The sequence below is a fragment of the Oryctolagus cuniculus genome, chromosome 6 (genome assembly GCF_051225735.1).
Source record: "Oryctolagus cuniculus isolate XC-2025 breed Fujian yellow rabbit chromosome 6, ASM5122573v1, whole genome shotgun sequence".
In the NCBI taxonomy this organism is placed as follows: Eukaryota; Metazoa; Chordata; class Mammalia; order Lagomorpha; family Leporidae; genus Oryctolagus; species Oryctolagus cuniculus.
This window is the reverse complement of record NC_142872.1, coordinates 84,333,003-84,477,181: the sequence shown is the minus strand read 5'-3', so window position 1 is coordinate 84,477,181 and position 144,179 is coordinate 84,333,003. Positions and strand designations below refer to the sequence as shown.

Here is a 144,179-nt window from a genome sequence, read left to right as displayed (position 1 = left end):
GTTCTCTAGAATGCAAGCTGCCTAGATCCACATCAGTCTTTCTCAGTCCTCTGTCCCCACAGATCAGCAGAGAGTGTCTCCTTTGCATGTGATCAAAAACTATGCTTGAATCAATCAATAAGGGAAACTAAGGTAAATGCCACTAATCAGGACTTGGTTTCCCCATGTGGTCTTCTGGTACTGCTTCTGTGGAAAAGAAAGAAAGAAAGAGAGAGAGAGAGGAAGGGAGGGAGGAAGGGAGGAAGGGAGGAAGGGAGGAAGGGAGGAAGGGAAGAAAGAAAGAAAGAAAAAAAGAAAGAAAGAAAGAAAGAAAGAAAGAAAGAAAGAAAGAAAGAAAGAAAGAAAGAAAGAAAGAAAGAAAAGAAATCCCTGTAAAACTCCAAAGACAGAAATATTTGTGTTATGTATTTATCCTGAAGTAGTTAAGGTTGTGCCGCCCCAATATGTCAAATCAGTATATTGATTATTTTGACCTGAAAACAGGAAGCGCCATAGTGTTTGCACAAAAGACTATCTGACGATGGTCAGTGCCAGGGCTCTATATGCTAATCCTCTGCCTGTGGCGCTGGCACACTGGGTTCTAGTCCTGGTCGGGGTGCCAGATTCTGTCCCAGTTGCTCCTCTTCCAGTCCAGCTCTCTGCTATGGCGCGGGGGTGCAGTGGAGGATGGCCCAAGTCCTTGGGCCCTGCACCCGCATGGGAGACCAGGAGAAGCACCTGGCTCCTGGCTTCGGATCAGCACGGTGCGCCGGCTGCAGTGGCCATTGGGGGGTGAACCAACAGAAAAAGAAGACCTTTCTCTCTGTTTCTCTCTCTCATTGTCCACTCTGCCTGTCAAAAAAAAAAAAAAAACTATCTGACCTGCTTTTTCCTAATGGAGCTATAAAAATTGCTTTGGGAAGACTATCTTCTCCATACCGGGATGAGAAAACAGCTCCCATGAGAGACTATTAGTTTGGGGCTGCAATGGGGCTGAATAAATGAATTCACTAATCTTCCTTCACTAGCTTCACAATTCTTCGTGTGTCTCCCAGGGACATCCTAGGATTTTTTGCCCTGACCCAGAGATCTCTTTAGCCTGTCTGTCCTTCACAAATGTGTTGTTCTTGGTCTAAAATACAGGAAAGTATCACATTTTGGGACTGGAATTATGTTGCACAGGTTAAGATACTCTTAGCAACACAGGCATCCCACGCCAGAGTGTTGATTCCTATCTCGGCTGTTCTGCTCTGATCCAGCTTCCTGCTAATGTACCTGGGAAGAGCAGAAGATGAACCAAGTACCTGGGCCCATGCCATCCGTATGGGATACCCAGATGGAGTTCCCAACTCCTGGCTTCAGCTTGGCCCAGACTTGGCTGTTGCAGCCATTTGGGAAGTGAACTGATGGTTGGAAGATTCTCTCCCTCTCTCTCTCTCCCTCCCTCCCTCCCTCCCTCCCTCTCCTATCTGTTCTCTGCCTTTCAAATAAGTTTTATTTATTTATTTATTTATTTTGACAGGCAGAGTGGACAGTGAGAGAGAGAGACAGAGAGAAAGGTCTTCCTTTGCCGTTGGTTCACCCTCCAATGGCCGCCGCGGCCGGCGCGCCGCGGCCGGCGCGCTGCGGCCGGCGCACCGCGCTGATCCAAAGCCAGGAGCCAGGTGCCTCTCCTGGTCTCCCATGGGGTGCAGGGCCCAAGCACTTGGGCCATCCTCCACTGCACTCCCTGGCCACAGCAGAGGGCTGGCCTGGAAGAGGGGCAACCGGGACAGAATCCGGCACCCCGCCCGGGACTAGAACCCGGTGTGCCGGCGCCACAAGGTGGAGGATTAGCCTAGTGAGCAGCGGCGCCGGCCACAAATAAGTTTTTTGAAAGGTATGCTTTGACCATTTCCTCAGACTTCATTCACTTGTGGAGTTCTCCATGTACATGCAAATTTACCAAAACTTTTTATCTTGTTAATCTCCCTTGTGTTACTTTGGTTTCTAGACCCAGCCAAAGATCACTCTTAAGAACTCAGGGAGAGTGAGAGGAGATGTCTCCCTCCCCTACAATGTAAATATCATTGACTGTAATAACAGGCATAATGGATGAATAGAGAAAGGGATAAAATATCACCACACAGACAATATCCCACACAGAGGGATAAAATACTACCACGCAGATGGTGACTTTTTAGTTACTAGTGATAGAAGCTCTGGAAAGTAGATTATTCAGCCATAGTCATCTTGTAACATCTATTCAATGATGTGAAAACAAGATGACATTTTTCTGATACTGTGCTCTTTTAAGGGCTTATTTTCACAGTGGTAAGCTTGAGCAGCAGGAATATATATATCTATTTCTCCATTTTTCATGAAGAATCTATTTATGACTAGAGAAACAAAGACCAAACTGATGGGGACACCATGGCCACCAAACCCTGTTATATTCTGGTTTCTGGCACCTGCCATGCAGCATGGGGGAGGAATGTGCCCTCCACAGGGTTATTATTTTAAGCCCTATTCTGCATGGGTTGTTAATGAGGATCAATTTTAAAACCACAATGGAAACAAATGAAGTAGTTATATAATCCTCAAGGGCTCAAGTTTTTTTATATGGAAAACTTTTATTTAATAAATATAAATTTCTAAAGTACAACTTTTGGATTATAGTGGTTTAATATTTATTTATTTGAAAGTCAGAGTTACAGAGAGAGAGAAGGAGAGAAAGAGAGGTCTTCCATCTGCTGGTTCACTCCCTTGAAGGCTGCAATGGCTGGGGCTATGCCAGTCTGAAGCCAGAAGCCAGGAGCTTCTTCCAGGTCTCCCACGTGGGTGCAGGAGCCCAAGGACTTGGGCCATCTTCTGCTGCTCTCCCAGGCCATAGCAGAGAACTGGATCAGAAGAGGAGTGGCCAGGACTCGAACTGGTGCCCACATGGGATGCTGGCACTGCAGGCGGTGGCTTTACCCGCTATGCCACAGCACAGGCCCCCGTTAACATTTCTTAAGAGAAAAAGACATACCATACCATGCAGAGCCACCAGAGGAGCATATGGTTGGTTAGGAAATGAAAGTGGGAGTGTGAAGAGAGCTGGGTCCAGGGCCTTTATTGGGTTTCTAAGGGGAAATTCAGGTGGTGCAGAGAAAATAGCTTAGGACCTGACAATTTGCAATGACTCTGGTGGGCTTTGGAGTATAATGCCTTGTCCTTAGTTGGTTGCTACCTAGTCCTGGATTGATTTAGGGCAGAAAAAACAATGGCTTGGGTGTATGTGAATTTCATAAGGAGATGGGTGAGAAATGGCCTTGGATCAGCTGGTGGAAACATGAACAGTGGACTCCAGGCAAGCAGTCCACCACACCCAGGAACTGGTCAGCCCTGGGAAGGACAGACTCTACCCAGATCTGTAAGATCCCTGAAACGTGCCAAAACAATGTAAGATACAGAAAATCTTAAAAGCTTATAAAAGCTCTCTCCAGCCAATTGCATAAAATTAAATCTGAACTCATTATCATCCCCACATCAGACCCACAGCCAATGTCCCTCTCACTCTCCACATTGTACAGTCTGCATTAAACCATGTGTTTTTCCTGCTGTTTCCAAACAGGCCAGAGTCGTTCATGAATTTCTTGATCTCCCTGTGTTCCCTCTGCCTGGGATAGCTTCTTCTCCCGCTCTAGATGAAGAATCCAATTTATCTTAAGATCTAACTCCTTGAACTTGGCAGAAGGAAAGAGCAGCTGCTTTCACAGTCCTTTGCTCAGATCTCTATTGCAATACCTAATATGCTGGTTATGCTCTATTGTGTCCATGTGCCTGCCTATTTACTCTACTAGATTATAAATTCTTTGAAGATAAGCAGCTGTTTCATGCTTAGCTCCATATTCTCAGTGTCTGGCATAGAGCTTAACACAGTGTGAGATAAAGAGTAATTTTCTACACATAATTTTAGCATTAATGCTGTTGACTCTTGAACAATGTGAGTTTCAGCTATGTGAGTCCACTTGCAGATTTTTTCTTCCTTCCTTCCTTTCTTTTCTTAGATTTGAGGTATGCATTTATCCTAGTGGCAAAGAAGCTGGTTAAAACATCCAGGGGCCGGCGCCGTGGTGTGGTAGATTAATCCTCTGCCTGTGGCACCGACATTCCATATGGGCGCTAGTTCCAATCTGGCTTTCTTGGTCTGGGAAAGCGGTAGAGGATGGCCCAAGTCCTTGGGCCTCTGCTCCCATGTGGGAGACCGGGAGGAAGCTCCTGGCTTCGGATCAGTGCAGCTTCGGCTGTTGCAGCCAACTGGGGAGCGAACCAACAGAAGGAAGACCTTTCTCTGTCTTTCCCTCTCTCTGTCTATAACTCTTTTATTATTATTATTATTACATATTAAATTATATTATAATATATTATTATTTTATTATTTTTAATTATTATTTCTTTGACAGATAGAGTTGGGCAGTGAGAGAGAGAGAAAGGTCTTCCTTCCGTTGGTTCACCCCCCCAAATGGCCGCTACAGCCAGAGCTACGCCGATCCAAAGCCAGGAGCCAGGTGCCTCCTCCTGGTCTCCCATGCGGGTGCAGGGGCCCAAGCACTTGGACCATGCTCCAATGCTTTCCCAGGCCAAAGCAGAGAGCTAGACTGGAAGAGGAGCAACCAGGACTAGAACCAGCAGCCATATAGGATGCCGGCACCGCAGGCGGAGGATTAACCAAGTTGAGCCATGGCGCCCACCCCCTCACTGTCTATAACTCTACCTCTCAAATAAATAAATAAAATCTTTTAAAAAATAAAAAAAAATCCAAGTTCCAAATCAGAGTACTTGGGTTTGATTCTGGGATCTGACTCCTGACTCCATCTTTCTGCCAGTGCTGACCGTGGTAGGTAGTGGTGCTAGCTCAATTAATTGGGTTTCTGTCACCCATATGGGGGATTTCGGCTCCTAACACCCCTTCCAGGGGTGTACCTCCTTCATCTGAGAGCTTGGGTCTATGGAGGAGGGACATAGCACTAAGTAAGTAACCAATCTCATGAAAGAGGCTGACAGCTGGGAGGAGCTCGCTCTCTCTCTCCCTTCAGCTGAAAAACCACATCTGGAGAGGGTGCCGAGGTGCTCTCTCTCTACCTCCCCTCTACCACCTCTATTCTCCTTTCCGGCCCACTTCTCTCATGACAGGTATCTCTCTGGGGGCAGCCTATGCTCACATGTGTGAGTGTGTTTGCTTTCTCACCTTTTGAATAAAATTTATTTTATATATGCCAGCATGAAGAATTCTGTTTATGCATTACAAGAGCCTGGAATAAGCATTAAACTTCAACTCCCCTACTTCATAGCCATACTGCTGTGGGCAACTGAGGGAGTGAACCAGTACAAGGGAGCTATAATCCTCTCTCTCTTTCTCAACAGAAAAACAAAACAAAACAAAACAAAACAAAACAAAACACTTGTGATAATTTGGAAAAAAGCTCACAGAATTGCAATGCCTTGAAATACTGAAAATATTAGCAAAAAGCAAAGTATACCATGAATACATTATAGAGTAGATAAATCTATTTCATCATTTACTGCCATAAAAATATACACAACTCTATAAAAAGTTAAAATTTAGGGATTGGCGCCATGGCATAATAAGCTAAGCTTCCATCTGCAGTGCAGGCATCCCATATGGGCATCAGTTTGTATCCTGGCTCCTCCTCTTCCTATCTAGCTCTCTGCTATGGCCTGGAAAAACAGTGGAAGATGGCCCAGGTGCTTGAGACCCTGTACCTGCATGGGAGACCCGAAAGAGTCTCCTGGCTCCTAGCTTCAGATCTGCTCAACTCTGGTTGTTGTGGCCATTTGGGGAGTGAACTAGCGGATGGAAGACCTTCTCTCTCTCCGTCTCTCCCTCTCTGTCTACAACTCTGCCTCTCAAATAAATAAATAAATATTAAAAAAAACTACCTTTTAAAAAAGTTAAAATTTATCAAAACTTAGACACACAATCACAGACATAGTGCCATTCAAAGTCAAGACAAACATAAATAAATGTGAAAATTCAGTACTAAGTCATAATCTCATTAAATTATCAATAGTAATACCCCTTAAGCTGGGTGGTAAAAATACCATCCTAAGTGTTAAAGTGATCATATGGATATGATTCAGTGTCCAGTAATAATAATAGATAGAATTTAAAAAGGAGTGTATGTTGTAACATGGGAAGCAGTTCACAGAGCAAACTCATAGAATGACAATCACTTTAAGTAGCACTCTTACCTCAGAATCAGCCCTAAGGCATCTGGTCTGGCTGAAAAGGCCACGGAGGACATTTCAGGCATGGAAAGCCAATCACTGTGGCAAAAAAATATCCTATATGAAGGACCTTGGTGGGTGAGATCCAAGTGGAAACAAGTGGTCGAGGCCAGTGCCATGGCACAGGAGGTTAATCCTCTACCTGCAACGCCGGCATCCCATATGGGCACTGGGTTCTAGTCCCAGTTGCTCCTCTTCTAGTCCAGCTCTCTGCTGTGGCCTGGGATAGCAGTGGAGGATGGTCCAAGTGCTTGAGCCCCTGCACCCGCGTGGAGACCAGGAAGAAGCACCTGGCTCCTGGCTTTGGATCGGCACAGCGCTGGCCACTGTGGCCATTTGGGGAGTGAACCAACGGAGGGAGGACCTTTCTCTCTGTCTCTCTCTCTCTGTCTGTAACTCTACCTGCCAAATAAATAAATAAAATCTTTAAAAAAAAAGAAAGAAAGAAGTGGTCATCAAAGAAGGAGGTACTTTTCTCTGAAGAGAGGAGGAGAGAATTTCACTTTGCATATGGCCTTGTCTAAACACTGATGGAGTGTGTGGATTCAAAAGGCTTCCATAGCCTAGGCAGCTCATGTCAAGAGCCTCAGGTGATCACTGACATCATACATAACAGTGTTAATTGTTGAGGCCAAGGCTATGGCGCAGTGGACTAAGCCTCTGCCTGCAGCGCCGGCATCCCATATGGGCACCAATTTGAGTCCCGGCTGCTCCACTTCCAGTACAGCTCTCTGCTTTGTGCTGGGAAAGCAGTAGAAGGTGGCCCAAATGCTTGGGCCTTTGCACCCATTGGGAGACCTAGAAGAAGCTCCTGGATCCTGCCTTTGGATCAGCTCAGCTCTAGCCAATGCAGCCATTTGGGGAGTGAACCAGCAGATGAAAGACTTCTCTCTCTCTCTGCCTGTGCCTCTCTGTAACTCTGCCTTTCAAATAAATAAATAAATAAAAATCTTTTAAAAAGTGTTAATTCAGGGTTGGCGCTGTGGCTCAGAGGGTTAAAACCCTGGCCTGAGGTGCCGGCATCCAATGTGGGTTCAAGACCCGGCTGCTCCACTTCTGATCCAGCTCTCAGCTGTGGCCTGGGAAAACAGTGAAGGTGGCCCAAGTCCTTGGGCCCCTGCACCCACGTGGAAGACCCAGAGGAGGCTCCTGGCTCCTGGCTTCAGATCGGCACAGCTCCAGCCATTGCAGCCAATTGGGCAGCAAACCATCGGATGGAAGATCTCTCTCTCTCTCTGCCTCTCCTTCTCTCTCTGTGTAACTCTGATTTCAAATAAATAAGTAAATCTTAAAAAAAATTAAATCTTACTTGTTAAATTAACAACAGGAGTCACTGTGCACTAAGTTCCCATTCGGGACCTCCGTTCTCAAATAGTTGTATTATAATTATTTCTAAGTGCTTCGCAAGAGATGTATCATTCTTGGGTGCTTCTTTAAAGTTTATTACTTTTCTAAAAAACAAATGAAGTGAAATTAACTTCAAGATGGAATGACTTTGAATAGCCCTTGTCTTGACTGTTGAGGAACAGTATCTTTGTTGTTGTTGTTCATGCAAATTGTTGAACTCTTTACTTAGTATAGAGTTGGTCTTCTATGTATGAAGTTAATTAGAAATGGATCTTGGTGGAGAATGGAACTGGGAATGGGAGGGGGAGAAGGAGGACGGTGGGAGTATGCGTGAGAGGGTGGATATGGTGGCAAGAATCACTATATTCCTAAAGTTGTACTTATGAAATGCATGAAGTTTGTATTCCTTAAATAAAAGGTTTCTTTGGGAAAAAATATAGTAATAACGAATTGCTGTAACCATTTCATGTTGCAATTGTGGTAAGTCAAGAGTTACTGTGTGGGATTGGCACTCCAATCCCTACATTGTTCAAGGGTCAACCATAGCTTTGTTTTACTGAATGCTTGGGGTATTGAATTGAAGGAGATGTGAAGTATTTATGCAAGCACTCTGTTCCACACAGCTAAGGCTAATGTTCTTTAGGTAGAATGCCTTTTATTATGGCTATATACACTAGTGTGTGCTTGTACAAACACTTGTTTACATTGGGAGTCTTGGGTTACAAACTCAAAACAAGATATTTGGGTTCTGGATGACTTGAGCAAAAAGCAAAAGGACTTTTTTACTTTCCTAACGTACTAATGTATGAGACACTAGATATGCTGTGACAGCACTTAGTGAATGAGCAGTAGAACAAATGGCCAGGGGTAGAGCAACAGCAGTAAGCTTAAGCCATCACCATCCATCTGGATCATCATCAAATTGTTCCCGCCGTGGCTGAATGGTGTGTGGCAATGGAGTAGCGTGATGGTCCTTTCAGGCCAGTGCTGTGTTACAGTCCATTTAGCTCCTGCGGGTAACTGCTGGCATCTGAGCATTGAGGGAGTCATTGGCTCAATTAACTAGCATTAAAACACTGTACCTCCAGAACCATAACCAGGGAAAATGATCACTTACTCTGGAAAATATCTGAGACATTTTTCCTGCTGGGTAGAGAGGAAAAATTAAATTATACAAAATAAATTCCCAGTTCTCCATATGTGAACTATCCACATTACAGATTATCAGTTCAAGAACTGTCATTTGCCACCACATTCATGACCGTGACCCAGCTGGTCTAGTTGTGACAATTGAAAAATTACATGGATAAAAATTATGTTTCTCTTGTTATTCGCATTGTCTACTTTACAAAAACGGCAGAAATAAAAAAAATGTTGCTTAACCTCGAGGTTTTATTTTAGCTGGCATCATATTCTTTGTGTTTCAAATATTCTTTCAGTCACATTAGAAACTCTAGTCTTCAGGCTCCATAATGTTGCTCATCAACAGGTTTTCTGATGTCTGTTTTCTCTAGAATGGCCCTGAAGTTTTTTTTTTTTAAGATTTCTTATTTATTTGAAAGTCAGAGTGACAGCGAAAGAGGGAGAGACACTGAAAAAGAGATCTTCTATCCACTGGTTCACTCCTGAAATGGCTACAACAGCCAGAGCTGGGCCAGGCGGAAGCCAGGAACATCATCTGGATTTCCCATGTGGGTGGCAGGAACTCAAACACTTGGGCCATCTTCCGCTTTTCCCAGGCCATCAGCAGGGAGCTGGATCATAAGAAGAGTGGCTGGTACTTGAACTGGTGCCCATATTGGATGGCTTCAGCCTGGTGAGCCCTGGCCATTGCTGCCATCTGGGGAGTGAACCAGCAGATGCAAGATCTCTGTCTGTCTTTACCTCTCTCTCTGTAACTCTGACTTTCAAATAAATAAATAATTTTAAAGATGAACAAAAATGGGCAGTGCCGCCGCTCAATAGGCTAATCCTCCACCTGCAGCACCGGCACACTGGGTTCTAGTCCCGGTCGGGGCAACGGATTCTGTCCCGGTTGCCCTCTTCCAGGCCAGCTCTCTGCTGTGGCCAGGGAGTGCAGTGGAGGATGGCCAAAGTGCTTGGGCCCTGCGCCCTCATGGGAGACCAGGAGAAACACCTGGCTCCTGGCTTCGGATCAGTGCAGTACGCCGGCCGCAGCACACTGGCCGCAGCGGCCATTGGATGGTGAACCAACAGTAAGAGGAAGACCTTTCTCTCTCTCTCTCTCTCTCTCACTGTCCACTCTGTCAAAAAAAAAAAGATGAACAAAAATACATTTATTAAAAAGTTTATGTATTTGAAAGGCAGAGCAACAGAGAGAGAGGGAAAGATAAGGAGATCTTCCAATCACTGGTTCACTTCACAAATGGCAGCAATGGCCCAAGCTGAGCTGGGCTGAAGCCAGGAATCAGGAGTTCCATCCAGGTGTCCCACAGGTGACAGGAGCCCAAGTACTTGAACTATCTTCTTTCTTCTACTTTTCCAAGCACATTAGCAAGGAACTATATCTGAAGGGAAGAAGCCAGGACTGGAGCGCACACTCCAGTGTGGGATCCTGCTATGGAGAGCTAAGCTCAAGCTGTGCCAAAATGGCCCTAAAGTATTTCTAAATTGACAATGATGTGGACTGGCACTATGGCACAGAGGGAGCCATTGCCTGCAATGCCGACATCCCATGTGGGCACCAATTCACATCTCAGCTGCTTCTCTTCCAATCTAGCTCCCTGCTAATGCACTTAGAAAAGCAGTGGAAGGTAGCCCAACAGCTTGGGCCCTTGCCACCCATGTGGGAGATTCACATGAAGCTCCTTGCTCCTGGAGTGAACCAAAGGATAGAAGACATCTCTTTCCCTCTGTCTTTCAAATAAATGAAATAATCCTTTTAAATAAATAAATAAACAAATAAAATTGTGAGAAGTCAGATGGGTTAATTGATAGTCAGGGGATCCCAATGTAATTTGGGGAGTAAAATATTTGCTTCCTTCCCTGAAACATTATCTTTAGTGAGAACAATCTCCCTTCAGAATCTCCAAATTTACCATGAGAATGGCAAGGGAGCTCTTCATGAGCTCACAGCTTATTGTGAAAACAAGTTACCCATCCCATCCTTAGCAGGCCAGTTGGGATGGAGAATTGTAAATGAGATCTTTTGGTGGTTTTTGTCCCTGCCTGGTAACTGAATGCCAATCTGATTGTCAATTTTTTTCCTTCCAAAATTATACTTGACTTTACTTCTCTTGGAAGCCCTCCTTCATGCCACTCTGGCTGGAGGCCTTAGATTCTAATGAATACTTTTAAATCTCTTTGCTGTCTGCTTGGAAAGTCTTCTTCCCTGTTAGACAAAGAACCGAGGTAACAATAATTTCTCTGCCACCTTTTTCCCATAACAAAGGATAATAATGGGGCCCATGCTATGCCCATAGCTTTTGATGCTAGCATCACATATTTTAGTACTGGTTCAAGACTCAGTTGCTCCACTTCCAATCTAGCTCCCTGCTAAAATGCCTGGGAAAGTAGCAGAAGACAGCCCAAATTCTAGGGCACCTGCTACCCGTGTGGGAGACCTGGATTGGAGCTATTTGGGAAGAAAATCAGCAGATGGAAGATAAATTTCTCTCTCTTGATGTGCAATTTGGGACATGCTCAAGCTGACTTGCCCCAAACGGTAGAGTTAGAAACATACCAGGAGATTCCAATTCAATCCCATCAAGGTGGCATGTACCAATGCCATCTCACTAGTCCAAGTGATCAATTTCAGTTCACAATTGATCATAATGATAGGACTAAGAGTCAAAGGGATCACATAAACAAGACTAGTGTCTGCAAATACTAACTGATAGAATAAAAAAGGGAGAGAACGATCCAACATGGGAAGCAAGATACACAGCAGACTCATAGAATGGCAGATGTCCTAAACAGCACTCTGGCCTCAGAATCAGCCCTTAAGGCACACGGATCTGGCTGAAAAGCCCATGAGAGTATTTCAGGCATGGAAAGCCAAGACACTCTGGCAAAAAAAAAAAAAAAAAAAAAAAAAAAAAAAAAAAAAAACACCTAAATGAAAGATCTCTGTGAGTGAGATCCCAGTGGAAAGAACAGGTCATCAAAGAAGGAGGCAACTCATGACAAGAGCCTAGGGTGATTACTGATGCCATAAACAAGAGTGTCAATTTGTTAAGTCAACAACAGGAGTCACTGTGCACTTACTCCTCATGTAGGATCTCTGTCCTTAATGTGCTGTACATTGTGATTTAATGCTATAACTAGTACTCAAAAGTATTTTTCACTTTGTGTTTCTATGTGGGTGCAAACTGTTTAAATCTTTACTTACTATATACTAAACAGATCTTCTGTATATAAAGAGGAACGAAAATGAATCTTGATGTGAATGGAAGGGGAGAGGGAGTGGGAAAGGGGAGGGTTGCGGGTGGGAGGGAAGTTATGGGGGGGAAGCCATTGTAATCCATAAGCTGTACTTTGGAAATTTATATTCATTAAATAAAAGTTAAAAAAATTTCTCTCTCTTCCCTCTGTTTCTCTGCCTTTCAAATAAAATAAATAAATCCTTAATAAATAAAATTACTATAATGAGCCTATTTTCTTTCAAAATAAATAATATATAATATATTCACATGAAAATGTATTTTTAAAATAAAATGAATTAAGAGAATGGTATTACTGTTTTACAATTTGGCTTTTTTTTTTGTATTGTGTGGCTTAATAGAAGAAAACTGAATTCTCATGATCTGTTCTGATATGTGTCATTTTGGTTGAAGTACAAGGAAAAATCCAGCCTCATATGCAGTTAGAAAAAGGGGAAGAATTTGGTAAGCTTCCCTGAAAACCAGACATTCTCTTTTGATTGAGACTGGGACTCTACTAGTGTCATTGGAGAAAAGACTGTGGAAGCCGTGGGGTTCTTATCTTCATGCAAGAAAGAATTCAGGCGTGAGACAGAGAGCAAAGTGATAAGGTTTTATTGGGGATAGAGCACCATCAGAATGTAAGAGATGAGACTGGGGGAGAGCAAGGTTACATGTTTGAATGGAGAGAATACACCTGAGCAGGCAGTCTTTGTTTAGACTCCAGGTTTTTAAGGGAGTCTGTTTACCCACCTCCCCTTCTCCTCCAGGACAAAGGATGGGGAGTCTCAGGAAGAGGGTTTGTTGGGTGAAAATTAGCAAATTCCTCTGCAGATTTGCTGGCAGAGCAGAGTAGAGGGGCTTCCCTTAGGACATCTGTGTTGTGGTGGATTCATTCTGAGAGGAAGAGTGCGGTGGGGGCAAGGGTGGGGGCAAGAGGTGTGGAGTCAGGACACAGACACCCGGAGCCTGTGTTTAGTGAAAGCAGGCTAGAGGCGAGCAGCCTGCAGACTCATTTATTTCAGTTGGTACAGCAGCTTATATAGCTGAGGCAGCCAATCCAGTCAAGGGGAGGTTTATGCCCTACCAATCACTGCCTGTTGCCAGGCAGGCTCCTTTGCCAGGTGGGTTCCGAAGCCATTCCTGAGTAACTGACGCTCGCTTGCCAGCAGCCATTTGGCACGGCCTTCTCATTCCACCACATGTCTGTGAAGGTTTTATTACCCCATGTCATCAAGGCAGATAACCCATTTGGTTCTGAGGAGAGAGAATTTTCCGGGGAACTTTCCCTGGGAGGAAGTGCTGGGACCACCTGGCAGGTTTTCAGAGTCTGGGCAGGACTTTGAAATGTAGATGCTGGACTGCTATAGATGTCAGTTTCCTTAGACCCTTCTTACACAAATAGGTTAATTTCTAACTTCCTACCTAACACTAGTACTTGTTTTTGTACAGGGCGTCAGGTAAGGATCCAAACATTCTTTTGCATTTAAATATTCAGTTTTCCCAGCACTAGACTATTCTTTCCTCCAGTGAAAGACGTTAGGTCTTGCTACTCTTGTCAAAAATCACTTTACTATGTACACAAATGTTTATCTCTGGATTTTTTTCTCTTCTCTTCCCTTCCACTGGTCTATATCTCTGTTTATGTAAGGCCACCAAAAAACACACCAAACACCAGAGTTAGGGAAAGAGTTTATTGGGGGAAACCTGACAGACTGAAGGGAAGGGATGAAGAAGGAAAAGAGGGAGAAGGAGAGCATAAGAGAGAGACAGAGAGAGAGAGAGGTCAGGAGACAGAGAGAAAGAGAGAGCCATACGTTCAGGAACAGGTCCTTTTAAAACTTCGTTGGTGGGGGCTGGGGTCGGGGGAGGCAGGGAAATAGAAGCATCGAATTCCATTAGGATGGGGTTGGAGCTTGACACCGGTGGTTGCAATGGCAGCAGGGGGCTAGAGCCTAGGATGGTGTCAGGGTGTAGATCGCACCATAAATAAAACTGCACCATTTTACTAACAGTTTATATCAATCCCACACTGTTTTAATTACCATAGTTTTGTGATAAGTTTTGAAATCAAGGAGAATGAGTCCTTCAGATTTGTTTTTTCTCAAGATTGGTTTGGCTATTCAGGGTCCCTTGATATTCTGTTAGCAGAGATGAGTGTGGGGTTCTTATCTTCACAAGAAAGAATATAGGAGTAAGATAGAGAGCCAGTAGCAAGGTTTATTGGGGTAGGGCATCTGCCAGAATGAATGGGACAGAATCCAAGAGAGAGTGCCCACTCAGATCAGGAAAGCAAGGTTACATGGTTAAATGGAAAGAATATAGTGGCAGGACAGGAGGGTGGCTCAGCAGAGAGCTGAGTGCTGAGTGCATGCTCTGTATTCAGACTGCTGCTTATAAGAGAAAGGGTCCAGTTTTTTCCCACTATTTCTCTTTCAATAAAAATTCCTCCCAAGGGTTTACTACTCAGTGCTATCAGACTCAGGAGCCCAGCTGTCTCCAGGTAGAGGAGCCTCCCCTAGGGTGCCTGCCTTGGAGGGTGCTTGCCTTCCTCCAAGGCTGTGAAGGTTTTATTGCTCCAGGTTATCAGGCTAGGTAACCCATTTGATGCTGAGGAGAAGATTGTCCTGGGGAGCTTCCCGTAGGGGAAGGGCTGAACACTTGAAAAGCTCTCAGGGTCTGGGCAGGACTTGCAGTGTAAATACTGGGCTGCTTCCAAGGTGAGCGTCTGCACATGCTGTTTTCCTCAGGCTCCTCTCATGCACACGGGCCAATTTCTAACTCCCTACCTAACAAGTCCATGTGAATTTTAGGATGAGACTGTATTTCTATTTCTTCAAAAGTAAATATCATTGAGATTTTGATAAGGATTACATTAAATTTGTAGATTACTTTAAGTAGTCTTGACACCTTAACAATATCAAGAACATGGGATGAGTTTTCATTTTTTTATATTTTCTTTCATTAATGTTTTGAAATTTTCATTGTAAAAGACTTTCACTTTCTCTAATTTCCCAGTGTTTTGTTCTTTTGATGCTATTATAAATGGAATTATTTTCTCAATTTCTTCCTTAGACATTTTAATGTTAGACAACACCACTTTTTAAACAATAAAGCAAAAAGTGGTCTATATAGCCTGGAGAATGACAGCTGTAATGACAGAAACAATGGGCAAGAGAACCTGTATTGAGAGAAAGCCACAGAGTGTGAACTTTAGTTTATCAGGGTGTAAACTGGAAAGACATATACATTTGCAGCACACAAAGTCTAAGCCACCTATATATGACAAAATGGATTTGTTAGCCAGGCTCAAACTGAAATCGGACATGACCCCCTAAAATTTACACAAACATGTGGCCCTTTAGAATTCCCCAGAAGCGCCATCTGGGGTGCCATATGATTTCACCATATGCTTACTAATAAATCCCCAATATTAATAAGCCCAAGAGGGTTCTTGCCTAATATTTAGAGAAGAATTGAGGGTCCTTGCCTAATATTTAGAGAAGAATTCTAAATACTGGCACAGATAAATGAGGCAGCATGGTACATTTAAAGCTTTATTTAGTGCAAAAGATGCATAGGAAAGTGAGAGCTTTATTAAGGGAGAGAGGTAAATCTGGGTTCATACCAAGCACCAGGAACCAGCCCCATGGAGGAGCATCTAGGCCAGGAAGCCTAGAGCACGTGGCCCAAAGGCCATGCGCCCTGGAGGTGCAGGGCTACAGCAAGCCCCCTCCTGGCAAGAGGCCAGGGAAGAAAAGAAGGGTGGACACACCATGTCCCAGGCTTTTAAGCCACTTCCAAAGGGGAGTAGTTAATTAACCTGATTGGCTGGTGGGCACCCAGGTGTGGCCAGGTAGGTCATGAGGTCACACAGGGGCGTGGCGAAGGCGTGGTCTTCCAGCTCACAAACCTAATCAATTTTAACCTATATGCCTGCCTACTTCAAAACTAATAGTTGAAAGACGCGCTCGAAACTTGAACAAAGCAAATATAATGAATGAGAGACATCCCAGCTTCACAAGGCAAGTGATAGACTAGTGTGGTTATGACTCTCATGCTTTCAACCAAGAGTCACTGATAAGCTACACATGGGACAGAAACTACTAATTGCTCTGTCCTTAAGTAGTTCTTATTAGAGCAAAGTAAACATGCATATAAACAAATAATTACAGTGCAGTTATATGGCAGATATTTCTCAAAAACTCATCCAATTGCACACTTAAAATTGGTAACATTTTATTGGATTTAAATTATATCTCAAGAAATCCGATTGAAAATGGATTTGTGGCATTGGCATTGTGGCACAGCGGGTAAAGCCCCTGCCTGCAACATTGGCTTTCCACATGGGCGCCGCTTCACATCCCAGCTGCTCCACTTCTGATCCAGTGCCCTGCTAGTGGCCTAGAAAAAGCAGCAGCAGATGGTCCAAGTGTTTGGGCCCCTGCCTCCTGCGTGGGAGACCAGGATAAAGCTCCAGGCTCCTGGCTTCAGTCTGCCCTAACACTGGCAGTTGCTGCCATCTGGAGAGTGAACCAGTAGATAAAAGATTTCTCTCTCTCTCTCCCTCTCTTTCTGTTACTCAGACTTTCAAAATAAATCTTTTTAAAAAAATGTTTAATGGATTTGCAAATACATAAATAAATCAAACTTTAAGATTACTGTCAGAAATATTGTCTGGCCTTCTCCTGCCCTCTTCCCCTGATGCAGCTGTTTTCCAGGAAGACTTTTGAGATAAGAACTATGAGATAAGATTTTCAGACTCAGCTCCTACACATCAGTGTATTGAGACTTTCCTTGTACATATGGATAGGATTGGAGAACAATTTATTTTCTGCCAGTAAGATTTCTTACAGCCTAACTGCAAGTAATGAAGATTCCTGATTCTTATCAGTTTCTTTTAAAGGCCTTATAAATGTTGCTGGAAATAGATAATTGCAAAGAATGTAGTCTCTGAGGCAGGCGGTCATGGGATCAAATCATGTCACTGTCACTAATTGGGGTGGCATTGTACATGTTATTAAACTGCACAAAGCCTGAGTTGTCCTCTTCTGAAGACTGAAATAATGGATCAATCTCATGAAAGGATCCCAAAGACTTGCCAAGAAACCAAGCTGTGCCTAAGGAGCAGCAGGTGACAGCTCTTGAATGACTTGAAGAAAATCCTTAAGTTGGCTGGTAAGGAGACAGGGAGCCCAAATTTAGGCAGTTTGTTACGTATGGAAGAGCAGCAGAAATGCCGTGCTTCGTTTCCCTAACTTCCTCTTGCTCCTTAAGCACTACGAGGATGATGCGGAGGTGCAAGTGTTTCTACATGTGTTTCTATGTGTGTGGATGCTTACACATAGTGGTTCTGGGTAAACCTGAGGAAGACCAAGCCTAGAAATGCCTTGACCTGATTTATAAGCTTCTGACAAATCTGTCCTTTGGAAATCCCTGGCATGAGATTTCTGCTACCTTGCATGGAGAGATAGAGAGGTGAGAGGCGAGGGAGAGGGAGAGAGAGAGAGAGAGAGAGAGAGAGAGAGAGACTCTATCTTTACTGTCTTGGAATATAGATAAATTTGAATAAATTGACTACTGATATCTAAACATGGAGGAACGTGGGAGATTCATAGAGAATTTTCTCCTTACCCAATAAAAGAAGAAAAATAATGTAAAGTACTGAACTCAGTATTTACTATAGTCACATAATAAATTCAAATAGCAATAATATTGACAATTATGATGATGAGAAAACAGTGGAAAATACCATACTTTTTAAAAATCTGGCACTATCATTCCTTTTAGGAAGTGAATTATACAAGAGAATTTCAAAAAGCTCATGGAAAATTTAATTAAAAGAAATTTGGAGATACAAAAACATTTTGGAATCTGTACATAGTTTTTCATAGTATGAATTATCTGAACTTTTTGAAGACCTTTTTGTTTTTCAGAAAAGTGTACAGATAAATATTTATGTCAAATGTTAACCACAGGGGTTTGTGTAATGGCTGATATCCAACTGAAGAGAAAGGAATGGAACCATTCTCCTTGAGACCTAGTGTTTTAGTCTCTTACTTATTACTACAATAACATATCTGAGCCAATTACCTTTATGAAAAGAGAAGTTTCACTTAACTCAGAGTTTTAGAGGTTCAAGACCAATATCAGGGAGGTCCACTGGACTGGTAACTGGTGAGGACGGCAGGTGGAACTCATGCAGAGGGGGATCACCTGGTAAGCCAGAAAGCAGAGAGAGAGAGCGAGATGAGAGAGAGAGTGAGAGAGAGAGAGAGAGAGGCTGGGCCAAAACTCAGGCTTTTGTAACAACTTTCTCACTAGAATTGTCTTCCAAATTCATACCCTAAATTATCAAAGGGACCTCCAATTAGGACCTACCTCCTAAATCACTTAGTTGGATTAATTTTATGCTATTAACATACAACTTTGGGTACTACATTCATGAGTTTTTTCCTTGGGTGGTGTTGGATGAGGGGACAGATAGCAAATATACAAATTACAGCACGTGGGAAGGAAACTGTGGTTCTAAAGTAGTATTTCACATATTGTGGTCTCAGCATTAACTAGGAGCTTAATGGAAAGCAGATCCTCAGATCCTATTGAAACCTGCTCACTCAGAAACTCTATGGGAGGCCCAGGAATCTGTGTTTCAAATTGATCTTCCAGGTGATCCTTGAGTGAATCTTCATTCAAATTGAAAGCTACTACTTTAGAGAAGAAAGGGGAAGGGATATAAGAAAGAGGAGAAAGGAAGAAAATGAAAGACATAAGATTGGACTTTATTTTAAATAATATTCTCACCCCATTTATTTACTTATGTTTATTTGAAAGAGAAAGGAAGAGAGAGTTCCCATCTTTTAGTTCACTTCCCAAATGCCTGCAACACCTGTCAGGCTGAAGTCAGGAGCCTGAAACTCAGTCCAAGTCGTCCACATCAGTGACAGGGACCTAAATGCTTGAGCTTCACCTGCTGCTTTCCAGGGTGGGCATTAACAGGAATCAGATTCAGAGTTGGGGCTTGAAACCAGGTATTCTGATATGGAATGGGGGTGTCCCAACTGGCAACTTAATTCTGTACCAAAATCCCACTCCTGGACACTTTATAACATGAGAGATCTTCAGTGGCAGGCTAAAAATCCTAAGTGATAAACTAGGAGGATAATATTTTTTAAAAAAATTATTTGTTTATTAGAAAGGCAGAGTTAAAGAGAAGCAGAGCCAGAGAGAGAGGTCGTCCATCTGCTGGTTCACTCCCCAGATGGTCACAATGGTTGGAGCTATGCCAATCCAAAGTCAGGAGCCAGGAGCTTCTTCTGGGACTCCCATGCAGATGCAGGAGTCCAAGGACTTGGGTCATCTTCTACTGCTTTCCCAGGCCATATCAGAGAGCTGGATCAGAAGAGGAGCAGCCGGGTCTTGAACTGGCACCCATGTGAGATGCCAGCACTGCGGCCTGTGGCTTTACCCACTATGCCACAGCGCCGGCGCCTGGGGGGATAATTAATATGCATTATTGAAAATAAGTTTTTCACTATGTTTCTACATTCTTGGGCTCATGGCTCTCTGTAGAAACTATAATACTGTAGGACTGCGAAGTAGGTGGTGTCTTAGCTCATTTTGTGTTGCGGTGACAGAGTATCTAATGAAAGGTGATGTGTAAATAAAAGAGACATATTTGGCTCATGTTTCTGTTGGCTGGAAAGTCAAGCAGCATGGCTCTGGCATCTGACAAGGGCTTCCTGGCTGTGTTACAACATAGCAGATGGCATCACATGGTGGGACCATGGATGAGAATGGTGAGTGGCACGGGTGGAATATATTCCACAGCCTAGCCTCATTTTATAACAACCTGTTCTTGCATCTAATACAGTCCTGCAAGACCTAACCTACTTCCATAAGCAGGACATTAATTTTTCTGAGGGTGATGCCCCATAACCTAATTATTTCCTACCAGGCTCTACTCTTAAAGGTTCCAGCACCTCTCAATACCATTATCTTGAGGACCAACCTCCCAGAATGTGAGTCTTTGGGGGATAAATCATATCTAAACCACAGCAGCTGATCAAGTACATGTATGGCAGCAACTAGCTTCAGTTCATGTGTGGCCATAGGGATAACATTACAATAATAAGAGGTAAGTGTTTGATGCCGTGGTTAAGACAAGTTAGGAGACTGCTGGCATCCCATATCAGAGTGCCTAGGTCCAAGTCCCAGTCCCATTTCAGCTTCCTGCAAATGTACACCCTGGGAGGCAACAGTAGTAGTTGGGTTCTGTCACTCATGTGGGAGACCTGGATTGAGTTCCCAGCTCCTGACTTAGACCTCATCACGTCTCAGCTCTTGCAGGCATTTGGGGAGTGAACCAGTGGAAGGAGATATGTTTTTCTCTCTCTCTCCCCTCCCCCTCACTCTCTCACTCTCTTTCTCTCTTTGCCTTTCAAATAAATAAAGTAAATACAGATTATAAAGTAATAAGAAGAGTCCAACAAGGGTTTTGTTGTAAGGAAACAAAAAGAACTATTTTTCTACTGAAGCCTGATGAATTTAAAAATTCTCAGACATCTAACTTCACTTGGCCTACAAGGATCTAGTTCTAATTTTTTCAATGTATTGGTAGCTCTTTAAAAAAAAAAAAAAGACTCATTTTATTTATTCTAAAGACAGAGTTACACAGAGAGAGAGAGAGGTCTTCCATACACTGGTTCACTCCGCAACAGCCGGAGCTGAGCTGATCCGAAGCCAGGAATCAGGAGCTTCTTCCGGGTCTCCCACGCAGGTGCAGGAGCCCAAGGACTTGGGCCATCTTCCACTGCTATCCCAGGCCATAGCAGAGAGCTGGATTGGAAGAGGAGCAGCTAGGACTAGAACTGCCACCCATATGGGATGCCGGCACTGAAGGCCAGGGCTTTAACCTGCTGCGCCACAGTGCCGGCCCCTGTATTGATATCTTTATGCTGTAAGAAGGACTGTAGAGAATGAATATATCCACTTGTCTTTTACTAAAGATTGGATCAGAAAAAAGCTGGAAGGGGGCTGTGGCACAGCGGTTGATTGAACCATCACTTGCAATGCTGGCATCCCACAGTAGACTGCTGGTTCAAGTCCCGGGCTGCTCCAATTTCAATCTAGCTCCCTGCTAATGATCCTGAGAAAACAGGAGAAGATTGCCCATCATTGGGCTTCTATCACCCATTTGGGAGATCTGGAAGGAGTTCCTGGCTCGCAGCTTCAGCATGCCCCAGCTGTGCCCATTGTAGTCATTTGGGGAGTTGAGCAGCAGTTGGAAGATTCTCTCTCTCACTCTGCTTTTCAAACAAATAAATACATCTTTAAGAACAGAAGACAAGGAGGAGGACATGGAGGAAGAGGAGGAAGAAGGGGCTCAGGAAAAATAAATCCTAAGGGATAGAGTGTGTGCTGAGAGTCATGAAAGCAAACAAACTCTGCTGAGTTCTCAACACCATAGTGAAAGAGAAATCAGAGCCAGGAGGCAAGGCTGGGCTGGGGAAATGATCCTGGGCCAAGAGGGGCTTTTTAACAGTGGTTTACCTGAGATCTTGCAAAAAAGTAGGCAACTTAAAGAAATAAACTCAGTGTTTATTATTCCTAGTCCTAGAAATCAACCAGAGATAAATGAAAATCGAAGACCAATTAGGATATATCTCCTCAAATGCTGTTTATGTGTTCTTTTCCACATAAGAAAACTAATAATAAAATGCTATTTGCTTTACAATTATAAAAATAACATATTCTCTGAAAAATACATAATAGTATAAAGAATTTAATAAAAATCATCCATAATCTCTCTATTGAGATAACTGCTAAGACTCTTTGCTGTATTTCCCTAATACACTTAAAATACATTGGGAATTATATAAAATATGTTATTTCCCGATTTTCACAAATACATGGCAATATTTTGACATACTTCATGAGGGATATGAGGACATGATGGGGGATAAGGGAATCTGAGTCTTTAGAAATGCAGTTTTACACAGCCACATAATATTCTATTAGTGGATAATCAACAATTTATTTAATTGTTGACTTCTTTTTTTTTTTTTTAAATTAGCCCCGAGTTGATGTGCTGATTTGAACATAAGTACACCAGATACTACAGCAAGGGGCTACACTGCAAAAAGGTCATCTATTTACATGGGTGATTTAAAGACATTATGGGTTTTCTTTACAAACAGATGTAGGAACAGGAATTGTCCACTTTTAAAAACTCTACATTTCAACCCTCCACTATTAGAATCCACTGAATTGTGGCGTATCAAAGGCTATTTTCTGTTTCTTCCCGTTTGATGCTCCAAATGAATTTCCATCCTTTCTCCATCATCTATGGCCCTGGCTCTCCTGAAAAGTCTCTGGGCACAAATCATAGGAGGACAGGTTTTTGACCTGCAATTAAAATACCCCCGAGAACGAGCCCCTCACCATGCCATGTCCGTTCCCCCGTTTGTGCGGCTCAGTCATCACTGTCCGACAGTGTCTCATACTGTACTGAGAGCAGCAGGGTGGGCTCTCACTCCCAGATCCTGTTCTGTTGGTGAGGAGCTGCCTGGTTCACAGCAGAGGGGGCACATGCAATCGGTGTTGGTGGCGTGAATTGTTGACTTCTTAGTAGACTCTAGATCATTGTTAGCTTTTCAACAATTTAAAATCAAACAATAGGGGCTGGTATTGTGGTACAGTTAGCTAAGCTGCCAGTATCTCATCTCAGAGTGCCAGTTTCAATCCTGGCTGCTCTGCTTCTGATTTAGCTCCCTGCTAATACACCTGGGAAAGCAGCAGAGATAACCCAAGTTTTTGGGCCATCCTTGTGGGAGACCCAGATTGAATTCCAGCCTTATGGCTTCAGTCTGATCCAGCCCTAGCCACTTCGGTCATTTGGGGAGTGAACTAGTGGGTGGAACCTCTCTCTCTCTCTCTCTCTCACACACACACACACAATTTGCCTTTCAAATAAATAATCTTTTAAAGTAAAAAAGTAATGAATATTCTTGGACATAAATCTTTGTAAAGTTGAATATTAGGAATAGATTCTAGCAGTCAGTGTAGTAGATCTTATATATAAATTGTAGTTGATCCTGTATGTAAACTTGCCCTTTAAAAAGGCCATTTCATGTATTTTCATCTCTTCCAAGTCTGTAATTAGTGATTTTATGTCAGCAGCTTGAAATTGGCCATAATGTGAGTATTTCACAATGGGAAAATTATTTTCTCTCAGACTGCTGGTTGCTAAACCTTTATTACTAAACACACCAGAGATATGTACACAATTTTCCTTTCATCAATAGTTTTCCACGAACTGGGCATTGGAGACTGGCATTGATAGCATTGCTATTTGCCAATTTGGTATCTGGAAATGGCATCTCATTTTGCTTTAATTTTCATTGACTTATAATGCAGTTGTCATGTCTGTATTTTAAAGGATATGTGCATATCTCAAATGTATTGTTTTAGTCATAATTTCCTGTTTATCTTCTAATCTAATCTATACTAATCTTCGATGGGTCATGTATTTAGTTAAAAAAAATTTTGGATTTATAAAGTACGAAGGAGAAAGCTGAAAGTGAGGGGTGACTCTAGCAATTATACTAATGTCTAGCTCATGCAGGGAAGATCAACTGTAGATGACAGATAACAGTTGCCTTTGACAACATAAGGAGGGAAAAACTGATGTAAATATATGCATATTCAGTCCCTACTCTTTTTTTTTTTTTTTTTTTTGCAACTGGACATGAAAACCAGAACTTCGGAAGCAATGTTAACTCATGAGAAAAATCATTTAAAAATCTAGCTTAGGGCTAGCACTGTGGCTCAAGTTAAGCCGCCATCTGCAGCACCAGCATCCCATATGGGTGCTGGTTCAAGTTCCAGCAGCTCCACTTCTGAGCTGCTCCCGCTAATGTGCCTGGGAAAGTAGTAGAAGATGGCCCAAGTCCTTGGGTACCTGCACTCAAGTGGGAGACCTGGATGAAGCTCCTGGCTCCTGGTTTCCACCTGGCCTAGCCCCAGCCATTGCGGCCATTTGGAGAATGAATCAGCAGATGGAAAATCGATCTCTCTGTCTCCCCAACTCTGCCTTTCAAATAATTAAAATAAATCTTTAAAAATAAAAGAGATGGAGTAAGTGAGAATTTTCTCTCCTTGCCCGTCTTTGAGCTTCTCTTCCCTCAGACTTGAAGTAAGCCTGGAGCTTAAGCCATCAGCTCTCTCGGGTCTCAGGCTCTAAGATTTGAACTGTAATATATAAGTACTAGTGTGGATTCTTCAGAGAAACAGAACCTGTGTGTGTGTGTGTGTGTGTGTGTGTGTAAATATCCAAGATATAATGTTAGTATATAATCTAATATGTAATACCCTAATAACCAATATGATTTTGGAAAACTCAGTCTAATGCAGTTACCTCTGTTTTCTAAGCAAACCGTGAAAAAGGAAAGGGATGATCAACTATGTAACTTCTTATGATGTCCATAGAAGTTCTGACCTCCTATCTGGCTAAACAGCGGTCCCATTTAAACATTTACATCAGACCATGTCACTCTCCTGCTCTTAATCCTCCAGTGGCTTCTGTCATTAATTGTAGTAACAGTAATAATGAAAACTCGAGTGCCCTCCCTGGCTCCTCACACTCTGGTCCCTGGACCCGGAGCAGTCCCTTCCTCACTGTGCTCTGGCTGCGAACGCTCTCATCCCAGGACTGTTGCACTTGCTGTTCCCTCTGCCTGGAATGTCTTTTCCCAAGAGCTTCACAGTCAAGTCTCTTAATTCATTTAGATACCACTCAAACATCAGTCATTAGAGGAGCCCTCTCTGGTCCTCTCATCTGAAGCTCACCGATTCCCTTCATGCTCAATCCTTTCATCGCTTCTGTTTTTATTCACAGTACTTATCCTTGCCTGAATTCATATTATTATTTTTAAATTATTTTTGTTAAACTTGAGAGGCAGATAGAGAATCAGACAGACTCACACACACACACATACACTCACACACACACAAAGAGAGAGAGAGAGAGAGAGAGAGAGTGGTTCCACCCACTAGTTCACTCCCCAGATGTCTGTAGCAGTGGGGGGTGGGGCAAAACCAGGAGCTGAGCATTCAATCTAGGTCCCCCCTCTTGGTGGCAGAGACCCAACTACTTGAGTCATCACAGCTGACTCCCAGGGTCTGCATAAGTAGGAAGCTGGAGTCAAGAGCCAGAGCCAGAACTCAAACTCAGCTACTTAGATGTGGGATATGGGCATCTTAACTTCCAGGTCAAACACTTGCCCCTATTATTGATTTTTTTAAGTCTGTTGCTCTCACCAGAAGGTTGCACTCACCAGAATGTGAGTTCCATAAGGATAAGGACTTGACTTTATTCATGACTATGTCTCTAGCCCCTAGAATAAATTTCACCATATGCACTGGGAAGAATTGAAAATCTTGAATGGGAATTTAAAAGACAGAGAGGTAGAAAAGCATTTTAGGTAGAGTGAAAAGGCATAAATGAAATCATAACATATATGAGGAAATGGTGATTTCCTATTTTTTCCAAGAGGAAAATGAATCATACTACTTCCAACTTTAAGAAGGGTTATAATTGAAACTTGATGCCCTCACAATATTTAAAAAATAAGGGGGCCTGCGCCATGCCTCATTTGGTTAATCCTCTGCACTGGCATCCCATATGGGCGCCTGGTTCCAGTCCCGGTTGTTCCTCTTCCAGTCCAGCTCTCTGCTGTGGCCCAGGAAGGCAGTGGAGGATGGCCCAAGTGCTTGGGCCCTGCACCCGCATGGGAGACCAGGAGAAGCACCTGGCTCCTGGCCTTGGATCAGCGTAGCTCTGGCTGTACCGGCCATTTGGGGAGTGAACCAACGGAAGGAAGACCTTTCTCTCTCTCTCTCTCTCTCTCTCTCTCTCTCTCTCATTGTCTATAACTCTGTCAAATAAATCTTTTTTAAAAAGTTTATTGTATAAACAGAATAAAGTTAATTATTTATCCTGGTAATTGATTCCTTGCAAATGGGAGCTACATAAATTCACATATCCCTCTCATCTGTAACCAAATGCAATTTGTAAAATTTGATAATGAGTATAAAATTCTTTGCAGTTTATTTTAAAAGTTATTATTTATTTGCTTGAAAGGCGGAATGACAGGAGGGAGGGAGAGGGAGAAAGATCTTTGATTTGCTGGTTCACTCCCCAAATGGTTACAGCAGGTAGGACAGCCAAGATGAGTCAGTCTGAAGCTAGGAGCCGGGAACTCCACCTGGATCTCTCACGTGAGTGGCAGGGACTCAAGTCATTAAGCCATCATCTGTTGCCTCCCAAGGTCATTAGCAGGCAGCTGGATAAGAAGCAGAGGAGCCAGGACTTGAACCAGCACTCTGGTATAGGATGCCAATACTTGTGTTTATAAGGTGTGGCTTAACCTTCTGCATCACAATGCCTGCCCCTCTTCGAAGTTTTTAGAATTTAGTGTGTCAAGTTAAAATAAAACATTATTGAGGGCTCAAGATGTGCCTGAGATTGCAAAATATATCTGAATGAAAATTGCGTTATGAGAATGAGAACAGGGGAACTAGGCCTCTCCCAGAGCTTACTACACCTCTTGGGATATTCAGTCACCTTCATTTGTGGTAGTACTGAGTAGTATTGAGGTAATATTGAGGTAGTATTTCTATCCAAAATGTTATTTCCTGAGGAGCATACATTTCAATGTTATTTCTCACTCAGTCTCAACTGAATTATTTTACTTTGTTGTGTATCCTGAGATTTCTCCTCATGTCTGCCCTGGTAGATTCTCAGTTTCATACACATGTACACATCCTAACTCCCTCAAAGAAGAATTAACCAATGTATCATTGGTTTTGTGTTGATGAGAGCTTTATCTTGACATAACACAAAGAACTTAAACTGAGTATCAGACATTTCTTTCCTCTACATCTCTTTAGCTGCTCTGGCATGGAACTAACTGGTTGAACTTATCTTAACACTGAACACAGAGAATCAGCATTAAGAAGTAAGACAGCAGAGAAACCAGCTAAAGAGACTGAGAAGGAGGAAGCAAGGTAGGAGACCTTGGTGGGACCTTGGAAGTAGTGGAGGACAAAGCAAGGAGCTTTGTTGAACGCTATGTCCAACTACACTGGATTCTACTGAGAGTTCAGAAAAGATGAAGCTAGAAAGATGATCACAAAAATGGAGACTTGTCAAGAACCCCTTTAGTGGAGGAGTAGAAATAGAAGTCCAAGTGGAAGGAAGAGAATGCATGCTGAGAAAATTGAGATAACACGTATGAGCAGACGCTTCAAGAAGTTCTGTGGTGGGGAGCTGGAGGTAGATATGGGATAAAGGGAACACGTTTTTGAAAACTATATAAATATATATAAAATATATATAGTGAGGGAGAATTAGACAAAGCAAGAGAAAGAGGGAAAGGGTATTTATAGGGACTGAATTCTTGGGAAGAAAGGAGAAGTTGGCCTTTGATAGGGGCAAATACACCTGTAAATAGCAGAAATGAAAACAAAACATAAAAGAGCAGATGCTAAAATGGTGGATGATCTGGTAAGGGCAAGAGGGAGTACCAGTCTCAGTTCTCTCTAGATTCTCCATAGACACAAACTCCATTATAACAGAAGCATCTCTCTTCTGAGTTATTGTTCGAGAAAATCCTTTTGAATGTGTTTCTTCTTGTCACAGATAAGGCCAGTCAGGAAAATGCTAAGGACAGATTTTAATCAATAATTCACCATGGCAATAGGGAAGAGGACCCAGCATAAATTGAAATCAACCTTGGTCAGTGCAAAAAGGTAAGACTAGATATTTTTTAGGGACAATGAGGAAGTAGGGAGTGGGGCACTTGGTGGGTCAGCAGAGGCAGGGAAGTGAAAAAATGAAAAAGCATTGCTCAGTGTAAATGTGATGGGGTCAGCTGCTAGAGTGAGCTGGCAATGGTCAAAGTTAGGCATATGTCATCCCAGAGACAGGGAGACAGGGGCCTTATCCTTCTTTGTTGTTACATTGCAAAGGAATGGCTTTCAGGTTGTTGGGAAAGCAACTTTGGAGCCCTACGAGACACCCCCACATCTCCAAGGGACAAAGGAATGATTCACAATTGTAAGGCCTTTTTAGTAAATGTTCTAAGAAATGGGGGTTAGCAGTCTATGTTGGCTGTTGGCTGGAACAAATGGTACAGTATTCGGGCAGCTCGGATTCTCATTGGCAGGCACTTTCAGCAGGATGAGGGTCCCCATGAAAGTCATGTCAGCTTTAACTGTTAGAAAAACGTGTTGGTGTTTCAGTTTTTAACGAGGGGCGGGGGGAGTGGAGGAAATCACCCGGGTTGAGAGTCTGTGGTATTTATAGGTCAATGTTGAGTCCTAGTTGAGAAGAGGACTCAACTAGGAATCTGGCCAGTGTTCAAAGGGAGAACCTATCATGATCATATTAGCCTTTAATGTTTACTTAAGAAAAAGTCATTCTGTTGTTTTTGCCTTATTCCAGCTTTATTTCCTCTTGAACTCATGGTATGTATTGTATTGTTTCTCATACCGAAACATAACATATGGCACCTCTTTTTTTTTTTTTTAAAGATTTATTTATTTATTTGAAAAGCAGAGTTACAGCGAGGGGAGAGGCAGAGAGAGAAATCTTCCATCCATTGGTTCACTCCCTAAATGGCTGCAACAGCCAGGACTGAGCCAGGCCCAAGCCAGGAGCTAGGAGACTCATCCCAGTCTTCCACGTGGGTGCAGGGCCCCAAGCACTTGGACCACCCTCTGCTGCTTTCTCAGGCATATTATCAGGGAGCTAGATAATAAGTGGAGTAGCCAGGACTCTGGCAGCAGCTTAACCTGCTATGTCACAGTGCCTGCCCTCCCCCTCTTCTTTTCTTCTAAAGATTTATTTGTTTATTTGAAAGGCAGAGTTACAGAGGGGAGAGGCAGAGGCAGAGGCAGAGAGAGCATAAGCTACCTCTTGGTAGATTTTACTATCTTGTTTCATCACGTTCCTGCTCTTGTATTTATGTCTTGCTTACCTGACAAGATCACAGTTTCTTACAGGAACAACGAACCAACATCTATTACCTTTTTACCTGATACAGGTTCTGTACAGCACTTGAACGCATGGAAGGGATTAAATCAAAGTGAGAGGGTATGTTCATTCTAAAGACTCTTAACAGTGTCCACCCTACACACAGCATTTTGTTTAGTGCTGGTAGGGATGAAATTAAAAAGACCAAAGGGTGGGCACGCTGGCACAGCAAGTTCACCTGCAGCTTGTGAGGCCAGTATTGCATATCAGAGTGCTGGTTCTAGTCCTGGCTACATCACTTCCTACCTAGTTTCTTGCTAGTGCACTGTGGGGAGCAACTCGGACTAGACTAAGTTACTCGAATTAAGACTTATTCTATGCATCTGCTCTCCCACAATATGGCGCTGGGAGAGGAGTAAACAGCTTCTACGCAGCTGCCTCTCGCCAATTTGATTGACTGAGCTGCAGGAGCTGATCTTGCTCCTGATTGGAGGAGAGCAGCGTGCTCGGCATGTGGGTAGCAGAGTTGGGATTGGTGGAAGAGGACTATAAAGGAGGAGAGAGACAACATGCACCAGGAATACCTGAGGAACATCTGAGCAGCCCCCGAGAGAGCCGGCTGGCGGTGTGCCGCTCCCCCGCGGAAGTGGGGAAAATGGCAAGGGGAACCACCCTTCCACGGAGCTGGAGGGACGGCAGCCAACCCGGGAAGAACCAGCAGCAAACCCGGGGAGGGCCGAGCAGACAAAAGAACAGCGCAGGGTTCTGTGTCGTTCCTCCACGAAGAGGGGGAGCGACAGTGCACCTGTGAAGGTAGAAGATGGCCCAAGTACTTGGATCTCTGCTACCTATGTGGGAGACCTGGATGGTGTTCCTGGCTCTTGACTTTAGCCTAGCCAAGCCCTGGCTTTTGTGGACATTTGAAGGGAGTGAACCAGCAAATGGAAGACCTCCGACTTTTTCTGTCTCTGTCACTCTGCCTTTCAAATAAATAGGTATTTTAAAAGAACGTGCCTACATTTGATTCTTCATCTCCCCAACCTCTCCTCAGCCTCATGCCACTTTCTAGAGAGCTGAGAGGCCCATTGAAGCTTTTAAAAATCTAACCCCGCAGAACCTGGACCTCAAGACATTATTAGATGATGTTCTGGAATACCCACAATTTAGAAGCTTGTTATTCAAGAATCCTTCAAAGGTGAACAGACTCATTCTTAGAACATATTAAGAAGTCATAACCACGATGAACTACCACTCATACTCACTATGACAGCTCTAATTAAAAGTAAGATAATAACAGGTGTTGGTGAGATGTGGAGACACTGGAACCTTCCACCCTATTGATAGGAGCTTAAATGGGGCAGCCATTTTGGACCACAGTGTGGCAAGTTTCTCTAATTTAGACATGGAGTTACCATATTAACTGGCAATTCCACTCCTAGATTCCAATTCCACTCAACAGAAATTAAAACGTAGGAGTATCCTGGGGCCGGCGCTGTGGCTCAGTAGATTAATCCTCTGCCTGCAGCGCTGGCATTCCATACGGGCACTGGTTCTAGTCCCGGCTGCTACTCTTCCAATCCAGCTCTCTGCTATGGCCTGGAAAAGCAGTAGAAGATGGCCCAAGTCCTTGGGCCCCTGCACCCGCATGGGAGACCTGGAAGAAGCTCCTGGCTCCTGGCTTCGGATCGGCGCAGCTCCGGCTGTTGTGGCCATTTGGGGAGTGAACCAATGGGCAGAGGACCTTTCCCTCTGTTTCTCCTTCTATCTGTAACTCTACCTCTCAAATAAATAAAATCTTTAAAAACCAAAAAAGTTCATGGATAAAATAGCGCTGTGGTGTAGCAGGTAAAGCCATTGCCTGCAGTGCCAGCATCCCATGTGAGAGCAGGTTCAAGAACCAGCTGTTCTGACCCAGTTCTCTGCTATGGCCTGAGAAAGCAGCAGAAGGTGGTTCAAGTCCTTGGGCCACTGCACCCATGTAGGAGACCCATAAGAAGCTCCAGGCTCCTGGCTTCCGGTGGGCCCAACTCTGGCTGTTGCAGCCATTTGGGGAATGAAACAGTGGATGGAAGACCTCTCTCTCTGCCTCTGCCTCTCACTGTAACTCTACCTCTCAAATAAATAAATAAAATCTTTTTTTCAATTAATTTTTTTTGACAGGCAGAGTGGACAGTGAGAGAGAGAGAGAGAGAGAAAGGTCTTCCTTTGCTGTTGGTTTACCCTCCAATGGCCGCCGCCGCAGCGGCCTGCGAACCGCGCTGATCTGAAGGCAGGAGCCAGGTGCTTCTCCTGGTCTCCCACGGGGTGCATCCTCCACTGCACTTCCTGGCCACAGCAGAGAGCTGGCCTGGAAGAGGGGCAACGGGGACAGAATCCAGCGCCCGCAGGCGGAGGATTAACCTATTGAGCCACCGCGCCGGCCAAATAAATAAAAATCTTAAAAAAAGTTGGAGTACCCGTACAAAAACTTGTGCATGAAGCTTATAGTGGCATTATTCGTAATAGCCAAAAGGTGGAAACTGCAATGTTCATCAGATGAACAGATAAGCACAATGAAGTATATCCATCAGCAATAAAACCGCGTCAAGTACTGATCTAGGATATTACACTGAAAAATTGTGCTAAATTACAGAAGCCAGACACAAAAGATCACATGCAAGATTGCCTGGCTTCAAGTACAGGAAATGTCCCGAATGTGCACATTGACAGAGTTGGCCTCTGCTGGGAGTGAGGCTTGGGGGAGGGGAAGCTAGAGGAGTGCCAGCTAAAAGATATTCGTTTCTTTATGAGGTGATGAAAATATTCTAAAACTGTGGCTATATTTGAACGTATCAATGGATGAATTGTTTAGTGTGTGAGTTACACCTGAGTAAAGCTGCCAGAACAAGGAAAAAGTCACAGAACCAGTTATTTCAACAACTAAGAGACTGAGGACTCATAACGTTATTTCAAGTCCCTGTGGCCAACAAATTGGTAGTTTATGGGTAAGCATCCGTTTCCATGCCTAAAATATTTAAAATGTGGAACTGCAACGGTGGGCAAAGGCTGAGTGCGGAAGAAGGATCCCGGGTCTGGCCTCAGGTCCTTGGAGAGCCCTTGGGGCGGCCCGTTTGGGGCGCCTCGGGTCACCGCGCGCGCCCCTCCTCCGGGCCTGAGTCACGGCGCCGCCGGAGTCCCCACGCGAGGATGCTGCGGTGAGCGCGGCCGGGACGCCGCGGGGCCCTGGGGCGCAGCGTCGGGCTCTCGGCCGCCCAGCGGCGCCGCACGGAAAGCCAGGCCCGCGTCCGCCTTCTCCGCGGCTGCTCGGGACCTCCTCGGCGGGCGGCGGCGGGGCCTGCCCGTGCGCCGCGCGCCCGCCCGCCCGCACCTGCCCTCCATGGCGTTTATCCGGAAGAAGCAGCAGGAGCAGCAGCTGCAGCTTTACTCCAAGGAGAGGTGCGCGCCGTGCCGGGCTGGGCTCAGAGGCCGGGGCGCCGGCCGGAGCCCTGAGGGACGGGAGCCGGCGCCTGGGGGCCAGGCTCAGCGGCGGGGGCTGGGAGCGTGTGCGGGGACCAAGGGCAGTGGGCAGAGCTCTGGGACGCGGTCAAACCGCTGGGGGCCGGGACACGGGTGTTGGAGCCGGGCAGAGCGAGGCGGAGCCGGCCCGCCGCGCAAGTCCGGCGCGCGGCCCGGCTCACCCGGCAGGCAGGCCGCAGCCCCGCAGTGCGGAGCCGGGAGCTCCCAGTGAGGGTGCGTCGTTGGACTCCCCACAATCCCAGACCTGAACCGGCGTCGGGGCTTGTCCCACCCGGGCTGGACGTGGGCAGGCCTCTGGGGGGTGGAAGTTGCTGCCTCACAGCCACGGCGCCCTTTTCCCGCCGGCTGTTCGGCCGCAAAGCAAAGGCAAACTCGCTGCCGCCGGAGTGGGCTGGGAGGAACGCCGCCAGAGAGGCCCTCTTCCGAGGACGGCCCAGGTCCTCCCCCGTAACCGCTCGCTCCCCGGGCGCCTCTGAGAGTGAAGACCGGGCGGTCGAAGGCGCGGCGCCGCGGGACAGGCGTTCTCGCGGGCGCCCCGGCGAGGACTTCGGGTCCCGCTAGGGGAAGTGAAAATGGGCCCACGGCAGCGCCGCTTCTGACTTGCCAGTCCTGTCCCGGGGCAGAGCCTGTCCTCGGAAAAGCTCGTCTTGGCCGTAAGTCTCCTCCATTTGTGACCCAAACACCTTGCTGAGCCTCGGGCGTGTGGTCTGGGGTGCAAAAGGATCGAGGGCAAAGTCGCTGGACAAATACGGCTTGGGTGGGGAGAGCTGCGCCTCTGCCCTGCTGCTGGGCTCCTTGCTGATACAGGTGCAGACTTTAGTGTGTGTGTGTGTGTGTGTGTGTGTGTGTGTGAGAGAGAGAGAGAGAGAGAGAGAGAGACATTCGTATTTGTCTCTAGTTAAGGCAGAAAACAGACGGCTACTTCAGAAACTTTGTGTTAAAGTACAATCAAAAGATGATTTTGGTGCAAGGCAATTAAGAAATCCACGCATTGCTTTTTCATAATATGTATGTTTCATAAACCCTTTGCAGACCCCTGGTATCTTGGATACGGCTTTGCTAACGTGTTTTCGGTAGTGTGGTTGCGATTCAGCCGCAGAAAGGCTTGTTTGTTAAATAATAGCTGGGCTGTAAGTGACATAACTCGCACTTGCGCGGATGCTCTTCTCACTGCATGTACGTTGTGCGTTTCCTGTGGAAAGAGCTTGCGGGAGTTTGTTCAGTATCCACACCATGAAGGCTTGTTGGTATTCTGTGTGAAGATGGACGTTCAGGTTTAAGTTGTAAGAACTTTGAAACGCTTGAGTTGCCGCCAGGCTCTGTGATCTAAATGTGGCTTGTAACAGAGCTCTGGCCTCCTTGATAAACAGGAAAACCTGTCTTCTTTAGAGCTGCTTGTTATTTCGTGAAGGGCATTTGTGTTTGATTGGGTTAGCGTAGGTAGCAGTGCAGTGTCACCGCAGACCAAGTCTGCACTTGTCTTTCCACTTGGAAGCTGTGTTGTTAGCGTCCATTGGTCGCACCTGGCCAGCAAGCAACGCTTAACAACCAAGACGTTGATCCTCAGGAGGCATCAGCTGTTTCTGAGCTTCAGTCATCCGAAAAGGCTGGCTGGCTCCACGTGTTTTATATTTTTTTCAGTTCTACTTGCTGACTGCTCAAGTTCTTAACGCTCTGCCCCATGATTTTGCAGCCTTGGGCTGATGCTCAGGCTGGAACTAGGATGGTGCCCATAGACTATGGCTCCAAAGCTCAGGCATCTGTCACACAGGCAGGTGTGGGCTCAGCAGGCTCTTTATAAGTCTTAAAATTTGTCCAGAAAGACATGACTTTATCCGGCCTCAGAGTGACCAATTCTGCAAAGATTTTTTTTTTCTGGCTTATGCCTTGGAAACAACAGACAAATTAGGGAAAATGACTGATACAGGTGATGACTCTCACTTAACCCAGAGAAATATTCCTTTCCTCGTTTCAGAGGTTACCCAGGAGAGGCCCCCCTCTCATTGTGAGTTCTTTGGATTCTCTGGTTGCTGACTTTGGGATTTCAGATTTCTGCAGCTTCCAAATAATGGCCCCCAGCATAGACAGACTGGAAGTTAGCTTTCATTTTTCTTATTGGTAACTTGATGCTGTTGCATTTAGAGTAAGTGATATTTCTCCTGGAGTAAAAACAGACTGAGAGATTGTTGTACTGATGGCTCACGCCGAGGTGCTGGCAGAAGAAATGGAGAAAAGTGGATTGATTGCAGATATATTCTGGATGTAGAATTGATAGCTCTTGGTGTGGTGGATTGCACACAGGTGATGAAGAATCCCAGTTTGTATTGTAGGATAAAATACAGGACACAGTTAAATGCAAATTGCAGATAAGCAGTAACATTTAGTATAGGCAGGATGTATAGGTATTTTAGTAAAAGAATGTTGTCTGTTTATTTGAAATTCAAATTCAACTGTCTTGTCATTCTGTTGCTTTTCAGCCTTTTGGTTAAGATCAAGTGTAAACATGGTAATTCTGCTCGCATGTGAATGACCTTATAGTGCTGTTGTTTATTTGCGATGTTTATGAAGAAATGCTCTGGTAATTTTTAGATTAGAAAGCTAGACACTTGGCCGTTCACATTAAATATCAAGAGTATCCTGGTTAAGATTTAGAAGACAGGAACCATATGGATTTAAAAAGTCCTGTGCAGGTGTGGATAAAAGTAAATGTAAAAAGATTTAAAAGACAGTTCACCCATCTTCCATGTAAGACCGCCACAAAACACAGCAAACACTGGAGTTAGAGGCAAGGTTTATTGTCGGGTTGGGTAAGCCCAACTTGGGGGAGAGGGCGAGAGAGTAAGAGAGAGGAGGAGAGCATAGGAGAGAAATCAAGAGAGCATGTTTAACAGGAACAGGTCCTGTTAAACTTTTGCTGGGGGGAGGGAAGGGAAGTAGGAGTAGCTAATCTCATTAGGGTAGGGGGTGGGGCTGGCACCTGTGTTGGGGTTTAGGACCAAAGCCTTCTGTGCAATGTGGGGACTGGCTGGGCCTAAGAAGGCCTGGGAGGCATAGATGGTGCCACAGATAAGTCTGCATTCTGTGGTGTTGTGGGGGAATGGTGGATGTGTGCAGGTTAGCAGGTGAGAATATTCTACAAACTACTGCTGTTTAAGATATTCCTCTTTTCAGAGTTAGGAGTAGACTAATTGTTACATATTTTTGGTCTTCACATCTTGTGCTGGTGATAATACAGTTGTTTCTCTTTTGGGTTCCATAGAAACTTAGATGGTAAGTTCCTTCTGAGCAAGAGCTGTACTCTTCTTGTCTTTACAATGCCGTAGAATAAATCACTTAGTTGTAGTTGTAAGCTACTGTGCCAAGCTAAAACAATAGTGATCTGGAATTCTCTCTTAACATCCTACATTCATAGTCTTACAGGCACTGTGAGATTTCAACTTTGCTTCCCTTGGTTATACTGTTATTAATTTCTTTTACTCAACATGTTTTTTCATCAGTTGAATTTGTAGTCATTTTTTATATTAAAAACTTGTTGAGAGGGTGAAGTGATTTGTTATACTTTAAGTCTTTAATTTCTGAGACTGATTATCCAGACTTCATCTTTGCAGGAGATGCCATGTGTTGAAAATACAGATAAAGTGCAGAATCAGCACTCAATTAGTCAGGAATGTTTAAATCTACTTAATAACTTGAAGAAATAGTTATTTTTCTCTTCTAAGACAGTGGGAAAGAAAATAAACGTTGCAAATAATCTGATTTAGACAATTTCATTGGCCTTATCCAGAAAGCATTACTAGTGTGTATCTCCTTATTACCTTCTTTGCTATTTCAAACTCTTCCAGAATGCCTACTATTCAGAAGGCACAGGAATCTATGCATAAATGGATTTTGAGTTTGCTGTGTAATTTTGATTAAGAAATATTTTAAATGGCTTTATAAAATACATATGAATGGCCATTTAAGAGATTCAGTGCTCAATGTCTTCTAAATTACATTGTGATTTCATCGTTCACACACTAGATATTTAGATATTTCCTAGGCCACAGCATAGAGTGGATTGGAAGTGGAGCAACTGGGACTTGACCCGATGCCCATATGGGATGCCAGCACTGCAGGCAGCAGCTTTATCTGCTAAGTTACAGCATCGGCCTAAGTTTTTTAATATTTATTTATTTGAAAGTCAATTACAGAGAGGAGAAACAGAGAGAGAGAGATCTTCCATCTGTTGGTTCACTCCACAATTGGCAGCAATGGCCCCGGGCTGCACTGATCTGAAGCCAGGAGCCAGGAACTTCTTCCAGTCTCCAACACAGGTGCAGGGGCCCAAGCACTTGGGCCATCTTCTACTGCTTTCCCAGGCCATAGCAGAGAGCTGGATTGGAACTGGAGCAGCCAGGACTCGAACTGGTGCCTATATGGGATGCTAGCACTACAGGTGGCGGCTTTACCCGCCACAGTGCCAGCCCCAGCTTCCAGATTTTTGAAAATCATATTTTCATTAATTTTGAAATATTCAGTGAATAGTTTAGAATTATCCTCTTGGTACATAGAATCATTTATGAATATGTAGTGACCTCTTCTAGTAATGATTTTATCTATTTTATCTGATATTAATATAGCTATGTCAGTTTTCTTTTGGCTATTAAGTTTTTTATTTTTAAAGTTTTTTTAACAGATTCAATATAGTTCATAGATATAGTTCTAAGAATATAATAGTTTTTTCCTCCTTCTCTACCCCTCTCTCCCTCCTTTTCTGTTGGCTATTTTCATTGTATAGAATTCTTCATTGTTCTCTTTTTAACTTTTATATCTCATTAGGTTTTAGGCTTATTTCTTGTAAGTAATTGGACTTTTTAAATAAATTATCCTGATAATTTTTGTGTTAACAAATTAGTTCATTCTATTTACATTTTTTATTACATGTAAGTTTGATACATGGTTGCTTTTTTATTTTTTATTTTATATCTCCCCCACCCCCAGCCTGTTCCCTCCTTTGGGTTTAATAAGGCCCCTTGCTCCCTGTCACTTTGCCCTGAGGAGTATGGAAAATATATATTTTATTTTTTGCTTTTCTAGTGCTTGCTTTTGAAATTTTAACATATTTAAGGTCTGAAGCTAATCGTTCTCTTTGCCCTTCTAACAGAAACTTGGAGTACCTAACACATCATTTCTACCTCTTAAATAAATTAATGAATTTTTATTTTTCAACAGTGTTTATTTTCATCTATTTGAAAGGCAGAGTAATGACAGAGAGTGCATATGCATGCGAGGGAGAGCGAGCAAGAGCAAGCGAGTGTGCAAAAGAGACATATATCTTTCATCTATTGGTTTACTCCCCAAATGTCCAGAGTAGTTGGGCGGGCCAGGCCATCCGGACTTGCCTTGTGAGTGGCAGGGGCCTGAGTGAGCCATCTCTTGCTGCCTTCCAGGATGCATTAGCTAGAAGCTTGGTCAGTAGCAGAGTAGCTAGGACAGGAACCAGGCACTCCAATATGGGATGCAGGCTTAACCTGCTATGCTTGCACCTAATTTTTTCTTTAATCTTCTCTTTACAGTGTTTGCTGTTTGTATAGATATGGATTGCTTTTTCTTTGTTCCTCCTTCTTGGGTTCCTAAACTGAAATAGTTTTGGAAAATTTGGAGCTAATCCTTTAGCTCTTGGAATATTACCTTTCCCCTGTTCTTTGATGTCTCAATGATTCTGTATATTTGTCTTTTCCATGCATTTAGAGTTATTTAAACCCATTTTACAATTTACCAATTTTCTCTCCCATTGCTTAATTTGCTGTTTAATCTATTTAAATTTTTAATTTTATTTTAATACATTTATTTATTTGAAAGGCAGAGATTTAGAGAGGGAAGGGCAGGGAGGAGAGAGAACATGCGAAATCTTCCATCTGCTGGTTCATTCCCCATATGGCCACAAGGGCCTGGACTGGGCCAGGCTGAAGCCAGGAGTTTCCTCTGGGTCTCCTACATGGGTGCAGGACCCCAAGCATTTGGGCCATCTTCTGCTGCTTTCACAGGTGCATTAGTAGAGAGCTGGATCAGAAGTGGAGCAGCCAGGACTTGAACTGACACCCATATGGGATGCCAGCACAGTAGGCGGAGGCTTATTAACCCTCTATGCCACAGCACTGGTCCTTTAATTTCAAATATTTTTAAATTTATTATTCTACTTGGTTAATTTTTATAACAATTCATTTTGTTCTTTAAACTTAAGGAATTATTTGATGTATAATACAAAATATTTATAGTCTTTACAAGTTAGATTATTTATTCCTTCTCTGACTTAGCAGTAATTTTACTTCCTCATGTGATTTTCAATTGTGATTTCTTTTCCTTAGAAGTTTTTTGTTGGAAATTCTAACAGACACGGATTTAAAGGGTATTTTTCCGAAAAGTTTGTATTTGTTTCTGCCTGGGACAGGGAAAGGACCGCATTTATTTTTCTTGGATTTTATTGTGCCATCCCCTCTGAATTTCTCATAATAAATTGAAGGTCTCTGTTACTTGAAGGGTTAGGCAGAGACCTCAGGACAAAAGGCTGCTCTAATGCCTGCTAACATCTCTGGATTTATGCTGTATGTTTGTTTTCCTTTACCTCAGCCAAACATTAAAAGATTTTTAAGTAATTTATTGAGCTATTTTAGTAGATCTATAGTGAGATTGTTTTTTGGACATTTAAACTGTTATAGTGGTATAAATGAAGTTCCTGATGATCTCTTTAAGCCTAGTTTTATTAATGAATCTATAGACTTATTGGTTCAAAAAAAACTTTTGAGGTAATTTAATCTTTATCTCTTCCCAGTTTTATATTTGAACATGAGGCATAAGGTGATTGAATTAAGGTCAAGCAGTAATGTCATGGGCTAAGACTAGAACAAATGTTCTCTGGTCCAAGTCCAGTCCCTTTCTACTGTAACATACTGCTTCTGTTTTAAATATTAGGCATGTGACCTGCTGAGTACTACTCATTTTTATGTGGGATCTCTGAAATTTCGAGTGATTCAGGAATGACTGAAGCCTGGGTTATGTTGAAACTAGAACCCTGGTACTGAATGTATGGACCATGGGCCTGTTGTGGGAGAAGTGGGGGTTTACATTCCTGTTCCGGGAATTCCAAGTGCAGGCACAAATATGGTGCACAAAGTGATAATGTTTATGTAGGAGGTAAGAAAGCAAGCACATATACACGTGGGCATAGTTAGAGTAGGCTGGATAGAGAAGCAGGTCAGGGAAGGGAAGGAGAGAGGGGGGACACCCTCAGCGCCTTCTCTCGTCCTTGTCTCCAATGGAAGAGAGCAATCACCTCCCAGTATCTCCTTGTATGAGGTGGTGTGGATACGTGGGAAGTTTGACTCCTCCATAAAATTCCAGGTAGAAATTAATGTACATATTTACATGGCGACCCTTCCCCAGGTCCTGGATGAACATCCTGGGAAAGGGAGTGTTCTGACAGAGTAGAATTACGTGGGGCAGGGCCTTCTTTCTGGTTGTGGCTGCCAGCTCAGCTAAGCTACTTTATCCCTTTAAGCCTACAGTGTGAGCTTGCCTGGAACTTGTTAGAATCCAGGCCCCCATCCTCATCCTCTACCCTGCCCCAAGATGTGTATTAGAATCTGCATTTTAACAAGAGCCCCAGATGCACATAAAGGTTTGAGAAGCACCGCTCTAAATAATAGTAAGTAAGTATTCATCTTTTTTGTTGTTGTTGTCCCTTCAAACTATTCTTTCATCTTTATGTTCTTGATAATATATTATGGAAAAGTTTCATGGAAACAATCTACTATGATCCTTGATTAAAAAAGAAATCGAGGGGCCAACGCTGTGGTATAGTAGGCTAAGCTTCCGCCTGCAGCACCAGCATTCCACATGAGCGCTAGTTCATGTGCAAGCTGCTCAACTTTCGATCCAGCCACCTACTAATGGTGCGCGAAAGCAGTGGAAGATGGTCTCAGTGCTTGGGCCCTGCACCTGCATGAGATACTTAGAAGCAGCTCCTGGCTTCGGATAGGTTCAGCTTTGGCCATTGCGGCCATTTTGGGAGTGAACCAGTGGATGGAAGGCCTTTCTATCTCTCCCTCTCTGTAGCTCTACCTCTCAAATAAATTTTTAAAAAAATCTTAAATAAAAAAGATCTCCTACATAAACATTATCACTTTGTGCACCATATTTGTGCCTGCACTTGGAATTCCTGGAACAGGAATGTAAACCCCCACTTCTCCCACAACAGGCCCATGGTCCATACGTTCAGTATGGACATAAGATCTTTTTTTTGGGTTCACTCCCCAAACTGTTGAAAGAGCTGTGGACAGGCCAGGCTGAAGCCAGGAGCCCAGAGATTCATCCAGGTCTCCCACAGGGGTGGCAGGGGTCGAAGCACTAGGGCTATCTTCTGCCTTCCCAAGTGCATTAGCAGGAAGCTGGATCAGAAGTGGAGCAGCAGGGACTCAATCAGAGCGCATATGGGATGCTGGTGTCACAGGCAACTGCTTAACCTGCTGTGCCACAATACCAGTCACCAAGAACTTAACTCTTAACATTAAAGAAAAGTGATCAAGATGCAATGAAAGAAGCCTTCGACTGAGAGTTCATATCAGATTATGTACATGGGGAGCAGATCATATTTCTAAGGATGCAAGTATTGAAAGTTTGTACAGGAGGAAAAGATAAATGTAGATTACTGGACTTTGCGGAAAGCATATTGACCAAGGAAGTTTGTCAAACTGTCAGAAATAGAATTCACAATATTCAGTCCAAATGGTATTTCCAGAAGAGTTGCAGATAATCGGGAGATGTGGTTGTACAGGTAATGTTCCTCTGAGCTTATAATATTTACAAACTGTAAAGCAAGGAAGTTATACACAGTTAGCTTTTAGAAGGTTAAAGTCCCTGTATGAATGGAGGTTTTAAAAAATACTGTGAATTTTTAAAAAGCCATAAAAGTAATCTTCTAAAGTTGTTTTGGAAATGAGGTAGTATTAGGCTGTTGCCTGGGGCTAGCCTAATAGTGCAAGGTGGATTTAGGACAGAAAAATGGTTCTTATTTTGCACTCTGTTCCTGATAGCATCAGACTGAAAGAGACAGGATGAGCTTTCACAAGACGGGTGAGGTGAAAGGGTGTGTGTGTGCTTATGTCTCCCGGCATAAACTCCTGGGAGAGTTTGAGTTGAGCAGTTTTTCCGTTTAGAATTGTTTCAGTGATCCAGGGACTTTTTGAAAGTCTTTTGAGGTGCTGAAAGGACAGATGTATGTAGTGCTAATTCTGGAAGAGGCAGATAATTTATAAACCACCAAAAGAGGAAGTAGTCACCAGTCTCCAGCATGAAGTCACTACGGAGGCAGATCTTGTAATCTGTTGATGAAGTTCTGACCTGTGGATCAGGAAAATGCAGTAGATTTAGTTAATCTGAACTTTGGCAGAGAAGGTTTTGAGATGGCTTAGTAGCAGGATTAAGAGAGGAAAAATTAATGTTAGTACAAGTTAGTTGAAGTAATATTGCTTGAATGTTGGGACCTCAGAAAATGATACCCGAAGTAAAGCACTTTGGCATGCTGAGTGCTTTGAACTGTTGAAAGTTGGAAGGCCCCAGAAGCAAAATTTCTCTCTGATCTTCTGCCCTCCGGACTCCTACTTCTTTGTCCCTTGAAGAGAGTCATAGAAACTAAAACGTCTTTTCCCCACAGCCAGATCTTCAAGACCCTCATTCCAGAGAGGTCCTGCTGCATACCCAGGAAGAAGAAAATCTGCACAGAAAAGCCAGAAAAATCTGGACTGACAGACCTTGCTGGGCTTCCTCCCTCATTCTGTTGCCATGACATAGTACCTTTTTGTCCAGATTTCGGCACAGAACCTAAACATAAAAATGGAGGGTTTTCCCTGGGTTTTCATTGCTTAGGTCTCTCATGTCGAGTAAATTTGTTATGCTTTTTTCTTGTTAACTGTCTTTTATTATAGGATGGGTAAGGAAAAGTATCATACCCTCCATCCCTTTGACTCTTCAACTCTTAAAAAATTGCTGTCCAGTATATTACTGGGGAGATGCTTCCAATGGTTGGGGGGAGCAGGATGGTGGTCATAGTACTGTGATCTTACCCTGGTCTGTCCAACAGTGTTCTTATTTTATTCCTCATATCAGAAATAATTTTCAGAAGCTTAGAAAAATGTCCAGTTTGATTAAACCAGCCCTCTCTTGGGGACATATAGTGCAGGTTGATCTAAGGATGGTGTTGGGGTATTGAGAACAGAAGTGGCAAGTACATAACACTCGAGGATGTTCCTGGGCACCACATGTGTCCCCTGAGTATCATGTGCTTTCTCCCATGGAGGTGGTGTCATACTCAACACAGTGAAGCCTGTTTTATATCTCCAATCCATAGAGAGGATCGAGTAGCAGAACCTTAATCCACTGTCAATACTGATCAACAAGATGTTGAATGATTTTGAATGAGCATTACTCCATAAGGGCTGTCTGAGTAGAGCTATTTTATGTTGTTCATTGGGTGTTATACATATACTTTAAAATTCACTGACATGAGGGTAGGACAATATTTTTAGGACAAAAATTAAATTGCTCAAGGAAGAAATTTGTCTATAGAGAATTATACCATACTTCTTTAAACACTGATTAAACTAGGCAAACACAAGACCCAGGCCAATAGTCTCCTAAAGAAACAATTTATAGTTGTATAGAATGCTAATGGATTAGACCAAAAATTTCAAAAACAGTGATTTAATTTTTAAGTATGAGATTATTCCATAGAATGTAATTTGAAAAGTATTGTTCAAAATACCATGAAACTTAATTACAATTTTTACATAGAAGAATTGTAAAGCTGGTATAACTTCAGTAAAATGAAAAAAATTTCAGAAAAATTCCTTAATCTTTTAACTTTACATGATAAAATTGGGTTGTAGCCCTTCACTATATATTTTACATTTTTTGCAAAATATGCATATTGACAAATTGAGACTATAATTATTCCATTTACCAAAATGATTTTAGTTCTAAAATAGTTGACAGCAAGGAACGAGTTAGAATATATGATTATATTCTAATAATTATATGGAAGAGCTAGTTGTCTCTGAACACTACTTCATAGTAATAAAATTATGCAATGGTGTTTTAAAAGCATATTTGCTCTGTTTTTCCCTTTCTCCAAGAGGGAGGAGAGGGAAGATTGGGAGACAAAAGGGAGAGTTGTATAACTCCAGCCCAAGCAAAGTGTTTCCAGTCCTCAATATATTCAAAATAAGCTAAATAAGCTAAAATAAGGCTCAATATGATTAGCAAGTATCTTCCTGATCTCTGCCTTCCTGGAAATTATCTGATGCATGAAGAGTCTTCCTAACAATCCTCAACCTTGATTTTATTGACATTTGTATTAAGTAATGATAGCATTTGCTGTTATACTCTGGGCTTATTATTAGCTCATGACTAATTCTTGTTCATGGATTTAAAAATAGAGGGCAAGTCAATAGAAGTTACCTATTAGCATGGTAGAACTGGTTCCTTGCTGTCATTATCTTAAATTTTATGAGTGTTCTTTCTGTTCACATTTTTTAAAATGAGGAATCTCATCTTGTGTCATAGGTGTAATTTCTTCTTGGTAAGGATATTAATTATGGCCTTTCGACCTTCTGTTGTCTGCGTCAGCTGTAGGCCTTCAAGTTGCATTCTTCCTGCTCTTCCTCTTTAGTTCTTTTGCATCAGAAGCTGATGCTCTTGGGCTGCCCAGTCATAGTGAACCGTGAGACATAAAAATCTGTGTTGCTGGGAGTAAGCTTTTCCTGTTGGGCTTCATTGTTGGGATGACATTGTAGAGACTGGCTCTTTGAAGTGCCTCTTTCTGCAGATCTTTTCTCTGGGACTGTTGAGGTTGCTTCCCACAACTAGTTTACCAGACTCCTATGTGGAATGGTATCCTGTCTTCCTGCTGGTGTTCATGTATTCAGCTTTTTTGCTTAGTCACTCCTGTTTCATACCACTCCCCATACTCTCCACCTTGCCGGATTTCTAGTTTGGAGCTGCTTGTTCAGTTTTTAATATAGAAAAACCATGTGCTGGTGTGAGGTAGGGATAACCTATTAGGGAAAGAAACTGGGGCCAGCACCCCAGTCACATTTTGAAACCATCCCCCACTGCTTCCTCCCTGCCCTCTTGATATCTGATCTGCAGTTTCTGAATTCTGGAAGTCCTGTGCTGTGCAGAGAGTTTGTTTTCTCTTGCATGGCCCCTTCTCTGCGAGCACTGATAGTTCCTCTCGTGTGCTTTCATGTCACAGATTTGCACATACCTCCTCTCTAATGTGATTTCATCCATCTGTGGGTTTTACCATTTAATAAATGGGTTTATTCACATTTGGTGGCGTTTCAAGAGTAAGTGAGGGGCCAGCACTGTGGCATAGTAGGTAGAGCCACCGCCTGCAGTGTCAGCATCCCATGTGGGTGCCGGTTCAAGTCCCGGCTGCTCCACTTCCGATCCACCTCTCTGCAGTGGCCTGGGAAAGCAGAAGATGGTCCAAGTGCTTGGGCCCCTGCACCCATGTGGGAAACCCGGAGGAGGATCCTGGCTCCTGGCTTCAGATCAGCCAGCTTTGGGTATTGCAGCCATTTGGAAAGTGAACCAACAGATATAAGACCTCTCTGTCTCTGCCTTTCAAATGAATTAATAAATATATAAAAATAAAAATATTAAATGAAATAAGCATGTGTGTGTTACCTACCGCATTTAATCGTCTCACACTTGGAACAGCAGGGACGCATTGCAAGTCCTTCACTTTTCATGAAAGCATTTCCCTTTAACTCTACGTGGTGTTGTGGTTTCCTGATCTTTACCATGAAACAGACAAAACAACATGCTTTCACCTCTTTGCCATGTATTTGTTTCTGCGGAACATACAACTAAATATGTTTCTTATTTTGTTTTTAAAAGGCTGGCAGCGCCGTGGCTCAATAGGCTAATCCTCCGCCTGCAGCGCCGGCACACCGGGTTCTAGTCCCGGTCGGGGCGCCAGATTCTGTCCTGGTTGCCCCTCTTCCAGACCAGCTCTCTGCTGTGGCCAGGGAGTGCAGTGGAGGATGGCCCAAGTGCTTGGGCCCTACACCCCATGGGAGACCAGGAGAAGCACCTGGCTCCTGCCTTCGGATCAGCGCGGTGCGCTGGCCGCAGCAGCCACTGGGGGGTGAACCAACAGCAAAGGAAGACCTTTCTCTCTGACTGTCCACTCTGCCTGTCAAAAAAAAAATTTTTTTTAAAGCACTTAGAACTTAAAAAGAGCTATAGTTTTTCTTATTTTACTTATAAAACATCCATTGTGTGGAGAGGATAAGTTGGTTTTTATGGGAGGAATAACTCAAGATCTGTGGTCTTGTGGGAGCAGCAAGGTAAACTCAAATGACCCTGAGGCATGGCACTGGGTGGGGTGTGTAGGGCAGGGAAGAGGTGGGGAAGCCTAGCACGAGCGAAAGCTCCAAGGTTTGTACAAGCAAGAATAATTTGGATTTCATGAAGTGTGGGGTTTCTGTAAAGACTAAGTACATCCACCGGATACATGACTTCATTTTTGGCATGACACTTGACCCACAAGGCAGGCCTGTTTGAGTGCTTCCTTTCCCACTGAATAAATAGAGAGGAGAGCCTGGCATGTGATACAGGCTTCCTGAGTGAGTGTCAGATTAATGGATGGAAACGCATTTGGGGACCAACCATGTTCAATGCACTGCTTTCATGCACTTGATAAAAGATGAGTGTGAATGAAAGTTGTTTTCTCCCCTGAAATTTAGGTTTTCCTTGCTGCTGCTGAACTTGGAGGAGTACTACTTTGAACAGCACACAGCTAGTCATATTCAGTACAAGGGCAGTCATGATGAAAGGTAAGAAAACTCTGGGCTGTCTGTGGACTAACAAATGTTTCTGATGTATGGGATTTGAAAAATCAGATGTATGATCGTGTAGGAATTTCCCCCTTCTTTCTTACTAGGAAAAGTGATGAGAAGAGAGGATTTACCAATTGGTGTCAGAACAACAAATGTTTTTCAAAGCTAAAAAGTGTGTTCTCTAATTCCATTAGGGCTGTGAGTGTTTTAATCAGCCAGATAGAACTGTGAGCCATCCCATCATTGTTTTCTTACTTTCCTTTTGTAGTTTTGCAGCAGATTCTGCTCTGTTATTTGGGTTATGGTGTCATCAAATAATGATCATAGAGTGTAAGAGATACAAAATCAGCACTTTCAAAATGATTACTACAGTTTGAACTAGAAGCGAGTCTGGTTTCTCTATTTTCTTTATTATATATGTGTATGTGTATATATATGTTTATATATAAAGATTTGTTTATTTGAAAGGCAGAGTTACAGAGAGGCAGAGACAGAGAGAGAGAAAGGTCTTCCATCCGCTAGTTCCCTCTTCAAATGGCTGCAACTGCCAGAGCTGTGCTGATCAGGAAACAGGAGCTTCTTCCTGGTCTCCCATGAGGGTGTAGGGGCCCAAGGACTTGGGCCATCCTCTGCTGCTTTCTCAGGCCATAGCAGAGAGCTGGAACAGAAATGGAATAGCCAGGACTCCAACCAGCACCCATATGGGATGTTGGCACTGCAGGTGGCAGTTTTACCTGCTATGCCACGGCACTGGCCCCCTCTCTGTATTTTCATAACTACTGCTTACCACTATAAACATGTGTTCTGTGTCTCTGATCTTACCTTTGGAAAGCTATGTACAAAAGTTAATTCCAATTTGGAATTAACTAAGATGGAATTTGTTCCAGCAAAAATATATTCACTAATAATTTCCTTTAGGGAGGTTACTTAACAATTATAGGCTATAACTTGGAATATGCTTTGATATTAAATATAGTTACTTTTAGCATTCTTCAGGTTTTATCCTTTAAAGGATCAAAAACAAGTAGTATTTGTTTAAATACAAATTAAAGTAAAAATAACTTTTTTTTAAAGATTTATGTATTTATTTGAGAGGCAGAGTTACAGAGAAAGAGGGAGAGACAGAGAGGGAGGTCTTCCATCCGCTGGTTCACTCCCCAAATGGCTACCGTGGCCAGAGCTGTGCTGATCCGAAACCAGGAGCTTCTTCTTGGTCTCCGTTGTGGGTGCAGGGGTGCAAACACCTGGACCATCTTCTACAGCTTTCCCAGGCCGTTATTAGGGAGCTGGATCAAAAGTGGAGCAGCAGGACTCAAACTAGCACCCATATGGGATGCTGTCTCCCTAGGTGCAGACTTAACCTACTACACTATGGCACCACACCACCCTGCCCAATGACTTGACTTTTTAAAAAAGTTTTAATGGATTTTATTTATTTGGAAGACAGAGAAAGAGCAGTTTCACATTTGCTGGTTCACTCCCCAAATGCCCACAAGAGCTGGGGCTGGGCCATACTGAAGCCAGGAGTTGGGAAACTCAATCTGGGTGTCACATGGGATTGGCAAAGACCCAACTACTTGAGCCATCACCTGCTGCCTCCTAGGGTGTGCATTAGTAGGCAGCTATACACAAGACTGAGGCTAGAACTTGAATCCAGGCACTTCAATATGGTTGTAGGTTTTACAAGCACTATCTTAACTGCCATGCCAAATGCCTGTCCCCACTTGACTTTTTGTTTCAAAGCTTGAGACATATCTGTTTGCCTAGCACTCAGTCAAACTATAGATATTTACTATTTCTTAAACATAGTACCTTGCATTTTCGCCTCTGGAAATTTTCCTCAAAAACTTTTTTCCTAATTCCATACCTTTTTCTTCCCAACACTTCTCTATCTTATATCATCATAAGGTCTCACTTATAATTAAATACATTTTATTATTAAACCACAAGTCTGAGAACAAACTGAAACCTGATTTTAAAGTTGTTATTAAAGCAAATGATACAACCCCATTATCTAGAAAGACTGCATGCACATTAACTTACCGATCTGCTGGTGCTACTTCTAGAACACATCTCTAAAGTACACTAACAAATATATAAATGAGCGTATATACAAAGTTATTTTTTGTAGCATTTTGTAGTATTTGATAGTAAAATACTGGCAGCAATTCAATAGGAGACCAATAGAATATTCTGCAATATGTACACATATGGGAGTACTGGGCAGCTGTATTGAGGAATGAAGTTCTGTATAATGCTGTGGACTGATCTCTAGGATGTATGAAGTACAAAACACAAGGAGCAGATTGCAGCCTATTGTATGCTTCCTTTAGGAGATGGAATTGTTGTTGTTTTTAATTGGAAGCATGACCCAAAAACTAATGGAAATGATTGTCTACACAGAAGAGGGAGATTTGGGGGTAATATTGAGATGGACTTCATGAAATATATCTTGTTCACAACTTTGGGGTTTTTTGTTTTATTTTAAATTTGTTTTTAAAGATTTATTTGTTTATTTGAAAGGATTAGAGAGAAGGAGAGACAGAGAGAGAGAAAGATCTTCCATCTACTGGTTCACTATCCAGGTTGTCAAAATGGCCAAGGCTGTGCCAAGCCAAAGCTAGGAACCAGGAGCTTCTTATTGATCTCGCATGTGGGTAGCAGGGGCCCAAGCACTTTTCCCAGGCCATTGGTTAGCAGGTAGGTGGATCAGAAGTAGAGCAACCAGGACATGAAACTGTGCCCATATAAGATGCCAGCATTGCTGGCAGCAGCTTTACCCACTATGCCACAATGCTACCCTCCATAACTTTGGTTTTAGAACCTTATAAATATGTTATAGATTTTTAATATAGAATTAAATTTAAAAAAAGCAGTAAATCTTAATCATAAGAAAATGAAACAAATAAACTTAATTATTAAGTTATTATTTCAACCAACTTTCTCTTGGCTAATTTCTCTGGCTAAGACTTCCCAGCACTATGTAGAATAAAAGCAGTGAGAATAGACATCCTTGTCTGATTCCAGATCTTAGAGGAAATGTTCTCAGCTTCTCCCCCAATCAGTACGATATTGGCTGTGGGTTTGTCATTTATAGCCTTTATTATGTTGAGGTATATTCTTATTATACCTAACTAGTTTAAGGTTTTCATCATGAGTAGATGTTGAATTTTACCAAATGCTTTTTCTGCATCTATTGAAATGATAATAAGACTTCTATCCTTCTTTCTGATGTGCTGTAAATTATGTTATTTTATGTTATATGTCCAATCATCCCTGTATACCTGGGTTAAATATCTCTTGGTCGTAGTGAACAATCTTTTAGAAGTGTTGTTTGATTAGATTTGCTAGTATTGTATTGAGAATCTTTGCATCTGTGTTCATCATATATTGGTCTATAGTTTCCTTTTTGGGGGGTGGGAAGGTTTGTATTCTTGTCTAGTTTAGGAATCAGAGTAATTCTGGCTTCGCAGAATGAGATTGTAATGGTTTGCTCCCTTCAGTTTTTTGGAATAGTTTGAGAAGAACTGGCTAAAACAAGCAACTGCCTCTAAAATTCTGAGGTAGATTTCCTTCCAAAATTTATTAAACTAGCATAAATGTCTCAAGAAAGGATGGCAGTTGTAAAATCTATAACAGATTTATTTGGTATTAAAATAGTAGTCAAGTAGTCTTTTAAATTACTTATTATCATGGAACAAACTTTTTCCTGATTTCCTTCGTGCCCCCAAATCCCTGTTCAGAAGCATTTTATGTGCTAAATTAAACTCCTTTGCCTAATCAGTTTTAGATTTTAAATATTTCCTTCTGGATAATTTTTCCAGATAAGGGAATTGAAATCCAACTGAATTCATTAAAAGCTGGAAAGATCCAGCATTTGTTAACATTTCTGGTCCTTTGTTTCCTTCTAAGAGTAGTTTTGAGGAACAAATGAGATAATAAATGTAAAATGCATAGGTTAGTATTCAACAAACCCAACCATAATTACAGTAATGTGTGGATTTCTCTAACCTCTAAGGAGGTGGAGATAAATGGAAATCATTTAGTTATTTTTCCAAACTTTCATATCCTTATCTTTAATTGCCTTGTTTATCTTTTATTAATTATTGGTAACCTCTTTCCTAGTTAACATGTATTATGGTTCTTTTATGAGTTTAGTTACATTCATTAAATAAGAATTTGCACTTCTACCTCTAGGAAAATCAGAGGATCCTTAAAAGTATGTTCCAAGTCAGTGATTTTTGAACCAGATGCAATATCCCAGCCCATCATTAAGGTAAAAGCATTTTAAGTGTTAACAGAAACATTCCTATTTTTGTGTATAGTTGACTTTTGCATATTTTTATAATATTTGCTCTCGTTTCATCCAGATTCCTTTGAGAGATTGTGTAAAAATAGGAAAATATGGAGAAAATGGAGCCAACATACATTTTGCAAAGTATGTCATTTTCATTAACTATTTAATTTTACTTCAACCAAAATACTGTATATGTTTAATGCCTTTTATCTGTGTTTTAGGGCAAAATCTGGGGGGATTTCACTCATTTTCAGTCAGGTAAGATGCAAAAGTGATTATTTTTTCCTAATCTGAATATTATATATCTGTTTTTTAGCATGAGATTATTTATTTATAGAAATACAAAATGGAGGTCACTGGAATGTATGTTGTAAATGATCTTAAAATGTAACTGTTTTGAAATATATTTGTAAGATGGGATCTCACTGGTATTAAGTGTGTGCTGCCTGCAGGCTTGAGGTTTTGTCCTCGGGAGCTCTGGTGGTGTGTGAGGGTTGGAACGCCTGTTCTGTGGCCTCCTAGTCACCAAGAAGGTGGGATGCCAGCAGCTTGCCGCTTAAATGATGTCAGCTGACTCATGACAACCAAGGCAGTGATGAGGGATCAGTAGTCTTGTATCTTTATGATCCTTGGGGTCAAGACCTTCTATTCATTCCACATTCTATTTTTTAAGATTTTTTTTTTTTTTTATTTGAAAGAGTTACAGAGAGAGAAAGGTCTTCTACCCACTGGTTCACTCCCCAAATGGCCCCAATGGCTGGAGCTGAGCCAGTGTGAAGCCAGGAGCCAGGAGCGTCTTCTGGGTCTCCCATGTGGGTGCAGGGGCCCAAGGACTTGAACCATCCTCTGCTGCTTTCCCAGGCACATTAGCAGGGAGCTGGCTCGGAGGTGGGGCAGTCAGGACTCCAGTCGGCGCCCATATGGGATGCCGCACTCAGGCCGGGGCTTTAACCCGCTGTGCCACAGCGCCGGCCCCTCATGCCACATTTGTTCTGTGCGCATTTATGCACCGGCTGCTGTGCTCCACACAGCCATCTGATGCAGTTACTGGCAATTCAAGATAAATTAAAACTTGGATTTTCTCCCATCACATAATTAGCATGTGGCTTTCTAAAGATTATAAATAAGAAGTGAGTAGAGATTTTCTGCTGCTTTGATTTGTCTCCCAATGTCTTCTTCATCTTTAAAATGAGAGGGTTAGTGGTATTGCCTTGACTGCAGAGATTCGGTTCACTGGTTTGTTAAGCTGCTCAGATGGCTACGGTTTTGTGATCACTTGGGTGAGGAAAATGTGGGAAATGAAGAGGCACTGATTTCTTTACCTTGGGATACTACTCAAAGCCTTTCACATGTAAGTAGCCAAACCTGCATCAAGAGCTCAAGGAGGCCAGTGAGGAGCCGGAGAGAGAGCTCCCAGATCACAAAATATGTGTGCATTGAAAATTATTTTAAGGAATCCAGGAGATAACAGATTACATGATTTTTCTTTCCTTTTTATTAAATTATTTAAAAGACACAGGGACTGGTGCTGTGGTGTAGTAGGTTAATCTTCCACTTGCAATGCCAATACGCCACAGGGACACCAGTTCTAGTCCCAGCTGCTCCACTTCTGATCCAGCTCTCTGCTTTGGCCTGGAAAAGCAGTGGGAGATGGCCCAAGCACTTGGGCTCCTGCACCCACGTGAGAGACCTGGAAGAAGCTTCTGGCTTTAGATGCAGCCATCTGGGAAGTGAACAGGTAGATGGAAGAGAACGGTCTTTCCTGTTTCTCCCTCTCACTGTCTGTAACTCTAAAAAAATAAATAAATAAAAATAAATAAAAGACACAGTAACAGAGATGGGGGAGAGACAAAGGGGTAAAGTGAAGAGAGACCTTCATCTTCTGGTCCACTCCCTTTAGCCAGTCTGGGCCGTGCTAACACGAGGAGCTGTGAACTCCTCCCTGGATCCCACATGGATGGCAGAAGCCCAAGTACTTGGGCCATTTTCTCTTACCTTCCCAGTGTCATTAGCAGGAAGCTAGGTCTGAAACAGAGCAGCCAGGACTTGAACCAGCACTCCAAACCTGGATGCCAATGTTGGAAGTAGTGGCTTAACCCACTGTGCCACAACACCAGCCCCACAGAGTAGGTGATTTTCTACATGTACTTTCCACTTTTATTAAGGAAGAAGACATTTTGCAGGGTGTCATCAACTTCATACTGTTTCAACTGGCGCATTTCAGTTACAACCTTTGACTACTTGGGGCCAACCCTGTGCTCACATATCTGTAGTATCATTCCGCTTCCATATATGGATGCTTCATGACTTATTCTAGATAGCCCATAGCTTAAAAGGAAGAGGTACTTTTTCAGTTAGCAGTAGGGTTTCCGTTATAAACTATACATTTTATTTAGTAAAAATCCAATAAAAATCCTCCACTTTTAGTCATTTGTAGTTGTCTCATATCAGCCCAGCTCAAAACCAACTTAACATCAAGGAGTACATAAACACAGACTTCTTTTTCAAGTATTCTCTTAAGTTTCAAGGATCAGATCCACACCCAGGCGACTCGAGTCTTTTGATTATTTACAAAGGCACATGGTTCAGTGATATGTCATGATGCCTTAGGTTCATACTTGTAAATGATCATTTAGACTCCTACATTCAGTGAGGATTATATTCAAGGCTCTGTAGATTCAGGGAATAACAAAATGCCTGAAGGCCCTCTCTCCAATGACTTGACTTTTCAGTGGGGAGACAATGAATGTCCTCTGATGTCAGGTGGCGATAACTGCTGTGAAGCACATGAAAGCAGGACCAAAGTGTTGTGGAGATGGGTCCCTAGCTGTGTGTATTCCACGTTCCTCTTTTGCATAAGAGAATAATTCAAAGCGGAGTCATAAAGTGCATAAGTGAGCCAGGATTTATTTAAAGGGTTAAAAAGAAAAGTACACACTCAGACATGAATGTGGGCTACCCTGTGAGGAGAATCACACCCTCCCCAGTTGGGGGTGGTGCTCTAATTGAATATTCAAATAGGGCAGAGTTTGGCCAGTGTCAGTGTGCATGTTGCTCTCTGGGAAGGTTTTATGGCATCTCCAATGTGGCATTCAGTATACTTGTGTTCATTATGGCATCTTCATGATGGAGGCTCAGGTGCATCATGGGAAAAGGAGTGTGCTAAATTCACATGGAAGGGGTGGAGCTTTTTAAGGGGTGCAGGGTCAAGGCATGGAAACCTGCCAGCTTCTTTGTCACTCTAAATTCCTTGCCAGGCACACTTCAAAGGGATGGAAAATGGTGAGGAATATTACTGTGGTCAGGGAGGCCTCCTTGAGAAGGTACCTCTTGACTATGGAGACTCAGCGGGTGGGAGGGAGAAAGGAGGGGAGCCATGCATTGCTCAGGAGAAGTATGCCAGGTACAGAGAGTGGTAATGGCAGGGGGAAGGCACGGGTGACTGAGTGTGCCTGTGGCGTGAGAGTTAAGGAGAGTGCTGTGAGAGAGGCCGGAGAAGAGGTGGGGACCATGTCACCAGGGCAGTGCAACCTCTGTAAGGATTTCCAGTAAAGTGCAAAAGAGAACAGCCTTTGTGGAGTTGAGAGAGGAAGCACAGGATTTGGTGTGTGCATGTTTGTCAGTCTCTCTGGAGGCTGTCAGGCCCGCCTCCAGCTGGGTGCACAGTGGTGCCTCTGTTAGGATGAAGAAGCCTGCTAGGGTACCCCCTGGGTTTGGAATGTGAGGCCTGAGCTGCCTGGAGAAGTTCAGCAGGCCTTTGGGTACATTCATCTGTCCTGCAGAGGAGACTGCAGATTACAAACGTGGGAGGCTGTGTTTTAGCCCTGGAGCTGGCTGGGGTTTTCCAAGGACTGAGAGTGGGCAGAGAGGCCAGTGGACCCAGCCCCTGCAGCTCTGTAACATTTGAGGTTGGAAGGGAGCAGGGCCCAAACAGAGCAGAGAGAAGAAGCAGCCAGTGAGATTCTGGGGAGCTGGGCTCCAGGGAGTTGGGTACAGTGCTTCAGGCAGAGTCATCAGCTGTCATGGGCTATGAGAGTCCAGGAGGACTTGAGAATTAACCCTTGGATTTGGTGACACGAGGTTTTGTATCTCTGTAACCATCTGAGGAGTGGTTTCAGTAGCTTGATGGGGATGAAAACCTGTCACAGATCCTGGAGAAAGTATGGACAGCTCTTATAGAGCTTTGTCACAAAAGGAACAGAGAAATGGAAGGGGATGGGGTTGTCTGGTTTGTGGAGAATGGTAGAGGGTGCAGAGTATCTCATTCTATGCCCTGATGGAGTGGTGGCCTTTTGAGCCCAGGCTGATCCTCCATCGCAACAGGAGGAAAGGCAGGGAAGAGGGTACAGGTGCAGGGAGATTGGTGGCTCTGGTAGATGGTGTTGCTTGTTTATTAATATGCACTGTGAGGACTGCTGTTCAGATGGACATGTTCCATACCACAGTGACTTTGTTTTATCCATTTCTTAGAAAATTGGCACTTAGATTAGCTTCCTTCCTGTCTGCATTGTACAAGTGATGACATTGGTAAAGTATCTTAGATACTCATTTTCCAGTAATTCTTGCAGCTTTCTTGCTTTGGTGATTCTTTTAAATTTAATGTTATTTTAACATAGGAACTTCATGTATGCTAGTACTTTAGGAAACAGAGATTATGTAACAATGACTTAAAATTCAGTTTGTAATATCCTAATTTACAATTACTCTTTACAATTAAAACTTTGAACATTTTACAAATATTGACTTGTCTTTTTCAGGTATATTTCATTAAAGAACATAATATTGTTGCACCATATAAAATAGAAAGGGTAAGTAAAATTGCATTCCCAGCAGTCTTATAATTTTGAGTAATAAGATTTTATGAATCTGTTAACATCTTTTAGTCAAATGTAATAATAATAGTAGATATTAAAAGCTTATTACCTGACAGTTATAACAGAACCCAAGACAACCATAGATGTTTTAATCTAAGAGAATTCAATAAACTTTTTGGCTTAAAAAAATGTACCTGATGGAAAAAACAAACTTAAATGATTAGGTTAGAAATTGAAATCAGAAGGCCCAGCACTGTGGGGCAGTAGGTTAATCTTCCACCTATAGTGCCCACATCCCCTAAGGGTGCCAGTTCTAGTCCTGGCTGCTCCTCTTCCAATCCAGCACTCTGATGTGGCCTGGGAAAGCAGTAGAAGATGGCCCAAGTGCTTGGGCCCCTTTACCCACGTGGCTCCTGGCTTTGGATCAGCGCAGCTCCAGCCGTTGCAGCCATTTGGGGAGTAAACTAACAGAAGGAAGACCTTTCTCTCTGTCTCTCCCTCTGACTAACTCTGCCCTTCAAATAAATAAATAAAGCCTTTAAAAAAGAAATCAGAATATGTATAATTTAAGATTATTTACTGGCAGTTACTGAGAATTTATTTGCCAGTACATTACCAAAAATTTATTTTTTAAAATATTTAAGGAAAATATTTGCAGGTTATAAAATATCTTTGAGAACTCAGTAATAATTTATAAGTGTTCTTAATTGAGTAGAAGCTATGAGTAGACTTGAATACAGCATCTGGATCCCCAGGACTTTTCATGTAAGCACAGATATTCCATTTAGCCAATCTGTGTTTTAATTCTTTTTGTTTTAACTTAATAATATGTAGTAAAGTGAAAGTTTGTACAGGACCTAGGAACAGGGCTAGTGCAGTTACTCTCAGGTGATGCTGTTGCCATTTTGGGCAGCACAGTTCTTCCCTGTGTTGGTCTGTCCTTCCTATCAGCCTCTTCCAACCTAAGTGACTCTCCCACACTGCTCCCCCTGCTGTCCTGCTGCTGTTATAGCACCTACACGCATGGACAAGAGCCCCTGGGGCAGTGGAACACTCTCCCTACCCTAAAGCCTCTCGAGACACCTGCAGTGCAGGCTGCACAAGTTATAAATACTAGGGGTTTTCAGAAAGCTCATGGCAAATGCTTATTATGAAAAAAGCTGTGCATGCATTTCAAAATATTTAAAACAAAATAAGCTTATATTTTTATTCTATTTTTCACAGACCTTTTGAAATATCTTATATGTATTAGTCAAGGTTCTCCAGGGAAGCAGAACTAGTAAGTTGTATGTATACTAGGAATCTTTAAACAAGTTCATGGAAAAATGCACATTATCTTAGGTCCATTTTCCACAAACTTTTTTTTTTTAAAGACGATTTATTGATTTATTTGAAAAGCAGATTTACAGAGAGGCAGAGGCAGAAAGAGAGAAGTCTTCCATCCACTGTTTATTCCCCCAGATGGCTGCAACAGCCACAGCTGGGCTGATTGGAAGCCAGGAGCCTGGAGCAGCTTCTGGGTCTCCCACGTGGAGTGGGAGCAGTGGCCCAAGGACTTGGACCACCTTCTGCTGCTTTCCCAGGCCATAGCAGAGAGCTGGACATAGCGGAACAGCTGGTTCTCAAACTGGCGCTCACATGAGATGTGGCACTGCAGGCAGTGGCTTTACCTGATATGCCACAGCACTGTTTCCTCCATGAACTTTTAAAATCGCAATCTTATAGGTATATATGCACCCATATATGCATAGGGGTGTGTGTGTGTGTATAGAGGGACGCAGGTTGCTTTATTATTATAAGGAACTGATTCATGATCATAGAGTCTGAGAAATCCAGACCCAGGAGAGCTGATGGCATAAGCCCCAATCTGTGTATGAAGATGGAAGACCCATGTCCCAACTCAAATATAGGCAGGCAGAATTCTTTTTTTAATATTTATTTATTTGAAAGTCAGAGTTAGAGAGAGGAGAGGAAGAGAGGTCTTCCATCTGCTGGTTCACTCCCCAGTTGGCTGCAATGGCCAGAGCTGTGCTGATCCAAAGCCAGGAGCCAGGAGCTTCTTCTGGGTCTCCCACACAGGTGCAAGGGCCCAAGGAGTCAAGCCATCTGCTGCTGCATTCCCAAGCCATAGCAGAGAGCTGGATTGGAAGTGGAGCAGCCGGGAGTTGAACTGGTGTCCATATGGGATGCTGACTCTGTAGGCGGCAGCTCTACCTGCCACTCCATAGTGCTGGCTTCTTCTGGAAAGAATTATTTTCCAAAAGTGGATCTGCTCACCTGTCAAGGCAGAAAGCCAATCCCTAACACCAGGGTGTGGAAGAAAGGAGGTATCTATTGCAAAGCACAGAGAGCAAGGAGATGGGCAGATATCACTGAATTGCCGGACTCCCTGAGGAGTTAGGGGAGAAGGTTCCTGGATTGTATCCAGTTTCCAGGTTATTCTCAGAGCTTGTGGCCTTCCTGCAGTTCTTTAGGGAATTTCATTGATTGCAAAGTGGGCTTCAGTCAGTCTGGGGGCTGCATGCAGGTGGTAGTTACTTTTTCACCTGGGGCTGGAGTTTTTGGAAAGGACACCTCTCAAGACAGTACCCAACTCAAGGTGTTACCCACAGGGGAGATGAGACACCTTGGGAGTCTGGTAATCAGGGACCTTGTAGGGCCTACTGCACTACTCCCTCAATTCAGTGAGATAATTTGAGGTTGACTGACAATCATAAAAACAGGACAAGAACAATTTAAGGGAAGGAGGATAGGAGACTGTAGGAGGAGACTGGGACCTGATGGTGTCTAGAATCTGCATTGAGGCACTGTATAGGGGCCTGGTTTCAAAAGCACCTGCATATGTTTCATAGTCACAGAGCAGAACACATAGTAGTGAATTTCAGTACGCACTTCACCAGTGTGTAGCACATCAGTGAGGAAACAGGCCTTGAACTACCCTGAGGACCAAAGGGACCTACAAGACATCTCCAGAACACTGCAGGATGTGCGTTCTTCTCAAACACACGGAAACTCACCAGAAAGATCACATGCCAGGGCATAAAGTGAGCCTTCACAGATTTAAGATCGGAATCCTGTCTTTTCTAACCACGAAGAAACTAGAAATAATCGCAGAAGGAATAAGAAAAGTCATAAATGTGTGAAAACTAAGCACACTCTCAACTAATGGGTCAGAAATCTAAAGAGCAGTTCTAAAGTGTCGTGAAACAAATGAAGTCCAACGTCCCCAAGACCAATGGGATGCAGCGGAAGTGGTACCAAGAGGGAAGCTTATGTTAAAATAGATCCACAAGTAAAAGTCCCAACTTACACCTTAAAGAATTAGAAGAGCAAACTAAACCCACATCCAAAGGAAAGGGGTAATAAATACAGCAAGGGGAGGGTGCACTAGGCAGAAGGGTGCAGAATTGACACAGCTGCACTGACACTTCCAACAGCGTGTGTCATGTGCTGCTTCTCTTCCTTTTTGATAGGGCAAAATGGAATATGTCTTTGAACTGGATGTTTCAGGGAAAGTGGACGATGTTGTGGAGACGTTGCTTCAGGTAAGCGTGTGATTGCACCTGGCAAGGCAGAGAATTCAAAGCAGGGTGGGGCAGGAACTGTTTATTTAATTTTTTTAACTCATATTTATATATCTTATTTAACCGTATTTTGTTTTCTAAATATGTAGCAGATTTACTTGAGTATGTTGAGTTTGAAAACTGTATGTTAAGAAGAAACCATAGATGTATCAGAAATAATATTGAGTGTTTCTGAGTAACAGAATAATTGCTGTTTTTCATGACTTCTAAAGAAATACCTTCTCTGAGGGAGAAAATAAATTCCCGTGTGTTTCTGATATTGTAGCTTCACAGAGCGTCCTGCCTTGACAAACTGGGTGACCAAACTGCCATGGTAAGAGTTCCTCGAATGATTTGTGTCTTTGGTAGTGAATTCACTGTTGTTGACATTTTATTTATAAATGCTTACATGTGCACTTTTTAAATGGTTGTGTTTTAATAGATTACAGCTATTTTGCAGTCGCGTTTGGCCAGGACGTCATTTGACAAGAACAGGTACGTTGTGAATTTTGTTTCCTAACTAAGAGAGTAGGTGGTATCTTCATCTGCACTCCTTGCTCAGTGTGTCCAAATTGCTGTCATCACGTTCTCACCCCAGCCTTGCTTGTCTTGGGGAATGTGCCAGCTGCAGGGCAGAAGTCTCCACAGCTACCTCAACCCTTCTCATGCTGACGTGTCGGTCTGAGAGGCCCCCTGTTTCATCTTCCTAAGGCCTCCTGAGTCGTTCCGCTGCTGTCTTGTCACTCAGTTATTTTTTTAGTTCAGGGCACCATCATCTCCCGCCCAGAACAGTGTGACAGCTTTTGGTTTGTCGGCTTGCATCCAGTACCCCCCACCTTCTTCAGGATGACATGTAGACATCCTATCATGCACACAGCCTCTTGTGTGCAAGCTCTTGTTGACTTCTTTTACTTGCTGACCGCTTCTGAATTCTGTGCTCCGGCTGTTTGCATGACGTACGATTCCTGTAGTGCCACGTTCTCTCTTACCTCTGAGCCTTTGTGTTCAAGCTCTGTTTTGCTTAGAAAACACCCTCTTCCTCTTTTGCACCTAGAAAGCTCTTATTTCTGATTTCGTATTAGTGGGAAGTTGTTTTTTTATTTTTCTTATTTACTTATTTGAAAGGCACAGTTAGAGAAACACAGAGAGAAAGATACCTTCCATTCACAGGTTTATTTCCCGAATGGCCACAATGATTTGGGCTGGGGCATGCCAAAACTAGGAGCCCAGAATTCCATCCAGGTCTCACATGTGGGTAGCAGAAGCCCAAGAGGTTGGGCCATCTTCCACTGCTTTTCCCAGGCATGTTAGCAGGGAGCTAGATCAGAAGTGGAGGAGCCGGGACACAAACTGGCCCCCGTTTGGGATGCTGTCACTGCAGATGGCAGCTTAACCCTCTATGCCTCAACAACTGAGAGCACTTCTAGAAAGTTTTCCCTGACTGTTTAGGTTTTGATAAGTATGTGCCTGTGCTTCCCAGTAGGATGGAAAGAGGACATTCTTACTGTTCTGTTTTATTTGTTGATTTTCTTGGCTTTTCTAAGGACATGGATCTCCTGTTTTTCTTATGTTTCTTGCTTATGTTAAGTAGATTCCCTTATATCGAGTAGATTTGGGCTTTTTTAAAAAGATTTTATTTGAGAGGCAGAGTTACAGACAGAGAGAAGGTCTTCTATCAGCTGGTTCACTCCCCAAATGGCCACAAATAAATGGAGCTGAGCTGATCCAAAGCCAGGAGACAGGAGCTTCTTCCAGATCTCCTGTGCAGGTGCAGGTGCAGGGGTCTAAGCACTTGGGCCATCTTCCACTGCTTTCCCAGGCCATAAGCAGAGAGCTGGATGTGAAGAGGAACTGCCAGGGCACAAATTAGTGTCCATATGAGATGCTGGTGCCGCAGGCGAAGACAGCCTACTGCACCACAGTGCCACCCCAGTTTGGGCTTTTTGTATTTTCATCTCTAATACCACTTTTTAAATTTCTCGAGCTTCATGATAATTAATGATATCTGGTATGCAGTACTCCACACGTAATTTTCCTTTTCAAACTTTTATGATTTACTACTCTGGGCCTTAGGCACTTTCGTATAAATTGAGAATCCTTATCATTTTCCATAAATGAAAACCTTCTGGGATTGTGATTGTTATTACAGTAAATTTAAAGTCTTATCTCCATTTCTTCAGATCCTCTTATGATTTTCTTCATAAAGGACTTTCTGTCTTACTTTAATTTCCTATTTCATATTTTTGATGATAATATATATGGCATGTTACTGAATTTTTCATTTTTTGTTCATTGATATATTGAATGCAGCAGATTTTTGTGTACTTGTTTTCAGAAACCCTACTAACCTCAGTGATCAATTCCATTAATTCTGTATTTAGGTTTTTATAAGTATAAAATCTGTGAGTTGGGGCTGGCACTATGGCCTAGTGTGTTAAAACCCCAGCCTGCAGCACCGGCATCCCATACAGGTGCCAGTTTGAGTCTTGCCTGCTCCACTTCCAATTCAGCTCCCTGCTAAGTCACCTGGGAAAGCAGTGGAGGGTGGCCCAGGTTCTTGGGCCCCTGCACCCACGTAGGGGACCCGGAGGAAGCTCCTGGCTCTTGGTTTGGGATTTGCTCAGCTCTGGCTGGTACAGCCATTTGGGTAGTGAACCAGCGAATGGAAGACTGACCTCTCTCCATCTCTGCCTCTCTCTCTAACTCTGTCTTTCCAATAAATAAAATAAATCTTTAAAAAACTTAGTTTTTGGTAGTGTCTATTCACTAGCATTTTAAGTTCAGATTTGTATTTGTAATCACTTAGGACAAAGTAGAAAGTATTGGTTGAATAGATTCATTCATTTATGGATTATTTTATGCAAGGCTTTTGCTAGAAGCTTATGTTTATAAATGAGATTAGTCTGTAATATTCTGTTATTGCCTTTGTGAGATTTGGTAATCAGAGTGATCCTGACCTTTTGTCTACATTTTACCATGTTAAAAAAAAAAACTTGCCAGTTAAGCTATCTGATATATAATGTGGTGTTTCTGCCTATGTTTGTTTGGTTCTTTTTCTGTTGCACTATATAGCATTAACATTCTTTCCTTTTTGCAGTGGGCAGGATATGCTAGGTAATTGGCTTGGCCAAGATAGAATAATTTCCATTTTAGAAAAGGAATAATAGAAAAGTTACCTTCTTCCAACCCACTTAGAAAGTGTCAGTGTTCTAAGTAGTCATTTACACTTCAGTTCAAGCCTTCAGCCAGGAATTCATTTGAAAAGTGGTTCACTGTGAAATTTAATTCCTCCAGTCTCTAAAATGTTAGACTGATGAATTTGGGGGAGAAATTTTTACAGTTTGAAGTGAAATATTCTGGCACTTCCTCTAGAAGAAAAAAGTTAATTTTTGCCAAGATAAACTTTTTATTTATTTCTGAAGAAGTGCTTTTTAATTTAAGGAATAGAAGAGTAACTGTGTATGTTTTCCCTCTTCATTTCGAAAAATTTGCAAATGCTCACAAGTTGGAAGAATAATGGAATGAGCCCAGATGCCATGTGATTCACCAGGTGTTACGTTAACATTTTGCCAGATCTCTCTGGTTCCTGCATGCTCATACCCCTGCTTGTGTCTTGCTCCTTGTGGGTAGCTATGGGTAGACAGTCAGCCCTCCATTGCCTCAGGCTCTCCATCTGTGGGTTCAGCCAATCACAGATTGAAAACTTTTTTTAAATATTGTGTGTGTACTGAACATGTACAGACTTTTTCGTTGCTATTCCCTAAACACTACAGCATAATAATGATTTACATTACATTAGATGCTATAGGTAACCTTAAGATTATATAAAGTATATATGGTGGTAAGCAGGCACCCAGCAGAGCGATTAAGACACCTGCTTCCCACACCAAAGTGACTGGGTTCCATTCCTGGCTCAGGCTCCTGACTCCAGCTTCCTGCTAATGCAGATCCTGGGAGGCGGTGGTGATGGTTCGAGTAATTGGGTACCTGAACTGGTCTGTGGGGGAGAGTGCTCTCGCTCTCTATCTGTCCTTCTCTCTCTCGATCTCTGGATCTCGTTTAAAATTAAAAAGAAATCATATATATGAGAGGATGTGCATACTTAATATGTAAATATTATGCATCTTATATAAGGGACTGTAGCATCTGTAGATTTGGGTGTATGTATATATTATGTGTAGACACATAACATGTAAACGTGTGCATAAGTTTATATGTATATAAAAATATTGGATAATTTTTTCTGAACCTTTTGAAACTAAATTGTAAGACATCATGATATGGCCCCATAAGTACTCCAGCATGTATTTAAGGAAAAGATATTCCCTATTCCTTGATATCATTATCATACTCAATTAGCGATAATTCCCTAAGGTCATCTAATATATAGCCTTGTTTTGGAATTACTTTGAAGACAGAAACGTAGTGCAAAGTTATTGGCACATAGAAATGTAGGTAATTATTGGCCGACACCACAGCTCACTAGGCTAATACTCCACCTGCGGCGCCAGCACCCCGGGTTCTAATCCCGGTCAGGGCACCGGATTCTGCCCGTTTGCTCCTCTTCCAGTCCAGCTCTCTGCTGTGGCCCAGGAAGGCAGTGGAGGGTGGCCCAAGTTCTTGAGCCCTGCACCCGCATGGGGGTGTGGGGATGGGGAGGCACCTGACTCCTGGCTTCGGATCGGCGCAGTGTGTCAGCTGTAGCGGCCATTTTGGGGGTGAACCAACGGAAGGAAGACCTTTGCACGCCTCTCTCTCTCTCTCTCTCTCTCTCTCTCTCTCTCTAACTCTGCCTGTCAACAAAAAAAAGTAGGTAATTTTAAAAATAGCTTGTATCTTGAAACTTTTCCAAATTCATTCATTAGTCCTAGAAGGATTTTTGTAAATTCCATAGAGTTTTCATGCAATCATTTAACCTGTGAATAATGACAGTTTCACAGAAATCTCTGATTTGTATTTTCTATTTCTTGAGTCATTGTCTGTTGTCTGCCTCTTCTCAGTCTTGTAAGGAAAGTGTTTAATGTTGATTACAGAATTATGCTAACTCCAGGATTTTCTTAGATGGCCTTTATCAAAACGAGGGGTGGGGCAGGTGACATGACCCCATGAGTTAAACTATTGCTTGGGACACCTGCATCCCATTTTGGCAGAGTGCCAGGTTCATGTCCTAGCTTCTGTGTGCTTCCAATTCAGCTTCCTTCTAATGTACCTGGGAGGCAGCGAGTGATGACCTGTGGGGAGCAATCCGGACTGGACTGAGTTACTGGAATTAAGACTTATTCTGTGCATCTGCTCTCCCACAATATGGCGCTGGGAGAGAAGTAAACAGCTTCCGCACAGCTGCCTCCAGTTCAACTAATAAACTGTAGGACTTGCTCCTGATTGGAGGAGAGCAGCGTACTCGGCGTGTGGGCAGCCGAGTTGGGATTGGCAGAGGAGGACTATAAAGGAGGAGAGAGACGGCATGCACCAGGAACATCTATGGGGAACATCTAAGGGGAACATCTAGCTGAAGGAACACCTGTGCAGCCCCCGAGAAGAGCCGGCCTGCGGTGTGCCGCTCCCCTGCGGAAGTGGGGAATGTGGCCAGGGGGAACTGCCCTTCCACGGAGGTGGAAGGGATAGTAGCCAACCCGGGAAGAACCAGCAGCAAACCCGGGGAGGGCCGAGCAGACAGAAAGAACAGCGCAGGGTCCTGTGTCGTTCCTCCACGAAGAGGGGGAGCGACAATGACCCAACTACATGTGTTCCTGCAACCCATAAGGGAAACCTGGAAGGAGTTCTAGGCCCCTTGATTTCAGCCCTGCATAGCCCTGGCTGTTGCTGGTATTTGGAGAATGGGTGGAAAATAACTGTCTTCCCCTTTCTTGTCACTGTGCCTTCCAAATACAAACATACATATATACTTTTTTTTGTTTTAAATGAGGAAGTTCCTTCCTAACCCTAGCTTTCTGAGAGTATTTTTAGTAATAGGTGCAAAATTTTGTTGAATAATTTGTCTTCATTTACTAACATATTTTTTCTTTTCTATTATTTTACTATTGTAGATTGCATTGATTTTTTTAAAAATATTAAACCATTCCATATAAATTGTCAAATTTATGGATATAAAGTTGTTAATATCCTTTTAATGCCAGTAGGATCTGTAGTAATGATCTCTCTTTCATTCCTTGTATTGGAACATTGGTTTCTCTTATTTTCTTTATAAGTATTGCAAGGTGACATCAATTTTACTAGCTTTTCAAATAACCATCTTTTGATATTGTTGATATTTCTCTATTTTTCTACTTTATTTAAAGTTGATTTTTACTTTTATGATTTCCTCCCTTCATCTTATTTTGGGTTTAGTATGTTTCTTTTCAGGCTTCCTAAGGACAAAACTTAGATTATCAGTTTTATACCTTCTTTTATAATAGAAGCACTTAAAAGTACAATTTTCCTGTAAATCCTGCTCCAGCTGCTTCCCACACATTTTGATGTTAGATTCTCATCATTGGGTACCTTTCTCTGAAGGGAGGAGAGAACTCCCACTTTGACAATGGCCTTGTCTAAATAAGATCGGAGTTGGTGAACTCAAAAGGCTTCCATAGCCTTGGCAGCTCATGACAAGAGCCTCGGGTGATTACTGATGTCATAAATAAGAGTGTCAATTGTTAAATCAACAACACGAGTCACTGTGCACTTACTCCCCATGTAGGATCTCTGCCCTTAATGTGTTGTACATTGTGAATTAATGCTATAACTAGTACTCAAATAGTATTTTACACTTTGTGTATCTGTGTGGGTGCAAACTGTTGAAATCTTTATTAGTATATACTAAATTGATCTTCTGTATATAAATTGAAAATGAATTTTGGTGAAGAATGGGATGGGAGAGGGAGTGGGAGATGGGAGAGTTGTGGTGGGAGGGTGTTTATGGGGGGAAAAAAACCGCTATAATCCAAAAGTTGTACTGTGGAAATTTAGATTTATTAAATAAAAGTTAAAACAAAAATCTCATCATTGAAATAAAACTATTTGTAGTTTCTTTTGTCACTTCTTCTTAGACCCATGGATTGTTTTGAAATATGTTGTTTAACTTCCACATATTTGGGGATTTTATAGGTAATTTATTTTTATACTGATTCCTAATTTAGTGTTATCTGACCAGAGAATGTGTGCTATATGATTCAGTCTTGCTATTTGTGATTTGTTTTATGGTCTGGGATATGGTTGGTTTTGGTGACCATTCCATAGACACTTGAGAGGAATGTGTGCTCTGTAGTGGTTGAATAGTGTGCTCTGCAGATGTCACTTGGGCCCCTTTGATTGATGACTTCACATCATACATATTTTTTGTTGTTGTTGATTTGTTGTATCAGTTACTGAGAGGAGGATGTTAAAATTGCCATTGATGATTGAATTGTGTCTTTCTCCCCTTATTTCTGTCTTATGCATTGTGTATTGTGAAGGTGTGTTGCTAGGTTCTTATACATTTAGATGTGAATCCTTTTATCATTATAAAATGCTCTTCCTTATCTGTAATAATACTTTTTCTTGAAGTCTGTTTTGCCTTCCTTTAATGTAGCCACACCTGTTTCTTACATGTTGTGATTGCGTGATTTATGTTTTTCTGTCCCTTTTTTCTTCAGATTTATTTTTACTGTTTATTTGAAAGGCAGAGTTAGAGGGAGAAAAAAGGGAGAGACAGAGACAGAGAGAGAGGTCTTCCATCCACTGGTCACTCTCCAAATGGCCACATCAGCCAGTGCTGTGCCAGGCTGAAGCCAGGAACCCAGAGCCTCTTCCGGGTCTCCCACGCGGGTGTAGGGGCTGGAAGAGGCTCCGGGTTCAAGTGCTTGGGCTGTCCTCTGTTGCTTTCCCAGGTGCATTAGCAGGTTACTGGGTAGGAAGAGGAGCGGCTGGTCTAGAGCCGGCACCCACACGGGATGCCAGCACTGCAGGCAGTAGTTTAACCTGCTGCCTGTCATTTTAATTTTAACCAATGTGTGTTTTTATAGTTGAGTCTTACTTTTTATGTGTTCTGACAATTTCTGCTTTCTAATTGGAATGTTTAGGTTCTTTTTATTATGTGGTTATAACTGTTAGCTGTTTTAAGCTCACTATCTTACTATTTGTTTTTTAGCATCTCTTTGTTTCTCTGTTCCTCCTTCCCTGCCTTCTAGTACTTTGCATTACTACTTTTTCTACTCTGTGGATTTTTTTTTTTTTTTTTTTTTTTTTTTGCTGTATCACTTTGTATTGTTTTTTATGGTCATTCTAGAGATTTTAATATGTGCTTTGTAGCAGAGTTATTTTCAAGTTTACTTTTATTAAATTCTACTTTACAACAGTGGAAGAACCTTACTCTGGTGTATTTCTCTGTGGCCTCCCCTGCCTTTTATAATCTTGTCTAAAATATATTTTATTTAATTTCACTTAATCTTTGTTTAATTTCTACTTTTTTTTTTTTTTTTTTTGACAGGCAGAGTGGACAGTGAGAGAGAGAGACAGAGAGAAAGGTCTTCCTTTGCCGTTGGTTCACCCTCCAATGGCCGCTGCGGCCGGCGCGCTGCGGCCGGCGCACCGCGCTGATCCGATGGCAGGAGCCAGGAGCCAGGTGCTTTTCCTGGTCTCCCATGGGGTGCAGGGCCCAAGCACTTGGGCCATCCTCCACTGCACTCCCTGGCCACAGCAGAGGGCTGGCCTGGAAGAGGGGCAACCGGGACAGAATCCGGCGCCCCGACCGGGACTAGAACCCGGTGTGCCGGCGCCGCTAGGCGGAGGATTAGCCTAGTGAGCCGCGGCGCCGGCCCTAATTTCTACATATTTTTTAAACCATATAATATACTGTTCTTTTTTTATGGCTTCAAAGGCTTTTTCAATAATTTTGGTGCATACATTTGTGTTTGTATACAAATTAAAAATGCTAAAATGCAGTGCTTTTCTACTTACTCAACTATTTAAGTGTTTCTAGTGCTAGTTTTTCTGTAGATGCAGTGTTTTATATGACATCATTTCTCCTCAGTCTGAAGAACCTTCTGTAGTATTTCTTGTCATGTAGATCTGCTAGAGATTAATGCTCTGAGCTCTGCCCATCTAAAAATATCTTCATTCACTTTTGTTTTTGAAGGGTGTTATTTTGGGCTTTGAATTCTAGGCTGAAGGTTATTTTCAGCACTACCTAATTTTATTCCATTGTTTCTTGTGAAAAGTCACATGATTTCTGTTACCTGTATATATAATACAGTTTTCTTTGTGCTTATTGTCTAATTGTGTGCTATTTTTTCCCACCCCAAACACTCCTCTGATTGTGGCAGAGTGTCCTGCCACAATGTAATTCTGACACTGCCTGCCTGGAGTTAGTGCAGACTCCACACGTCAGGTGCTGAGTCTCAAGAGACGTCTCCTCACCTCAGGTGCCAATCACAAATCCAGGGGGTCTCCTCTGCTTCTGGCCAACTGGCTGTAAATCAGAGGTTGCCACAGCCTGCCTCCTGGGTTCAGTCATTTTCTAGAATGACTCACAGAACTCGGGAAAACATTTCTCTTTTCTTTCCTTTCCTTTTCCTTTTCCTTTTTCCTTTTCCTTTTCCCTTCCTTTTCCCTTCCTTTCCTTTCCTCCTTCCTTCCTTCCTTCCTTCCTTTCTTCCTTCCTTCCTTCCTTCCTTCCTTCCTTCCTTCCTTCCTTCCTTCCTTCTTTCTTTCCTCCCTTCCTCCCTTCCTCCCTTCCTCCCTTCCTCCCTTCCTCCCTTCTTTCCTTCTTTCCTTCTTTCCTTCTTTCTTTCCTCCCTTCCTCCCTTCCTTCCTTAGTAGACAGTGAGAGAGAGAGACAGAGAGAAAGGTCTTCCTTTTGCCGTTGGTTCACTCTCCAATGGCCGCTGCAGCTGGCGCACCACGCTGATCCGAAGGCAGGAGCCAGGTACTTATCCTGGTCTCCCATGGGGTGCAGGGCCCAAGCACTTGGGCCATCCTCCACTGCTCTCTGGGGCCACAGCAGAGAGCTGGCCTGGAAGAGGGGCAACCGGGACAGAATCTGGCGCCCCGACCGGGACTAGAACCCGGTGTGCCGGTGCCGCAAGGCGGAGGATTAGCCTAGTGAGCCACGGCACCGGCCATTTTCTTATGTTTATTGGATTATGGTGTCAATCCTTAACACTGAAATTATGGAAAGATCAAAATCCAAATAGATGAAAATCACCGAAAGTATATTCTGGAAAAAATAAGTCTTTAAAAAACACTTATTTGGAGCTGATGTTGTGACACAGTAGGTTAAGCTGCCATTTGTGACTGGCATTTCATGCTGGGCACTGGTTCACTTTCTGGCTGCTCCACTTCAGTGGAAGATGGACCAAGTACTGGAACTCCTGAAACTTTATGGGAGACCCAGGTGAAGCTCCTGGCTTCAGCCTGGCCCAGCCCTGGCTGTAGTGGCCAATTGAAGAGTGAACCAACAGATGGGAGATTCTTCTGTCTGTCTCTCTGTAACTCTGCTTTTCAAATAAGTGAATCTTTTAAAAAAAATTTACATTTTTAAAGGGTATTTGTAGAACATATAAAATATAATGGAATGTTGCATAGGACACCTGACACATCAAATGGGCACTAATAAGGGGCTGGCATTTAACCTAGTGCTCAAGATGCCACTTGGGACCCCCACAGACCATACTTGAGTGCCTCAGTTTGAATCACAGTTCTTGTACTATTTCTAGCTTCCTGCTGATGTGCACCCTGGAAGACAGCTATGATGACTCAAGTGGTTGTGTTCTGCCACCCACATGGGTGAACCAGATTAAGTTCCGATCTCCCTGCTCCGATCTGGCCCAGCCTTGTCAATGGCAGGCATTTGGGAAGTGAACAAGCAGATGGGAAATCTCTTGTCTATCCATTTGTGTCTCCTTCTCTCTTTCCATCTGTGTGTCTTTCTGTCTTTCAAATAATAAAAATTTCTAAAATAAGGTAGTTAAGATCAAGCAAATTTTCCATGAACTTCTTTAAAAAGATTTTATTTATTTATTTGAAAGGCAGAGTTAGAGTGGGAGGGAGAGACAGGGATCTTCATCCATCTGCTGGTTCACTCCCCAAATGGGCCCCAACAACGGGGGCTGGGCCAGGCCAAAGCCAGGAGCCTAGAATCTGTCTTCTGCTGCGTTCCCAGATGCATTAGCTGGGAGCCGGATCAGAAGTGGAGCAGTTGGGACTCAAATAGATGCTCATATGGGATGCCAGCGGCACAGATGGTAGCTTAACCCCCTGTGCAGCAACGCCAGCCCCTCAATGAACTTTTTGAAGCCCCTTCATATGTATTTTTATAAGTATGAGCCCTAAGAGCTGTTATAATGGTTATGAGCAGGTGAACTGTATTCATAAAGAAATAGACCAAGAAGCAAAATTTAAAACACATTTCCGTGTGGTCGATAATTATGTGTACACAGCTTTATAACAGAGGTCATCTGATTTATTTTACTGAACAGCCTAAGTCTTTTGAATACATTGGCCAAAAACTGCAGTGGGTCGCTGCCATGTATGCAGTTCTCCAAGAGCCGGGTCTTGAGAAGTTTTGTCTTTGATAGATACAGATGTGTAAACAGGGCATCTCTTCATTTGTTGAGGAGATTTCAACATCTTTATGCATATACACAGAGTCAGTGTTGTGATAATGTAGAGCCAGTTCTGCATAAAATATGTGGAATACATTAAGACTGTAAATCCTTGCACAGTTTATACCTGCAGAATTGGAAATGACGTGAAGATGAAATATACAGCATAAAAAGTTGTAAAAAATAATGCTGACAAAAAAAATTATGGAAACGAAAGTATAAAGAAAATTCAACATATAAAAATGTGTACTGTGGGGGTAGATGATGGGCAATTGAATTACAGTCTGTAAGAGTCGGCTGGCTTTCACCAACATTACCTACATTTTGAATCTTGCATAGCTACTGTTTTTTCTTTTAGGGCATATCTCTCTCTGGAAAGTATGTTCACCTTCATTATCTATGTGACATATTGTCACCCCTAGTTCACAATAATCCCAAATCTCTGGAAACACCCTCGTAGATGTAATCCAGTACAGTGCTCCACCAGGTTTCTATGTATTCATTTTGCCTAACAAACAGCAACCAGACTATCCCTTCCACAAGATTTGGTTTTTTACACTTTCTAAATAGCCTGGTTATTTGTGTTTCCCAGTGGAAATTGCAGTTTTGTGGATTTCATCTTTCAGGATTTCAGCATTTTCAAGTTTTAATCTATCTTCAGGGATTGCAGTCTTCAGGATTCTATCAAATCTGTTTTTGAGCTGGATTAGGGCTCTGTTGCAGTTGTGGTTAAATTTTGGGTCACAATTGCCTATCCTCTATTGACGTAGTGATCAAGACACTCTTCCACAAGAGTGGGATTGGAGCTATCGCAGGATTCTGGAGATAACCTGTATGCTTTGTAGCTGAGCCACCAGCTTTTTGAACCATAGCGATGTCTCCTATGCCTTTCAGGAGCTTACTTTGCTCTCCAGTTCCATCTCTGGCTTTCAGTTTCTGTTCATCTTGCAGCTCCTGCCCTGTTCCATCACAGGCTGCTCCTCATGCAGCTCAGCTGTTGGTCTCCTCTTTGCTTTGTGCAGTTAAGTTGATGCAGCTTTATTTGCATCCTCAGCGTTCTGATGATTCAAGGAAGTCATGAGGCCTGTTCAGCTTATCCATTGGCTTTAGTTGTCAGAGTGAGAGCTGAGGATCTGTTTTCACATCCCAACCTGCAGGGGAAGACTGCACTTTTTTTTTGTCCTATTACTGATAAGGATATTTATTTTTAACTTAGTTATTTAAGTAATTGCTCCAAAATATTGGTGATTTGCTTGCTTTCTCTTTTTTTTTAAAACTAGTAAAGCAGATAAAGAATGGGATGTTTTTGATTAAATATTTTGAGAGTGAGTAGTGGAGAGATCGTCACTGTGATCAAGTAAGATTCATCCCAGGGATGCAAGGATGATTCCACATATGCAAATCAGTGAATTTGACTGTTATTACTGCAGTAAATCCACAAAGGAATGCACTTTGGAACTGACATTAAAGTGATTTTAATTATGTGGTCATAACCTTATAAAGTACAGTGTGAAACTTGAGCCAAAATGTCTTACTCATATGACTATGAAAATAGGTTTTCATGACACAAAAATAGAATATTGCATTAATGTAAGAATAGTTTCAAAGCACTTTATTTGGGAAGGAATAGAGTTCAGTTAAAAGGTTATTTGTGTACTTTACTTCTATGATATATAACCTCATCAACCTCTTAAAAATTCAGTTTTTAGTATGCCATATCAAAGAACCTATCTAAGCAACCCCTTCTTACCATTTTTCTTATGTTAAATGTAGTATTTTGACAAATGTCATGCAAAATTGCACTGTAGGTAAATAGAGAGTAGATAAGCTTCTGATATTTCTTTTTCTGAAATACATTTTCAGATTCCAGAGTGTTTCTGAAAAGCTGCACATGGAATGCAAAGCAGAAATGGTGACTCCCCTGGTGACAAACCCTGGACATGTGTGCGTCACAGACACAACCCTGTATTTTCAGCCTCTCAATGGGTACCCGGTATGTAGACTGTGATGCGACATCAGGGCCGGAGCCACCACCATGAAAGCTGCTTCCCTAGGAGCTGGCCTTCACAGTTAGTGTCCTTACATTTTGGCGAAGATCAGAATCCCTTGTCATCATTCCACCGCCTGTGTATTTTACGGGGCCTCTGTGTAGTCCTGAAACACAGTCGCCCCAGTTCTAGATCCTCTGGAGTGTTCTGAGTAATTCTAGGAGCCCTTCCTCTCAGTGGTCTGAAAACACGGCCCCTCCCATGTTGAGCAAAAGGCGGATGGAGATACTTCCAAAAGAGGCTGATGAAATGTAGTACAGAGAATCCAAAACATATTTCTTTAGTGCTTGCTTATGTATACACAAATGTTGGTGATTCTTGTTTCGCCTAAATTATAAACGAAATCAGTAGACCTGCCTCTTTAGGAAACGTTGTGGCCTGTCCTGTGGGCCTGCACCGGGCTTAGTGTAGAGGCACTGCACTCTGGCAGCCATAGAGCTTCTGCTGTTTTTGGAGACTGTGCTCCCTTCCACAGTGACCTTGGACTCACTAGGCTGGAGTGTAAGAGAAACTCAGATTTCTATGCAAATGCTTGTAAAGATTGGAGGCTTATCTAGATTTGGCCCCTTTCTGGAGTGGTTCATTGAAAGAACAGAAATCCTAACCCATGCTGATAGTGCAGTTGGGCCATTTGGCAGGGCAGCTTGAAGGCTCAGGATTGGTTTTTTGTCAAAGAAAGCTGCACACAAGAAATTCTCCAGGCTGGCTCTAAACTATCTAGTGCCTTTGCGTGAAAGATGCTGCTCTAATAATCCTGTCCACTAGGTGGTGGGGCACACACACCAAGTTCTTCAGTAGACATGCTACGCTTTGCTGGTTTGGCATATTTGATCATGTAATACATTGCCTTGACTACTACTGTTACTATTGCCTGGGTCAAAAACTGTGAGAGAAATGTCTGAGTATTTGCCGCAGCTTCCTGATCCACAGCAGAAGCAGTTACCCCTTCCCAAATCTCTGGGGTAGTATACTTGTCAGGCTTGGATCCCTTGAGTGTTTTCTACTCTCCATAATCTGGCCCCTGCAGACCCTTTGTCCTTCACACCTCTGAGGGCAAATGTGGAAGCAGGGCCTCTCAGCCAATCCCAGTGCCTTTTTCTAACTGCTTTCCTTTTATTTATTTATTTATTTGAAAGTCAGAGTTAGAGAAAGAGAGCAGATCTTCCATCCACTAGTTCACTCTCAAATGGCTGCAACTGCCAGAGCTGGGCCAGTCCAAACCCAGGAGCCTGGAGCTTCAGGGGTCCAAGTACTTAGGCCGTTATCTGCTGCTTTTCCAAACACGTTAGCAGTGAGCCTGATTGGAAGTAGAAGATCCAAGACTCGAGTTGGCACCTATATGGGATGCTGTCACCATAGGTGGTGGCTTTACCCACCACACCACAGTGCCAGCCCCACCTTGTTCCTTTTAAAGCTCCAGAGAAGTAAGAAAAAGTAAGAAAGTAAAAAGAGATGCCTGCATTGTAGACTACTAATTTGTAAGTCTTAATGCATTAATGCACTGTAATTTTTTTTACAAGATTTATTTTATTTATTTGAAAGGCAGAGTTAGAAGAAGAGACAAAGAGATCTTCAGTCTGCTGGTTCACTCCCTAAATGTCCACAATGGCCTGAACTGGGTCAGGCCGAAGCCAGGAGCCAGGAACTTCATCTGGGTCTCCCATGTGAGTGCCAGGAGCCCAAGCATTTGGGTCATTTGCTGCTGCTTTCCCAGGGACATCAGTAGGAACTGGATCAGAAGTGGAGCAGCTGGGATTTGAACTGATGCTCATATGGGATGCTGGTGTTGCAGGTGGCACCAACACCACAGTGCTGGCCCCAATGCACTGCAGTTTTTTTTTGTGTTTTTTGTTTTGTTTTGTTTTGTTTTTTTGACAGGCAGAGTGGACAGTGAGAGAGAGAGACAGAGAGAAAGGTCTTCCTTTGCCATTGGTTCACCCTCCGATGGCCGCCATGGCTGGCGCACTGCAGCCTGCACACCGCGCTGATCCGAAGGCAGGAGCCAGGTACTTCTCCTGGTCTCCCATGGGGTGCAGGGCCCAAGCACCTGGGCCATCCTCCACTGCACTCCCTGGCCACAGCAGAGAGCTGGCCTGGAAGAGGGGCAACCGGGCACTGCAGTTTTTAAGGACATAAAGGATAGGATTCCAAAAAGAAAAAAAAACCCTATAAGTACTAGCCAAATGGTGGTTGGTCTATGAAAAGACAGCAGAATTCCTGAGAAGTTATCTAGTTATCTATACCATCATGTTACGTTCTTTATCACCCAACAGCAAAATTCCTGAGAAGTTATCTATTCCATCATGTTACATTCTTTATCACCCAACTATCTTGTAGTAACAACCTGAGAGAAAGATGACCTGCATCGTCACTTGGGTAGGGAGGCTTGTCTGATGCAACAAAGCTAGTGAAAAATCTCAAAGCAGAATGGCAAAACCATTTAGGCCCTGTTCTGCGATTTCCCTTTCCAGTTGTTCATTGTAATGCATCAGAAGGGCAAGATCGGGTCCAGCACTGTGGCGCAGCAGGTTAACGCCCTGGCCTGAAGTGCCAGCATCCCATATGGGCACAGGTTCTAGACCCGGCTGCTCCACTTTAGATCCAGCTCTCCGCTATGGCCTGGGAAAGCAGTAGAAGATGACCCAAGTCCTTGGGCCCCTGTACCCTGTGGGACCGTGTGGGAGACCCAGAAGTTTTCCTGGTTCCTGGCTTCAGATTGGCGCAGCTCTGGCCATTGCGGCTAATTGGGGAGTGAACCATCGGATTGAGACCTCTCTCTCTGCCTCTCCTCTCTATGTGTAACTCTGACTTTCAAATAAATAAATCTTTAAAAAAAGGCAAAAAAAGGGCAAGATTTAAGCTGTTTCCCTGCTCTAATAAGAAAGAGCAACTTGTAATTGTGTCAGCATGTTGATGTTTGAAATTGTCTTTGTACTTTCAAAGAAACCTGTGGTCCAGATAACGCTTCAAGATGTACGCCGCATTTACAAGAGGAGGCACGGCCTCATGCCTTTGGTGAGTTTGGTGGAGTCCAGTTCTGGGCGATGGTTGTCATGCCTGCAGTGGAGCTGTGGTTTATTGGCTTGCAAGCCCTTAGGATGTGCCTGAAAAGGGCAAGTATATTGTATCATGGGCAAACGGACTCTGGTTCCTGCTGCTGCTGCTTTTGCTTAAGTTAGAAATCTGTAGAGTTCTGTTGTGAAAATGTTTTTGGCTCCAAGTCTAAGAGGGCTTGAGTTTCTCACACCTGGAATCTGAGTTCCCGGGATTAAATTTGGGCAGAACTAGTCCAGTGCTACTTGCCCCTATCTGCTCATAGCATCCAGATATCAAAGTAACATGCGGAAGATACTACACAGTTAGCTTCCAGTGGAATTGTACTGTATTCCCAGTTCACTTTTGTTAACTGAATTCAACCTTTGGGAGCAATGTGAGGGAGAAGTAGATAAAATAGCCAGTTAAGTCACATGGACAGTTCTTCCCCCCGATCCCCGGGGTGAGCACGGGTCCACATTTGGCAGTCATCTTGGACACTTGATTCAGAAACCAGTCCCTACAGAAGTTGATTCCAGAGTGTGTTGATTTATCATCAGCATAAACTCAGCTTTTCTCCTTTGAAGATTAACCAATAACTTAATAGAATTACAAAAACACTGTGGGATTTTAACCATCTCATTTTTATGTTTTTAATGTATGAATTCTTACTGTAGGTGACATCTCTGTTCCCAGTGCTACTAGAGAGTCAGGGAAATGTATACTCGTAAAAATTTCCTCTCTTGGGGGTAGAGGGGCAATCAAAGGGAAGAGATCAGCATGAAATGCCATGTATGACCCAGGCAGACCATAGTATTTCATTTCTTTGCCATCACAATCCATGTGGAATAGATGATGTTGTATTTTATAAAGAATTGGAAAATCTAAAAGTAAACTAACTTCCTAAATTTCCTGGCTAGTGAGTTGTGAAAGCCCGAGTCTGAACCGAGAGCGGGCCTGGGCTTGCATCCTTTCTTTGTATAGCCCTGTCCAATCACAGCCTTACCTGCACAATATATTTTTTTTAAAGATTGGTTTATTTGAAAGAGTTACACAGAGAGAAAATGAGAGGCAGAGAGAGAGAGCGAGGTCTTCCATCTGCTGGTTTACTCCCCAGTTGACCGCAACGGCAGGAGCTGCACCAATCTGAAGCCAGGAGCCAGGAGCTTCTTCTAGGTCTTCCACGTGGGTGGCAGGAGCCCAAGCACTTGGGCCATCTTCCACTGCTTTCTCAGGCCACAGCAGAGAGTTGGATCTCAAGTGGAGCAGCCGGGACTCAAACCGGCACCCATATGGAATGCCAACACTGCAGGCAGTGGCTTTACCCACTGTACCACAGCACCGGCCCCTACCTGCACAATGTTAACAAAGCTCATAACTGTCTTTGAAAACCATTGTGGTTTATTAATTCAATGAGTTATTCCATGTGTGCATAATTGTTATTTGTATGGAAAAGCTTTTTGTGTCAGAAGAGATGTGAAGACATGAATCAGTTAATTTTGAATTTCAAAACAGTAAAATCACAAAAGCTATTATCAGTGAAAGCATTAAACATCAAAGGTGGTTTACAGAGACCCATCATTTGTTCTCAGGAGGTTTATACACATAACTGATATAGATAGATCGATCTCACTGAATCCAATGTATAGATGGAAAATATGAATACAGTGCCTAGAAATAAAAAGTAGGGATTGAAAGGCTTTCATACACTTACGTTGGGATTGAAAGGTGAATATGATGCTATTTGTTTTATCTTTTCTTTTTCTGAACTTACAGGGTTTGGAAGTATTTTGCACTGAAGATGATCTGTGCTCTGACATCTACCTGAAGTTCTATGAACCTCAAGACAGAGATGATCTCTATTTTCATATTGCCACATACCTAGGTTTGGTACTCTATGTTCTTTGTACCTATTTACACATCTGCTGCTCAGCTCCTAAGGAACTGGGGTGGGAAATGAGAGAAGAAGAATGCTTTATCTCTGAGCACCTCTCTGTGGTTCTACTTATTCCTCTGATCAGCAATTACAGTTAGCAAAATAATATTTTAAAAACTAACAGAAATATAAATTCTTTTTGTGGTATTTCATTCTAATTTGTTTTCAATTTCTTGATATATATTTAAATTTTTTAATGTTTTAATGACCTTCAACTTGAATGGATTGCAAAGCTACTGAAATATTTTTATATTGTCGTGTTTTATATTAGTTTATGAAAACAAAGGCTCCATTTCCTTATGTGAAATGGCGAGTTACCCAGTCACAAGTTGTTATTATTGACTATGGTTTTAGTCACAAAGCCACAAGATAAGGGAAAGGGAACATGTAAACCTTCCGCCTACTCTTCAATTGGAATCTGCTTTTAATTAATGATAGTTCCTCAGTCTTTAATGAAGTGTGACTTTTCCCAGAGAAAACACCTGTATTTTTCTTACAAAGCATCTAAATGATTCCTGTTTACAGAGTTGCCAGATGACAAGAATAGAATGATTTTTTAAAATGAATATTGGCATTTTATTAATGCCACCTGAATTTTATTTGCTATTGTGTACAGTGAAACCATTCTACCTAAACATTGAAATTTTTCCTTAAGCAGAAATGGTTTACTTTCAATAAGGATATTTTTAATTTTTTTTAAATCTTTTTTTATTTTTAGTGTTTAACAAATTGATTAAAGTACACATATAAATTCTAATAATGATATTCCTTTCCTCCCTCTAATAATGAATATATTTAATTTGACAGTAGGCTTATAGTTGGTATCTTTCTTCACATATTAAGCAATTCAAGTTAACTTAGTACTTCAGTATAACCCTGGTTTGAGTTTACTTTTATTCCTTGCCACTTGGCTTATTTTGTAACTTTTCTAACTATCAAGATTATAACCCAAAACTCAGCTTTCATGGTGAGTCCTAAAATATCAAGTCAAAAGCCTTACCGTGATCTGGAACATCTGTCTTGTTCTCTGTTCTTCGAGTTTATGCCTGCGCTTGATCAGACTGCTCCTGAGGTGGTTCATGAGGGGAAAATGGGGGATGGGCGGAAAGGGGGCATTGATTTTTGAAGCCCTTCCTTAGTGATTAGAAAAGAAATTTGGTAAAAGTAAATGAAAATAAATATTGAATCAGCACCCTAGTTAAGTTACTTGAGGCATCTAATAAAAATTTGAAAGCAGAATTTTCTGAACAAAATGGAAAATCCATCTGTAGGACAGTACTCTCTGGAATTAGGGAAAATTCTCATTGTGGTGTATTGTGATTCCATTGCTCCAGAGGAATGTCTGGGGTTGGCCTCTCTGTTTTTTATAGGTGGAGAATTGGTCTTCCTGCCAAGTATCATTTTTTCTTCCTTAGCAATGTCTCGTCTTTCCAGTCCATCACTGACAGATTAGCAGAGGTACACCTCTTCTCCCAGATCTAGAAGAAAACTCATATTGCTTTGTACTGATTTCAAAAAAATTGGGGGAAATAAACTTTCACAATTGGCCACTTTAAAAAATAGTTTTTAATAGTTCTTTAAGAGTATGCATTTTCTATGAACTTTATTTTGAGAGACGGATGAGAGAGAGCTCCCATGCACTGATTCATTCTGCAAGTGCCCGAAACAGCTGAGTCTTGGGCCCCATCAAACACTGGGTGTCAGAAACTCAATCCAGGTCTCCTATGTAAGTGGCAGGAACATAATTACATGAGCCATCATTGCTGCCTCCAGGGTCTGCAGTTAACAGTAAGCTGTAGTCAGGCACTCTGATGTGGGATGTGAGCATCTTAACACCACACTAAATGCCACCCTTTCCACAGTTTTTGAATGCATTAAAATTCAGCATATTTAGAGGATTCTTTGTTATCTGTTATATAACTTTTAGCTTTTACCATGTTATAGTTATATGTCTAATCCATACTTTTGTATTTGTTTAGGTTATATCATAATTGAGGCTAGAAAAATAATTCGGAGGCTGGCACTGTAGCACAGTGGGTTGAGTCGCTGCCTGTGACTCTTGCAACCCATATGAACACCAGGTTGAGTCCAGCTGCTCCACTTCTGATCCAGCTCCCTGCTAATATGCCTGAAAAAAAAACAGCAGAAGATGGACCCAAGTACTTGGGCCCCCTTCCACCCAGGAAGGGGAAGACCCAGATGGAGTTCAAGGCTCCTGGCTTCAGTCTATTCCAGCCTTGGCAGTTATAGCCATTTGAGGAGTAAACCAGTGAATGGATGATCTCTTGTCTCTCTCTCTTCCTCTCTCTCTCTTAACTCTGCCTTTTAAATAATTCTAAAAAGTCATTTTTTTGAACAACAAAAAAACAAAAATAGTTCAATATATTAATTTCCCCTCCTGTATTTTAGTGATACTCCCACTGAATTGAACAACTACTTCATGAAAACAAATCAGTGATCTAATTTTCTTCTTAAAATTATTTTTCAAAGTATTTTGATGGGTCTACATTTTTGTTGTTGTTGTTAGTTTTATTTGAAAGACAAAGAGCCAGAAAGAGACAAAAACAGACAGCAGAGATCACTTACCCATTGGTTCACACCCCAAATGCCTGCAATAGTCAGGACTGGGCCAGGCTGAAGCCAGCAGCTTGGAACTCAATCCAGGTCTCTGACATAGGTGGCAGGGACGCAAGTACTTGAGCCGTCACCTGCTGAATCCTAGGAAGCTGGATTGGAAGCCTAGGAGCCGGGCTATGAACCAGGCACTTGATACAGGAAGTGCGCATCCTTAGGCGTGTGTAAACCACTGTGCCCAGCACCAGCCTGCAGTCCACGCATTCAGCTTCTAGTTTTACACTGTGTAAGAAGTGGCGGTAAGTGACATAGCCTGGGACCCTCTTCCTGCAGAGCACCATGTAGCTGAGCACACCGCCGAGAGCTACATGCTGCAGTGGCAGCGAGGGCACCTCTCCAACTACCAGTACCTCCTTCACCTCAACAACCTGGCCGACCGCAGCTGCAACGACCTCTCCCAGTATCCCGTGTTCCCGTGGATAATCAATGATTACTGCAGCACAGAATTAGGTAAATTCCTTGTGTGGGCTCCGACAAAGCAGAATTGAGAGGGATCATTTGCACTGTTTTCAGAAGAAAAAATAAACTGTTTTAAAATCATGATTTGACATTCAAACAAATTAAAATTTGTTTAATTTTTGGTACTAAAGATTGCCAATTTCTACTCCAAACTACTAGATGGTGTTAGGCAAATTATGTAAGCACTTTATGTATGTATTTCCCATATTTCTTGAAGAATGTACACAGAAAGTACATACATAATTTCAATCCAGTGTTATTTTCTGTAAATACCATGTTTTTGAAATATTTATTTCTCACTTTGAAAATTTTAATTAGTTTTCAGATTATTTTAAAATTTGCATTTAAAAATAGTTATCCGAAGAAATAACTATTCGTTATAAAATATTTTTTCCAAAAAGGAAATAAAAACCCTCCATAATTACAATACTGGGAAGTAATTATTTTTATTTTGTGGTATATATTCTCTTTCAGTCCCTCAAATGATTTTAATAAAAATGTGATCATGCTTTAATTCCATTTTGTAATGTTTTAAAATTGTATAGTGAACAATTATAGTTCCTTGTGACAATTTACCAAATTGAGTACTCATACTCGAAAGAGATAACAGAATTTTTGGGAATATCAGAATTTATTTTTCCGATAATATTCAGGTCCCAGTTCTCAAATTATGCTGATATCATAGATTAATAATATTCACTATATTACAGTCTTACAAAGTACATCTTGGTAGAATAGTAGCTTCATAAAATTTGTTGTTTTGGGGGCCGGTGCTGTGGCATAGTGGGCTAAGCCTCTGCCTGCAGCATCAGCATCCCATGCGGAAGACAGTTCTAATCCCATCTGCTCCTCTTCCGATCCAACTCTATGCTATGGCCTGGAAAAGCAGTGGAAGATGGTCCAAGTGCTTGGGAGACCCAGAGAAAGCTCCTGGGTCTTCGGATCGGCTCAGCTCCGGCTGTTGCAGCCATTTGGGGAGTGAACCAGCAGATGCAAGACCTTTCTCTCTGTCTCTCCCCTTCTCTGTCTCCAACTCTCTCAAATAAATGAAATTTAAAAAATATTTGCTGCTTTTTGTTATTTTAATTGAGAGTGTTTTTTTTTTTAAAGATTTATTTATTTTATTTGAAAGCAGAGTTACAGAGAGGTAGAGGTAGAGGCAGAGGGAGAGAGATCTTCCTTCCACTGGTTCACTCCCTAAATGGCTATAACGGCCTGAACTAGGCCAATCTGGAGCCAGGAGCTTCTTCTGGGTCTCCCACACAGGTGCAGGGGCCCAAGCACTTGGGCCATCTTCTACAGCTTTCCTAGGCCATAGCAGAGAACTGGATCAGAAGTGGAGCAGCTGGGACTCAAACCAGCACCCATATGGGATACCGGCGCTGCAGACAATGGCTTTACTGCTACGCCACAGTACTTGCCCCTAACCTTTTCTTTATAGCTATATAAATAACAGAAATATTTAATTCTGAATTTATCTCCAATTTTTAAAACTATTTTATGTCAATAAATGTGCACATTTGAGTAAGCTCAGAAAGATAATGGTTTTGACCATAAACTGAAATTTACATATATGTAACATATTATATATATGTTTATAGACTTGTCAAATCCAGGAACCTTCCGGGACCTGAGTAAGCCAGTGGGGGCCCTAAACAAGGAAAGGCTGGAGCGACTGCTGGTACGTGTCTTAGGATTCTTGGTTTCCAAGCTACATCAAGAGCTGTGGACTGTGTACGCAGAGCAATCAGAGCTCATGGCTGTAATACTTAGGGGAGAAACACTCATCCATGACCCTGTGTAATGTTTTCTCCACCATGAATTTAACTGCTCATGCACAGTTGCTTCTTTAATCGACAGTTCAGGAAGGAGGGATATGTGTTTACCTGTTAAAGGAGTTATTTTCTGAAAGTTTACTCTGGTAAACTGCACTAGATGCATAAAATCAGTTCTGTTGAACATTGTCCCAACATGGTTGCACCCAAGCCAGGAAACCAAAATACTTTTTACAGGCTTGCAGTTCAGACAGAGATTAAACCTCCACCTTTTCTTCTTTTCCTATCTAAGAGAGAAATTAAAGAATGTATGTAGAGTATCCATGCCCTGGTTTCTTTTATGCTTTCACTACTTGAGTCACCTATTGTTTTATCACCTGTACTTAGCATGGCTTTCTCCCCACTGTATTGTAGACACGATACCAAGAAATGCCTTGGCCAAAGTTCATGTATGGAAGTCACTATTCTTCCCCAAGTTACGTGCTATTTTATCTTGTTAGAATTGGTAAGCTCTTTATCGTTGCCTTAATTAAATTTGATTATACTTGGATTCTTAACTCTGTGATCCCATTTAACTTGGATGCTTTTCCCTCCAGCACCTGAGTACATGCTGTGCCTACAGAATGGAAGATTTGATAATGCAGATAGAATGTTCAACAGGTTTGATAAAAATGCCTCACTTATCATTTTTAATCCTTTTTGATTATATATAAAAATATATCTCAACATTACATATAAATAAAAGTACATATTCTGTTCAGGCTTTTTCTAGACATATTGTGTGTGTATGTATGTGTGTATAAATGTGAAAGTATATTTTAAATACAGTTTTTTGGTCCTGCCTTTTGTAACCTAATATTAGATCTTGAAGTATTTCCCATAATGTTAGACATTCTTCAAAACCAAGATTTTTTTTTTTAAATTACTGTATCATATTCTCACACATATAAGTTATTTCAAGTAATTTTATTTAATATCGGACATTCCCAGCATTTCATTTTTATGAGAATTAATTAGAACTTTCTGTGAGTGTTTAAGTCGCTTCACTTTTTCCTATTATGAATGTAATGTTTCCTTCCAAAAGCAAAAACCAGAAAACTGTAAAGAAGGAATTAATTTGGTATTCCGCCACACTGATAATAATCGTTCATCTTTGGGTCTGTCTTTCCAGTCTTTTTCTGGGCTCTGCATGTGTCTACCTACAGTTCCTTTTGAAATGAGCTGATAAAATAAATAAATCTTCCAGTGTTTAGGTAACTGCCTCGTTTTGACTCTTAGATGAGGCAGTGTGTATGTGGTGGCTGATGGTATAGGTTTGTGCTCCACACCCACGTCCCTGTGTGACTGCAGAGATGACGTGAGCTCCGTGGGCCGTGATTGTCTCTTCTGTTAAAGGGGCATACACAAGTGCGTGTTGAGGACTGAGTGAGTGTGAAAAATGAATGCATCTAGCCAAAGGGTAGAACAGTGGGCAGGTGCTGGGCTGCATTGCTGTCACAATTTCCATAGCTTAGAGTTAAGTCAGGTGAATTTTTTTTCATATTTAGTATTGCAGAAACTTGGAAAAACTGTTTGGATGGTGCAACAGATTTTAAAGAGGTAAGAAATGCATAAAGTTAAGGACTCACTGGGCTTGGGATTTCAAACTGCTTTAAAAAGAATTTGTTGCTATTTTGTTTCTCTTCAATTTTCAGTTGATTCCAGAATTCTATGGTGATGATGTCAGCTTTTTAGTCAATAGTCTGAAGTTGGATTTGGGAAAGAGACAAGGAGGGCAGTTGGTTGATGATGTGGAACTTCCTCCTTGGGCTTCAAGTGAGTACCATCTTGGAGGTACTGTGCACCAAGTAGTGCACTTTCTGCTTCATTAATTCATTGCTTAATATTAACCATGTAATTCTGTCTAAATGAGACAGTATCAATCCTGTTCCAATGTCTGAGTCTATGATGTTAAAAATATAGGTGTGTATTTAAGAGACCAAAATGTAAGAATGATTCTTGCTACTTTTTCCCCTAAAAGACTTATATTTGACATGATAAACAAAAATGTCTTATTAAGAAATATCTACCCCTGTTGCCTATCCTAGAAGTGTTATCTCCTTATGGATAAACAAATGGGAAAAAATGGAGACCCTGTGATGTTTTGATTGAGTCTAATCTGCTAGGTCCTGAGGACTTTCTGCAGAAGAGCAAAGATGCATTGGAAAGCAGTTATGTGTCTGAGCACCTCCATGAATGGATTGATCTAATATTTGGCTACAAGCAAAAAGGGAGTGATGCTATTGAGGCCCATAACGGTATGTACTAGTCATGAATATTTCATTTAGCATTTGGTGAAAAGATGAGGCAAGAGCATTGAAGCTTATTTTTTCAAAAGTAGCATCTTAAATCCAAAAACAGTACCCACTGGCCCCGTGACCCTCAATTACATACAGAGTTAGGAGGAAGGAGTGCTGCCTAAACAATACCAGCATCACTAAGGCCCCAAGAGGCCTTTTTCTGAAGTCTTATTTTAGCATAGGCATCATCACTCAGAATCTGGGAAATTGGTTCCAGGACCCCACACAGACAGCAGAGTCTACTTATGCTCAGGTCCCTTAAATGAAGTGACACAGTATTTGCGCAAGACCCACGCACATCCACTCATATACTTCACATCATCACATTAGTTGTAATACCACATGCAATGTAAATAGCCTGGAAATAATTGTTCTGCTCTGTCGCTTGAGGAATAACGACAATAAAGTCTACCTGCGCTGTGCAGGTGCAGTATTTTTCTCCAGTTGTTTCCATGATGTGATCAGCTGGGTGCAGAGGGCCAACTGTGTTCTCCATCTTCTCCAGTCATCTCAGTTAAAACTCCATCAGAGTACGCTAGACAGTGACCTCAGTTCTTGGGAAGGACTCCAGAGATTGCTTTTACTCGAAGGGAAAGAAAGCCGCAGCAGTATACCTCATCTCCAACTCAGTGCTTGTCTGACTTCAAGAGTCTCGGTGTCAGTGACAAGGAAATGGAGCTGGGAATTCAGACCTGATTTCTCAGAGTGGAATCGATGCTGTGGCTTGTTAATGCTGATTGAGAAATACACTCATAACAGGTTACCCAACCTGCCAATTAAATTACTGTTCATCAAAAGGTCATAATCCAAGTTGTGAAGATCACTAAGTTCAATATTGGTCTGCTTTGCAAAGTAAAAAACAATTTCTTTGAACACAAGCTTTGAGTTTTGAGCTGTTTAAATTCTGAACAGAGTATATAACTAAATAGTACATCTCTCAATAATGCTTTAATATGTCTCTTTCAGTATTTCATCCGCTGACCTATGAAGGAGGTGTCAACTTGAACAGGTACTTCCGTGTCTACAAGGAATTGTGAACTTGAGATATAAAATACCTCTTCATCTGAAGTAGTATGATACTTATGTGAGAATGTGGCATTTCAGAATGTGTTGTATCTTGTTTTCCTCATGATGTTAGCTACTGCACCTCAGAATATGGTTGAAAGATCTGTGATGAGATTCTGCCAATAGCTGCTGGCCTGTTGTTGCTGTCACTGTTTGAGGGTTCACTTCCCCCGCTGAATATGTGCTTCCTGGTAGCTTGAATCTGGTGACTCACTACATGATTTGCATTCTGTCCTAAAGCATCGAGGATCCTGATGAGAAAGTGGCCATGCTCACCCAAATCCTGGAATTTGGGCAGACACCAAAACAGCTGTTTGTGACACCACACCCTCGAAGGATCACTCCAAAGTTTAAAAGTCTGTCTCAGACTTCCAGTTACAATGCTTCTATTGCTGATTCCCTGGGTGAGTTTTGTAAGAAGGCATGGGAGCACCTTGTGTTTCACTGTTGCAATTAAGAGGTCTCTGAAGAGGAGGAATCCAGGAACTCTTGTGCTGCTAAGGGATGATTGTTTTCATGTTGTTCTCCCAGAAACAAACCCTTAGGGGAGTCAAATCACTTTTATTTTCTGGTACTGTAATATGGGTAAGACTTGGCTGTGTGTGTGTGTGTGTGTGTGTGTGGTTCCCTTGCTTTCCTATGGTTTTCCAAGCTGGTGTTTGATTCTCTGCTATATGCCTTTTCATACTTACAGTCTTGGCCGTGGCTGCTTTAACAGTCACTGTCAGCCCTACTTTTCCAGCAGTGACTTCCTCCATCCCTGATGCTCCTCTTCTGTACCCACATCCGTGTTCACTCAAAGCATCATGTTTTCTATTTGATTCTGTTTTCTTATGTAACACTTGACAGAGTCACAAGGATATTGCCTCTGTGCCAGCCATACACAAAGTACTGGAATGAATTTGGCCCAATTGTTGCATCTAGCATGTAGAAAGATGGGAGAGAGCACACGGCTCCATGCAGTGATCCACATTTTAGATTGCATGTAAGACAGCTTCCACTTACGAGCTTGTAGGATTGTGCACTGTGGAACCTTGGAGCAGAGTCACTTAATTTCCTCTTAACTCCAGTTCTACTAGCAATGCCAAGCACATCCATGCTTCTTAGGCACACACAGCTGAGCACTCTCTCAAGTGTGGACGAATAGCTTTCTGGAGCTGTGTGACCCAGGGTAGCTTGGAGTGCTTAAGACAGTGCTCCACAGGGCTAAGTCTGCAGACCATGGGATCATCTTGTGATGCTGTTTCAACCCCTGAGCTGCTTAGTCACGAGGTCTTAACCGTTCTCATGTGATTGTTTCCAAAGGGCGATTTGTCCTCCTCAAAGTGGCAGTGAAGGGATTACCTAGCTAGTCCTGTCCAGAAGCCCTTGCAGTAACTGATTGCAACTCTGCCTTCACTTCAGAATCCAAAGTGCTACATTCTCAGGTCCCTGTCAGGGTTTTGTAAACACTCCTGACCAGGAAAGGGTTACTCAGTCTAGTGTTTCCTGAGATTCATAAATTAGCAGCCAAGTGACAACGTTGCAAATATTTTTAAAAGCATACAGACTGGTATGCAAAGATAAATCTTTCTGTGCACTATTTTTCCTCCACTGACATGGAGCTGCCCAACAAGTAACAATTCAAAGCAGTCCTATTTTAGTGGGCTGCTTTGTTTTCTCGGCTGTTTTGTTAAAAATAGACAGTACTATGGATCTGATGTGGGTGTGTGTTAGCAATTTAGTTGACTCACTTAGTGATCTAATGTAGTCTCTCCAGGTGAAGAATCTTTTGAAGACTTGACCGAAGAAAGCAAGACACTAGCCTGGAATAACATCTCCAAACTGCAGTTGCATGAGCAGCACAAACTCCACAAGGAGTAAGTGTGCCTGTGCGTCTCAGCAGCCTGGTGTTCAGGTGGAAGTCATGGTCTTGGCACGGGGTTGAATAGTTGTAAACTGAGTCAATGGGGAGATTCCTTTTCAGTGTGGTCTTGATTGTTGTTTATCCCCCCTATCCCAAACGCCAAACATCTGCAGTGGTCTGCCACTCAAGTCCATGGAACAAGGGCAAGTTAGTTGAGCACAGAATAATGTGTGGTGGCTCACCATGCTGTTAACTTCTGTTCACATCTGCAGATGGCAGATAGTTTCCTGCCTCTCTCACGACCCCTTGAGTACCTGATGGTGTGAAGCCATGGTACACCCTTCTCCAGTGATGAGTTTACTCCTAATATAGGGGGAAATGCATAGCCTAGAAAAATGATACCAAACATGGGAACCTGTACACACATGGACACACGAGTGTGTGTGTATACATATTACATGTAGTATATGTGTCTGTGTATATATACAGATACATATATATGTATCTGTGTATATAGATGTATGTACATATTTATATGGTTGCAAAGTACACATGAATTTTTAAAATAGTTCTTCAAAGACATTGGGCTTCTGCCAGACCAGGGGTATGTGAGTGTCCCGACTCCGTCTTCTGCCACTGAGGACGTTCGGGTATTCTGGGGCAGAGGCTTGAGAAGCCTGGTCCAGGTCCAGCCCATTCCGTCAGAGAAAGAAAGTGCAGGCCCCGGGGATCAGGCTGCTGTCTGCCCCCGGCCATGCCCGTAATTGACATTCTGGGCGTATGTGTACCATTGCTGTACCTGGACTAGGACTTGCTGGTCTGTCTGAGACGCCTGTCTCCACTCAGTACAGCCTCCTGGCCGGAAACAGCTAGCCCCGCCTCATTTGTTGCAGCTATTCTTTCCTCAGCGTCTCTCAGTGGCACATGGAAAGGGACACTAATGAAGACACAGATGAGTCTTTGATGGTGTGAACATAATGCTTAACGAAGCCTGCGTGTCCTTTAAGAGGATACACTAGAACAGACAGTTAAGTCTTCACTGGACGGACGCTGGTAGATGAGAGTCAGTAATGCAGCAGGTGAAGCCACTGTAAAGAAGAGTTGCAGACAGTTTGGTGATGGTTAAGTGAAGAAGCAGCATTTCCCGATTGTCAGAAGAAGCTAAACATGGACCATGGCAGCTGAGGGAACTGAGAGCAAGGATGGTCTGTAGCCACAAGGTACTCAGAGCAAAGTTCAAGGTTGCCAGGCGATCATTTAGTGGTGGCAGGTGTGTCCAGGGGTAGACCCAGCAGACAAATGGTAAAGAAAGTAATTGAGAGAACTTGGTGATGCACAGAGCAGGCGTGCCAACACAGGGTTGATGGTAATTTATGAAACTTTGTTTTTAACAGGGCAGTCACGGGAATAGCAGTCTCCTGCAATGGGGCCTCAGTCTTCACAACGTCACAAGGTATGGTTTCCTGCCTGGCAAGTGGTTTAACTGAAATCAAAAAGTCCAGGCTTCTTCACTCAGGCCAAGGACTGGACTTGCATGTAAAATTAAGTTATAACAATTTATGTATGCCGTATTACATAAAATGTCATCAGATTCACCAAAAACAAAATGCCTTTCTGGCGGTGGTAAGCTTTCCTAAAATGAAAAGAAGAGCCTCCTTCCCCTCTCTTCTGTGTTCTGGTGCAGTTAGGACCTTTCCTTCCTGCTGCCATGAGAACGGGTGCCAGCTCCACCTTCTGGGTCTGCTGGACCGGAGCTGAGAGTGGCAGGTGCCATGTCAGACACAGGCTTAGGCTTGTGTGCACGTGCAAATGCAGATTTGCTCTTGCATTTTCCAGTTTTGCCATTTAATGTATATTTTCGGGTGATTTTTTTTGGTAGAATTGAGCTCAATTGAATATATTAATGTGCTTATACATGGTAAAAATTATAGAAGCCGCTACAGTGCCAAGCTAATAGGACTTCTAACAATATTTTAATTGCTACATTGGAATTTGGCTATCTTGATGGGGTTGTTGTGTGGCAGCACCTTCATCCCATATTGGAGTGCCAGTTGAATCGTGGCTGCTCCACTTCTGATCTAGCTTCCTGTTAATGTGGCTGGGAAGACAGTGGATGATGGCCCAAGTAGTTGGGCTCCTGCTACCTATGTGGCAGACCCGCATGGAGTTCTAGGCTGCTGGCTTCCTTCTGGTCCATCCCTGGCTGTTGTAGGCATTCTGGTAGTGAAGCAGCAGATGAAAGAGCTCTCCTCTATCACCCCCCTCTCTCTCTCCTCTGCCTTTAAACTAAATATATAAATCCTAAAAAAGAATTTGGCCATCTTGCTCTTAAACAAAAATAAGCACAATGCAAGCCTTGCTCTGTACACTGTTGCTTTCCCTAGAAATCTGTGTAATACGTAATTTACGTAGGTCTTGTCCCTTCCATGTTCAGACCCTGTGCTGGTGCCCTGGAAGGTCCGGAGCTGAGAAGGGTGGTGTGGTCCTGTCCTGCTTCCATGATGAAACAGCCGGTCTGACAGAGCTGATAGCTCTTTGTAGTGAGGCTACCTGTTTTTAGTGCTTATCACAGCAAACTATGTTCTGTATTCATTGAGTTAAATGATCGTATCTACCAACACTTCAGCTGCATTAGAGTTGCTACTCGGAGGTTCTGATGTCGCGGTTTCACTTCCAAATAGTATCTCAGATTTGATACAATAGAGTTGTCTCAAAGTACAGGAAAATAAGCCTACAGGTGACCAAGAGGAAGTTCACCATAAGGAGCCACGTGTGCCCATCGGGGTCCCTGGGGTGGTGTTCTGGTAGAAGAAAGCTGAGGTTTTCCAGTATTTCTGCCAGCAGGTTTGCCAGCCTCGTGGCACCTGACAGCATGCCTTAGCATTAAGCAGAGCCTGCGCTGGTGGCTGGATTTGTCTAGCGTCGTTTGTTAGATTCCCGCTCGCTTGTACTGTCATGACCTGGTAAGCCCTGAGTTTTATGAGCATCAAGGCTTCCCATCTCTCAAGCTTTTTAAGCATTATATCGCCTCTGGGTGGATTTACACAAGAGAGGGGTGTTTTAAAAATCCCAAGTTTTTGTTTTTTTCTGTTTCTTTCTTCCCACAGTTATATTTTCACGGTTTGTCCTTCATGTATGTGTCCTGTTGGTCACCCCAATGTGACATTTCTTCCTCAGATACACGTTTAGGTGTGCATCATTCATGGAACCCAGAACCTACGAGAAGAGCTCTCAGTGAAATCTTTTTTTTTAAGGTTTATTTATTTGAAAGGCAGAATGAGAGAGAGCAAGCGAGAGAGACAGACGCACACAGACACCGTCCAGATGTCCACCAAAACTGAGACAGGGTCAGGCCTGGAGCCAGGAGCCAGGAGCTCCATCTGGGTCTCCCACATGGCTAGCAGAGATGGAAGTACTGGTGACATTCTCTGCTGCTTCCCAGTTGCATTAGGCGGGAGCGGGATGAGCAGCTGAGGTGCCAGGGCCTGAGCTGGCGCCCCGAGACGGGATGTGGGCATCGCAAGCGGTGGCTTAACCCTCTGCATCGCTCCTGCTCCATGGCCTTGGTGTCTGAGCAGTTGTTTTGAAGAACTTGTAAAGCTTCCTGTCATTTGTTCATTCTTACTTTATTATTTAGAAAGCTGGTAGTTCTCCTCTATAAAGGCTAACTCATTGCAGGAGGACTGAACTATACCTTCACTGGACTACTTGTTTAAAAAAGTATCGCCAAGGTCTTTAATATTAAAATGGCTATTTTCCTCTTTGTTAACTTTTAGCTGGTGTCAATTACCAGGCTTATTTGTGCCTTCTGTCCTCATGCCAACCACATACCAGTGCTGGGTTTTAAGTGCATTTTCTTGTCACAGAGTTGCAGATCATACAGTCTTGCTATCAGATGAGGCTTCAGATCATGCAACCCCAGGTCTCACCAGAATTTTATTTCCTGTTGGCCTCCAGGAACAAGAAGAGCAGCTGTTCTTTGACATTTGTAATATTTAGGAAATCTTTCTAATGTGTGTTTTCTTCTTATTAGATTCTACCTTGAAGATGTTTTCTAAAGAATCCAAAATGTTACAAAGAAGTATATCATTTTCAAATATGGTGCGTTCACTTTTATTATCAGTGTTGGGCTAGAAATTCATGTAGTTTGTTTTATACACATGCACAATGGTGTTTTATTTCTCCCAAAAGAAATGAGTTTATTCCTGTATGGTATCTACAGAATACTATAGATTACTATAGAATACTATTAGATTACTTGAAAATTCCATTTAAAACATTTTTCAAGTTGCCTTTCTCAAACTATTATTATTTCATTTTTAGCCACAAAAACTTGAAGAGCTATTCAAGTAGTAAATCTTTTTTTTTTTAAGTTGTCGGATTAAATGTTTATGTGCTGCTTAGATCTCTTGAACATGTTACTTAGTGTGTAGGAAGACCCCTAATGTGAAAAACCAATTCATCTAAAAGAACACATTTTGTTTTTCACATAAATTGTCTAGAACTTTTTTGAGATTAAAGAATTTTGGAAGTTTCCCTTATCCTCTGACGTCTGTAATCCAGCGAGGGCATTTTCACTCTCGAGGGCACTCCCTGGCCCTCCCAGGGTGTTGGCAGGAGTCCCTCCTGCCCAGCTCAGGGAGGCCACCAGCACCCAAGAGTCATCAGGCTTGGCCAGAATGTGTTGACACACTTGGCCGTTTCTTCTTTGCTGGGGAGGAAACCCTGCATCAGGAATTAGCCAGCTGAGAAAATCTGGGTAAATTTGAAGAGCACCACCATCACGAGAATTTGGTCATTAATTCTGGGGGCTGGGATTTAAAAGCTAGAATAACCATGGGGGGAGTAGGGATTTAGTAATTATCGGTAATCATTCACGCCGAATCATTTGTATTTCAGGCTTTGTCATCTTGTTTACTTTTACCAGGAGATGCCACTGTCATAAGTTCTTCTTGGGATAATAACGTGTATGTATCTCTGCATGCCCCTTTGTATTTCCACACGCAGGATAGCAGCCTGGGTGCCCGTGAGGTGTATCTGGCCAGATACTGTGTTGTTTTCTAAAGGAAACAAACATTCTAAAGGAAAAAAGATGGGGATAATATTGTGGAGTACTTATGTGGTTATCTGAATCCAGTAATTTCTCCAGTTGGAATCTATTTTTATCTGAGTTTTGAATTGAGAACATATTGGTATAATTAAATGCAACCAAGTAAATTATAATTCCCAGGGGCCTTAGTAAGTGTAGCATTAAACAATAAACTATTTCTTGAATGTGTGTTTAAGAGTCTTAAAACCAAGCTGGAATACTGCTTTACTAGTTCTCATTTTCTTTTAGCTATTTCTATTCCATCGCATTTGGAAGGTGCCAAGACACATTGATGGGACATGATGATGCTGTTAGTAAGATCTGTTGGCATGACAACAGGCTATATTCTGCGTCGTGGGACTCTACAGTAAAGGTTTATTTGTAATTTTTAACTTCTAGTGCTTGGACATAGAAATATCGTCAACTGTGCAACTACCTGTTAGTGCATTGTGACTTCACTCTTTTTCACAAAGTGTGTAATATGAGGATATTGAATATTGTTGCCTTTGTTTGAAAAATTATGAGCCTCTAATATAGTAGCTGCACATAATATATGGCATGATTTCTGCACAATGTGTTCTGCTAGATATTGAATACATTCTATAGAAGAGTTGTAGAGAAATATACAGGAGCAGCCCCTCATAACTGACTTGATTGGAACAAGCAGTTAATCAGAACATGTCAATTTAAAGTGAAGAATCATTAAAAAAAATATCTTATTTAAGCTTAAAACTTGCAAATGCACTCATTCATCATTGTTTGATCTCTGGCTTTCCTGTGTAAAACACATCAGTATTCATCATTTTCAGTTTCCAGTAAGAACTTAGAAAAAAGCAAGAACCTACAACAAACAGAATTCCCATTGGAATTCTTCAGGGTTTTTTTCCTCCATTTTTTAGATAAATTACTTGCCTGACTTAATTTTAGTACATTTTTTGGTGGGGGACTTCTTTTCTGAGTATTCTCAGAACATTTATAGACACCACCAGGCTTCTGCACTCACATTTCCTTAGTTCATACAATACTTAAGTCACATAATTCCAGCAGCAGGTGCAAGGATGGAAACAGACACAGGCACCACTGACTGTGAGCAAGCTCACCTGGGATGGAAGCAGGGGATTGGGCAGGGGGAGCTGGAGCACTGTCAGCTTAGCTTCACTGGCAAGTGCGTCCAGTGGAAGCTGGTCAAGAGGGTTTTTCCTGAATGCATTGGAAGTGATTTTATATTAAACATTGAAAATACCTTCTGCACTGTGTTTATCCTAGGTGTGGTCTGGTGTTCCTGCAGAGATGCCAGGCACCAAAAGGCACCAGTTTGACTTGCTGGCTGAGCTGGAACATGACGTCAGTGTGAGTACCAACTAAACAAACCGTGGAGAAAGCGGAGTGGAACACTCTGGGGTGGGAGTGGGAAGGAAGTTCTGGATTTTGTTTATCCTTTTGCTTTTATTTTGTTTAGTGCAGATTAGAGTTCAAATTTCAGATCTGTTCTTTGATTTGGTTCTTTAGGTTCCAAGTCTTCCATTTTTTTCTTCCCTAGTTAGCTTCTTTGCACATTTCCTGAAAATCAGATGCCATCCAAATAATTTCTAAAATATTTCTGAGCATGCCATTTAATTTTTGGATAGCCTCAAATTATTTGGGCAGGTGATGGGTAGCCCATCATATTCCAGGTGTTCTGACCCAGATGGTGGAACTGACCATTTCTTATAGGAAATACCATCCTGTAGTTGAGGGCAGGGACAGATGGCCAAATATACGTGACCTGCTGGCCAAGACAGCACTTAGTTCTCCGTCTCTTTTCACTGGGTCACCCCACTGCCTCCTAGGCTGTGGTTTACACGGCTCTTTCCCCTAGAGAGATTTGCATCTTAATTTTCATGGTCTTCAGATTAACTGAGGTTGAGAAATAGCAATTCCAAGATGGTGTGCAAGTGTGACTGTGAGAGCCCCTGCCCCATGAGCCCTCAGAGGTCCTGGGTCCACTGGCTGCTGCAGGCAGTTTGGCACTGCACTGCAATCTGGTACTCAGTTATCTTTCTGAGATGATCAGTTTAAGACTATTTTGAAACAGCATTACATTTACCCTTACATTTTCATCTCTCTCTGTATTCACTAGCCTATGGAAATTTTTACTGTATCTTGAAAGAAATTATTCAGCAGGATGATGCTGAAACACATGAGCGTTAGCTGCATCGGCATGCTGCACAATGGTTTAATCCATACTATTTAATCGCGTATTTAGTCAGCCTAGGGGAACAGAGCTGGTGATCGTGAATCTAAGTGGAAGATTTATCACTGTTTTCTTCCTTAGGTAGATACAATCAGTTTAAATGCTGCAAGCACACTGTTGGTTTCAGGCACCAAAGAAGGCACAGTGACTATTTGGGACCTCAGTACAGCCACTTTATTGCACCAGATTCCATGCCATTCAGGGACTGTGTGTGATACTGCTTTTAGCCCAGGTAGGCCTTATCCTTTTTTTTTTCTTTTGTTTGTTTTTAATGATTTATTTGAAAAGCAGAGGGAGAAATAGAGCAAATGAGCAAATGAGCTTGCATCCACTGGTTTACTCCCCAAATGGCCTCAAGCCAGCAGCATGGAAATCCATCTGGTCTTCTACCTGGGTACAAGGGCCCAAGTACTAAAGCCATCTTCTGCTTTCCCAGGTACATTAGCAGAGAGCTGGATGGGAAATGAAGCAGTCAGGAATTGAACTGGTGCCCACATGGGCTTAACCCATGCACCACAACACTAGCATGGTATTACCTTTTAATGTAGCTATCAGGTAAATTGGAATTTTAAAAAGGTTTTTGCCTATAGCTGATGCTGCTTCATTCCAAGATACAAATGCTTTAAAGTACACTCATACTGTAAAAAATGGAATAAACAGATAAGTTTGGTGCAAAAAAACTTGAAATCCATGAATGAGCCTTTGTACCTGATAGAAAAGCAAGGTAGATATTGTTTGATTCCTGAACTGATTGAAGAAGTTAACTGAGAAGACGTAAATGAACTCAGACCTGAGGGTCATCTCAGTGTGTTGGAGAGGCACAGAGCCTTTCAGTGAGAGTACAGTTATTGCTTAAGTACAGGGAGCTCACAGAAAGGGAGTGGAGCAGGCCACTGGACTCGCAGGTACCATCTCAGAATCTACTGTGCACTGCGCTCTGAGGCTCGCGCCTGAGGCTGTCTCGCCCCGTGTTGCAGATAGCCGCCACGTCCTCAGCACGGGAGCAGACGGCTGTCTTAATGTGATTGACGTGCAGACAGGGATGCTCATCTCCTCCATGACGTCAGACGAGCCCCAAAGGTACGGTTCCTGTCTTGCCACATGAAGAGGCCTACAGACGCGTTCGTGATCACTGCACTTGGCCTGATTTGGCCGGCTCAACATGGCCCTTCCTTTGTGGTGATGGAATGATTTCTAAATTATTCCTGCAGGTGCTTTATCTGGGATGGAAATTCCATTTTATCCGGAAGTCAGTCTGGTGACCTGCTCGTCTGGGACCTCCTTGGAGCAAAAATCAGTGAGAGAATACAGGGCCACACAGGTAGGCAGTTACCACAGCTGTCCTCTTCTGTGGGCCTAGGGTCCTGAGCTCGGACTGCCTTTTCTATCACAGAGCGCTCTTGTTAGGCAGAAAGCACCCCGTGTGTTCTCCCTGCGGTAAACATTTCCTTCTGTCGTCATGGTTGGCTAGGTGAGCCGCCTCGGGGTGTAGATTTGTGTTGACAGGTACCTGACTCAAAGAATCATAATATGCAGTAAAATATATGTACATATATAATACAGCAAAAAGACACAAGTAATCAATGAACTCTGAGGCTTCCTCAGAGTACCTCCTTGTGTGTGTGCTGTTGCGTGCTCTCTGATGGGTAAGGCAGATGTGTGTGAAAGTGTGACATACAAAGTATAATAGAAAACTTCTGCCCCTTTGGTTTTTATTCAGGAGTGTATCTTGCAGATGTTTTGCTCGCTTTCCTCTTCATCGGCTGGAGGACAGTTTTTAATTCTAGTATCTGTTAGCTTTGATTCCCTCCAAAGTGCAAAATGTCCCCCTTCATTCTCTTCCCTGGCTGCTGCTTACCACTGTTTTTTCTTACATTTGTACTTTAGAAATTATGTATCTATACCTTTTCCCCACCTCAGCTAAGTGGCTCTAGTTAACATATGACCCCTTCTAATGGAAAAGTAAAATCAGCACTTCCACCAACTGGGTACCTTCTCTCCCCCTCCTGCCTCGTTTTATTGCAGTCTGTTCTGTATCCATAATTCCCAGGTTTTACCTCTATATTAACATTTAGATGGTTTCTTACAAGTTTGTTATACCAAGTAGTTATTTTTAATTATACCAGGACCTTACAATAGAGATAAGACAGAGTAGAACTTTGTGCATTTTTGCTTGCTATCATTCATTAATTCTAGTAAGAGCTGTCTTTGGGTGCCCCAGTTGACTAACGAAAACGTCTTCTCTCTCAGGTGCTGTGACCTGTATATGGATGAATGAACAGTGCAGCAGTATCATCACTGGAGGAGAAGACAGACAAATTATGTTCTGGAAATTGCAGTATTAAGTGCCTTTTCCTGTCTTGCATATTCAAGTTGAACTTTAAAAATATTTTTAAACCAAACTTTTAAATGAACTGGTGAATGTGCAAGGATAGAAACTAGAAGTTTTACCACATGGAAATTTGTGTGGTTTTAAACTTTGTAAATCACGATGACCTCACTGAAAGCCACTAGCTGCCATCCTCTAAGGCAGTATTTAGGGGAAGCATCTCGTTTGTAAGGCAGAGGGTCATACCACTGTGATGGTTAGGAGACAGGCCTGCATGGCAGAGTAGCTCAGAGCTACTAAGCTGGGCAAGCACCAGGTAGCCGTGAACAACTGAGCTTTCCAAGGAAATGTGCAGTATTCGCTGCTGCTTCTTGAGAGCCTGTTTTGTCTTCCTAATCTACCACAACTGCTGCCCACCAGGTTTTTAGGTATGTGTGTTTTCACGGAGCGGCTACTTTGTATAATGCTCTACCCAGATTCTGAGAACCTGGGAAGGATCAGAAGTTCTCATAACAGTAAGGTTACTGTGTATGGGAACGGTTTGTATTTCATTAAACTATTAAATGCTCATCTTTTCTACATTAAAAATATTTTTCTGTAACGAAAGCAGTTTTCATTTTCTTAAAAGCTACTAATTAAGAAAACAAGTATTGATCCTTCAAGAACACAGTTCCACTACTTTTAAAACTAAGAACTCAAGTCTAGATAGCAAGATAATCAACGTGAAATGCTTTGATTGCTTTTCTAAATCTCAAAACAAGGTCCATAGTACGGCAACAACACTGTTCTTTTATATTCAATTTTTAATACATACACCCATATTTTTGTCACATAATTACTACAGTACCTTACAGGCAGCTGGGATGGGGGAGAAACACTACAGACCATGGTAGTAAGAATTTCTCAGACTGTTTTAAGTGTCTTAAAACACTAACTAGAGAAATCGAGATGCACACGTGTGAAGCAGCTCCCAGCTGGAGGCACTTCAGTCTCACGCCTGAGGGCTGGTCTCTGCTTTGGGAGATGACTGTTTCCCTGTCTTCAAGATCAAGTACGGCTGTGTGGAAGTTCTGTCAGTGGCTTCCAAATGATGCAACAACAGACTAAAATTTCCCTTTATACATATTTAATTAGGATAGGCATAAACCAAAACAGAAAAAATAAAGTGTCACCGTCACTTTGTTTACAGGGAAGAGTCAGGAAAACATTTTAAGATTATCCCAAAGTAGGTAGGTTACATAATGTTAACATTCAGATGCCAAAATTAAGTATTCTACTTAATCTACAAATGAAAAGAGGAATCAAAAGTTGATCCCGTTTAGTATAAGAAATTTTACATTAAATATAGAGCGCTTTGTTTCTCAGGAAGCAGTACTGGCAACTTGGAGAAGAAAGATGTTTCTGTTACGCGATGACTAGAAAGTGTCAAATACAACCAAGCAGCTATGCTATAGCTCAGAAAGTACTATTAACCTCTTTTGGGCTAGTGCACATTTCAGTTTAATACAGAACTACATTTTGAGTTTTAGGAAGGCAGCAATAATTATATTTTGGCTTTTGTTCTAGAGCTTAACATAGTTAAGGCGACAGTTGAAGCATATTAGTGAAGGTAGTTAAAATTTAATGACAATCATAATCTCTTGCGACCTACATAAACTGTATAATGCTTACATGGAATGAAACCAGCATTACGTAATTGGTGTTTGCATACATACAGAGGGAGAAAAAACCTACCAAAGGCAATCACTCTAAATGTACTAACGTACATGTTAATGCAGATATACCATAGAACTAAAATGACATGAAGAGCACTACTCATTACCTAGAAGAAAGGTAACTGGTTCTCATACAAAGCTAAGCTGGCATCAATCTCCCTCAACACAATGGCTTAGAAAAGCATCAGGTTTCCAGTAGAGAAACTATTCTAGGAAAGTCAGTCAATCTTGTGAAAGTTTCACAGCTGTAAAACCAGGCTAAGGCTACAACTACCGTGAAGTCTGAGGAGACCAGATGAACCAGTAGATTCCCAGCCATAACTGAGACGGGACGGTCCTCATGCAGCATATGCTCCCTGGCTCCGGGAAAGCTTCGTGTGCATAATACAGGAGTAGTTGAGAAAGGAAACTGGAGACGCTCAGCTGTTTCCATTGTGTCCTAACTGTTAAACTTCAGGGATGGTGTGGTCCATCAGGCTTTTCATGATGCTTGGCGCCATCCTACAAGAGAATCATTTTCATCATACACTCAGGTTCTGTTTGTTTTGAAAATGTGCTAATCCAGGAAAACGCCATCTAATCAGCCTCTTTGGGTATCTAGTAAGACTGAGGGAGAAGGGGAAGGTCATTCAAGTGAGTTCAGAGATAAGGGTCTCTGGTCTTCTAGTCAGTAGTAACAGGCCTTCTTTATCCCGGCTAGAAAAGTTACTAGGTAAGGTAAAAAGTAAGTCCTCGTATAGTAAGGCTGGTGATTAATGAAAGAAAAATGACACGGCTGTGGTTAACTACAGAGGCACATGGGGAAGGAGGGACCGGTTTCCAGTGGTTGCAGAGAAGAACTCAAGAAAATGCTCCAAGAGTAGCTAAGAAGGGTTATATTTATGAGTGTTTTAAATTTCACTTCCACATTCATGTTAATGATTCTGAAACGATTCCAAGCTGGCATGGCAAAAACACTGACAGAAATTAGGATCTGAAAAGCTCTGGAGAAGTAACTCTTAGCCCTTTTCTGTTCTCACACAGCTTTCCAATCCTCAGTTCCTAGGGACGGCTGCACTACCCAACTCTCACCTGTCCTCAGAGGCGTGGGAGGGAATAGAAACCGGTACTTGTAACATCCCACAGGCAAGAATTCTCCATCCTGAACCACCATCACTAGACTTCCAGGGTGCAGTCATTTGTTCAAAGCAGACAGCAGGCCAACCTCTGTCCACTTCTGCTTGGACACCCTCTTTCTACTAGGCAATGTAAAAATTTAGCTAGAGGGGCTGCCACTGTGACATAGTAGACTAAGCCTCTGCCTACAGCACTGGCATCCCAAATGGGCACCAGTTTGTATCCTGGCAGCTCCTCTTCTGGTCCAGCTCTCTGCTAGGGCCTGGGATAGCAGCACTTATTGGGCCTCTGCAGCCATGTGGGAGACCTGGAAGTGGCTCCTGGTTCCTGGCTTTGGATCGGTTCAGCCTTAGCCATTGTGGCATTTAGGGAGTGAGCCAGTGGATGGAAGACCTTTCTATCTCTCTAACTTTAGCTCTCAAATAAAAAAAAAAAAAAAAAAAAATTGGCCAGTAATAGGATGAATTTCATTCCATACTTGGAAGCTGTGGAAGAGTCATCCTTACCAGCCAATCCTTGGATGTAAATAATTTATTCTTCAAATTTTTAAATAAATGTATCACTCCTTAGCAATAAACCAAGCTTTGGGAATTAAAGAAAAGTGCAATGCTTACATAAGTCATACAACTATATGTAGTATTTGAAGACTTGTGTACTTACCGTTTAATAATATGTTCAAAGATAAAAGCAGGCATGATTGTGATGGTAACTACAGTCCCAGATGTTGACAGTATGTCTGCAATTTGAGAGTCCTGATGAAAACACATAATGAAAATTAATTTTACTAAGCCTTTAATAAAAAAAATTATTCTTGGTAAAGAAATATACACCATACCTCTTGTTATGTTAGGCTAGCATGTCTAAAACACTAAGGTATTTGTTATTTTTCTAGTTTTCCTTACCAAGTTTTATTCTATAGAAAGCAGTTTTATAGATAGTAACAAAACTGAGTTGAATATATTAGAAAAAAGCCACATTTTCATTATTTCAGGTAATATTGTGGTACTGTATATGGGGAAAATTATCTTTTCTGTTAACCATGTATGCTCAGCCAAACTTTATGACATAGGCAGGTCTTAATTAACATATTTTGACCTTAAGACAGACTTAAGGGAATTCAAAATGTTCGTGCAAGTGTATTATTCAATCTGTAGGGACTTAAAAACTTTTAATTCCATTTTCCCACAAAAATATTGAAGTGCCCTCATATTTAGGGATTTTAGGAGGAGAAAAAACTAAAAGGTATGAACGTGATCCAAAACTTTTACTCATTTCCTATATTCCTATACTGAAAAACAGCTGGGGAAATATTCATTCAGAAAGTCATGGAAATCACTGCTCATGTCCTTCACCAAAGTTCACTCCAGGGACTTCACAGAACATTTTTGTCTACCACTCCTTTTTAAAAATAATTTATATATAAGGTGAACAAATTTCATGTATTTCATATATACACATTTAGGAGCACAGTCATACTTCCCACCCTTCTTCCTTTTTTAAAATTTTTACAATGACATACTTTATTTTATAATCATAAACTTAACCCTCCAGTACTTAAAGAATTTAATAGAAGAAAAAAAATCACTTTTCCTCAACAGTAGAAACAAGGGCTATAAATAATAATCAAATCTCAAAATGTCAATTTTGATCATATACATTTTTTGTAATCTATTATAACAGATTGGGGAAACACTGTCTGTCTGAGACTGGCTTATTTCACGAAGTATAATGCTTTCCAGTTGCATCCCTTTTGTTGATAAAGATTTTGTTCTTCGGGGCCGGCACTGTGGTACAGTGGGTTAAAGCCTTGGCCTGCAGCATAGGCATCCCATGTGGGCCCCGGTTCTAGTCCCAGCTGCTTCTCTTCCGATCCAGCTCTCTGCTATGGCCTGGGAAAGTAGTACAAGATGACCCAAGTCCTTGGGGCCCTGCATCCACATGGGAGACCTGGAGGAAGCTCCTGGCTCCTGACTTCGGATTGGCACAGCTCCAGCCGTTGCGGCCATCTGGGGAGTTAACCCGCAGATGGAAGACCTCTATCTCTGTCTCTACTCCTCTCTGTAACTCTTTCAAATAAATAAAATCTTAAAAAAAAAGATTTCATTCTTCTTTATGGTTCAGTAATATTCCATAGTGCATATATACACCACATTTTCTTTCTGTAGTCATGGGTTGATGGACATCTGGGTTGATTCCCTATCTTAGCTATTGTGAACTGTGATGCAATAAACATGGAGGTGCAGATAATTCATATGCTGATTTCATTTCATCTGGATAAATTCCCAGGAGTGGGACGGCCGTCATGTGGTAGCTCTGTTTTCAGATTTCTGATACCCCTCCTCTTACAGGAATGATAAATCTAGGTAACAGCAGAGAGAACCTGGTAACAGCCAAAGAGCTCAGCTAGCTTATGCCAGAGCCCCAAATCTGTCTCATGTCTCCCCTTGTCCACTTAGTTTCTCTATTCTGGAAGTATGAAAACATGTCAAAGAAAAAGACACTTGCAAAATGACCGTGAGGCACAAGGTCTGTCACGTACCTTCAATCCAATGACATTCTGGCCGTTGATCTCACAGATGTTATGTTCCGTGAGGAGACCGTTTCTGGCTGCAGAACTGTCTTTCACTATGGATGTTATTTTCCCATTTTTAAAGATAAAGCCAACATGTCCAGTACTGTCCTTATGCATAGTAATTGTCCGCTCAAAAGGCCTATAAACATGGGTTCAATTAAAAATTTAAATTTAGGATAAACATTTTAATAGATTTCATATGCAATAAGCTCTGCCATACTGGGTACTTGTTACAATAAAGGCAAAATGTTTCTAGTAAGAGCAACTTACTATAAGTGAGAGCATACATTCACAGACTACTTTTATTGTTTTAAAAGGTGGTTTTTTGTTTGTTTTAGATCTCTTCATTATGGTTTGACTCATTAATCAAGACTTCTTTTGGGGCCAGCGTTGTGGCCTAGCGGGTTAAGCCGCTGCCTGTGATGCCAGCATCCCATATGGGCACCTGGTTCATGTACTGTCTGCTCCACTATCTGTTGCTCTGCCTTTCAATTGAAAAAAATTTTTTAAATTAAAAATTATAAATAACTACAAAATAGCACCTTCCACCCATAAGGCCAGATCTCATTTTCAGGACTCTGAACCCACTTAGTTCTACACAGGCTCTGACCCTCACAAGGAATCCTAACACTGTATGTAAAGGCCCTAGACTGTATGCTTTAGCAGAGGACTTTGGGTAAGTGAGACCAGAGATGTCATGCTACGTAACTACTTTTCCAACACCTTTTGTTTTCTAAAGAGAATGGAGAATACCTACTGAGAGGTCAAATTCTTATAAGCTCAGAAGTAAGGTGTTTTTGTAAAATCAAAATGCTATTTAAAAAAAAATAAAACTACGTAAGAACCACCTGTACCATCTGCAAGACTGTAAGGCTCATCAGTAACATTTGATAGTTTTCTGGAACAACACACTGTATTCACAGAATCCTAAAGCCAAAGAAAATTTCCATTTGAACTGTTTTTAGCAGCAGCTTACCTGTCACGAATGGTCATTGTAATCTTCTCTCCAAAAGCCTGTTTGAGCACCTTGTGAGCTTTATCGGAGCTCCAGCCTGCACAGTTTTCACCATTGATCTGGAGTACCTGGTCGCCAAATCTCAAACCAACCAATGAGGCTGGAGAATTTGCCTGGACTAGCTGAACAAATATACCCTAGATAATAAGGAAATAACTTTGGTCATTTACCACTGCTGTAATAATGGTTTTAACACATTGGAAAATTAGGAAACAGCTGTTTGTAGTTGAAATCTAATAACCAAAACTAAAGAGAAAAAACAATAGGAATATAATGTGCTCTCACTCCCTTAAAAACAAACTGAAGAATTTATCAAGGCAAAGCCCCCAGAGAATAATCAAAAAAAATGAAACTCAAATCATGATGCACTAGGTCAACTTCAGTCACCCCTCCACCACCTTGAAATAAAAAGACTAAGGAAATAAAGTAGGATAACTAAATCAAGTGTCTGAGTCCAACAATGCCAAATAGGTATAAGCACATTATCATAATTGCAAGGGTACCAGACCAAAGGACTGCAGGCCTTATGTGGCTCATGGGCCAGATGTTTCCCATGGAAGGTGGGAAGTGAATTAAGTGTTGGAAGTCAGGTGAATTCTTTTACAGCTTAAAAAAATGATGGTTTAAGGTCATACTTCTACCTTTTGAGCTGAAGGAATCGATTCCTTTACTCATTTGCTAAGTTATACAGAATCAAGAAAGATTACAGAGTTTAACAGCCCAAAATGATAAACATATTAACCTCCACATGAGCCTTTGTGAAGAATCCATTATGGGGGCTGGCACCGTGGCATAACAGGTAAAATTAATGCTGGTGGTGCCTGCACCCCATATGGATGCCGGTTCATGTCCTGACTGTCCCACTTCCAATCTGGCTCACTGCTAATGGCCATCACACATTCTTCTCATTGGTTAACCTTGGGGTAGTAAGAAAGAACTAGGTGGCATTCCATGACGTGGGCCAGTGTGCACTGGCTGGAGCACAAATCCACTGCCAAGATACCTACAATGGGGGTCAGCACTGTGGTGGGCTAAAGCACCACCTGTGACTCTGGCATCTCTTATGGGAGTGTCAGTTCACGTTCCGTCTGCTCCACTTTTGGTCCAGCTCCCAGCTAATGCGCCTGGGAGAGCAGCAAAATATGTCCTAAATATTTGCATGCACAAGGGAGACTCAGAATTTCACACTCCTGGCTTCGGTCTGACCTAGTCCCAGCCACTGCTGGGGAGGTAAACCAGCAAATGGAAGCTCTCTACCTCTGTGTGTATGTGTCCCTCTCTCTATCTCTTGCCTATCAAATAAATAACAAAAAACAAAATAGAGAATTTAATAGATAAGAGCTAAAACCTTAAATCGGGGTAAAGATACAGCACATCTTTCACAATTCTAAAGGTTTCCTCAGGAATAAGCCTATTTCATTTCTACAGTATGTTAAGATGAGAAGTAAAGTAATGGTAGCCCTAATTAGAAATTTTTGCTCAGAAAATAACCTATCAAATTCAAATTGGAGGGGACGGTGCTATGGCCCAGCGGGTTAAGCCACAGCCTGCAGCACCAGCATCCCATATGGGCACCAGTTCGATTCCTGGCTGCTCCACTTCCAATCCAGCTCCCTGCTAATGGAGCTGTATGGGAAAGCAGCAGCAGATGTCCCAAGTGTTCGGAACCCTGTACCCACATAGGAGACCAAGATGAAGCTCCTGGCTTCAGCCTGGCCCAGTTCTGGCTGTTGCAGCCATTTGGGGAGTGAACAAGCAGATAGAATCTCTCTCTTTGACTCTGTGTCTCCCTCTCTCTAACTCTGCCTTTCAAATAAATATATAAAAAAATTAAAAGATGGAAAAACAAGGCAATAAAAAAAACCATCTCAGAAGTTAAATCACCATCATTTGCTTTAAAAATGTAAACACATTCTCACTGAATCAACTGTTTAATTTATATATGCTGACCCATTTCAATGCCAGAATTCTATTATCTGATTTAATTATAAAATACATAGACCATTGAACTTTATTTCAGTTGAAGAATTCAAAGCAAGGCAAAACACAAAGTCATACAAAGGAAGGCGTCTGGAAACTTCAGTTCTGCTTCCTCAAAACAGAGCATCTCTAAACAAACTTGGGATAGCAGATTTAGAATATTCTCAATTACGAGTACGCTACTGTAACTAATTAAAGCATTTCCATTTCAAATTATTTTAACATCACTTAATATTCTCTAACTACTCAGGTAAATTCCGATAGGTATTACAAATACTTACATTATCTATTGATTTAAGCCTGAGTCCAATTTTTCCATCTTGATCCTTACATAAAATGACTTCACGAATCCCTTGTTTAATTTCTGCTCTGCGAATCCCAACATCATTTCCAGTTACAGGAGCCACCATATAGTTCACACTGGAAGGTCTTGCTACCAACTGCTGACAAAACATATATGTGTCAATATTTAGAAGCACTCACTTAAAAAAATCTACAATGGTAATTAGCAGAACATACTCAATTGTGGTTTTCCAAAAAGTAATATACCAAGTTCCCTCAGATAAAGTTGGATTTCTGCAAATATGACACTGTTTTTTTGTAATTCTTTCAATCACTGCCATACTTAGCATCTCCATTAGATTCATGGCTTACTCTGTCTTCTCTTTCAAAATCACTGGCATTGGTCTCATGTGTACAGTCACTAACTGCAGAACGATGGTTTAGTCAACAATGGACCCCATACACAATGGAGATCCCATAAAATTTTATTGGCTGGTGATGTCATAGTTTTCTGATCTTGTATAAGTATACTATCTATGATGAACACATAATGATGAACCACGTAACAGCATGTCTCAAAATGTATCCCATCATTAAGCAAGTAATGACTACTGTGGTTTGTCTTCATCTCAAATGTATTATCTTAGACTTTAACAGCCATAGTATACTTCTGAAAGACATTTCCACAGGTTTCTTTTATACAGTTTAATCTTTGATAATTTATCCATTCAGAGTTTGTCTAAAAGGAGCAACATTCTTATCTCACAATGTTAGTGAGGATTAAAAGAAAAGGGCATGTTATGGGGCTTGCGCCATGGCACAGTGGGTTGATCTTCTGCCTGTGGTGCTGGCATTCTATATGGATGCCAGTTCTAGTCCCAGCTGCTCCTCTTCCGATCCAGCTCTCTGCTGTGGCCTGGGAAAGCAGTAGAAGACGGCCCAAGTGCTTGGGCCCTGCACCCCTGTGGGATCCCCAGAAGAAGCTACTGGCTCCTGGCTTCAGATCGGCACAGTTCCAGCTGTTGTGGCCATTTGGGGAGTGAACCAGCAAATGGAAGACATCTCTGCTTCGCCCTCTCACTGTCTGTAACTCTACTTCTCAAATAAATAAAATCTTTAAAAAAAAAAAAAAAAAAAAAGGAAAAGGGATATAAGTTCTAACACACATGAAGTATCGAATACTTTTTCTCATCTCCTTTAATAACCATCTACGAATTAGAAATCAGACACAAAAGGAGAATGCCCCAGAATGGCTATATACTACGGAAAACTCAAGTTTTCTTAAGAAAAAAACATTTTTTAATAAAAAATTGTATTTACTTAGAAGCATTCAAAATGTCAAAACAGCTGCAACCTTTTTTTTTGTTTTGTTTGGCAATTAGAGTGGTATTCAGTTAACAGAAAAATTATTTCGTAGAAGCTGCATCAGATAACTGAAGATGAAAAAAAATGCCATCCCCATATATAACTAAATTGTGCTGTGCACGAACAAGAACCTGCTTTAAATCCCCATGCCAATTTACAACCTCCATACTGTACCAGGCAAGGTTAGTGGCTACTGAAAAACCACCAGGACAGAGCTATCAAAAGACACATTTGGTAGTGTGTTAACATACAAAAAAAAAAAAAAATGACACTGTACAGTTTAAAACAAATCTTACATAGCCTCACATTTCATTTTTTCTTCAAAAGGAGCTGTATATATGGGTCAATTAAATGCTTTATAGACAACGAAAAAAAACTGCGTTAGAACCAACTTATTCGTCTCATCATGTTCACATTCCTCTTTTTCCCACTCCTTTCAGCCCTGACAACCCCCTTTTTTGCTGCACCAGGGTTCCCTTTAGCTTGAGACGCGGCAACATCCTTTTCACACTTTTCCTTCAGCTCAGCAGCCTGCTTTCCATAGGGCTGCTTGCCCTCGGCAGCAGTGTCACCGCACAACTCTCCCAGTTTCTTTGCAACCTCACCAATGGACAGGCCAGGATGTTCTCCTTTGATTTTTGGGTGATACTAGGAACAGACCAAGAAAAAGGCTGAAGGATGCCTCCTGGGTGCATTGGGATTCTTGAACTTCTTTTTTGTCTCCCCTTTAGGAGGGTTGTAGGTTTTCACTTCTTTCATAACGAGCCTTGTCCGCCTTTACCATGTCTTCAGGTCTTCCCTTCTCTTCAGCAGATGCAGTCCTCCACCTCTCTGAGCATTTCTTAGAAACCTGAGAAGTTGACAGAAGCATCTGGGTGCTGCTTCTTACGCTGCTCCAGGCAAGTCTGCACGAAGAATGCACATGACGACATTTTGCCTCTCGGCTTCGGAGGCCCTCCTTTGTCTATGTTTAGGTCTGTTACCTCAGCGAGGCCGGGAGTTGCTCACTGCCCATCTGGCTGACCCAGCACTGTCTTATGGAGCTCAATGTACTGCAATGGCTGTGAGAGCGGACCCAGACGCAGCCTCCTCACTCTCTCTGTGCTGCTGGTTTCTTGTTGTAAGTGGACTTTCTCCTCAACCAAAAGGCAGTGAGGAAAGGACTTACCAGGGCTTCTTAATTACAATTTGTGATAGGTTAGAAAGATTTTTCAGTAGACATAAAGCTCTAATCTGCCATGAACTGTGATGCTCAGGGCAGCAGTAACAAGAAAGAACCTTCAGATGAAAACATCACAACTTCAAAAATTTACTCCATTAGAATTTATGGTCATTCAAATTGCATATTCTGAAGCCGACAGTCTAACAGCAGCATCTATCACTCATTCACACACTATGATATTAGAAATCAGGACACAATTACAAGATATTATTTATATAGAATTACAAAGGTTCAAAAGAAATTACAGCTATCAGAGACATAAGACAATCAGAAAACAAAATGGAAAAGAAAATTTTAAGAGCCAAATTCATTCTTTAGCTGTAATCCATGTGCTTCAACTTTTATGACTTTTGAATGAGTGAACATTCTGAAGCTGACAGTCTAACAGGAGAAATATACACAAAATCAATAAACAAGGCCAGAGAAATTACTTATGAACGAATCGCAAGCAGAGCACTGTGCTCTTGCTGAGTTGAAAGGACAGAGATGTGAGGTCAGGAAGGCTAAGGCCAGCTGGTGAGGCAGAATTTGGAAAGCAGAGTCTGGAGAGCAGGCAGTTACAGGCACAGCTCCAGGTGACGCTGCATCTGGATGGACAGTAACCCAGGTATGCAGGAGGTGAGAATCCCCAAGGCCAAGCAAAGGATGTTCAGAGATCCAACAGTTCCTGGAGATTACACAGGGCTGGAGACATTCAAGAATCCACAGCCACGGTGGCATCCAGTGCACTCGGTGAAGAACCCGGTGAGGACACACTTTCTTAGTAACAGAATAACAGTCTTACAGAACTAACTCAACAAAGTGTACAGCAAGCCTCTCAGGGTCCGAAGCCAGGAGTCAGCAGCTTCTCCCAAGTCTCCCAAGCAGGTGCAGGGGTCCAAGCACTTGGGTCACCTTCTACTGCTGTCCCAGGCCACAGCAGGGAGCTGAATCGGAAGTAGAGCAGCCAGGATTCGAAGTGGCGCCCATATGAGTTGCCAGCACTGCAGGCAGAGGATTAACCTACTGAGCCACAGCGCTGGCCCAACTAGTGCTAATATTCTTTAAGTCAGGGGTAGGGAAGTCTTTTTCTGCCAAGGACCATTTGGATATTTATAACACTAATCACTGGCTATACAAAATTATCAACTTAAAAATTAATTTAATGAATTTTGAGTACCGCCTATGGTTGCTTTGGAAAGGCCAGACCAAATGATTTTGCAGGCCAGACCTTCACCCCTGCAAAAAGAAACACAGCACGCAGCAATGTAAAGTTCATAATGACCGTCATCCAATTAAAATACTAGGTGGCATCTGAACACGCAGAGAAATGTAACCATAATCAGGGGAAAAATCAGTCAATAACAGACTCCAAAACAGAACAGATCATAAAATGACCAGATTTTAAAGTAGCTACTATAAATATGCTCAATATGCTCATGGACTTAAAGGAAACCATGAATGAAGACAGAAATAGAAGAAATAAGCTAACAAGATTTATATAACTAATCTTTGGCAAGGGTGCCAAGAATATATAATGGGGAGAGGATGGTCTCTTCAATAAATGGAAATGGGAAAACTGGGTATTCACATGCCAAAATCAAAACTTATACCACAGAAGTTAAATCCAAGTGGATTAAAATGTGAAATGTAAAATCCAAAAAGAAAAAATAAATAAATAAGGAAAAACTCCAGGACACTGATCTTAACAAATTTTTGAACTTGACACCAAAAGCACAGGCAAGAAACACAAAAATAAACAAGTGGGACTTTATCAAACTAAAAAACTTCACAGCAAAGAAAGCAAGCAACAAAATGAATGCAACCTATGGAATGGGAGAAAACATTTGCAAATGATGTATTTGATAAGGGCTTAATATCCACAATACATTAGGAGCTCAACAGCAAAAAAAAATCTGATTTAAAAATGGGCAAAACACTCAAATTTTCACAAAGACATAAATGGCCAACTTTTTAACAAGTACTCAACAACATTAATCATCAGGGAAAAGCAAATGAAAACCACACTGAGGTACCACGTCACATGTTAGCATGACTATGATCTGAAAAGACAAGGGCCAGCTTTGTGCGGTAGGGGTAAAGCCACCACCTATTACGCCAGTATCCCACATGAGTACCAGTTTGTGTCCCAGTTGTTCCACTTCCAATCAAGCTCCCTGATCATGGCCTTGGAAAGCAATCGAAGATGGCCCAACTGCTTGGGCCCCTGCCACCCATGTGGGAGATCCAGATGAAGCTCCTGGCTTCCACCTGCTCCTGCTCTGGCTATTGCAGCCATCTGGGGAGTGAACCAGCACATGGAAGATCCCTTTCTGTCTTCGCCTAACTCTGCCTTTCAAACAAAATAAATAAGTAGACAGTGTGTTTCACTTATAAGTAGTTTCTTAAAAAGTTGAAATCGTGGAAGCATAGAGTAGAAGAACGGGTGTCCGGGAACTAACTGGAAGCAGGCAGGCAAGAATAGGGAAATAATAGTCAAAGTACACAAACTTTGTTTCAAAACCGAGAAGTTCTAGGGATCCAGTGTAGAAAATGGTAACTGGAGTTGATACCGTATTACATGGATGAAACTTGCTAGGACAGTAGCTTCAGTGTTCTCACCACACATCAAATATATGGCAACACTGCAAGGTGACAGATGTGTACATTAGCTTGATTATGGTAATCACTTCACAATACATATGCACATCAATACAGCATGTTGTACACCTTGAATTTATACAATTTTCACTTGCCAATCACCACCCAGCAAAGATGAAGTAAGAGGATGGGAGCAAGAATCAGATGAAACAGGAAAACAGGAAACAGGAAAAAATAAAGTACATGAGATGAAGAATCTATTATAAGAGTTAACAGAAATCTTCAGCAACAAATGAAAGAAAAAGGAAAGGCAGGGCACTGAAGAGCCCTAGAGATTCAGATGCCTCAAAAATGGAGGTTTAGGTCACCTACCAAAAAAAAGACAACCAGCTCAAGTACTGGCCAAGGGAAAAGAGAACAAATACATGCAATGAATAAAAGAAGCCATAAAATCTAAGTGAAGCCTTGAGGTCACTATGCTAATCAGAACAGCTATGACAATCTTCTCTGCTTTAGTTGCAGAGTTTCTATAAACACAGCCAATTAATCCTTTTTGTTTCTCATGCTTGCTTTATACATGAATTGTTAGTGGTTAACTTACATTTTTGTCTCAAGTTCAAAGTATTAGCTGGAAATCTGAATACTTAGGGTAGTAATTAAATCACATCATAATCAACAGCATAACCACCGTCAAGAAAGGGCCTTGACAGCACTGTGCCTTTCTGGAGAAAGGCTGAAAGCAATGCCTTTTATGTCAACAGTCAACACTTGATTTTGTAAACTCCAGAGTTGAGAATAATTTTTCATTTTTAAAAGTTGTAAATAATCAAGAATATGGGATAGAGATCATGATTTATCATTAAAGCCTAGAAGGGTATTATGAGGCCATTTACAGAACAAGTTTTTTTGAATTTTCATTTTATGAAGAGAACTGCATCTTTTAAGAGGAAAGTATAAGGTTTTTATTGTTGCCCTTTGAACTTCAAGTGTCTGTAGAAGTGTGTGGACAGAGCACAAGGGATCACAGAAGTAAGTTGTACTGTCAGCTCCGACCTCTACCTGGTGACGCTGGAGTATGACTGCACAAGTTACATTTTCCTCTGACTGTGTGCTTGGTTAGCTTCCACTACTTGAGCATTAGAGACTAAATAAGCGCCTTATTCCGTCCTGTTTGCTTTCTGTTCCTGTCAGCATGCCTGAGCCTGACCTGAGAGCAGGAATTGCTTCCAGTCTCCAGCTTTTACTGACACTCCTAGAGCCAGCCTCAATACAGCTCCACGAAGTACTAGAACTACACTCCAAGGTCGGAGTCCCAGCTCCGAGTGGCTCTCTCCCTAAACTTCTCCACACTGTGGTCTAACCTCTTCCTTGTGTTACTGTTGTTCTAGAGGAAGCAGCTACACTTTCTGTCACTACATATGCATTCCACGTTTGCTTTTTCATTTCTTCAGCCTTTTTATCTAATTTCTTAAATTACCTCTTCAAAAAAACCTACCATTTGTTTTCCCACTTGGATCCCTAATGACACAAGTTTTCAATAAACACTGGGTAAAGCCGGTGCTGTGGCTCACTAGGCTAATCCTCTGCCTGCGGCGCTGGCACACTGGGTTCTAGTCCCAGTTGGGGCACCAGATTCTGTCCCGGTTGCTCCTCTTCCAGTCCAGCTCTCTGCTGTGGCCTGGGAAGGCAGTGGAGGATGGCCCAAGTGCTTGGGCCCTGCACCCACATGGGAGACCAAGAGGAAGCACCTGGCTCTTGGCTTCGGATCGGCGCACTGCGCCAGCCGTAGAGACCATTTGGGGGGTGAACCAACAGAAGGAAGACCTTTCTCTCTGTCTCTCTCTCACTGTCTAACTCTGCCTGTCTAAATAAACAAACAAACACTGGGTAAATAAACAAATGTCAGGTACTTTATTAAGCACTAGGTAAGAGAAACATGGAGCCTATATTCATGAAGTATTTTACTGTGTAGGTGCCATAAAGTACTATGATCTTACAGCAATAATCATAATATCAGATTTGTTTACGTCTGAAATCTAATTACAAGGAGCTTCAGATTTCAGAAAACGCTAACAGATTGAGTCACAAAAAACTTACCTGTATTTCAGAATGGTTAATCTAGCAGCAGCTTAGCATTGTTTGAAATAAGTTACTAGAGGCAGTGTACGAAACTATCATAATAATCTCGGTTAGAAATACAAAATCCTTAATACAGTTATAGGAGTAGAGGATAAAATGAACCCAACAAACATGGCAAACAGAGTGGTAAGTTCTCAGTAACTGATGAAATGCCAAACACAAAGGGGAATTGACAAGTAAAAAGCACCTGAACCTTTAAATCCTAATAAAGTTAAAACTGTTAATAGCACAAAAGGAATCAGACTATGTAAGAAGTGATATCAAGAAAGAAGTCTAAAATTCCTGAGAGGTTAATGCTAAAGTTATAAAGGTGGGAGTTAGCCACAAAAAGTAGAGCTTATATCTACATGCAAACCATGATTTTATATAATTCAAAATTAATTTCACATCATTAATTATACATACCCCCTGAACTGGTGCTCCAGAGACCACTGCCATATTTGCACGTACTTCTTCTTCATTTAAACTCAGGCCCATGTATTGAGAAAGTTCCGGATACAGTTTAGGATAAAGATCTAATATAAATAAATGAAAGAATCAATGAATAAAAAAAGCACTTGCAGAATACTCCAAAAGAAAACTACTGTATCACAGGCTTCTACTTGAGCTTAAAAAGTTACATTTAAGTTAGAAAATACAGAAAGGACTGAAAGATATTTGCAAGGGTTCCTCCTCATCTTTACAGCAAGAAATGGAAAATATAGAAAATGTTTAAAGTCAAAGTCATAAAACATGAACACATTCAGACGTCCAAATACACTCATCCTTCAGTATTCAGAGAGAACTGATTCAAACAAACAAAAATATCGCAATTTTATAAATTTATTTAGCACCCTATCCTGTTAGGAATCTTAACTGGGCCAATGTTGGGACCCAGCCATTAGGACCCAGCAGGTTATGCTGTTGCCTGTGATAATGGCATCCCATACGGGCACTCGTTCAAGTCTAGCCTGTTCTGCTTCTGATCCTGCTAATGCACCTGGCAAAGTAGCAGAAAAGGGACCAAGTACTTGGGTCCCGGCCCTGAAATGGGAGACCCAGGCAGAACTCAGGGCTCCTGGCTTTGGCCTGGCCCAGTCCTAGCCATTGCAGTCTTTTGGGAAGTGAACCGGGGGATAAAAGATCTCCTCACAGACCACACCCCCTCCCCCAAATCTTTCTGTAACTCTGCCTTTAGAATAAATAAATTCTTAAAAAAAAAAAAAAAGTTAACCACCTTCCAGTGAAATTTTAGAAATAGTATTTTAAAAAGATTAACTGGCCGGCGCCGCGGCTCACTAGGCTAATCCTCCGCCTAGCGGCGCCGGCACACCGGGTTCTAGTCCCGGTCGGGGCGCCGGATTCTGTCCCGGTTGCCCCTCTTCCAGGCCAGCCCTCTGCTGTGGCCAGGGAGTGCAGTGGAGGATGGCCCAGGTGCTTGGGCCCTGCACCCCATGGGAGACCAGGAAAAAGCACCTGGCTCCTGCCATCGGATCAGCGCGGTGCGCCGGCCGCAGCGCGCCGGCCGCGGCGGCCATTGGAGGGTGAACCAACGGCAAAGGAAGACCTTTCTGTCTGTCTCTCTCTCTCACTATCCACTCTGCCTGTCCAAAAAAAAAAAAAAAAAAAAAAAAAAAAAGATTAACTGTATTTAACTTTTTAGTACTATTTTATGAACTATTTCCAAAAGCATTTTTTTTTTTTTAAATTTATTTGGAGGGCAAAGTTACAGAGGCAGGCAGGCAGAGAAAGAGAGGTCTTCCATCCACTGGTTCCACTTCCTACATGGCTGCAATGGCCAGAGGTGGGCCAATCCAAAGCCAAGAGCCTGAAGTTTCTTCCAGTTTTCCCATGTAGGTGTAGGGGCCTAAGCGCTTGGGCCATCTTCCACTGCTTTCCCAATCAATAGCAGAGAGCTGGATCAGAAGTGAAACAGCTGAGACTCAAAAGTGGCGCCCATATGGGATGCCAGTTCTGCAAGTGACAGCTTTACCCACTATACACATAGCCAGCCCATAAAAGCTATTTTTCACATGATTTGTGATTAAAATGGAATTTCCCAAAGAAACAAAGTCAAATAGTTTTAAGACAAAATGACCAGGTACAAAAACCCATTTGACATTTATTTTATATCACAAGTCATGTTATTTAGAGGCTGTGTCCTGAATCCCTCTGAACCTTGAAGAAAAAGGATAGGGAACCTTGAAGGAACTAAAGACAGGTTGTGGAAGATGAAGAGACTTCAGCATTTGGGAAGCTCCACAACAAAGAGTTGGGTGGAAATTTCAGATGCTCCCCCAGCAAAGCAGCAGCTCTTTGAGAATGGTAGTGTGGGGCAATTGTAGTTCTCATATAAGGTTTTTCACAAATTAATCAGCCATATTCTAGTACTTATGAGTCAGGCTAAAAAAAAAGTCACTAAACCAATATCTTCATATTCACAGTTCACTCCAGATAGTTTTTTTTTTTTAACATAATCCTATATATTTTTTGTTACTGGACTTTAACCAATTTTATATAGTATGTCATTATATATAAGTATATATTGTATTCTCTATTTTGGGAAACGAAGACTTAACATATATTTCTGTTTATGGACAATGAACCAAAAGTAGAAACCTACTTCCATCTTGAGAGATGGGAGCAGAAGCTTCTGACAAAATTGCTGGGTTGGCAGGGTTTGCAGAAAAAGCAGTCTGAGCCTGTAAAACAAAAGAAAGTCCAAAAATATGCTGTTAAATACTTAATGTTCCTATATAAGTTAAACCTAGTACAACCAAAAAGAACTGAAGCACTGAAGTATCAGTCAAGAAAGTTCAATTTCAAACTGATCAGCAATACATTTTTATAGGGTAATCTGCAAAGCAAACATTATTGGGAATAGGTGTTTGGCCTCGTGGTTTAAACAATGGCATCCCACATCAGAGTGCCTAGGTTCATTCAATTTCTGAATCTGGCTCCTGACTCTGGTTTCCCACCAATGAAGACCCTGGTTCACACAGCTGGGTTCCTGCCACAACTATGCTGACTCCAGCCCTTGGAAGCATTTGGGGATTGAATCAGCAATGGGAGCTCTCTATCTCTTTGGCTGGCTGGCTCACTGTCCCTTTCTCTACTTTCAAATAAAAATCAATACAAATTAATAAAAATATATACCACATTCCCAGTAACAAAAACATTTTTTGATTTCTATAAGTAGGTTTGGCATAGTATGAATTTTCCACATATTATGAAAAATATTTTTCACATCAAAATGAACTTACACTTTTAATTCCATTTTCCCCAAACTTTTTGAAGTATCCATTTCAGCAGGTTTTAGGAGTCATGTTATACTAAGTACAAAAATATTACAAACTATACAAGCAGTGCATTTTACCACTCACATAAAAGGATGATGATAAAGTAACTTGTAACTGAAAAACCTGCTGAAATTTCTCTGAAAAAGTATGTATTTTTCATGTTCAGTTGTCCTCTCAGCGCTACCTTCATGGCCTCCTCGTATTAAGTATCTCACTAATGGGAATACTTTGAAATAGCTAGGTATCATTTAAAATCAAGTTTGGTAATAAGTTGTACCACCATTCTCAACTTTTTATTTAGTTGGAAATGTATCAACTAAGAAAAGAGGTATATGCTTATATTTCAATCTAGCTCTGAAATCAATGTCAAAAGCAGTCCCCAGAACTACTTAGGGAAATGGAAGCTTACTTTAAATAAGTACAGCCCACTAAAGTTTTAGATAGTTTGATAACTATTAAATTCATCTGAACTGTGACTGTTCTAATATACCTATTAAAGAATACAATTTATTAAATATTCTAAGATGAAACAAAATACATCATGAGAATATAAGTAAAATACAAATAACAACCTCCCAATTCTAAATGTGCTGAATTTTGAAAGCTACTTCACCACCAGCTATCAGCTAAAAGGAGTTAGTGGTCAGCTGGATTATTCCTTGAATAATCCAAGAAAAATAATTCTGGGAGCTAGCACTGTAACGTAATAGTTAAGCCTCTGCCTGCGGTGCTGGCATCCCATATGGGAGCCGGTTTAAGTCTCAGCTGTTCCACTTCTAATTGTAGTGGTCAGGGATAGCAGTGGAAGATGGCCCAAGTGCATGGGCCCCTGCACCTACTTAGGAGACCCAGAAGAAGCTCCAGGCTCCTGGCTTCGGATTAGCCCAGCTCTGGCCATTATAAGCGTTTGGGGAGTGAACCAGTGGATAGAAGACCTTTCTGTCTGTCTCTCCCTCTGTCTGTAACTCTGCCTCTCAAATAAATCTTTTTAAAAGAAAAAAGACAAAATTCTGTTCAGGACTAAAAGCAAACTATCAAAAGACACGGAGGAAACTTAAGTGCATATTACTAAGAGAAAGAAGCTAATGTGAAGAGGCTATACATATTGTATGACATTCCGGGAAAGATAAAATTGTAGAGATGGTTCAAAGATTGGTGGCTGCCAGGGGTTGAGAGGAGGGATGAATAGGCAGAACACAGAAGAATTTTAGAGAATGGGACTTTCCTGTAGATACTACATTGGTATATACATGTCTTTATGCATTCGTCTAAAGCCATGGAATACATGACACCAAGAGTGAACCTTAATGTAAAGTATGGACTTGGGGTAATAATTACACATGAAAGTTCATCAGATGTTAACAAATGTCCCACTCTGATGAGTATGCTGGCAATGGGGGAGGCTTTGAGTGTGTGGAAATAAGAGAGTATACTGCACTTTCTGCTCAATTTGGCTGTGAATCTCAGAATGCTTTAAAACACAGCTTGTTAATTTAAAATAATACAACTCTTTTTTACAGGAGTTATTGTTACAGAGAGACAGGCAGATCCTCCAACCACTGGTTCCCTCTTGATTGGCCACAACTGCCAGTGCAGGGTCAGGCCTAACCCAGGAGCCTAGAACTCCATCTGGCAGGGGCCCAAGAACATGAACTATGTTCCACTGCCTTTCCAGGCACACCAATTGGAAGCTGGATCAGAAGTGGAACAGCAAAGACTGAACCAGCACCCACATGGGATGCCCATGTCACAGGCAGTGGTAAAACCTGCTATGCCACAATGCAAGCCCTATTTTTATTCTTTCACTGCTATTGTTCTTACCTAAGGAATTCTGACAAGTATATAAAGCTCCCTGGAAATTTATTAAAATTTCATCATGTAACTTGTGAAAATAAAAGAAAGATGTAGCAACAGGGGCTTACCACTATAAATCATTAAATGCCAAAAATTTTAAATAATTTATTTTATCAGAAAACTTGAAAAAAGGAGAGAGTTGTCCCAAGGAACAGGCAGTGACTGCGAGAGCCTGTGTTTCTGTCACTTACAGAAAGTATGAGTAAAAGCCACAACTGTGAAGTCACTTCTGTCAAATTCTACTTACCACAGTAGGAAACTGATAAGCACTAGTTCTCTATTTCATTGTTTCTTAAAGCTTATTTTGCATAGGTAGAAGAACCACAGGCTCCTACTAGAATTTGGAATGAATGGGAAGGTTCAGACATGACATGCTAAAAGTCATGCCCAATGGCTCTTATAGTTACAAACTGCCAGTTCACTGCTGCAATTTAGCTTTGCTATGGTGTAAAATGAATAATACTTGCTTCCTCCATAATATCTTTTCAGAGGCATAACAAAAAAAAAGTATCATCCACTTTAGAAAACAAAGCCAAAAAATAGACTATTTTATTGTCTAAAATATGAATATTTTAAAATCCAGTGGAAATAAAGAACTATGTTCCCCACCCTATCTCCCTACCTCCTTACTCACCACCGTATCTCCTAACAGCTATTCTTCTGCTCTGAACATAAAAGACACTCTTAATAGAAATATCCATGTAATCTGCTTCTCCTTAAAGAAGTCAGCATGACTGACACTGCAGCCCTCTTTATTTCCAATCCAACACGTCAGTATCAACTTTTTCTACTTTCAAAATTCAAAGCTATGGTTAATTTAATTTCAATCCTATGGAAAGCTAGCAAAAAAGGAAAACAAAGGATAGATTATCCTTGCTTTTGTTACTGTCTGCAAATTCTTATCAGATAATGTACTGATGTTTTACTAATGGCTTAATGGTTATTCTAGAAAGCAAAACGTTTCAGATAAAAGCTTTTTAAAAAGAAAGCACTTGTTCAGATGAACTTTGGAGAAATACAAAACCACATTAAAAAGATACTGACAAACTATAAGTACTTAAAAGAAAGGAGGAACTGAACATTTAAGATGAATGAACAGACCACTTAAAACATCAAGGCAAAGCCTTGGTGACTGAACTAGATTCCAAAGAGTTTATGAACCACATTTTAATATTCATACTGGATCTACAATAGAAAATAACTGTTCATGATTCCCTTCACAAAACAATTTTCTCATCCACAGCTACAAGGTTAACCATCATAGCAACGTGTTACCATTCTCCTTGTTTGTTTTTCCTTTCACTCCAGTGAAGCCACACTTTTCCTAAAACATTGTCAGTTTGGTTACAAACTCTCACACATTTGTAATACACTTTTAACTCATTAATGAATTAAGAAATACATCTCACTTTACAGTAAACTGAAGTCAGAGCCTCAAGAAAAATGACCTTCATAATAAGGAGTTCTGAAATATTATAAAAACTCAAAAGGAAATTTTCTCATTTATCACACTAAAAAGATTTTAGGAATAATGGAGTTTGGTTTATCCTTTCAATTTAAAAGAATGAACAAAGCTGAAGAGATTCTGAGTTTGCAAGAGATCAAATTAAAAGCAAACTGTGAACAGAAGGGTTCATTACTCAGTTCAGTTTAATACCATATGCTAAAAATTTGCAAAATAGTAAGAATTGATTTCCACCCCCCACTTTTCTTCTTAAGCAAAAGCATCTATCCTCAGAGCTAACAACTACACAAGGGACTATGTAATACAACAGCACTGGAAATACTGTAACCTCTAATATAGTCACTTAGAGAATCAACAAGGGAAATCTCTGCTGCTTTTGTCCAACAGGAAACAAATCAGACTTTCTTGTGCTGTTATACTATTACTCTTCTAAAAGCAGCATAGTCTCTCCTACTGGCAATCTCAATATGGATGTGGAGAATTAAAGATTAGTCACACCTAAAGATTCAGAAGATAAAGGTACCAATTTTATACCAATTTATGAATATCTACTTAAATATATGTAGTTTTTTTAGTAAGAAAGAAGAAATTATCAATTCCCAACTTGACTCTCACTGGGATTAAACATGACAATAGGTCTGATCTGATTTCATCATCATTTAAAAAATCATCTATTATTTTTCACTTTATGTTTCTGTGTGGGAGCAAACTGTTGAAATCTTTTCTTAATGTATGCTAAACTGATCTTCTGTATATAAAGAGAATCGAAAATGAATCTTGATGTGATTGGAAGGGGAGAGGGAGTGGGAAAGGGGAGGGTTGCGGGTGGGAGGCACATTATGGGGGGGAAGCCATTGTAATCCATAAGCCGTACATTGGAAATTTATATTCATTAAATAACAGTGAAAAAAAAAAGAAAAAAAAAAGAAAATCAAGCTACCTTTGAAGAATTTAAGTGAAATTTTAAAGAAATAATATCCTATGCCTATTAGTTTGCTGTGAAATGACAAAGAAATGTCTAGCTTTTCTGTAACATTTTAGCCTACAATATAAGCGAACAAAAGGTTTATGAAGTATAAAAATGAACAAATACATCTGCTAGTTAAGTTTACTGCTTTACTTCTCCTTTAAGTAGAATGTATGCTATAATATATTCCTAAAAAAAAAAAAAAAAAAAAAAAAAAAGGCATACCTGAATTACTTTGTCTACCTTCAAGTCTTCAAGAGATGGATAGAGAGACATTTTTCCTGAATTATCTGGGGGGAAAAAAGCATATAATCAAATGTCATAGAAATTTAAATAGTATGCATAAACAAGAAACAACTTTTAACACAACAAGAAACATTTAAACTACAAAACATTTGAAAAAGAAAAAGGAACATCTAGGACTGACTGGGATTTCAGGGTTACCACACTACTTCTGGTAGAGGGTCTGGTGCTGTGGTGTAGCAGGTAAAGCTGCCGCTGGTAGTACCAGAATCCCATGTGGGCACCAGTTCAAGTCCTGGCTGCTCCACCTCAGATCCAGCTCTCTGCTATGGCCTGGGAAAGCAGAAGATAGGCCCCTGCACCTGCATGGGAGACCTGGAAGAAGTTCCTGGCTCCTGGCTTCGGATCAGCACAGCTCTGGCCATTGTGGCAAAATGGGGAGTGAACCAGAGGATAGAAGACTCCTCTCCTTCCTGCCCACCCATCCTTCCTCCCTCCCTCTCTCTGCCTCTCCTTCTCTCTGTGTAACTCTGACTTTCAAATAAATAAACCTTAAAAATGTGTGCATATAAGAGTCTTAAAAATAATTCACAGAAAAGGCATATTCTGGTGGTGGGGGGAGGAAGTCTGGTAGAATTTAGAATTCAGTAGTGACACTTATCCAGCCCTCTTTTTTGTTGGGAGGGTCTTTATTACTGACTCAATCTCCATCTTGGTTATTAGTCTGTTTTGGGGTCCTATGTATTCATGACTCAGTGTTGATAGATTGTGTGTGTCCACGAATTTATCCATTTCTTCCAGATTTTCCAATTTATTGGCATGTTGCTCTTTGTAGTAATTCCTGATGATTTTATATTTCTGTGGTATCCACTGGTATATCTCATTTTTTATCTCTGATTTTATTGATTTAGATTTCTTTGATTAGTTGGACCAACTGGGTAACAATTTTGCTTATGATTTTTGGTTTCAATTTTGCTTATTCTCTAATTTTAATTCTTTTCTCCTAGTAATTTTGAGTTTGGTTTGTTTTTCTAGGTCCTTGAGATGCATTGTTAGATCATTTACTTGATGTCTTTCCGATTTCTTGATGTAAGCACTAACTGCTATGAAGTTTTCTCTTAACACTGCTTTTGCTGTGTTCCATAAGTTTTGATATTTGGCATTGTTATCTTCATTTTTTTCTAAGCATTTTTTTCTTTCCCTTTTGATTTCTTCTATGACTCACTGTTCATTCAGGAGCATAGTGTTCAGTTTACATGTGCTTGTATATCTTCTAGAGATTCTTAAGTTGTTAATTTTTAGCTTCATTCCATTGTGGTCAGAAAAAAATACATGATATTACTTCAATTTTATTGAATTTGCTGAGCCTTGCTTTATGGCCTAGCATATGGTCTATCCTAGACAAAGTTCCATGCACTGATGAAACGCACATGTATTCTTCAGCTGAGGGATGCAAGTTACCTAAATAGGTCTTCAGATTTTTTCACTGACTTATCTTTTAAAGCTCTCACATCCTTTGTTATTTATACTTTTTGATGAAGGTTTTATTTTTTCCTAGGTTTTTCCCTCCTAGCACATAGAATCAATTTTATACACTGACCTTATACCACAGCCTTGCTGAAGTCATTACTACTTCAGGTTTTGTCTTTGTGGATTCATTAGCTCTATTTAGTAGTGTCAAGTAAGCAATGGCAACTTTTCCTTTGCCATTTGGATGTCTTTTAAATTTTTTAAAATGCAATGGTAAAATATACATAATATGAAATCCACCCTTAACAAATTTTCAAGTGTACAATACAGTACTGATAATCTTAAGCATACTGTGTAGAGCAGATTTCTAGAATGTTTTCATCTTGCATAACTGCAATTCTACATAAACTGAACAATTCTCCATTTCCCTGCCCTAAGTCCTAGTAATTACCATACTGCTTTTTCTTTCAATTAATCTACTACTTTAGATACCTGAAGTGGAATCATCCAGCACTTGTCCTTTTGTGACACACTTATGTCATTTAGTTGATATTCCCAAAGTTCATCCTTATTATATAAAGACTCATTCTTTTTCAAGGCTAACATTCCATTGTATGCATGTACACATGTATAGTATACACACACACATACACACTCATGTTATCACATTTTATCTATTCATCCACAGATGGATATAGATTGTTTTTAACCTCTTGGCTAGGTTATTGAAGCTGCAATGAACACAGGAGTGCTAGTACAAATAGCAAGACTTTGGAGTCTTGTTTAAAGTCTTCTGAATAAATCCTACTTGATCATAGTGAAGGATCCTTTCAATGAGCTGTTGAATTTGGCTAGCTATCACTGTACTGAAGATGTTTGCATCCATGATCATATAGGGCAACTGGCCTCTAGTTTTTCTCATGTTGTCTTTGGTATCAAGGTATGTTGGCCTTACGAGTTTTAGAAGTATCTCTTCATTTTCAGTTTTTTGCAAGAGTTTAAGAAGGACCAGTATCACTTTTTTAAAGGTTTGGTACATTTCTCTATTGAAGCCATTGGTGTAGGCTTTTCTGTGTTGAGAGGACTTTTAATATAATGTTCTTATTATAGGTTCATTCTGATTTTGTACTTCTTCATAATTCAATCTTGGCAGACTCTATGTTTCTTGGAATTTATCCACTTCTAGGTTTGTTTTTCTTTTGTAGTTACTTGAGGAGTAAGCTAGGTTATGAGATCTTTTTTTTTTCTTTTAATGGAGGTATAAATAGCCCTCCTGGAACTGCTTTTGCTGCATTTCCTAAGTTGTGGTATATAATCTGTTTCTGCTTAGCCGAAACTTTTTTCTAATTCCCCACTTATGTATTCCTTGACCCCCAAAATACTTGAGTGTGTTAATTATCACATATTTGAGAATTTTGCATTTTCTACTACTATAAGATTTCTAATTTCATTTTCTTATGATCAGAAAAGATATTTGGTATGAATTCAACAGTGTTAAATCTGTTATTACTTGTTTTGTCACCTGTATTCCAAAAAATCTTTCATGTGCATTTAAGAAATAAAAGCATATTCTGTGTAGCGTGGAATGTTCTATCTATATATGTCTTTAGATCCATTTGGTTGACAGTATTGTTCAAGTCTTCTCTTAGCTTGCTCATTATCTGCTGGATGTTTTTACCCATTACTGAAAATGTGATATTGAAATTTCCTACAATTGTGGTGCTCTTTCTCCCATAGGTTTTGTCAATATCTGTGACCTTAGTACATATAATAATCCTTTCTTCTTGTGAATTGACTCTTATCATTATATAATATCTTTCTTTGTCTTGTGACAGTTTTGACTTAACATTCCTATTCTCTCTGGTTACCACTTTCTGGAATATTAAATAATATTTTGCTGGCAGTTTGTTTTTAACATTTGGAGTATATTACTTCTCTTCTTTTTGGCCTGCAAAGTTTCTGCTGAGAAATCTGCTTATTGTGTTATGAATGTGCCCTCGTACAGGATGAGCCACTCTTCTCTTACAGTTTTCAAAATGCTCTTTTAGATTTGACCTTTTGATGACAGTGTGTCTCAGTGTGTGTGGATGACTTTGGATTGCTCCTATTGAGAGTTAATTGGGATTCTTGATTCCAGATATTGGGAAGTTTTAGGCTTTTCAAATAAGTTTTCTGCCCTTTTCTTTTTCCTCCTTCTGGAACTTCCATAATAGGTATACTGGTCCATTATACTGGTCCATGTTACTCCATTACTGTCCGCAACTGTCTTAACAGTATTCTTTTTGGTTCTATGACTGCATAATTTCAGTCATCTGTTTGACTGCCAATTATTTCTTCTGCTGAACAAGCATCTTGTTGAACTCCTCTAGTAAATCTTTTAGTCATTGCACTCTTCATCTCCAAAATTTCAGGTTCTTTTAAAAATTTTTTCCATCTTTTTGTTATTTTATTCATGAATTATTTTCCTAACCTAACTGCACATGTTTATAGTGGCTGGAAATCTTTGTGGATGAACTCAAATACCTGTTTCTTTAGGGATGATTCCTGGAAATTTTGCCAGGAAGCATAGGGCAGGTGGCCTAAAGGCCATGCGCCGTGGAGGCGCAGGGCAGTACAGTCCGCAATAGCAAAAGGCCAAAGAAAAGGGCTGGGCCCACCATGTCCCAGGCCTTTAATCCACTTCCAAAGGGGAGTTCTCATCATTCTTAAACGCAAAGCATTCCTTGAGGATTTTACTTACCTGGTTTCATTTCATTTCATCCAATGTGTTTCCAAGCATTAAAACATTTTTGCTACAACCTACAGGGAATGTGCTCCTGTGCCCCCTCATCTATGCAAAAGGTGCTTTGTCTGCCTGGAATGACCTTCACCATTCTCTATTTATCAAAATCCTAGTCAGCCTTGAGGCCTAACTCAAGAGCTGTTTCTTATGTCTGAAGAAATCTCCTCAATTTAGCAGTTTCACTGTGCCTTACATTGTAGCTAGATTAGGTTACTAACATTTAGGAGCAGAGATTTGCTCTTGACACCAGCTTCCTGCTAATATTCACCATGGAAGGAAGCAGGTGTTAGCTTAAGTAATTGGGTCTGCATTACCTATCTGGGAAACTCAAACTGAATTCCCAACTCCCAGTTTTGGTCTGACTTGGTCCAGACACTGCCTGTAGCAGGCATTTGGAGAGTGACCCACTGAAAGAAATCTTTCAAATAAGTCACTTTTTAAATATTTATTTATTTATTTGAGAGGCAGAGTTACAGAGAGAGGGAGAGACAGAGAGAGAGGTCTTCCATCTACTGGTTCACTCCCTAGATGGCCACTATGGCCAGAGCTGGGCCAATCTGAAGCCAGGAGCCAGGAACTTCCTCCAGGTCTCCAACGTGGGTGCAAGGGCCCAAGCACGTGGGCCATCTTCTATTGTTTTCCAAGGAGATCAGCAGGGAGCTGGATTGGAAGTGGAGCTGAGATTCAAGCTGAGACTTGAATCAGCCCGCAGATGGGATGCCAGTGCCACAGCACCAGCCCCAATAAATCAACTTTTAAATAATTTTTTAAAATATAGTGGCAAGATTCAAAAACCTAAGTCCTAGTCCTAGCTCTGCCACCAACTTAAGTTGCTCCCGAGGGTCTCAGTTTAATGCACGTTACATCAACAAAAAAATCTCTTCTGTGAGGCAAAAAAGTTTTGTCCTTTACATATCTGCTACTACAAGCTATACTACTCTAATTCAACAAAGCACTTGAACATTCTAGTCCCATAAATCATTTCCACATGAATGAAGTATATCAAACTATTCCCTTAAACAAAGTAACCTAATTAGCTTCAATTAACATAGACTAGGACACTGGCACAGATGTAGTAAAGAGCAGTATCCCAAAGTACTACCATATGGTATCAAAGTAAAAACAATCTTAAGGTCCTAAAACAGAGGTTCTTCAACTTTAAAGTACATAAGAATAATCTGGGAATATCATTAATAACACAGATTTATGAGTTCCAGAAGCAGACACTGAAATGGTATGCCTACAGTGGGGAAACACTAAGCCTGCGGTGGAGATCCAGGAAACCTATATATCTATAATAGATTTCCTATATAGAGATACAAATAGACATATAAATTCAAGGTCTAATGGATCCTTCTAACTTTTTTTCAGTTCCTTCTCTCTCCCTTCCCTACTCATCTCCTCCATCCCTTCCTTTCTTTTTATTGACAGGAAAGGCAGGGAGACAGAGAAAAATCTTCCATCCATTGATCCACTCCCCAAATACCCTCAAAAGCAGGGGGTAGGCCAGGCCAAAGTCAGCAGGCTTTGGGTCTTCCTTTGTAGTAGGCAGGTACAGAAATATTTAGAACGCCACCTGCTCCCTTCAATGGTACCCAATAACAGGAAGTTGGATCAGCAAACCAGGACTTGAGCCCAGACCCTCCAATGTGGTATATGGGCATTGTAAGTGTCATCTGCTGCACCAAATGTCTGCCCCTTGACTCCATAACTTTTAGTTTTTCTTAGAGATCTTTCAAAGAACAAAGAGGAAAAATATTTTGTAAAATATTCTTTTTTACAAATACCATATAATTGTAAGGTTCACAGAAGCTTTTATAATTCTAAGAGACATTATGAGATCTAGTGAACTTATTTCCCCTGTATCTTGAAACACCTTTGCTATTTCATCAATAAGGAATTATTTAATCATTATACACCCGTATTCTCAACTGTGTTAAAAATACTAAACTGAGAACAAAAATAGGGTCATTTATAATGATGATGCAATAGTAAAATAAATCTTCCTATTACAAGTCATTCAGTTTGTACTGCTTAAAGCAAGCAACCTTTGAAGAAGGTATAAAGCCTGGGGTGGGTGTTTGGCACAGCTGGTTGGGACACAATCACATTCTGCATGGGAGTGCCGGGGTTTGAGTCCAGGATCTACTTTGGATTCTAGTTTTCTGCTAATGTCCACCCTGATAGGCAGTGGAAATGCTCAAATAACTGGATCCCAGCCACCCATGTGAGAGACCTGAATTGGGTTTGTAGCTCCAAGCTTCAGTCTGACCCAACCCCAGCTTGCTATGGGCATATGGGGAGTTAACTAACAAATGGAAGATGTCTTTCTCTGCCTTTCAAACAAATTTTTAAAATTTTTTTAAAAGAAAGTATAAAGTCTGGAAAGATCACTTTCGTGGTCCTGGTTCTGGGAAGCCTTCACTGAACACAGTAGAAATTTGGGCTTTTATATTTTTCATTCACAATGGCAGAGAGAAGAAAACTAGAGGAAGATATTTATTAAATCAAACAATGAATGCAAAAAGTAATTATACTCTAGATTTTTTTTTTTTTTTGACAGGCAGAGTGGACAGTGAGAGAGAGAGAGACAGAGAGAAAGGTCTTCCTTTGCCGTCGGTTCACCCTCCAATGGCCACCGCGGCCGGCCCATTGCGCTGATCCGAAGCCAGGAGCCAGGTGCTTCTGGTCTCCCATGGGGTGCAGGGCCCAAGCACTTGGGCCATCCTCCACTGCACTCCCTGGCCACAGCAGAGAGCTGGCCTGGAAGAGGGGCAACCGGGACAGAATCCGGCACCCCGACCGAGACTAGAACCCGGTGTGCCGGCGCCGCTAGGTGGAGGTATACTCTAGATTTTTACAATGAGAAGATGGATCTCAGACTATGAGTTTTAGATGATATGCTAATTGAAATTCCCCAAACTTAAGCTTCAATGAGTAAACAATGTATCTCTAATTATAAAGAAATATATTTATTTACTTCAATTAGTCATCCATCAGGAAGGAATTTATCATGCAATATTTTGACACAATTCCTTGGGCATCCTGTCTTACTAAAAAGAAATTATAATCTCCTTACATCTCTTTTAGCTCTGTGCACAAAAATTTATGTGGTATGGGGGTGGCCAAATAAAGTCAAGTATGTAAACAAAGATAATTCGAAGAGTACTGTAATGCAGCAACATTTAAAACTTCATGGCATTTTCCTTCACTTGCATTTACAAAGCTGTAAATGAAAAGTCCTTGCAAGTACACAAAAAATGGTCATCTTCAACAAAATTATGAGCCATAAAATTTTTCAAGGGCCTCACATTTTGATAATGAAAGTGTGAAAATTACCAAACAGTAATGACAGCATCCATTAGATGTGTAATTTATAAGTCTGGAATCAGTATTGTGTTTTGATAATGCAAATCAAAACTGCTGAGAAGCTAGTACATACTAGAGCTGTACGAGGATAATTCAAAAAGCTTGTGGAAAATATAACCTTTTCATTCCTTTTTCCACAAACTTTGAAATATCCTATGTTTGATTTAATCTAAGATTATGTTTTTTAAATTTTTAAGATTTTATTTGAGAGGTAGAGTTACAGAGATTGAGAGGGAGAGACAGACAGAGAGGTCTTCCTTCCGTTGGTTCACTCCCCAAATGGCCGCAACGGGCGGAAGTCAGGAGCCAAGTGCTTCTTCCCGGTCTCCCACGCGGGTGCAGGGGCCCAAAGGCTGAGGCCATCCTCTGCTGCTCTCCCAGGCCATAGCAGAGAGCTGGATTGGAAGTGGAGCAACCGGGACTAGAACTGTCGCCCAAATGGGATACCGGTGCTGTAGGCGGAGGATTAACCTACTGTGCCACAGCGCCCGCCCCTAAGATTGTTTTAAATGAACACATGACAGCTGATGAGCAATCAGCGAACTCAAATTGCCCCTAAGATTGTTTTAAATGAACACATGACAGCTGATGAGCAATCAACGAACTCAAAAACGCTGGGGGCCAGCGCTGGCGCAGTAGGTTAATCCTCTGCCTGAGGCGCTGGAATCCTATATGGGTCCCGGTTCTAGTCCAGGCTGCTTCGCTTCCGACCCAGCTCTATGCTGTGGCCTGGGAAAGCAGAAGTTGACCCAAGTCCTTGAAACCCTGTCCGCGCCTGCGTGGGAGACTCGGAAGCAGCTCTGGCTCCTGGCTTCCGATCAGCTCAGCTCCAGCCATTGCGGCCATTCCGGGAGTGAACCAGTGTATGGAAGACCTTTCTCTCTGTCTCTCCCTCTCAGTCTGTAACTCTACCTCTCAAATAAATAATTAAAAAAAAATGCTGTCCATTTATCTTCAAAACCAAGAAAATTTAACATTTTTACAATTAAATTATCAAAATTTCTAAAACAGTATTATCTCCTTTCACTTAGACAAATTCATGAAATGGCATAAAAATGTAAAACGTGTTCACTGGCCTTAGACGGTAAAAAGTGATGATGATGATTTCTAGCATGCTGAGGGTAAGATTCAGTATAGTTCCCATTGGTATTGAGGAACACAGTTAACGAAGTCCTACACTTGGCCAAAAGGCAGAGAAGCAATACTTGATAAAGCCCTAAACAATCTTCCAGAGACTGTTTCCCAAACTTGGCCAATCATCAGATTAGAATCACCTGGGGCATTAGTTAAAAATAGCTTCCCAGGCTGACACAGATTTCATGGAATGGACTTAAGAACTCTTCTTTTTAACAAATATCCAGGGGGATTCTGCAGATCAGCCATTGAGCAATCCAGCCACAGGAAGTTCCCATTCTGACTTACAGGACTAGCAAAAACCCAGTTTAACAACACTTGCTGATGCAAGGCTTTGAGAAACACCTATGCATCACCAGTTTGGGGAGTGTAAAAAAAAAAACACACAATTTTCATGAACAATGGGTGCCCGGTATCTATGAAAATTATAAATTCAGATTCCCTCCCACCCGGTCATATAACTTCAAGTCTTCAGCCTAAATATACATTTGCACAAAGGAAGCAACATGCACAAAACTAAGAGTTCCAAAATACTTTGATTGGAAAATAAATGCATGATGTACAGCAGTATATAAAGTATTTTAATTGGCTCATTGAAAGGAAAGAAATATATTTGGACATTCGCCTGCACAGGAATAAAATCTCTGGACGAAATCCAAGAAACTGAAAACAGCGGACAGCCTATCATAAAGTAATACGGTTGGCTAGACGACACAAACAGGAGATTTTTAAACCGGATACTGTTTTAACTGTGGCAGTCCTGAGTCAGTGACTGCCTACCTCCTCAACGAGGAAATAAATTAAAAAAAAAAAAGTTGGCAGCACTTGGAAAGAAATAAATGACAATATAACTATCAGGTGTAGGAACTCTTTCAAAGTTGCTTGGGGGAGTCTTTTCACAGTCTTTTGGCATTTACCTTTAAAAAGTTCCCCAAACTCAAAAAAACAGGAAAAACAAATAGTTGAGTAACTCTTCATTTCAAAGAACTGTTTTAAGTACATTCAAGTGTCAACCATCAGCAAATTATTTCCCCTTCGTTCCTGATTTTTATAGTTTCTTATAATACCCAAAACAACTAAAATTAATGTTGCCAGAGTTAAATTTGAACTAGGATGAGGTGACCATTCACTTAACTTTTTAAACGTCATTTCCTTTTGTTTATTCTGTAACCCAAACCACTTGGTTTATGTACCCTTTAAGGCACTAAAGTTTACAGAGCTGAGTAACAGATTAGGTGAAAACAATTTTTTTTTCTATTTGCACTAAACTTCAAAATAGGAAACTGACCAGATTAGACAAATTTGAGTTCTCATTGATCACACAGACTTTTAGAAATCAATCTAATTAGAAGGCCTGCAGCTGCGTTTCGACTTTCCCTTTTTAATCCAACAGTTTTCTCTTTAAAACAAATGGATGTTTAAGAATTTGGTAAACTGAATGTACTTTCTAAGTAACGTCCTTAACGGGAAGAAAAAGAAAAAAAAACCTGGTAAATTTTTAAGCATAGAATACAGTCAAACCAGGTAACCCTAGAAGGTCCTTTCAAAAATCACACAACAGAAGACGCTAATGATTCCGTAATCCCAGCGCGGTGAAAGGAAAAAGTTTCCATATCCACACTGCCTGCACTTCCCCATTATTCCAAGGAAATCCCGAAACGAAAGCTCTGAGTCACCAGATCTCAAAGGAAATACGCGTGTTTCCTTCCGAACACACCCCACTGGAAACGTTCTTCCCTCGGCTCCAACTTCTCCAGCACCCGGCGCGGAGCCGCGACCGCTTCCCCACCCCCTCCACAAAGTCAAGGCTTCGCCCGCGGAACAAACACCGCCCTCTCCCCTCCCGGAGCCCGGGCGTTCCTGGCGAGCCACCGAGGAAGGTGACTGAGTACAGCCCCAGGAACGCCGAGCACCGGGAGGCTCCGTGCCCAGCGGCTCCTTCTTCACCCACCTCCGGAGCCCCTCTCTCGAGGAACAACAAGGGTCCAGAAACCCGTCCCGGAAAGAGAGCCCAGAGCCGCGCGGGGCTGCGGGCGCCGCCAAGAGCGGGGGCCTCGGGGTTCCGTCCACCCCACCCGCGGTCCGGCGGGACCCCGACTCCGACGGAGCGCGCCGCTCCCGAAACTTCCCTCCTCAGGCCCAGCTGGGGGCAGGGAAGGACGCGCAAGCCCCCCGAAGAGCGGGCGTCCTGCCTCCGCCGCCTCCCGAAAACCGCTGTGACGGGGGCGCTTTCCGTTAAGTGGCCCGAGCGGTCCACGTCCCTTGTCCCCCGAGCCCGAGGTGTCGCGCGGACGTCTCCCCCTCGTTCCCAAAAGCTGCTCACCTAGACCACAAGGACTCGCTCGCCGCCGCCGCCGCCGCCGCCTCGATCACTGATGCCGACTTCCGAGACCCGAGAAAACGAGAGCGGCGCGCGCCCGAGGACCGCCCGCCAGGCGCGTCACGGCACCGCCCCCCCCCCCACGGGGCCTCGGGCCCGCGCAGGCGCACGGCGCCGGGTCAGGTGATCCGGTCCCCGTGGAAACCGGATGGCGGGGGGTGGGGCGGGGCCATGGAAACGGGGGCGGAGCGTGGGGGGCTCTCTTCTGGGGTTCCAAGGGTCACAAACGTCTGGCCGCCCGCACCGCCCACCGTCGGGGGCGCCAGACTGCCCAGCGAGGATGCCCAGTCTGCCCTCTGCGGTCCCGTCGCCTTATGCTCAAGGAGACCTCGGGACCCGCTCACTGCGTGCGTTCCCCCGCCTGCGGTCACCTGGTTGGCTTCTAATACAAAGAGGTACCGAGAAGCCAGCCTTCCTCTTGGAAGGTTTTCCTTGCCCAGCTTCCGGCTTCCGTCACTGCTGTCCAGCAGTCACAGTACCCTGCTGGTAAACTCCTCCCAAGACCCTTTCTTAACTCCTGCCCCATTTATCTGGGTTTTTTGTTTGGGCTTTTATTACTTTTAACGTTTGTTGTTAAAGAGGTGTAATATTGTGCAATGATAGCTGTAGCCTAACACAAAAACTTAAAAACTAGCGTTTCTTGAGTGCTATGAGCTAGGCATTATTCCAAGAACTTAATGTATATAATCTTATTTAATCTTTACATCGAACTGTAAGATAGGTACCAACGACCCATTGCAGAGTAATCAGTTACTTTGAAATACCAGAGCCCTTGACAAAATATCATTAATTTACAAGAAGTTTATTGGTAACTAATAAAAATCTGGGCACAGAAGTGATGACCTGTAATAAAGTTGCCCTTGGGGAGCTTATAGTTTAGCTGATGTGAAAAACATTTAAAAACAATCACACAGTAGCTTGGGAAGGGAACACTTTTTTTTTTTAACATGATTGTGATAAAATTCCTAAGAACTGACTCATACACACAAGCTAATAAACAACTGTAGCAAAGCTGCAGGGTATGTTGCTGAACAACCCCGAAGTTGCTATAGAACCCCCAAACCTGGGTCCGCTTGCCTGATACGCAGAAAGCCAACCACTGACATTGGGGTGGCAGATGAAAATAGGTATGTACTGCTAAGTGCAGCGCGAGGAGCTGGACAAGCTGTTGCTCAATTTCCAGGCTCTCAAGCACTTAGAGGTGAAGGTTCTCGTAGACTGAAATTGGAGCTGAGAGGCGTATAATCAGCTCACATCCCAGTCCGCGGTTGGTCAGTGGCGCTCCTGACCTTCCTTTGATTAATCAGTGATGTCATGCTCTTTAGGGAGTTTATGAAGGCCAGGTGGGGTCATAGTAGGAGTTACCTTCTACCCCAGACCAGGAATTTCCCTAAACAAACCCCTCCGGACAATACTGGCCAACAGAGCTTTGCCTAGGTTCTCCAGTCCAGTGATTAGAGCCATGGAGCCAGCTATGTCATTCCCTCAATTCAGTGAATTCCTTTTGGTAAAGGACAGGCAAAGACACCTTTAGGCTGAGGAGACAGATGAGAAGTTGGGTAGCCAACTGGGGAGTTAACCAGCAGATGGAAGACCACTCTCTCTCTCTGTCTCTTCCTCCCTCTCTCTGTAACTCTGCCTTTCAAATAAACAAAATAAGTCATATTTAAAAAAAAAATAAGAAAAGTCAGTTAAAAACTGGGCAGTAGATCTGGCCAGATATCTCATCAGAGAAGATTCATAAATGTCAAATAGGTATGAGAGGTCTTCCAAAAGTTCATGGAAAAAGCATCTGATGCATTCTGGGAGCTGAAAGGTCGCAGTGACGACAGCACCAGGGAAGAGAAGGAATGTTTTCACATGACGCTGGAGAAGCAAGCAAGGCTGTGTGGAAGCTCCCAAAAAGAGTAACATGATAAGATTTTTGCATTTAAACTGTGGCTCATCACTGCTTGGAGGATAGATTGGATAGGAGGATATGATAGGAGTGTAGAGAAGTAGTTGGAGACTAATGTAGCAGTGCTGATGTCCATTACAGTGAACGAGTCCATTACAGGGGGGAGGAAGGAAATCAAAGACATTTTTTAAATATGAGGGTAAAGAATCAAAGAAACTGATGGTTGGTGGGATGTGGGTTAATTATAGAGAAGTATATAAAATGAGTATCAGGTTTCTGGCTTGGTCAAATGGGTGAATCTTAACACATTTGCTAAGGTAGAGAACTATAAAATGAGCAGGCATAAGAGGTGGAAAATTAGGAGATTGTTTGACGATTTGTTAAATTTTAAGTACTGAGTTGTCAGTTGTGGAAGGCTGAGTGATGCCCCCCTCCCTAAGGATGACTCCATAGCCTCGTCCCCAACACTGCAGATATGTGTCTTACAGAGTAACAGGGAGTCTGCAAGTTGATTAAGTTAAGCACTTTGAGGCTGGGAGATTGCTCTGGATTATCAGAACAGGCCCAATATAATCACAAGGATCCTTTCAAGAGGGAAAAGGCTAGAGGATCAAAGTTGATGGTACCGAGTATAAAGAAGAAAGCAAGAGTAAATGATGTGGTCATGAGCCAAAGGGTGTCTGCAACCTTTAGAAGTTGGAAGACAAGAAATAGATTCTTCCTTGGAGCCACCAAAAGGATCCAGTCCTGTCTACACCTTGATTTTCAGAATCGTCTTGATCTGTCAATCAGCTATGTCTGTAGAAAAACAAGACCTACCTCCTAGCCAACAAAAGGACGGAGTGAAAAATCTATAACCTGAGTAGTGGAACTCCTGCCTGCCTCATTTTCATCTGCCCTTTGGTTTCTGCACAGGCAGAAAAGATGCCTCTGGAAAAGCTGAGTGACTCAAAGAAAAGACTTCAAGATACCAACAGTTGTCAACATCACCATAGAGTGAAGTCCATCCTTTCTGATAATCCTTTTCTAGAGCTTCTTAATAATATGTGGACACCCAGAATTTTCCAACAAATTGAAAAATAATCTAGAATGCAAAACAGAAGTCAAAAGAAAGACAAAATCAGTCAGGATACTGGTAAAATATATAAAAATCTATTAATCATTTGTACAAACATAAAGAAGACACTTAATTCATAAATGAATGATATTTTGAAAGCACATTCAAAATGTTATATTTTAAAAATCAGATTTGGAATTAAAAAGTACAATGACAAAAATACAAATAACTCATAGGTTTGGAAAATAAATTTAGTGAAATATTCCAGAAGTGATAGCTAAGTTTTTAAAGTTGATCATTACAAGAGAAAAAGATAAGATCATGGGTTGATTAAAGAAGTCCAGCATCCAAATACTAGAAGTCTCAGAAAGAGAAAAGAAGAGAGGAAGAAATGACCAACTGATGCAAGAACAGTACCTGAGCTGGAGAAACAGGTAACTCTTTGTTGATAGGACACACTGATTATGCACAACAGTTGATTTTAAGAAAGACTTACATCACAATGCATCATTGCTGCATTCTTTCAAAACTTTTTTTTAAAAAAACTATTTATTGGTGGATTGATTGATTGGTTTCAGAGATAAAGAGAACTCCCATCTTTTGGTTTATTCTCCAAATGTCCTCAACAGCCCCAGGTGGGCCAGAGTCAAAGCAGTTAGCTGGGAATTCAATCCCCTTCTCCCAAGTAGGTGGCAGGGAGCTCAACAATTTGAGCTGCTGCCTCCCAGAGTTTGCTTTAGCAAGAAGCTGAACTTTGGACTTAGGATAAGGAACAGAGCCCAGGCACTCTGATATAGATGCAGGCATATTAATGAGTAGGACACCCCCGTCTCCACTTCACTTTTTAAAACAATAGAGGAAAAAAGAAGATCCTAAGGATTCCCAGATGGAAGAAGAGTCCACATATCCATGATTGGGAATCAGTACAACAAAAGTACTTCAAAATAGAGGAAAGTAGAACAATGCTTTCAAAATTATGAGGGAAAGTGATTTCTGACCTACAAGTCTATATGGATCCCAACCATATCATTCAACTGCCATAAAATGGAGACATTTAATCCCTATAAAAAGTCAAAAGTTGGGGCTGGCATTGTGGTGTAGCAGGTTAACCCACTGAATGTAACACCAATGATGCCCACATCCCATGTTGGTGCTTGTTCATGTCCTGCCTGCTCCACTTTGGATCCAGCTTCTTGCCCATGCACCCAGGAAAGCAGTAGAAGATGGCCAAAGTGCTTGGATCCCTGTACCAACATGGGAGACCCGGATGGAACGCCTGCTTTCAGCATGGCACAACCTTGGCTGTTGTGATCATTTGGTGAGCAAACAAGCAGATGGAAGACCTCTCTCTGTCTCTCCCTCTCTGTACATCTGCCTTTCAAATAAATTTTTAAAAAAGAGGACGAAAAAGAAATCAAAAATTTACTTCTTATATCCCCTTTGGAAGGGAGTTAATGTAGAATTTATTTCACAAATGACTTCAAGAAGAAAAAGAATGAGAGGGTCCCCATAATACAGGAGCACAAAAGATAGACAAAAAGAATTTCAAGGCATTGTTGAAAGGAAAGCCTGGGACAACTGTGGAGGAGGCCTGGAAAGCAGAATTTCTGGTAATAGTTGGATGCTAGAGAGCCATGGGAAGAACATCTCCAAGAAAAGTAAAAGTAGTATGCTTGAACACAGGGTAGGATTCTTCTGGTCAACTGTAGGAAGGTAAATCATAAGAACTTAGAGTAGAAATTATTTTTTAAAAAATCAACAAATTGACCAAGAAATGTAATCACACCACTCTGCATGACTCATTTTTGAATAATATTTATGTAAACATCATAAGGTTAACATATTGTTATTAGTTTAGGCTCAGGCCATAATTATAGTTTAGCTCTAGATGCTGATTTAGTTATTTTCCAGAACATATTTCCTTTTTCAGAGTTTTTAGTGGTGTGATACAAAAATAAATCCACAAAAATAAATATACTTTAGCAATCATCATGGTAGGGTATGCCTATCCAGAGATATTAATGCACAGAAAATCCTCTTTCATATTCCATGCTATGCCTAAACTATAGTGCTCATTAATAGAAAATATACCTCTTAGTCCTCTTCTTGGTTTGTAATGTTGCACATTGACTAGGAGTAAAGATGAGAATAATTATAATACATTTTTGTTCAATCTTCAGAACTGAGAATGTCATCTTCTTTAAATGACCTGAAATATCAATATAATTGTACTATCAAAATTAGCATTATTGTTCTTTCAAAAGATTTCATTTCACCGTAAAGCACACACACACACACAGAAACACACACGAGTCAATCTTTTGCAAGTCACATGCTCTCTTGAACTATGTAACTTCCTCTTCTTTTTTTGAAATCCCAGCCACATGACAAACCAGCCTTCCCTAAACTGCTTATAATATCAGCCTTTGTTCCAGAACACATTTCCCCTCTAGAGTCTTATGTTGAATCAGCAAGTTTATGAGTAGTTTTGTTGAACAGTAAAGTCACCACTTAAAGCACTCCTCAACTGACTCTCCTGGAACAAATTCATTTCTATCCATGATAGAGAATCTCGCCTGAAAGAGCAAATGTCTTGAAAAAGTCATGTAATTAATATTTTGTCTACTCAGTCACCTCCAAAATACACAAGGGTGCTCCCTATTTGAAAGGCACTGGATAGAAAAGAACTAGACATTTGTGAAAGGTGAATAATTATGCCTTAGTTAATATGATTTTTAAAATTTGGATTTAGTGTAGAACATCCTTTACAAATAATGAGTCTGTTACCAAATGAAACACTTTGCTAACTTTAAATTTCTTCCATCACATATTATTTTGCCATAATGAGGACATTATTTGTGCTGAAGTTGCTAACACAATTAAGATTTGTATCTTTTAGGCCGGCGCTGCGGCTCACTAGGCTAATCCTCCGCCTAGCGGCGCCGGCACACCGGGTTCTAGTCCCGGTCGGGGCGCCGGATTCTGTCCCGGTTGCCCCTCTTCCAGGCCAGCTCTCTGCTGTGGCCCGGGAGTGCAGTGGAGGATGGCCCAGGTGCTTGGGCCCTGCACCCCATGAGAGACCAGGATAAGTACCTGGCTCCTGGCTCCTGCCATTGGATCAGCGTGGTGCGCTGGCCGCAGCGCGCCGGCCGCGGCGGCCATTGGAGGGTGAACCAACGGCAAAGGAAGACCTTTCTCTCTGTCTCTCTCTCTCACTGTCCACTCTGCCTGTCAAAAAAAAAAAAAAAAAAAAAAAAAGATTTGTATCTTTTAGAAGTGGTAAAAATAATGTTGGTTGCATACCAAGAAGTGAAACATGTAAATATAAGTTAAATTAACATGTGGTAAAGCATTTGGATTAACTTGCAAAGGTATGTGTTGAAATCTGTCTTACAGAGTTAAAATAAATTTTACTATATTTAGAAATAAATCACTTCCACAAAATAGAAATAGTTTGTGGAGTTACCAAATAATTGTATTCTTAAAGATTTATTTATTTACTTGAAAGGCAAAGTGACAGAGAGTTTGAGAGAGAGAGAGATGTTTTCCATCAGCTAGTTTACTCTCCAAATAGCCACAATTGTCAGGGCTGGGCCAGGCTGAAGCCAGGAACCTCGAACTCTAACCCAGTCTCCTATGTGGGTGGGAAAGGCCCAAGCACTTGTGCCATCTTCCACTGCGTTCCCAAATGCATTTGTAGGAAGCTGGATCAGAAGCATGGCAGATGAGTCAGGAACTAGCACTCTGATATGGGATGCCAGCATTGCGGGTGGTGGCTTAACCCACCGCACTACAACATTGGCCCCACACTGAATGGTTTTAATGCAAAGGTAAAATGACAATTTTCTTAAAAAGTAGTTTCAATTATTGACTGGGCCCTTTGTTTTTGTTTTTTTTTTTTTTTTTTTTTTTTTTTTTGACAGGCAGAGTGGACAGTGAGAGAGAGAGACAGAGAGAAAGGTCTTCCTTTTGCCGTTGGTTCACCCTCCAATGGCCGCCGCGGCCGGCGCGCTGCGGCCGGCGCACCGCGCTGATCCAATGGCAGGAGCCAGGAGCCAGGTGCTTTTCCTGGTCTCCCATGGGGTGCAGGGCCCAAGCACCTGGGCCATCCTCCACTGCACTCCCGGGCCACAGCAGAGAGCTGGCCTGGAAGAGGGGCAACCGGGACAGAATCCGGCGCCCCGACCGGGACTAGAACCCGGTGTGCCGGCGCCGCTAGGCGGAGGATTAGCCTAGTGAGCCGCGGCGCCGGCCCAGGCCCTTTGTTTTATTTCAATGTCCAATTCCTGCCTTCTTGGACTGGTCATCATGAATAATAACAAAGAAATTTAAAGATAAATTAGTTCACTTGATACAGGAGTCCTATAAAAGAAAATATAATGAAGTGATCAGTGATATATACCTCTCACTATATATAAAAATCAACTCAAAATGGACCAAAGAGCTATGGTAGCTTTGAAATAGCCATGTGAGTAAAAAGGATATGGCCCTTTCTATATCCGTGTTAGTGTTCTAAACAATTTTTATAGGAATACTGCAACATTTTGTGGTCATTGATAGTTTAATTTTTAATAATATATGGGATATTTAAGAGCATGTGAGTTCTGTTACAAGAGTAAAATAATAAGCATCTCTGAATGCATCCAACACTCCCCAGGGGATGTGCCACATGGAGATTTGGGTTCCCTGTGTTCCATCACTTACTGGCTGCTATTTGTCTACTACACAAGACAGTACTGTACTGTTGCAGTGCATTAAAATTTGTTTTTGCATCTAACTGTGGAATGCGATTTGGGACTCTTTCCTAATTTGTGAATATACACGCCCTTAAAAAGGATGCCAAATTCTTAGTTCCAAGTTATCCATGGCCAAAAATGTTCCAGATGTTCAGAATCAGCTATATTCATCAAATTCACAAAGCCAGGAGAGTGCTTGATTTTGGAATTGTAAACATATGGAGAGTTACAGTTTCATTCATTTAGTTTCTTGTATATGGAAAAATGGGAAAATTAATTAGTTTAACCTTTGAGTTTCACTCTTATCCTTCAGATCTTGCTGTAGTCTTTCTTTGTTATTATTCAGATCTTGCTGTAGTCTTTATTGTATAATTTTATGTGTAATGTGAAGTGGTATTTTCTTCACTTTTCTTTCCTGTTGTTTCTCGACTAGGAGTCATTCTTTTTAACTTATGGGACTTCCTGAGGGCCTGGGCTGTACTTCAAATGATCCCTGAACCTGGCACAATGCCTAAGATGATTTGGTTCTAGAATTACCATATTTCCTCGTCTCAAAGAGCCACAGTATTTTCTTTTCATGTTTTAATAATTTAGGACTTAAGATTTCTGTAATCATCTATGTCAAAAGCTTTTTCCAGCTGTCAGGCCAAGAAGTCAGTTGAAACTATTTTCTTTACCTGCTTATGGGTGACAAAGGTCACAAAGGTATCCCTTCAGCAGACTGTAACCCCAGTTGTATTATTTACATCCATAATGCTGCTGCAATTGTTACATTTTTAACTTAAATTATGATTCCATATTTTCACTGTAAATGCCTTCAGAAAGATTACATAATGAAGTAACCCAAAACCACTAGGTAAGAAGCAGATTGCCTGTGCAATTAAAGGCAATAAAACAAGGCCAGAAAGAGTTTGGATTTCCTTATCTACTGCACAGCCATTAGGAGTTCCAGTTTCCTCTCTGAGGATTAGCCACTCCTCTAATGATTGGCCCTATGAAAGCTCAAGGTAGACAAGAGAGTCTTAAGCCACAATAAACCTAACATGTGTCCAAGATGTATGTATAAAATGAGCAAGGGAATAATTCTGGAGAAAGATCTAGAATAAGGAAAAAATATTTTGTCATTACTTATAGCCAAAGGTCTACATGAATACACTCAGGAGGAGCACAGGGATGACGAGGATCACAGAATGTTATGGTGTTTACACCTGTGAGTGAGGTGCAATGATGGGGCTTCCTGATCCTGCTTCTGGCTGGTAAAGTAGCCCTCAGGGCTAGGCCACTGACACAAGATGGGACAATATTCCATGTAGTTAACACAAGCAAATCTCCTATTAAAAGTAGATGGTTATTGCAATTCTTGAGAAATAACAGGCTGGCATCCATTTGTATCATTCTTAAACCCTAATTGTCAACCTAAGATGTTTTAACTCATTAAATATAGGGGGATGCATTGCTGTCATTTTGTTTTGTTTCTCAAATCAAGTTAGAACTGGTTCTCTAATTCTAATAGCTAATTCTTCTTGTGTACCCAACAGATCAGCAAAACATATTTAGATGTTGTTGTTTCGTGTGCTCAAACGTATCAGAGTTCTCACCCCTTATCCATAGTTATAGTTAATACAGTCCAAAAATATAGGTGGAAAATTCCAGAAATTCGTAAGTTTTAAATTACGTGCCATTTTGAGTAGAATGATGAAATCTTGTGCTGTCCCATTCTATCATGCCAGGGGCATGACTCATCCCTTTGTTCAGTATATCGATATGGTATATGCTACCTAAATGTTAGTTGCCTAGTAGCCATCTTAGCTACCAGATCAACTGGTATGATATCATAACACTTATGTGTAGCCTATGCAACATCAGAATGCTTGCATCATTCACCTCACTTCATCTCATGATGTAGGCATTGTAGCATCACAAGGAAGGGCCCAGTACAATAAGATATGTTGAAAGGTCAGGGGGGAGGGGGAGAGACTACATTCACATAACTTTTATTAGAACATAATATCATAATTTTCTATTTTATTAATTGTTAATTTCTTGCTGTGTCTAATTTAAAAATTAAATTTTGTGATAGCTTTGTATGTATGGGAGAAGACATAATATATGAAGAGTTTGGTACATCCATAGTTTCAGGCATTCACTGGGAGTCTTGGAATATATCCTCCCCTTATTATTGTCCCTCAGTTCCAGTTTCCCTTGCAAACTGCCTTTCCAGAGCCCAGCCAGAGGTTCTTGCTCTTCAGTTGGCCCCATGGCTGTTTGCCTGGGACTTTGCCCACCATAATAACCTGGACTCTACTCCATGGTTTCCTGTGCTGAATCCCTGTCTCTTGCAGCCCCTTGTCACATTATCTATTTTTGGAAGAACACATTCTCTAGTAGCCTCCTAAGAAATGCGGCATGAAAGACAAAATTACTAAGGCTTTGCATTCTTTAAGATTTGATTGTAGATACTAAATAGAGTAAGATTATGGCAGGAAGCACACTGGAAGCCAACCTTCACTGAAAAATTGGTGTTAAGATATGAAGAAGGAGTATTTTATCAATTCTGGTTTTCTGAGAAGTTATTTTTCTTGCTTTTTTATAGACAGTGATTCCTTTATAAAATTACATATGCATTCATGTAAAGCTTGGCATTCTACAAAAGCACATACTGGAAATAACAGGACAGATGGCACAAATAGGGTTAGAGATAGATCACACCATCTGATTTTACAGCAGGAGCATCAACAAAAATATCCATGCTTTAGAAAGCTGGCTCAGGCACTCTCCACAGGCATGCCCTTCTGAATAGCTTTTGTACACCGCAGCTCATACTTCCTTTTGAGCTGCAGGAACATTTGTTTTAAGATATTCGTTTAATCAAAATTAAACATCTGATTTAGGAAACTTCATTGCCTTAAAAAAAAAGCGTTTTTTCAGTTTCCTTTTGCTTCCCATGTCATCAGAAAGCTTCATGCTGTGAAATGCAAAGTGATTCCTGGATACACTAACCCAGCTTTTATAGTCAATAAAGGCAATTACCACTGTAGGATTTTTTTTCTTAATGTGTTTGGTGTTTATATATTGGTAAGACTTGGTCTTTAGTTGTGGAGAAAGATTGTCCCTGATTTATTGTAAATTACATACTGAGAAAATCACATACACATGTATCAAAGCAATATCCCTATCACAGGTTGAGCATCCCTCTGAAAATCCAAAATCCAAAGTAATCCAGATTCCAGAATGTTTGAGTGTTGATATGCCATCACGAGTGAAAACACCACACCTGCTCCCATGTGATGGGTTATAGTCAAAATGCAGGCACAATATAATACTATAAAAAATTACCTCCAGGCTATGGGTATAAGGTATAAATGGTTGGTTCAGAATTGAGATACAAATGTAAATTGTGTGTTCAGGATTGGGTCTCTTCCCCAGCATATCTTATGGCGTGTGTGTGAACATTCCTAAATAAAAACATTCAACATTTGAAACACTTTTGGTCGCAGCATTTTGGAGAAGTTATACTCAGCCTGTACTATACAGATCTAATTCCCCACATCAATTTTATATGATCTAATTCACATTACTGAAACACAAGTGGTAGAAGAACAGATTGGATGTTTTGTTCTCCAAAAGAGTTTAGAGAACACACCACCCCTACAATCTATTTTTGGTTGCCATATTTTTTTCTTTAAATATTTCCTAAATCTTCTCACTCTTCTCCATTTTTTTTCTTTGTAAGCAAAGGAAAAACATTTTTGATCTAGTGAGGATTGTGTTTAAGCTGCTCTCTAAAATAAAGCGACTTGAATAAGGTAGAACATTTTTCGCACATAAAAGAAATGTAGAGGTGAAATAATTTCATGTGCAAGAATCCCTGCTCTGCCTCAGCTGTCACATCTTCTTTCCAGATAGCAGGAAGGAAGAACAGATGGACCACAGACTCAAGTGCTCCCTCCTTTCGTGAAGCCTACCCAGAATCCTAAGAGTGCTTAGATTATATCTCATTGGCCATAGCTAGCTGCAAAGGGTCTAAGACAGATAATATTTTTGCTAAGCGCATTTTGCAGTGTTCTGTTATTCAGGAAGAAAGGAGAATGGATATTGCAAGGC

The 144,179-nt window shown here is 41.7% G+C and overlaps 2 protein-coding genes and 1 pseudogene across 17 annotated transcripts; 1 reads left to right on the top strand and 2 right to left on the bottom strand.

Moving 5' to 3' along the window:
- Positions 1-32,146: 32,146 nt before the first annotated feature.
- NSMAF (neutral sphingomyelinase activation associated factor) lies at positions 32,147-98,063 on the top strand. Of its 9 annotated transcripts, none has more exons than XM_008255557.5 (31): positions 32,147-32,454; positions 46,326-46,415; positions 50,616-50,694; positions 50,789-50,856; positions 50,937-50,973; positions 55,473-55,523; positions 59,003-59,074; positions 59,379-59,426; positions 59,535-59,587; positions 72,535-72,664; positions 75,663-75,734; positions 77,529-77,637; positions 80,596-80,772; positions 82,383-82,462; positions 82,971-83,061; positions 83,153-83,216; positions 84,104-84,155; positions 84,251-84,371; positions 84,722-84,853; positions 85,862-85,904; positions 86,201-86,364; positions 87,711-87,819; positions 89,201-89,259; positions 91,840-91,907; positions 92,706-92,773; positions 93,145-93,268; positions 94,162-94,245; positions 95,210-95,360; positions 96,106-96,208; positions 96,340-96,449; positions 97,379-98,063. In XM_008255557.5, the coding sequence occupies exons 1-31, from the start codon at positions 32,396-32,398 to the stop codon at positions 97,471-97,473; spliced, it is 2,763 nt and encodes a 920-aa protein (XP_008253779.3). In that variant the 5' UTR covers positions 32,147-32,395; the 3' UTR covers positions 97,474-98,063. The 9 variants fall into 9 exon arrangements, with proteins under 9 accessions (XP_008253779.3, XP_051700451.3, XP_069931161.2 ...); XM_051844491.3 differs by having other exon boundaries at positions 32,173-32,454; positions 87,720-87,819; XM_070075060.2 differs by lacking the exon at positions 32,147-32,454 and adding an exon at positions 32,469-33,188 and having other exon boundaries at positions 87,720-87,819.
- A 503-nt stretch (positions 98,064-98,566) lies between these two features.
- On the bottom strand, positions 98,567-132,379 carry SDCBP (syndecan binding protein). Of its 8 annotated transcripts, none has more exons than XM_051844505.3 (9): positions 132,329-132,379; positions 121,233-121,297; positions 116,046-116,124; positions 113,849-113,958; positions 106,137-106,298; positions 103,837-104,012; positions 102,828-102,999; positions 100,949-101,040; positions 98,567-99,673 (listed from the first exon to the last, which is right to left on the bottom strand). In XM_051844505.3, the coding sequence occupies exons 2-9, from the start codon at positions 121,281-121,283 to the stop codon at positions 99,619-99,621; spliced, it is 897 nt and encodes a 298-aa protein (XP_051700465.1). In that variant the 5' UTR covers positions 121,284-121,297; positions 132,329-132,379; the 3' UTR covers positions 98,567-99,618. The 8 variants fall into 8 exon arrangements, with proteins under 8 accessions (XP_051700465.1, XP_051700466.1, XP_089191400.1 ...); XM_051844506.3 differs by having other exon boundaries at positions 106,137-106,295; XM_089335274.1 differs by lacking the exon at positions 132,329-132,379 and adding an exon at positions 131,957-132,088.
- LOC149126216 (high mobility group protein B1 pseudogene) lies at positions 107,746-108,506 on the bottom strand (annotated as a pseudogene).
- Positions 132,380-144,179: the final 11,800 nt, after the last annotated feature.

What these genes read in the sequence shown, in the direction of transcription:
- NSMAF (XM_008255557.5), top strand. Translation starts at nt 32,396, where the DNA reads ATGGCGTTTATCCGGAAGAAGCAGCAGGAGCAGCAGCTGCAGCTTTAC. An exon ending in GCAGATAGAATGTTCAACAG is followed by an intron (nt 83,217 to 84,103) that starts GTTTGATAAAAA and finishes TTTCATATTTAG; the next exon opens with TATTGCAGAAACTTGGAAAA. An exon ending in CGTGGGACTCTACAGTAAAG is followed by an intron (nt 93,269 to 94,161) that starts GTTTATTTGTAA and finishes TGTTTATCCTAG; the next exon opens with GTGTGGTCTGGTGTTCCTGC.
- SDCBP (XM_051844505.3), bottom strand. Translation starts at nt 121,283, where the DNA reads ATGTCTCTCTATCCATCTCTTGAAGACTTGAAGGTAGACAAAGTAATT. An exon ending in AGGTAGACAAAGTAATTCAG is followed by an intron (nt 116,125 to 121,232) that starts GTATGCCTTTTT and finishes TTTGTTTTACAG; the next exon opens with GCTCAGACTGCTTTTTCTGC. An exon ending in AGAATGTCATTGGATTGAAG is followed by an intron (nt 101,041 to 102,827) that starts GTACGTGACAGA and finishes TGTTTTCATCAG; the next exon opens with GACTCTCAAATTGCAGACAT.